The 143,216-nt window shown below is 43.9% G+C and overlaps 2 protein-coding genes and 1 long non-coding RNA gene across 4 annotated transcripts; 2 read left to right on the top strand and 1 right to left on the bottom strand.

The window, feature by feature from the left end:
* The first annotated feature begins 25,907 nt into the window (after positions 1 to 25,907).
* On the top strand, positions 25,908 to 124,246 carry GABRB1 (gamma-aminobutyric acid type A receptor subunit beta1). The gene is made up of 9 exons (XM_081020052.1): positions 25,908 to 26,363; positions 26,579 to 26,670; positions 27,116 to 27,183; positions 88,769 to 88,989; positions 103,682 to 103,764; positions 109,756 to 109,893; positions 109,988 to 110,140; positions 111,864 to 112,105; positions 118,399 to 124,246. Exons 1-9 carry the CDS (start codon positions 26,155 to 26,157, stop codon positions 118,744 to 118,746), a joined length of 1,554 nt encoding a protein of 517 aa, XP_080876178.1. The 5' UTR covers positions 25,908 to 26,154; the 3' UTR covers positions 118,747 to 124,246.
* Positions 74,191 to 85,407, top strand: LOC308485011. The gene is made up of 2 exons (XR_013990295.1): positions 74,191 to 74,736; positions 85,239 to 85,407. It is a non-coding gene; the product is annotated as an uncharacterized lncRNA (long non-coding RNA).
* Positions 124,247 to 131,066: 6,820 nt separating the features above from the next.
* Positions 131,067 to 138,823, bottom strand: COMMD8 (COMM domain containing 8). 2 transcript variants are annotated; one of them, XM_081020212.1, is made up of 5 exons: positions 138,667 to 138,823; positions 137,326 to 137,481; positions 135,885 to 136,037; positions 133,232 to 133,387; positions 131,067 to 132,412 (listed from the first exon to the last, which is right to left on the bottom strand). In XM_081020212.1, exons 1-5 carry the CDS (start codon positions 138,706 to 138,708, stop codon positions 132,392 to 132,394), a joined length of 528 nt encoding a protein of 175 aa, XP_080876338.1. In that variant the 5' UTR covers positions 138,709 to 138,823; the 3' UTR covers positions 131,067 to 132,391. The 2 variants fall into 2 exon arrangements, with proteins under 2 accessions (XP_080876338.1, XP_080876337.1); XM_081020211.1 differs by lacking the exon at positions 138,667 to 138,823 and adding an exon at positions 137,981 to 138,058.
* Between the last annotated feature and the right edge of the window lie 4,393 nt (positions 138,824 to 143,216).

The raw sequence follows: 143,216 nt of genomic DNA, 5'->3' as shown, positions 1-143,216 counted from the left end.
AGTTACCCCGGTCTTCTTTTCCCCCCTTTTTGAAGATAGGGACAACATTTGCCCACTCTGCAGGGACCTCCCCTGTTCCCCAAGAATCATCAAAGTCTATAGACAGAGGCCCTGAGATTACATCCACAAGCTCCTTTAGTACCAGGCACTGGAGATTTTAATTCATTTAAAATAGCCAGGTGTTCCCTTACCACCTCTTTTCCTATCTTGGGCTGCAGTTCCTTCCTTACACCGTTTATTCTCTTTTCACCAGGTTGGGCATTGCTTTCCTTTTGGGTGAAGACCAAGGCAAAGTAGGTGCTGAGCAGTTCCACTTTCTGTCTGTCACCCAATAGCAATTTTCCATCTTCTCCACGCAGAGGACCTATTGCTTGCTTCTTCTTCCTCTTGCTTTGACCATAGCCGAAGAAACCTTTTAAAATTATTTTTAATCTCCCTTGCAAGCCTGAGCTCTTTCTGAGCTTTAGCCCACCTGACATTCACCCTGCACCTGTTGGCTACTCATGTATACTCCTCCTTTGTGATTTCCCCTTTCTTTCATTTCAGGTTACATACATCAGTTTGCTTTCAGGCTCATGCTTCCTCCAAAGGCCATGTGCTCTCTGTTTGCTCCACCTTTCAGTCTCCAAGTCCCTCTAATTCTAAATCAATCATAGGGTTCATATTTTCTGTCCTTTAGCTACACCCATGTATATTAATGTACTGGAAACATATTTCACAAAACTATTTTGCTGATGATGGACAGGAGAGAGTAGAGGTGATTATGGCATCCACAGAAGGTGCTGTCATCTATGCATATCTCTGCATGTTATCCTTTGCTTATAACTCCCACTCTTCCTAGTTTATATGTCTGCAGTGCACTCAGAATACATGCTGGGCTGAGGGTTGTGGTAAATGTGTGGGGTTAAAACCTTGTTTCAGATCATGACTGCACTGTACACCTCATGATCCTGCTGACTGAACATAGTGTTGTGAGTTTTGGGGTGTGGGGAGAGCCTGTACCTGAGTGACTTCTAATTCCTGAATTCAACAAGACACATTTCTTGGCAATGCCCTCTAAATATGGGTCATTAAGGTAAGAAAGGAAGTGGTTCCGTGTCAGAGGGAAAATGGGTGGGGGCCCTCCTTCAACTAGCTGCTAGTTAGAAGGACAAAAGCCAGGGTTGAATTGTGTGAGCTAGTGGCTAGAAGCAGGCTGGGCATTTGAGAGACAGAGACATGCCTGATTTCTGCTGAGAGCCAAGGCCGTGGCTATGGGAGAAGCAAGAGCTTCTTGGGCTGTTGATGCTGTGAGCCTCTCCATTGTAGGCTCAGGTTGTATATATGTGTAAATAAACCATATAGCATAATGATACCACAGTCTCTGCTGTCCCTCATTCCGATGAAACTGAACCTTTGGTGAGAGCCTGGAACCTCTGGAATCTTGCATCGCTCAGAGATTGGGGTGGCAGGCAACAATATCACACCACCCATGTATAGTGTGAATGATAATAGCTCCCCAAATTGTCCACCATATTTGTGGTTAATGAAGCATGAGGGGAGAGAGGTTTGCTGAGTATACTTGAGGAGAGTGGCAGAATTCTTCCACAATTTGAAAGTGAAACCGTCTCTGAACATTTTTCATTGGGGGTGGAGATGAAGGAAGCGATATGTACTAAGGGCTGGAAGGAAGAAGGGGGAGAGGGCAGCGAAAGTGATGCCGGAACCAATCCTTCTAAATCATCCATCAGAGGTTGATGAGTTGATCCAACAGGTCAAGCCAACTGCTTCCTTCAACAATGTTAAATTAATATTAGATAGCATCAAAACTAGATTCGTGGATGCACCTGAAATTCTTCACTCGGTTTTGAGGCAGAGAATTTGCCACCTTCCAGAATATTCTCCTGGGAACTGAAATGCCTCAACAGTTTAGGCAGAGCCTGAAAAAGAAATGAGCCTCAGAGTCCCGAATGGTAATCAAACCAGTTGTGCCATCCTAAAGCTCATCCCCTCACCAGGGAGGAAGCTAAAAAAAACTAGCCTGGCCAGGGAAAGTGGAAGGAACTGTTTTGGGAGTAGAGGTTTGTCAAGATAAAAAAAAAAAACCTGAAAGCTTTTCTAAACTTTCAAAGCTTTGGAGTCCACAGGATGGTACTGTTGTTTATGGGCCAGAAGCAGATTTGGACTAGGATTGGCTGCTTGGCTGTTGTCTGCTCAGTCTCTGTCTTTCAAACTAAAGGATTATTACACAACATGACATTTTTGTGCCTTCTTTCTATTCCATGGGAAATGGATTGTGTAAAGTTGCCCTGGAGATTTTACTAGTACTTCAGGTGGGTAGTTTTGGACTCTGGTCTTAAAAGAATTATGAGAGGGGCTGTTTAGATGATAATGTGCCTCCACTGACTTTAAAAGTAGCTGGGGAGGAATCAATTTCAAGTTTCTCTCAGTTTTCCTCCCCATTCTTAAATTGAGTTCTCCACGTTCCAGCATCAAATTGGGGGGGGGGGGTGTTAAAACACACTTTTTTTTTTTTTGCATGCAGTTTTTCCTAAGATGCATATTTGGAAAGCAATTCCCCCTGATATAGTGTTATTTCCCCTAGCATACGCCTTTATGAACACATTCCCTGAATATAAGCATTTTTGCACACATTATTTGGTAAGAAAACACCATGGCAAGCTTGGAGAACTGTGGACGTTGAAGGATTGCTGTGTTTCTGCTCACATATCATTTCAGAAAGTGCAGATCAGGTTGGTTTTTTGCCTATAAATGTGCACTGACTCAGATTTCTTCCCCCATCCATAAATGCAGCCTTGCTGTGTTTAGGGTCCCTTCTGCTCATTCTGCTGAGTGGGGCCCTGGACCTCTGCCCCCCAAGTCTTGCTCCAATGGTACCTCTCAACACTGCTGACAGTCATGTCAGATATAACCTCTGTGCAAATCTAGACTTATCTGCAGCAGCAGGTAGCTTGACATCTGTCTCCACCTTGGATTTCTGTGAAAGTCCTGCTAGATGATATTTTATTAGGCTTGTTTGTTTGAAAGAAAATGCAATACGCTTGGCAGTATCCAGAGCAGGGGATCATTTCTTCTGCTAGTGCTCAGGGAAGCAAGAACAAATGAGAAACAGAAGGAAGCCGATGAAACAAAGGAGGCCTAAAGGATATGTCCTGTCTACTTCCTGGTTGCTCCCAGCTGTTTCTTAAATGGCTATTTCGACTTCTGATAGCCTGCAGCAAAAGAGACAGCGAGGATGTTTGGGAGGAGTCTTGGGGAGAGCTGTTCAGCACACAATGTTCCCCTTCTGAGGCTTCTAAATTATGATGCAAAACGTATCATAAATTCCTGTTGCCCTGAGCAACTGTAACAATCCCTCTACAGTTTTCACACGCTGCTGCAGGGCTGTGGAAAAGGGGCTGGCAGGCAGAGGCGAGGCAGTGAAGGGAAAAGGCCACATTTCCTTCTGTGACCATGAAGGTGAGAGCAAAGAGTGAGGCGAACAAAGACCTAGAGTTAGCCTTTGCCCTCAGCTAGAAGCAAGAACTGGTGCGGCTCCAGAGTTTTCAACCCGGCTCCCAGCTCCCCTTTCCCTAGAGGAAGTGCCACCTGAAATGTGAACTCCAGGATGAACCAATAAAGGCAAAGCTCTTGATTCTCATGCAAATTTAGCAAGGGGAGCACATTATTGCTCACACACTCCATGAATAGAAACAGTGCCCCCAGATCAGGTGCCATTCTGAGCCAAACTCTTAAAATATGGCGGCTTCAGGTGCTTCCAGGCTGTTGCCACTTACAGCTGGGACTCAATCATGTTCTGGCAATCTCAGGCTGCGCAATCGATTTGGACACTCTTGCGCAACAAACCCGCTTTCTGCAAAGATTGGGAAGGACAAGGAAAGTGTGGGGGGGGTGCTTGCTTAAAGCCATCTAGAGCCTCCCCACAGGCCAATTAGAATGAATCCTTGATAAATAGCTGAGGTCATCTAACCTCCATGCAATCTTCGTGCAAACACATTGGGATGAATGCACAATAAGCCGCTCATCTGGAAGGGACCTTTCACTATTTGAGCCAGCAAGTTTGTCTGCAATCCAGATCCCCGTTTCAGCACTCTGCTTGCAGGTAAACCCTAGCCAGGAGCAGAGACGAGCATGTTGAGCTCACACATGGACATACCATGCTGCTATCTCCATGACCCTCCAGCTCATGCAGGGTGACTGTGAAGCAGGAAGCCGCTGTAAGCCGAGGAGGCTACTTGCTTTAAACAATGGCGTTTAAGAGAAAAGGCTGAGCTTACCGTGCTCATCCATTCCGCGCTCACCTGTGAGGTTTGCACACAAGTGCAGCGTGCCCCAATAGCAGGGGTCAGCAATCTAAGGCCCACGGAGGTCGTTTGACCGGCCCACGAGCCGCCCCCAAACCAAGCTGCATGCTTGTGCGCTGTGCTAAACCGGCGCAGTGTGGCACAGGGACTCGCTTCCTCAGTGCCGAAAATCGCATCTGCACGTGCAGATGCCAAAAATCGCTGAAAACCGCAGGCAATCCAGCCCACAGAAAGATCTCTGTGGGACGGATCTGGCCCAGGCAAGATAAATGTTGCCGACCCCTGCCCAATATGGCTCTTGAAGACCCCTTGTTTTTCATGGAAGATATAGTTTTGCCCTTATAAGTTTGCACTATGTCCATAGTTGGTAAATAGTATTCAGTGGTAAAGGTAAAGGTAAAGGGACCCCTGACCATTAGGTCCAGTCGTAGCCGACTCTGGGGTTGCAGCGCTCATCTTGCTTTATTGGCCAAGGGAGCCGGCGTACAGCTTCTGGGTCATGTGGCCAGCATGACTAAGCTGCTTCTGGCGAACCAGAGCAGTGCACGGAAACGCCGTTTACCTTCCCGCCGGAGTGGTACCTATTTATCTACTTGCACTTTGATATGCTTTTGAACTGCTAGGTTGGCAGGAGCAGGGACTGAGCAACGGGAGCTCACCCCGTCGCAGAGATTCAAACTGCCGACCTTCTGATCGGCAAGTCCTAGGCTCTGTGGTTTAGACCGCAGCGCCACCCTTGCCCATATTCAGTAGTAGTAGCTGGTGTCTATTAAGCTTGGTGGTGTGGAATACAGGGAACCCGGACAGTAGGTGGAGCCTGGCCCAGTGACAGGGAGAGTCAATTGATTCTAATTCCCACCCATCCACTTCTCTGTTGAGTTCTACAAGGATAACAGTGTGGCCAAGGAAGAGGAAGACTGACAGGCAGGAAGATTGACACATTGAGGTCAATGGGGCAGTTCTCCATTTACCCTAATGGACCAAGCTCTATGGATAGTACCACAAAATGTCAAGGAGAAATATTCACACAGCCAGTGCATATCATGGTTAACCAAGGTAATTTGCTATATCGAAGGGGAATATCGGATTTTAAACACTATATATTAGGATAGTTTACCATTTGGCTTCAAATAACATTTTCTGAGTGAACATATTAGGTCCGAGAACCAGAATCCCTTCTTTTAGAAAGTAAACACTGTTCATACCTCCACTAAGAGTATTCTGAGAACACAGTCCAATTTCTTTACAACATTCTAAATCTTAAGATTTAATGCCACTATTTTATATCTGGCAGTATCCATTAATACTCACCAGTTTACTGGACCAACATGACTACTATCACATTTATTGCATCCTGTAGTGAAGGATTCCCCCCCCCCAGCCCAAAATCTTACCTCTTATAAGTTGTTTGTGATGGAATATATGTTATGCGTTCTCAAATTCAAGCCATTCCTCAGTCGGGACAGGCAATCAGTTCGCTTTGCAACAGAGCGGATGCTTTGACAGCAGATGTAAACTTCTTTGACATCCCAGGGAAAAAAAGGTCTGCAATTCCAAAAAGGCCAGACAATTCAGACTCCCGTACACTTCAATGAACTAGAAAGAGCTGAGCAATCCAGCATTTAGAACTGAACTTGTAAACTGTAACTTCATTTGGCAAACGCTCAGTATGCCACAGAAGTATTGTGCTTAAATCTCAACGGACAGGCTTCCAGTCTGCTCTTGATTACCATCTGCTGGTTACTGAACAGAGCAGTGTTTGCAAATGTAGCTCTGAAAAGAACTCCATTATAGTATCCCATCAGAAAAACAACAGTGACGGATTTTTCAGCAGTGTGGTCGGCTCACAGTAACAGCGGACTCAATATGGGATTTGGAAGTCTGATTTCCAGCTTACAATGATTGCTACAGGGTCCTCACTACAAAATAAAATAATTCCTCTCCCCCCCCCCACACACACACAACACTGTGCATAATGATCAGTCCCACTATGGTGAAAGGACGCATTGAATGGAGTATTGCACTCAGATGTGCAATTGCCTGGGTTCAGATGTCTGCTCACGTATAATAGCAAATTGCCACGTCCCATCTCCAGTGCTGCAAAATTGTAAAATGGTAATCCTAAAAGGCTATTCTGAAGGTTGTAAAATACCTGCTCTGCTAAAACTTTATTTTTTTTTAACAATACACATAAAATGACATTCTAACAATAAATTAAAGGAGAGTATAGAATAGGGGTGGGATGCGGGTGGTGCTGTGGGTTAAACCACAGAGCCTAGGGCTTGCCTATCAGAAGGCCGGCAGTTCGAATCCCGACGGGGTGAGGTCTCGTTGCTCGGTCCCTGCTCCTGCCAACCTAGCAGTTCAAAAGCACGTCAAAGTGCAAGTAGATAAAAAGGTACCACTCCGGCGGGAAGGTGAACGGAGTTTCCGTGCACTGCTCTGGTTCGCCAGAAGCGGCCTAGTCACGCTGGCCACATGACCTGGAAGCTGTACGCTGGCTCCCTCAGCCAATAAAGCGATATGAGCGCCGCAACCCCAGAGTCGGCCACAACTGGACCTAATGGTCAGGGGTCCCTTTACCTTTACCTATAGACTATGGGTGGGGAGAGGTGGGTTAAGGTATTTTGGCTGCATGGATTTGGAAAGACAAATATATTGGGACTGCTGGCCACAGCCCATAAATACCTGTACTCTTAAGCTGTTCCCAAAACATACATGCATGCCCAGTGTTGAAGCTGATTGGTTGAGGCACTAAAAGAGAGTGAAAGGGGGGGGGGATGAAGTGGAGAGGATCACTGCCAACACAACGGTAATTCTCCATTTGACAGATCCTTTCAATAATCCTTCACACCCCTGAATAGCTGGACTGAGCTGTGGATTTGGGGAAGGGGATTTTTGCTCAGTCTTAGACACAACCTTATAAGATGAGTTGTTTAGCGCACACACTACATATTTAAAGCACATTTCCCCCCAAATATCATGGGAACTGTAGATTGCTAAGAATGTTGGGTATTGTAACCCTGTGATGGGTAAATTACAGTTCCCGGGATTCTTGGGGGGGTTGCTTGAAATGCATTGCGTTCCTTAATTCCAAACACCATAAGACTTCAAAAGTCAGTGCATCTTCGTAGAAGAAAACTGTTCATCTGAATCCAGCCAACCAGATGATCCTACCTCCTATTTTTTTTTAAGTGACAAACTGACCACTAAGCAGCACGAGGAACCTCAAGCCAGATCTGCAAAACGTCTATTAAAACAGGAGTTGCTTAATCACATTCTTCAATTCCCAAGCAAACCAGTTTTAAACTGGGAATGTGATAGCTGAAGCACCAGCTAATTCAAAAAGTAGATAAAGGAATCATGCTCATATGCTGGGATACAGAGCTGAATATTATCTAACTACCGTATTTTTCGTTCTATAGGACGCACCGGCCCATAGGACGCACCTCGTTTTTTGGGGGGGGAAATGAATAAAAAAAATTATCCCCCCCCCCGCTGCTGCCCCAAGCCTCGCGTGCTTCGGGCTGCAGGCTACCGCCCCAAGCCTCGCGCGCTCGGCGGGACCTCCCACCGGGCGCGCGAGGCTTGCAGACACTCGCCCGAAGCACGGGGAGCCCTCCGGAGGGCTCCCCGTGCTTCGGGCGACAAGCTGCAGCCCCAAGCCTTGCGCGCTGGGCAGGACCTCCTGCCGGGCGCGCAAGGCTTGCAGACACTCGCCCGAAGCACGGGGAGCCCTCCGGAGGGCTCCCCGTACTTCGGGCGACAAGCTGCAGCCCCAAGCCTTGCGCGCTGCGCGGGACCTCCTGCCGGGCGCGCAAGGCTTGCAGACACTCGCCCGAAGCACGGGGAGCCCTCCGGAGGGCTCCCCGTGCTTCGGGCGACAAGCTGCAGCCCCAAGCCTTGCACGCTGGGCGGGACCTCCTGCCGGGCGCGCAAGGCTTGCAGACACTCGCCCGAAGCACGGGGAGCCCTCCGGAGGGCTCCCCGTGCTTCGGGCGACAAGCTGCAGCCCCAAGCCTTGCGCGCTGGGCGGGACCTCCTGCCGGGCGCGCAAGGCTTGCGGACACTCGCCAGGGCTGCAGGCTGCTGCCTGCAAGCCTTGTGAGCCCGCGGGAACTCCCACCGGGCTTGCAAGGCTTGCGGATAGCTTCCTGAAGCCTGGAGAGCGAGAGGGGTCGGTGCGCACCGATGCCTCTCGCTCTCCAGGCTTCAGCGAAAGCCTGCATTCGCTCCATAGGACGCACACACATTTCCCCTTCATTTTTGGAGGGGAAAAAGTGCGTCCTATGGAGCGAAAAATACGGTATATTTCCATTTTAAAATCAAATTTATCCCATTTTTTGTCTTACTCCTCAAGGGTACATCAATCCAACTGTGTGTGTGTGTCCACCAGTCCTGCTTTCCACTTAGACCAATTCTTAAGCTCCTGGGGATGTCTTTTCCACAGACATATTATTAATATTTATTAATTGCTTTGCCAATAGCCCAGTTTCTGTTTCTCCAACTTTCTCCATTCACACTTCCCTGTCCCCAAAGTGCCAGAATAGATTACTGTCTTTTCTTTGGTTTTTCCTCCTTCAGATCCATGATTCTGTTTCATAATCTGATGCTGATCTTGCTAACTTTTTCAGTGATTACCTGACCCTATTCACCTTCAACGCCATGCTCAGTGTCCTTTTTTAAAAAAAAACAACATTTTTAATCAATTTTAATGCAAAGCAAGCCATATTACCCAAAGAAAAAGAGAGTGAAAGAGAAATCCAGTTAAGAAGCATAGGGACAAAGAATGGTACAAATCACATACAGTGGTACCTCGGGTTAAGTTCTTAATTCGTTCCGGAAGTCCATTCTTAAACTGAAACTGTTCTTAACCTGAAGCACCACTTTAGCTAATGGGGCCTCCAGCTGCCGCCACACCACCAGAGCACGATTTCTGTTCTTATCCTGAAGCAAAGTTCTTAACCCGAGGTACTATTTCTGGGTTAGCGGAGTCTGTAACCTAAAGCGTATGTAACCTGAAGCGTATGTAACCTGAGGTACCACTGTATTGCATTCAAAAATGAAAGGTAACTCTAGAGTTCCAGATCTCACGGGAAGGCAGTATGAGTTGTTATTGTTAAGTGAAGTTTATTTGTGTACAAGATAAAATTCTGCCAGATGGCATAAAGATTTTCCAGTGTAACCGCGCCTTGCAATGTACAAAGATGGAGTGTAAGTTTTTGTAACTCCTTGCTGCTTTCAAGCTTCAGCCACATCTACTTCCTGTAGGAAATGGATTATATCTGTAGATTAAAATGTAAACCTCCTTTCTTAGGTGTGTGGGAGACATACAAAAAGTAAGTGGGTTTTGAAGTCTGTTAGCAGAGTAAAACACTTGTAGCTTTGCACCTTACTAAAACTTGGAATTAGGCAATCACACCCTTTTATGCCCTTTTATTTGTGGTCTGCTGACCTCCCCCTCTTCATCACCATTTTGGCATGATAAACAAAAAAGGTTTACTTACATTTCAATTCAGGCAGCATATATAAAAAGTAGTATGCAGAAAAATAATTCTGAGTTGCAGTAAAATAAATGTTGGTAGTCTCAGAAACACTGGCTGAAGCCAGGAGCATCAGCAAAACATGTCTGCTTAGCTTGGAAGCATGGTGGAAAGAGAGACAGAAGGAAGGATAAAGGATTATCTTGTCTGTTACAGAATTCTCACCCAGAGGAGGCAGGAGAAGTAGGCCACACAAAGGATCCTCTCTAGGAAGTTTAAGAACTCTCTGTGTACAATGGATAATTTATGTTAAGTTAAAGAATATACAAATATGCAGTCAACAAGGAAACGAAGGACCCATACTGAGGACGACGGAAGTCTCAACATATGGAAGAATTTTATTTTATATGTAACATTTTCTTTCTATTTGGTGGGATCTGTTTTTGTTGTTCTTTTTGTGGTGAAGGGACTTAATATTTAAAATCAATAAAGATTAAATTTCAACAACAACAAAAGATCTCTCTGTGCTTGCCTAGCAAAACATGCACTTGTGATTTGGCTGCAAACCTCACACTTCCAGCATCTGAACCATCTTTTCCTAGTAACTGTTACCAGAACGGTCCCTCAACTGGTTGAGCCAGGGCACTATATACACACTTGGATGGGAGCAAATCCCATTGAACTCAAAGGAAATTACTTCCCAATAAGCATGCATTAGCTAAGGGTGTGAGCAGTTTTTCATTATAGCCCCTTCCCCCATGCCTATCTTCATATCTCATTCATTATCATCTTCTCCCATAGGGGAAACATACTGGGGTTGCTGGCTTCTGACAAGTTTTGACGCACTCTCATTAATCAGCTGCGATTCCCTGAAGAGCTTCCTCATCTCCAGTGCTCCAAGAGAGCCAATAACATGCTGATGCAATTAAGGAACACCAGGCTGTTAATTTAATGTTGCATAAAGTAATGATATAGCATGGTTCTGAACTGATCCTGCAACATGTTCACCATTTGCAGCAAAGTTTTTTGAGCACCAAAACCCTCTGTCATGGAGTCACTGAACATTAAAGGCAAATTAAGCCATCTTCAATAATTGGGCTGCAGTTAATAAATTAGGCCCCCAGACTCTTTTTCCTCACACTGAGTTGGAAATGTGAAGCATGGAAGGCATGTTTCATTGTGATCAACGTGCATACGTTGTGTTGTTGTTTTCCCTCCCCAAATTGACCCCGGAATTTTTGAATTCTGTTGATATTGATGCTGCATTTTTTGTTGTATTTTATGCTGTTTTAAAGTTGCATTCTAATCCATGTTTTATATTTGCTGTTAGCCTCCCTGAGCCCGATTTTTAAACTGGGAAGGGCGGGGTATAAATTAAAATTTATTATTATACCAAAATAGATGCTTTGGGTGATGGTGGAAGGCAGCCAAAAGCCACAGCTAAAGTGGTAGCGTAGCTCAGTGAAAGAGCATCTGCCTTGCAAAAAGTACCAGACTGAATTCCTGGCATCTCCAGGTAGGGCTAGGTATTGCACCCTGTCTGGGACCCTGAACAGCCACTCTAGCCAGTGTAGACAGTGCTGAGTTAGATAGTCCAATTGATCTGAGTCAGTAAAAGGCAGTTTCTTATGTGTCTCATGCATTTCCTTGCAGAAGCTTGGAATTTAGGTCACATTAAGCCCACAGTTGTAAGTCGCTGACCCAAAGGGCAGGTCTTCCTCCCCCATTCTGGCATTTATGAATTTGGCAGTGCAGTGATTGCAGCATGTATAGGGTTGCCATATTTCAAAAAATAAATTTCCTGACACCCGCAAAGTTGTTGAGCTTTGTTAAGCTTTTTGGGGGGAACAAACCCAAATCTTGGAGGAAACCTACCCCAAAAATGGTGATTTTAAGCTTTTTGAGCTGTTTCTTCTGCTTTTTCCATTGCATTGCCATACATCCGGGTTTTCCCTGACATTTTGCCATTTCAGCGAAATTTTCCCCGGACTTCATTTTTAGACCCGAAAACCAGGACATGTTAAGAATTTTCCTGACATATGGCAAGCCTAGCATGTAAAGACGGTGGCTGTTGCACGCAGTTGCCATTGGCCCTGTCCTCTTTCATTCCCAGGAACTAAGGACATTAGCACAGCTGGAAAACAGGGAGTGCTCTGATGTTCACATTGTGGGATGTTTTCCTGTTGCCTAGAATGGACACACAGGGGAATGTGGCTCCAGACAGGGAGGACTTCCTCTCATACTTGCTCTGGAGCTTCGTCACCCTGTGTGTGACCAGGTAGATGGGTGTGACCCTAGCTGACCAGATAAAAGGGTTGGCCACGCAACCATCTCTCTCTTGGACTCTCGCTCTCCTGGCTCTTGGCCAGCGAATGGCTCAACCTTCACATAGGATGGAGCCCACAAGCAGTAAGTCTGAGGTGTAGCTCAGACTTCTTTTCACTGTAACCACAAGATAAAGCCTGCCTCCAGATCACTGCTGTGAACTGAATGTGAGTAAAACTTCTTTAAAGAAGACTGTGTTGTGCTATTATTATTATTTTAAGATAAGAGGAAAATAAAGGGGAAACTTACCAGGAACAATCCAGACTGGATTGCTTAATTAAAGGACACTAATGAATCATCAACTTGCTTCCTATAAGTTGCAAAGGGGGTGTGCTCTGCTGTTTACTCACTAGTGTGAGTGAGGAGGGATAATATCAAAACAATATATCCTCTCCTACCTTCCTTAACATTCCCACACACTTCAACAGCACTCTGATGCGCCAGAGCAGACTCTTTCCTGCTTCCTGAGCACTTTGAGTTTTAATGCACACATGGGTCACACAGATCCATTATTTCCATGTGCACATCCACCCACACGTGAACACTTTCTTTTTTTTAAACATGATTTTTATTGAGTTTTCCATATTTCATTACATTTTCATAACACAAATCCATAACTTAAGACATTGCTTACACAAAGCATCAACCTCCTTCCCTCCCTCTATCTGACCTCCACACAGCTTTACCAATTCTTCACATTTCTGTTACCACTTTTTTACCTTATATCTATCTTTTAGCATTCACCCCCTTATATGTAAATCAGCTCCTTATTTTCACATTACCAAACATTTCAGCTCAGACCTACAAACGTTTTCAACTGTTTACAGTTTTCTTTCATATAAAATATAAATTTGCTCCAGTCCTTTTGAAACAGTTCGTCACGCTGAATCCGGATCTTCCCCGTCAGCTTTGCCAACTCCACGTATTCAACCATCTTTATCTGCCAATCTTCCAGTGTAGGAAGTTCCTGCTGCTTCCATTTCTGGGCCAGAAGTATTCTTGCAGCCGTTGTGGCCTACGTAAACAAATTTACATCTTCTTTTTTTTTCATTTCCTCACTAACTAACCCCAACAGAAAAGCCTCTGGTTTTTTACTGAAATTATACTTAAATACCTTTTTGAATTCATTATATATGATGTCCCAGAAGGCTTTGACCTTAGTACAAGTCCACCACATATGGAGGAAATTCCCCTCCTCCTTGCATTTCCAACAAGCTTTGTCCTGATTTCTATACATTTCGGCAAGTTTACTCGGTCTGATGTACCAACGATACATCATTTTCAATAAATTCTCTCTAAGTGCCACACACACGTTAACACTTTCAACTGAGCTTTATCTCACTGTTTCCCATCCACATTAATGGGTTGTGTTGGCACTTCCCTCAGTCAGTATTGCCTCGGTCTCCCTCAGATCCAGAAACCTGAGGTCCATTGTGGGCACGAACACATGAGCAAAAATGGGGCAAAGCCACCCCTGGATACAATCCCAAACGCCTAATAATTCCTGTAAGAATTCTAAAAGTTTGCCTGCTCTAGTAAATATAGATGTCTAATCAATTTAGGGCTGGCTCCAGATTTGAGAGCATCCTGAACAAAGTGCTCTATGGTGGGTCCTTTTTTTTCTTCATCAGTGGGTTCTGGGTTTCTCTGATGCATTGTGGGAATTTCAAAATGGCAGCCAGAACTCTGTTTAGAGTGCCAGGCTGGCAGGGGCCAGTGATGGAACCTACCAATGTGCTGAGGCCACAGAAGTGGCCCAAGAATGTCATAGTGTTGATGGAGTTCTCAACTAATCCATATCCTATGCCTGGCTTTCTACAGGTTGAAACTGGAGACCAAAAAACTATGCTTACATAATTTGTAAGGATGCAGATGAAATCAGAATCATTTGATATTTGTAGAGTGACTTAAACATGTAAAGCGCGTTACAAATGCTGAATGCTATTACCATAAAGGTCGGTATTGAACCCAAACTCTCCATATTACAAGTTTTGTGCCATCCCTCTGGTTGGTTAATCCGTAATCGGCTTTCTAAACATTTCTTATATGGATATAGGCCATCACAGCACATGAGATTAATGCTGTGCAAGGAAATAAACTGTCTTGGGCTGAAACGGCAGACTTGGAACGGCTTAGTCACCAGGCTGCCTGCACTAGAAGAAAACACTCTGCCACTTCGCTGATTACTTGGCTTGCTGAGATAGAAGAAATGGTCTGGCTGCCTCTCTCTCTCTCTCTCTCTAAAAGATGAAAAAATCACAGGGTACTGGATATAGGACAAGTAAATTATGCCAATCTATTTAAAAAATGCATTTAGAAGTGCCTTGGGCAAACTTTTAACAGGATGAATTTTAACAGCACAGCAGAGTCCTGCATACATGGACCTGTCAGTAGGTTTGCCAACTTTTGATATAAAATGCCAGTCCCCTCGAGCACCATGCTTGCAGGCTACCTAAAGGGATACAGGCCAGGCCATGTGGCACACACAGCCCTTTTCTGCAACACCTCTCGCTGCCCCTGCATGCTCATCCAGCATCCGCCGCCTGAGATGGTTGTCTCACTGCCTAATGGTAGGGCTGGACCTGAATCTTTGACTAGGTAAAGGTAAAGGGACCCCTGACCATTAGGTCCAGTCGTGACCGACTCTGGGGTTGCGGCGCTCATCTCGCTTTATTGGCCGAGGGAGCCGGCGTACAGCTTCCGGGCCATGTGGCCAGCATGACTAAGCCGCTTCTGGCGAACCAGAGCAGCACACGGAAACACCATTTACCTTCCCACCGGAGCGGTACCTATTTATCTACTTGCACTTTGACATGCTTTCTAACTGCTAGATTGGCAGGAACAGGGACCGAGCAATGGGAGCTCACCCTGTTGCAGGGATTCAAACCGCCGACCTTCTGATCGGCAAGTCCAAGGCTCTGTGGTTTAACCCACAGCGCCACCCGTGTCCCTAGAATCTTTGACTAGTAAGTAGCTAATGACTCACTGTGAATTGCAAGTGGAGAGAGCACTGTTGCACCTAGGCACTTCTTCCAGGCTTCCTATAATCTTCTGGTTGGCAACTTTGAGAACAGAATGCTGGGTTTCAGTGGTGTAGTGTGGGAAGCTGCTGGGGCGATTGCACCAGGCACGTTTTCCTGGGGGCACACACGGCCCATGCTGCCGTCCCCAAGCTGCTTTGCAAGGCTGGGACCTGGCAAAATGGCCCAGGGCAGGCTCAGGGAGGGCAGCCTAAGAAAGACACCCTGTGCCCTTTGATCCCAGCCTCACCCCCAAGGGGCTGGGATCGAAAGTCGCATTGCTGTTGTGTCCTTCTCACGTTGCCTTCCTCGGACCCCGACCTCGCAAAGTGGGGCTGGCTTGGGGAGCGCAGCGTGAGAAGGAATGCATGAGCCATGCACCCTTCAATCCCAGCCCCGTGAGACTGAGATCGAAGGGCACATGGGGTCCTACTCACAGTGCCCGCCTTGAGCCGCTTTGCAAGGCTGGGATCATTCCAGCCTCGCAAAGCAACTCAGGGCTGGTGTCGCTGCAGTGGCACGGGTGGCAAGAGCTGAGCTGGCTGGTAGTGCGCTCCTTTCGCCCTCCACACCCCATGCCCCACCCAACTGGGTGTGCACGCAACCCAGGCACCATTAAAGCATGCTTCGCCGCTGCTGAGTTAGGTGGGATTTTCTATGTTCTTCCTATGCTCTTATGTTCTCTGTTTTAACTACAGTGGTACCTCGGGTTACATACGCTTCAGGTTACAGACTCCGCTAACCCAGAAATAGTACCTTGGGTTAAGAACTTTGCTTCAGGATGAGAACAGAAACTGTGCAGCGGTGGTGCAGCGGCAGCAGGAGGCCCCATTAGCTAAAGTGGTGCTTCAGGTTAAGAACAGTTTCAGGTTAAGAACGGACCTCCAGAACGAATTAAGTTCTTAACCCGAGGTACCACTGTAGTTTGTTAGGAAGCCAATGAAAGACACACAACCTTCAGCTGATTGCTTGGCTGGGGTATCCATCTCCCCGGCTTTAACTAGTATCCTTCAAGATAAATCTGACATAGAGGACGTTTCATTCTAATTGCAGTTTTTCGAGGGCAAAAAATAAATAAATATTAGTCTGCTCTATTAAGCACTCCAGCTTCCGACGGCTATGTCGGAAACATCTCTCTGCGAGTGATACTTTGAGTAAAACAGGCCTTCTCAGGAAGCAATGTGCCATCTGCTAATCAGCCTTGGACAACAAAACTGGGGCAGGACTAAATAGAAGTGTGACACACTTTCTCATATGGGGACAACTGCATTTGCCTTCAGAAGTTTACGTGCTCTGTTAATAATATAGTACGTCAGCTAGTTATTAACCCTTTTTTCTATTTAAGTGGAAAATATAAGGAGCTCAATCTAGCCCATGTCCAACACTTTTAGGTCCTATTCATTTCAGCAATATTGAAATCGATGGATCTGAAAAGTGCGTAAGAATGAACACCAGAAATAAGCGACCAAAACACCGATGAGAATAAAATAGTCTTTGTCTGGCACCAGAATGATGGCAAAGTCAGTGCCAGGCAGCCCTCCTTGGGAAGACGATTCCACAATTTGGGGGACCACCAGAGAGAAAAAACCTGTTCTTTCATTGCCACCCTCTGCCACCCTATGAACATTTCTCAAAAGCACACAGGGAAGGGCCTTGAATGTTGATATAAGAGATCAGATAGGATTCATACAGGCAAAGGCAGTCCTTGTGTCATGGACTGGCTGGATGCAGAGGAGTGGTGAGAAACATCAGCTGTGGAACCCCCAGGGGAAGAAAGCTCAGAGTCAGGGGAATGGTGTGAAATGAAGATAAGTGGTCAGAGAGGGAAGCGGGGGCAGACTTAGAGGAGGAGGAGGTGTCAGAAGCTGAAGAGGTAACAGGGTTTAGTGAGCAGGAAGAGTCTGTGCCAGAGAGCAGTCCAGAACCAGAGGCAGAAGCAGAGGCTGGAGAGGCAGTAATGAGTAAGACTAGTGAGGAAGCCAGGCTGTCTCCCCTCCTGTGGTGACTAGCTCCACTCCCCACTGGTGTCTCAGAACCTAAAGAGGGACCAAGAGAGTGAGGAGTCTCAGATTGCTTGGGAAGGAACCAAGGGAGGAAGAGACATAGAGAACTGTGGGAAGGTAGAGACCTTCAGTCCTCACAATGGCCTCATTGGGACAAGGACTACTAGCAAGAGTTCCTCTGCTCAATAGACCTAGCCTCCTGAGCGGTTTGTTTCTTCAAATAAAGAGTTGATTTCTCTGTGTGAATTATCACTAACCTGCTCCTGGCTCCCACTCCAGACACCTTGAGGTATTGAGTTTCTAAGCTGTGGAAGGCTTTATACGTGGTCCTGAGCACTGCTGAGAAAGACAATGGCTACAATTTTATACTTGCTTGCCTAGGAGTAAGTTCAACTGGGGAGGGGGGAGAATCAGGCGTGTAGTAGAAGGATAGCCAAATGTGTGTTGGATCCATTTACAAGAAACACCATCAGATTCATAAAAACACCACATTGTGTCAATCTTGGTCTGAATGTAGCTGTGTGATAATGCCCTGCAAGAAATATTCTGGAGAGAGAGATTCTGATGTGGCTGGAAGACATTTATGTTGAGCACTATGTGTTATTAAATAAATCTGTTCCAAGGAAGAGTCTGAAAGGGGGAAGGAAATCAAGGCTTTGTCTCATCTTTCGCAGCCAACCCTCCCACACGACTACACAGACAATTATCAACTTGTCAGCAACCGCATAAATAAAATACATTTATCCTGGAAGAACCATTTGCTGATATCCTTTTATTTTGAAAAGGCTTCAACTTCCTTTTTTCTATTTAAAAAAAAACAACCCCTGAATTTGTTTGCATCTAGTTACAGAGCTTAATTAAAAAAGAAAGAAGGAAAGAGGTACTGAGGTCATGCCTGCTTGAAAATCAGCCCACTTCCCTAGAAACCTTTTTCATGGTTTCTCCTTTAAAATGTGCAAAAATAGCATATGGTACAGTTGTTCTTGGAGCGAACCACTTTAGAGGGGGAGTTGGATATTTAAATGCTCTCACATAAAAAATGCCCTGAGAGAACTCTGCCTTCACTGTACATGAGGTCCTTTTAAAAAACAGGGGGAGCTTTCAAACATATTGTTTTACCACCTTCTCCATCTGAAGTGAGCCTGTCTAAAAAGGAATGTATCATGCTCTACAGTATTTTATATTTTTTTATATTAGTGAGGAAAGGGCATCATGTCCATGTTGAAAAGCTATGCTATTAGTACTTTCAGAGAAAAATAGGTTTGGGGAACTAAGCATTTGAAAACTTTGACTCCGCTTATAATTCAGTCCTGCTCTTAATTTCCCCCAAAGCAGCACATCGCACAAGCAAGTACATGGAAGTAAATATTGTACAATATAAACCTGGAATTTGGAGCACTGGGTTTGACTGGATTTGTATCTTTCCCTAAAACAAGAAGAAGAAGAAAAGAGTTGTTGCATATGCTGTATCTTGAAAGTGATAAAGAAAATATTATCAATCATTAGGTGACTAGGAGGTGGGTGTTGGAGAAGGTGAAATCTTTCAAAATCACAATTACACATTCTCAGGTCAATGTGCAAGGAAGTATATGGTGCATGGATCAGGGAGGCTGAAACTGAGAAGAATAAATGGTATCTCTTTAGAGCTACTGAGCGGGGAAAAGAGGCAGCAACATAACAGATTGTTCATGGAAGCCTGATTATTGGTCAGTATAAAATTGCTTGTAGGAGGTCGGAATAGGTAACAGCATAATGCTATATATTGGTGGTGGGTTTTTTGCTCTTGAAGGCAGGAGGCCATTTTTTGCCTGAGAAAAAGATGTTAGGTTCTAATCTACAGCGTTGAAACTGGCTCAACCCAGCAACAAATTAAGGGTTTACCAGGGTTCAGCCTTTGAGCACTCTTAGTACATGTGGAATCCTGGTTTTCGAAGGAAGCAAGGCTATATATGAACTCACTTGGGTCACTTAAAAATCTGATAATTAACAGGTGGATTTGTGAACTGGGTTCACAATGCTTTTTTATTAGGTTCTGATCATTCTCTCGATGCTGTTCTCAACAAGCTGTACTTAGTTTTCAATCCTTGTTCTGGGGACAAATGCTTAAAACCATACAGGCAACTCATTCTTTCCTTCATTCAGTTTCTGCCCATCTGCCTGGGTTGCCCCAGCCACTCTGGGCAACTTTGAATAAATTAAAAACATTAAGCACAGTAAAACATCAAACATTAAAAACTTCCCTATACAGGAAGGCCTGACCCACTGTCAGGGGCTGGTCAGAGGAGGAATATTGGAGACCACCTCCCCAGCCTGACCCTTCCAGAGAAGAGGAAGACAGTAGATTAACTACAAGGGGTTGAGGGAGGTTCACAGCTCAGAGGCAGATGAGAGGAAAAGTTGGGAAATAACAGGAGACGAGGAGGAGGAGGAGGAAGAGGAAGCACCGGGGGGGTGACAGCTGATGGACACAGTGTCTTTAGAAAGCATTCCAGACTCCCCATCTCCCAGAACCCGGCAAGCCTTGAAAGTAGGAGAGCAAAGAGCTCAAAGACAAAGGGCACTTCTCAGCACTCATAGGAGAAACATTGACCTTGACAAATGAGGAAGTGGAAGAGATGGAGATTCACTCAGGACAACGCCATTATCCAAGAGGCTGGGTTTTACAACCTCTCTCTGTAAATATTGAATAAAAAGCAGACGGTAAGAACATTCCTTGTCTTTGTACATTCCTGGGCAACCGGCCATGGGAGTCACTTGCAGCAGCCTGACACCCACTGATGGTCCAACCCCCAAATTCAGTGAAAGAAGTAAAGCCTGGACATTAAGAACATTAATGACTGTGGTCTAGTTATGGGCCTAAGTGTGCAGAAGCAGGCTTCCTTATGTGAATCCCCAGCTGGATTAAGTACCAGATATTAGAAACTGCTCACACATCTCTAGATCCATCTGAACTATAAGCATGCATTCAAGGCTGACTCAAGCCTTACTGCTATCCCAGACAAAAGCATAATTCAATCCTACACATACATATGTGTTTCAGAGCTCCTCAAAGAGAGGTTGGGATGCACACAGCTTATTGGTGTGAAGTTGGTACCCGTGTGGTTCATCTACTGAAGCAAATTTTTTAAAGCCCTGGAAGGTCTGGCCTAGATGGAAAACCACCTGGATGCAATATATCTTTAAATAAAATGAGTTAAAAACCTGTCTATATATTTTACTATCTTAGTCACCTATCCAAGATATCCAAGTTTGCATTCAAAAAGCTGAGTGTTGCTTGAAGAAAGAAATCCATGTTAAATAACAATGCCAAATTCAGGTGTATTGCAATATCAAACATCCAGAAGTTGAAAGCTCAAGAAAATTAAAATACAGTGGTACCTCGGGTTACATACGCTTCAGGTTACAGACTCCGCTAACCCAGAAATAGTGCTTCAGGTTAAGAACTTTGCTTCAGGATGAGAACAGGAATCGTGCTCTGGCGGCGCGGCGGCAGCAGGAGGCCCCATTAGCTAAAGTGGTGCTTCAGCTTAAGAATAGTTTCAGTTTAAGTACGGACCTCCGGAACGAATTAAGTACTTAACTCGAGGTACCACTGTACAATGTTCTGTGTCATTGTCTAAGTGGATGTTGTGCTACTCACTCCGATAAACTTGTTCTTAAAGGTGTGAATGTTCTGAAAGTGGTATATGGACCTTAGTGAAGCCCAGGTGATGCATCTCCTACGTGATATATCAGCATAAGGGATTGCATTGCCAAATCAGACCACCTAGTCCAGCACTTGACAGAGCTGGAAGGTGATGTCCAGTGCCTATTGCTTGTCCCAAGGCTCTGGCTCTGGCTCTGGATATGCTATCTCCAGACCAGACTTCACAAATCCAGTGCCTTCCTGATGCTTCAGACTGCATCTTCCTTCAACCCAAGTCATTGCAGGTTGTGCTGCTTGGGGCAGATGGCAGTTGTAGTCCAAAACATCTGGAGAATGCCAGGTTGCAGAAGGCTGCACTCTGTTGCCCTTTGTTGCAAATATTATTCTGCCCTTTCAACTTCTGCTTTAGGAGAGACAGGGAGGTAAGTGAACATGTCCTTGAGGACCAACTGTGGTCATGGATCATCGAAACATCTGGTATCCTGGCAAAAGACAGCTTGTTTTTTGTTATCTATTCCCTCTTCATTAGTATTCCACCAATGTTTGGAAGCAGAAGAATACATTAACCTTTCCAAAGGATGCATTCTTCCTCCATGCTCTCAAAAACCATGTGGAAGAGTCCTTTATGGCTTCCTCACATTCCTCCTGGAGACTGAACGTTGCAGGCACTTCTTTGCAGGTATAATTGCTCCTCATCTTGTAGCCCCTCACTTTTTCCTTGTCTACTTTGCACCATCTCAGTCCAGCTATGGCTATGCCCCATCTTTAAAGAAGCAAACACCATGACATATAGACATGTGACACATTATATTGAGTATGTCTTTATGAGACAGGTACTCATGTCAAGAATTCATGTATGTTCTTTCTTTATTAGAGGCCTTTAATCCTTCCAGTCCAGTTTCTGAGTATAAACTCCACACATTTTCTTTGTAAACTGCCTTTACCTCCCTTCAATATTGTCCTCAAGTGTACTAGAAGAAGAAGAAGAAGAAGAAGAAGAAGATGAGGAGGAGGAGGAGGAGGAGGAGTTTGGATTTGATATCCCACTTCATCACTACCCGAAGGAGTCTCAAAGCGGCTAACAATCTCCTTTTCCCTTCCTCCCCCACAACAAACACTCTGTGAGGTGAGTGGGGCTGAGAGACTTCAGAGAAGTGCCACTAGCCCAAGGTCACCCAGCAGCTGCATGTGGAGGAGCGGGGAAGCGAACCCGGTTCACCAGATTATGAGTCTACCGTTCTTAACCACTACACCACACTGGCTCTCAATGCCCTCAATGCAACATGAGTCAGTTTTGAATGGTGTAAGTAAGACGGGCATGTTTAAGCACACAAAAGGACACTTTTCCACCAGGAAAGAAGCAACAGGCAATGCTAGCTCTGTCACATAGGTTGGTATTTCAATATCGCAAAGCAAAACTGCTGCAGACGCATGGCTAAGCCTGAAATGCCTAACGTCCTTGGAATCGTAAGAAACAGCATTCAGCCACACCTGCATGTATAACATCTGCCTGGAAGAACACCCCATGGCTGGCACATACAGGGTCACTGCTGTCTCTCTGACCATGTACAGACAACCTGTGATCAAGATAACACCAAGTGTGAAGGGGGCAAGGGCAAATGAACCCAACAGCTGGAGGGAAAGAGTATAAGAGCCACACAGAGTCCACTGGGTGTACGATGAATTTATTGGGTGGCAGTCAACTAAGTTCTACTCACTGTAGACCTGTTGGAATTAATGGACATAATTTAGCCATGCTCATTCATTTCAGTAGGTTTCCGCTGATTAAAACCTAGCTGAATGGCTTGTCTTTCTAGTTCACTCTGGAAACAGCGGCTTGTTTTAATGGAGAGCCAATTGGTTGTAGACTTTGGCCAAGCAATAAGGCAAGCATTTTGATGCTTCCACTTCTTTCCAGATGGCCAGAATGGATGACTGGTCAGTTTCACCACATGGCCAATGGCTTCACACTCCTGCTTCTCTCTACGCAGCTTCAACAATGTGATTTTTTAAAGCAGTTGTTGTCACCCCGCCACGAATGCTCATCTGAAACCACCTTCAGGCTTGATACATATATTCCCATGTGTGGGAGCTATTTTGTGCTCCCAGTTCCCCAAGTAGATAGATTTTTTTCTTAATAAAAAATTTAAAAAATCAGGCTGAAACTCAATTAAAGGATTTTAAACTTTTCAAATCATCGATTTTTAGTCAATTTAGTTATCGATTAAATTTGAATGTCAGTAAAAACGTTTGTGCCAAAGGAAACTTCACTCATTGGGCTAACAGTAGTTTCAGGTGGGGCAATTTTCATTGACACCATGGTGGTAGGAAAGGGTTAAAGCCCCTTTCTGGCCTTGATCCTATTTGGGCCCTCAGCACAGCTATTCCTCTTTTAAAATAATGATATGTGTGCATACTAATTACTTCCCCCGCCACCCTGGGTCAAGCTAGATGTGATATCAATTTCATATAAGCAAACATCTCCAAAAAAACCCCGATACTGGTCTTTAAAGTAGCATCATCCCTAAACCTCACTCCTACAAGCAAGCAACATGCATTGACAACCTCCCCTGCCTCCAAGCTGTTATCTGCCAACTTTGCCAGCTGCAAAACTCACACTTCTGTCTCCTTCAACAGCAAACAATTTCTCACCAGCCTCCACCTAAGCCAGTGGGTTGTCAGTATCATGTAATCATCAGCCATCAATGGTTATTTTAACAGATCTCTACTAGCCCTCAATGCTCATTAAAGAAACATTGTATGCTATTAGATTCTTTATTTTTTAAGAAGTTCCTCCTAATAGATAGTTATTGCTTTACTTAGTATAATGCCGTAGCATTTTTCTCAAATTATGAATGAGGCTTCACTGTATCAGAGGGATGCTTAGAGCAAGTTTGTCTCTATCAGGATGTTGCCATTTTCTGGCTTTAATTTGATGCTACAGATCATTTTATAAGCTCTTAGTACTAGCCATACGAGTGTAGTGGCCTTTTTCAAATAAACTGATACAGAGTAACAAATCTCTGTCCAAATGGGCTGTCACTGTATTCAATAAATCTTAGCCAATTAATCATATGATTTAAGTCACTTAATTGATTGGTTGATTAAATTGACAGATGGGTTGAAAGAATTCTGAAGTGAGAAGCATACTTTCTTGGTGTATATCTTCTGCACACTTAGCATTCAGCAGAAACAGCCCCTCCTTTTAATGGGCCTACTCTGAGTAGGGTTGGAAGAAGCATTTCATGCTCACTTTTCTGCGCACACACCTTTTTGATTAGCAGGAGCTGAAGGAATATTTAAAATAAAGAAATCACATAAAACTGTATGTATATCTAGCTTGCAACCTGATTTAGTTCATTAAAAGGTTTTAATTGATTAATGTAACAAATTGATCAGTTGCATGCTGCAGCCCTACTGTTGAGTGATCTTCAGTGTGTATTTAATGTTCTCTCTCTGCAAACTCCCTTAACCTCCCAAGGGATCACCTTCCCACCAGGGACCCAACTTGAATAAAATATTGGAGAGGAGGTAAGCCCCACCCCGCATAAATCAATCACAAGATGTGGTGCATTGAAATATACTCGGAGTCAAGAGTGGATTTCATGCTCTTTATTCAGCTCTTAGTGGTGAGGAGGAATGGAAGTTCCCCCAGACTGTCTGCTTTATATTTACACTATTATTTACACATGATTGGCTAATTCCGGGATTCACCTGTAGGCCAATCAGGTTGCGGATTCACTTCCACCTGGAGCTGGATTGGGTGGCTCCTGTGGACCAATCAGACTGCTGCATTCTGGACCCTATTGTTCTAGGACCAATCAGACTGCTGCATTCTGAATCATATTGTTCTAGGGCCAATCAGACTGCTGCATTCTGAATCCTATTGTTCTAGGACCAATCAGACTGCTGCATTCTGAATCCTATTGTTCTAGGACCAATCAGACTGCTGCATTCTGAATCCTATTCAACTCAGTACATAACATGCATATACACCATCTGTCCATTAACTTTGGGGAGGACTCCAGCCCAGCTCCCTCAATTAGTTTATTTTGGGGAGCGAAGGGACCTTGGCCCCTAGATTTGGCTCCTACGCTTTCCCCATTCCCCCCCCCCAAAGCCCACACTCCAGATCACAACATGAATTTGCTCCAGCTGTGGCAGCTTACCTGCTGTTCTCCACTCCCCCTCCACACATACCTTCCTGCAAGGCACTCCATACTCCTTCAGTCCCAGTGCAATCCATGGGCATAGCCAGTGGGGCATGGGGGCAGCTGTCCCCTCTAAATCAAGTAAATAAATAAAAATATGTAACTAACTGACAAATTGCATGGCAGATAACTCGGTACTGTCCCCCAACATAAACCCTGCCCCCTAACATTAATCCTGCCCCCCTAAAATAAATCCTCGCGAAGCCCATGCCCCCCTCCACTGCAAACCCTCTTCTGGAAAGACCCCCTCCTTTCCCCATTTCCACAACTTCCCATTTATAACGCATGAAACCCTTCATTGTCTTGTCTCCTCCTGTCTCAGAAACAAAACTCTCTGGGTTGGATCCAGGCAAAGTGAGTGGACCTGCGGTCCCATTAAAACCAATGGGGCATGCTAGGCATGACTTAAGTTTCCGCTGGAATCAATGGAACTCCAGTGTGTTCCATCCCTTCATCCTTCCCCTGAAAACGAAACCACCAAGAGCCCTTGGAGCAAGAAAAAACCCAAAAACAGTTCATTTGGAGCTTCTCTAAGCAAGCAAGCAAGCGCGCACAACCCCACACAAAAGCGGGAGCGTCATGCTGTTAGTCCTACTCGTTGCCACTAGACTTGGCTTTGACAGTAAGGTCTGGCTCTGCAGTTAAAGACCTTTGCCACGCGCCCCACCTCCCGCCAGTCCTAGGCTAGATTCTCCGCTGGGTGAGTGGGTGGCGTCTGCTATGTTCTTATCCTCCTTTCACGGCCACACCTGAACGCTGCCGGTTCAAAGTGCCTGCCTCCTTGGGCATCCCTTTGCTACGGGAAGGGAGGTCCTGGAGGGCGCGCAGGGGAGGCGATGATGGCATGTGGAAGGAGGAGGCTGCGGGTTAAGGTTGGGGAGGGGGCGGCTGCTGCCATTGGACAACTTCCCCCCCGCCCTTGCCCCCGTGGCTTTTCGGAAATCGGCGACCTCTAGCAGCCGAGGCGCTCCGTAGGGAGCTCGCTTTCCCCTTTGGAACCAGCCGGACCACCCTGCCCAGACAGGCGGGGAAAGCGCTGGGTGCGCCCAGGGCGCAGGACGAGGGAACTCCCCAAGGTCCCGCCGCCGCAGCTGTTGCTCGCTTGGCCGGACATTGCTGGCAAAGCGCAAAGGTGCCTTCGGAGACTGGGCCAGCTCGGCGCATGCGCTGCTCTCTCCGGCATCACAGCTCTGCCTGTGGATTGAAAGTTACATCCCTTGAATCTTCGCGGGAGGGGGTGGGGAGAGGGAAGGGGGAGAAAGAGGCAGCAACTCTCCACCCGGAGGAAGGAATGTGGGCAGCTCGGCCGCGGGAGCGCGTGGGGATTTTGCTCTTCCCTGCGATGATAGCCATGGTCTGCTATGCCAAGAGGTGAGATTGGCGCTTGGGCGCGAGAGGACGTATGTGTGCGTCTGTGTGTCTCTGTGTATGTGATGGGCTGAATGATGGACCTCATCTTCCGGGGAGCTCAGCTCCGTGGATTTCTTCCTCTGCTGGGAGGCTGGTCGGGATCCTGCTTGTGGCTGTGTCGGTGCCTGTGTGTGTGCGTTCAAGCGCTCGCTCTGAATCCTTTTCCTCTCCCTCAGCCTGAATGAGCCCAGCAACATGTCCTACGTGAAAGAGACCGTGGACAAATTACTCAAAGGATACGACATTCGCCTGAGGCCAGACTTCGGAGGTGAGTCTCCTCGGATTTGTTTACAAGGGGAAATCACCAGGCTGCGTGCCGGTCCCTGCAGGGTCAGAGGCAAGGGCCGCTTAGAATTCTAATCAGCCGGGAAAGGGGTCCCTTTGGTAACCAATTCCTTTCTCTCAAAATGGGCACGTTCTCTTTTCTCTTCCCTCCCCTCCCCTCATATACACATTCGGACATCTATAGACATGCTCCAAACGTGTGGGCTCTAAATTGATTCAGTAAATCGATGTCCTTATATAAAAGGATTTTGCTGGGGTCTGGTGGTAGGCTTTCAGATTTCACAGAGCTCTTCTTCAGACATGAAAAAGAGCACACCAACGTTTAAGCACGTGAACAGGTACAGGACGCACTTGAGGCTCAGAAGTCCTGACCTTCCAACCCTTTTGACTGCTGGCCATTAAAAACAAACACCTGTTTCCGTTTCCAGGCTCTCCCGTTGACGTTGGCATGAGAATAGAGATTGCCAGTATAGATATGGTCTCGGAAGTCAACATGGTGAGTACTCTCTTGGAATAAATAGGGGACGCAAGGCGCTCTCTGAGATTGCAGAGGGCTATTCAGGAGAGATTGGCCGTTTGTCGAGTTTAATGTCGTGGCGTCCTGTTCTGAGGTGTGCTGGAGAAATCAGTTTGGGGAAGACTTTGGCTGCTGCCACCTCGTTCGCCTCACCTTTTCCAAATGTGGAACGGCGCCACCTGCCGACCGCCGCAGGTCACGAACTGGTTTCAGCACCGCGGACAGCGACCTGTGCCTAGGCTTTTTAAATGGTATTCCTACGCTTCTTCCTCTCTCTCCTTCTGTAGCGTTTGATTTGGATAAGGAATTAAACTGCAACTGTATTGGGGTGAAATAGAATAAAAAGAGGGGAGGTGAATGGATAGCCAGTTGATCTTTGGGAATCAAACGCTGAAAGGATGCGCAAGTGCAAAAAAGGGGTGCAAGCTTGCAGCTTATAGGACTTGGTATGCAACTGGTAGCTTCCTGTAATCTAACGACTGCAGCTCTCGCTGCAGTGATCTAACTTGGCATGCGGGTGATGGAGGGGAATATTTATAATAAGAAGCCATATTTATTTTATTTTACTTTAAGACTGTGCTGATCTTACTTACTGTAGGTAGCAAATTCTTGCTGCTATTCAGTGATGGGCTAAATCAGTGTTTGGTTCATTAGGAAGGGTTGGCAGCTGAATTGCTACTGGAGATACAGAAGCCTGTTGATTCCACCCCCCCGCCCCACAGTGTTTTGACAGTCTCTTGTGAAGATGAACAGTAGCTGCTGAGTGATGATTGCTGAATATCAGTGCTGACTTGAGGGACTCCTGCTGAGTAATAAAAACAATGACAAGAATTAAGTATGAAGGTCTGGATGACTTTATTCAAGAGACAACTCAGATTATGGGTTTGAAAGCTTACTAGAATATGTCCATTGGTGTGTCTTGTTTGCAGCTGGGAAATGAGGGCCATGCAATATTTATTGTCGGTTTAGTAGATTTATATGCTGCTTTATGACTACAGTCCTCAAATCATCTCACATTTATTTGTTTACAGTATTTATACTCTGTTCAGTGACAAACGTTCTCTGGGTGCCTTACAATAAAACAATTATATGCAAAATTAAAACCTAAAAAAAAATTAAATATCGCATAAAAGATCAGCAGCAGCACCAAACATTTCACAGATTTCAAAAACTCCAGAAACAACAAATTTATAAACAACAAAACAGTTTTAAGATTTAAAAGCCTGGGGAAAGAAAGGCATGGGGAAAGGAAAAAAGTATTCACCTGGTTCCATTTTTTCAAAAGCCAGAGTATATGCACCAAGCAAGACTATCTGGGCTGCTACCACTGGGGTGTTCCCTAGTAGCCAACTACCTGACCTTATTTGTTACAAATATGAAACTGATGCAGCTAGAAGCATGCACTTGAAAACAAAGACTGCCCCACTCTGCTTGAGCAGGAGCTAACAGCTGATGTTATTTCCCACAAGGCAGTTGGGTCAGATGGCCCCCTATTGAGTGGAGGGGAAAGTCCAGCTGGCACAGACCCAGGCATTTTGCATGACTCTTGCTCCTGGATTCCTTATCGCAGGCCAGTTGGCCTTAGATGGCCCTGTGATGGGGAAGAGGAAGTCCAGCTGGGGAAGAAGCAGGCTTCTGGTGTTTTACTTTGCCTGCCTGCTTCCTGCCTGCCTACCTCCATATGTTTTAGTTTCCTGCATTGAGTAAATAGCTTTGCACAAAGAAGTCTTGAGGGCCAATTTGTACTACTATTTTTTTTCAGTGCTGAATTTAATCCAATATTATTTTTAGCAGTCATGGTTACAGATATAGATATTCACAGTCTCCCCCCACCCCACCCCCATCTTTATTGTCTTTCTATATCATCAGGTCCCTATCCCCTGGCTGTTCCTAATTCTAAACAGCACAAGCCTTTGCAGAAAATGGCACATGGACATCTCTTCTACATGTTCCTGCCCAGAAATCTGTCCTAGCTGCCTGTTGCTTTGGTTATACAGTGGTACCTCGGGTTAAGTACTTAATTAGTTCCAGAGGTCCATTCTTAACCTGAAACTGTTCTTAACCTGAAGCACCACTTTAGCTAATGGGGCCTCCCGCTGCTGCCATCCCATTTCTGTTCTCATCCTAAAGCAAAGTTCTTAACCCAAGGTACTATTTCTGGGTTAGCGGAGTCTGTAACCTGAAGCGTATGTAACCCGAGGTACCACTGTACATGCACACATGCATACAACTTATCTGTTGTATACCAGCACTTATACAAGACAAACTACCTAACTCACAAGAAAAGCTACCTAGATTTTTCTAGCTATAAAATCTCATAGGGTTAAGGTTTGAGTGCTATAGCTTGTATGTTTCGCCACATGTCATGTGGTACATCCCAATGTTTCTTTCATTAAGAAAACAATGGTCACAGCTGAAACATTTTCCAATCTAGATAGAATTATGTTTCCCAAAGGACAGGGCTTGAAACTATCCCAACCTTTCTAAGGAGCAAAATTATGATTGGTTGACAAAGGTCAGGATCTCTGAACAGGGCAATCGGCTCCTTCTGACTGTAAACAATGCTTTGTCAAGCCTGACATGAGTTTGTATTAACCTCCTTGCCTGGGTGCGTAATTGCACAGTGAAATAATGCTGTCCCTAGCAGAGTTAAAGGCCTTGTTATAAGAGATGCTCGTGAACTTCCAAGCATTGGGAGTGCTCTGTTAACTTCACTGGGAGCTGAAGGGACTCAGAATGTCACTGCGGGACTCTTAAGAGTGCTGTGGGATTTATTTGTGTTGCTTACACCAGCAATATTTTTCCTAGGTCTTCAGGACAGCATGATTCATAGCATGCCTGTCCTATGCCAAGGTTTCACATTACTCCTTGCTGAGGTGGCAGAAACATGCCTTGTATCATCTGAGGATGTGTTCACCCTAGGGCAATTAAATTGGTCTAAAAGGACTTATAACATTTGTGCTGCCCAAGCTAGCAGATTAGTTTTACTAGTAGAAATGCAAAGCGCATCACTTCCGCCACAGCTGGGTGCAATTGAGTTTCAAGCGAGACAAAATTAGCTCACTCTTCCCTGTTCCATTAGGCAAAGCTCTGCCCCTGCCCTTGCTGTTGAATATTCCTGGAGTGTCCATACATCTTTTAATGGATATGCCTGCCTTTTCTACTGGATACACCTGAAGCACACCTGTCGATAATATTAGATGCACCTGGCCCCAAAGTCCCATAGATACTGCATGAAGGAGCCAGAAGAGATCTGCAGAGAGACAGCACTTCGATATATTTCTTTCTAGAACATGGGTGGATAACTTTGGGCACTCCAGGTGTTGTTGGACCACGTGACTATTGGCCATGGTTGCTCGGGTTGATAAGAGATGTAGTTCAGCAACACCTGGAGGCCCAAAAGTTTTCCACCCCTGCTCTAGAGGGAATTGGCAGCGGGCCCATGAGTCAACCAGCTGCATCATTTTAACTATTCTGGCATTTTGTAATAAATAAATAAATAAATAAATAAATAAATAAATAAATAAATAAAATTTTATTTATACCCCGCCCTTCCAGGTTGTACAGAGGTCCATGCTTTCAAGTGAATTTCTGGTCTACAGGCGAGTGGGAATGATAGCTCAGTTGGTAGAGCATGACTCTTCATCTCAGGATCATGGGTTGGAACCCCACATTGGGCAAAGGATTCCTGCATTGCAAGGGGGTTAGACTAGGTGGGCTTTGTGGTCCCTTCCAACTCTACAATTCTGTGAGTCTATGCAACAAGCAGCACTCTTCATTCCTTCTCTCCCCTAAACCTACCCAATTGTTTTATGGGTGTTCCTGATTGTTTCAGTTGGAGAGACTTAGACCAAACGATGCTAAGAAGATATGTTGCTGCACAATTGAGAGCCCCGCATGCATTCCCTAAGAAAAGGATTCTCATTTTACCCCCTTCAATGGGAGGAGCAACTATGTATCCTTTTGCATGTATCTCATTGTACTGCCAGAGCCAGTCTTCCACTGGAATGAGCGTCAAACTCTAAGTGTTTGGATTAGACTACAGATGGCATTTAACAGGTGATACCTGCTCACTTCCAGTTTGCAGGAAATGCCAAGTTCAGCCAGAATATTTTATAGTGCCTTTTTTCAATTTTTAGTAGAATTTAAGAGCTGCGGGCTAAATGTTTCTGTGTTCTAACTAGGCAGATAGGTTCTTCACAACTGCTATTGAGTGTAAAGCCAAAAAGCTGGTTTTCTGCAGTAATAGATAGTTATCATCACAGAATATTTGCCTTATGAACAATGCATCATAAAAGTGGAGACACTATCTGTTACTCATCAAATTAATTAATCTGTCACTTAGGAGCAGATGAAAGTGATTGATTCATAAATGGTCTACAGTTAGGAATGGGCAGTCAGGTTTGCTGATGATATCAAATATATCAAATTGTTCCGAGTGGTTAAAACAAAAAGGGACTGTGAAGAGTTCCAAAAGGATGTCTCCAAACAGAGTGAATGGGCAGTAAAATGGCAAATGCAGTTCAATGTAAGCAAGTATAAAGTAGTGCACATTGAGGGGGGGGGCGAAAGAATGTCTAAATTTCACATATATGCACACATGGAGTCTGTAGTTACAGTAACTGACCAAGAATGAGACTTTGGTGTTGCAGTGGATAGTTTGATGAAAACTATCGTTTAGTCATGTCCAACTCTTCATGACCCCATGGACCAGAGCACGCCAGGCACTTCTATCTTCCACTGCCTCCCACAGTTTGGTCAGACTCATGCCGGTAGCTTCGAGAACACTATCCAACTATCTCGTCCTCTGTTGTCCCCTTCTCCTTGTGCCCTCCATCTTTCCCAACATCAGGGTCTTTTCCAGGGAGTCTTCTCTTCTCATGAGGTGGCCAAAGTATTGGAGCCTCAGCTTCAGGATCTGTCCTTCCAGTGAGCACTCAGGGCTGATTTCCTTAAGAATAGAGAGGTTTGATCTTCTTGCAGTCCATGGGACTCTCAAGAGTCTCCTCCAGCACCATAATTCAAAAGCATCAATTCTTCAGCGATCAGACTTCTTTATGGTCCAGCTCTCACTTCCATACATCACTACTGGGAAAACCATAGCTTTAACTATACGGACCTTTTGTGTACAATAACATGATGTGGACATAAATGAGATGGCAGGAATATGCTCTTCTACTAGAACTAAGAAATAAGAAAGGAATGTTGGACTTCCATGGATGATTCAATCAGCCTCGGTAACAATGGGCAATCAAACTGCAGCACGGTTGACATAAATGGAAGCCGCCTGGGGATGATGGCATGCTAAAATTATTGATGGAAATGCTGCGTAGCTGCCACGAGATCGAGTGACTCAGTTAGTAAAGGCATTAAGGAATCCCTTCAGGAAAGTCCATGAAAAATGGATAAATCCCAACACGCAAGGCCGAGAGAATCCAAAGAACCCAAAGCCAATCACTTCTCCTTTGACAAGGAACATGATTATGGCATCTCTCATCTCAAATAAACTTGATTAGCATTTAGCTGCTTGGGGCACTCTTAACAATGGAGTCAAATTGATGCTTTAAAAGTTCCAGGGATTGTAGAGAGCAGCTAATCAACTTTTCTATTCTGATGCGTGCATATTCTACTTCATGTTCTGCTTCAGTTTGGCACATGAGACTCTATTGCGGTGCTCTAACGCAGTCCTCTAATGCACGGTCACTAGATCAGGGTGGGAGAACAAAGTACTCTTAGGCTTCTGCTCCTACCACCCCTGACCACTGGCCATGCTGGCTGAAGCTGATGGGAGTTAGAGTCCAGCAACAACTTGGAGGGCCACAGGTTCCCCATCCCTACATTAGAGATCCCTGCACTAGTTTGTCAGATGTTGCACAGCAAAGTTATTTGTATAAGAAGGCTGGTATTTATCTGTACCAGCCCCAGTTTCTCCACAGTCCCTTCATTCTTAAGGGCCATGCGTCCCTCCGCTGCCTCTTCCTCAAATCCCTACTCTGTAGTCTGTGTTGCTTCTGACTTCCATCTCACCCTGACTCTCAGGCAGCCTTGCTTAGTAGGAGGGATGGAAGAGTCTGCCAGTTTCAGTCCTCTCAGTTTCTGATTTTCCCATCTTTAAACAGGTTCTCTGCGTTTCTGCAGAAATCTGTGGGTTTTTATTTTTTTTTAAATCCTCATGAAAATTCTTCAGAATGTTAGCCTGAATTTTTGTCTTTGCCTTCTCGGTAGTGGCACCTGCCCTGTGGAGCGCCCTACCACCAGATGTCAAAGAGAAAAGCAACTACTAGACTTTTAGAAGACATCTGAAGGCAGCCCTGTTTAAGGAAGCTTTTAATGTTTGACGGACTGTTGTATTTTAATATTTTGTTGGAAGTCGCCCAGAGTGGCTGGGGAAACCCAGCCAGATAGGTGGGGTATTAAATAATATATTATTATTATTATTATTTCATACACCACTTTGACTAATGTACACATTTGTGCAAGGAATTTCACCAAACGTTTTGCATTTTTGTAAAGTGATTTTCACAAATATGACACATGTGTGCCCCTTGTTTTCTGAATGTGGCAAACCCTTGGAAGCACGCGTGAAAGGTGTGCAGCCTTAGACACTTATGCATGGTTCTTCGGTTCTTTGGAAACTAGAAGCAGATTAGGGGGAAGTACCCTGTTGCTCTGCACATCTTCCCATCCTCTGATTTGATCAGCCATGGTGACTTATGCCAAGCAAACCATCATGAGATCAGGGCAATGTCAGCACAGTTACTGCATGGCTTGCTGGCACTGGATCCCCTCAGTTAGTCAACCTGAAAAATAAAGCAAAGCACTTCATGGGCATGCTCCATGCAGCCAAATGATTAAAGGCGTGTCCAAAATCAAAGACAGTATGTGAGCATGAACTTCAGGTGTCACTATCCCTTGCTTTAGCCAATATACACACCCTGTGTCCTAGACTACCATGAGACATATGTTAATGTGAGTCTATTTCACCTCTGCTTTCTGGACACTCTCGCTGCCATTTACAGAGCATCTTTGGAATCTACAAGGTGACCCTTTGGCATAGCATCAATTAATAGCAATTTAACAGAATTTAGCAGTAACAAAAGGCTTATGAAACATTTACAAGACTCGGAAATGAGTCCATTAGCAGCAGGGTTATGACTACGACAAAATCTATTAGACTCCATCAACATGAGCTGTCTGCTTTCTGGAAGCAACTTGCTTTGAGTTAAACAGGCTGTTTATAAGAGAAGCCAGTGAATGCTTGTAATCTTGCTATGCACAAGAGAAAGTAATTGTGTACAGCGGTGGTTCCCAATTATAGCTAATGACCAAGGACCCCCTGTTTTTCAAAAGCCAAGCCACGGACCCCCTACTTTTGAAAGTTTTGATAACTCTATGGCATGGGTGTAGTCAAGGGGGGTAGCTGCCCCCAATCAATACAAATCTGAGGTTCTGCCCCCCAACAAAAGTCCTGGCTACACTCATGCTCTATGGTAGTTACCTCTGCAAAGCAATTTTTTAAACAAAATGTGGGCTGGCCCCTAATAAGCAAATGATTTTAGGTATACTTTAAAGAAAAGACCATAAAATTTGTGATATTACCATGCAAAAATGACAAAAAAATAGTTGAAGGGGAGGCAAGGGATGGGGCCACGGACCCTCTGGGTGCGTTCTGCAGACCCCTAGGAGGCTCCGGACCCATAATTGGGAACCACTGGTGTACAGAGTTCCCCCAAAATAGTGGACATTTTTAATCATGAAAGCTGTCCTTGTCACATAATTCAATAAATTGCATATATTCAATAAATGATATAACACAGAATAACCAGCCACAGCAATATCTGACGGAGGGGTGAGCAGTTTGGTTACTGGCATAGGAGAGCATTTGTTGAAAGGGAAGGGGTTGGCCTTTTGTTGTGGCTGCGTTGAAAAGGAGAATGAGTAGCGTCAGTGCAGGAGAAGCTCCTGCCCAGTGTTTGGATTTGGTGGTTTAGTTTAAGTTTGTCATTCTTTAATTCAGTGCTCCTCCTCAACCTTGCGTAAGTGAGAAAGTTACTGTGAGGTTTTTAGTTGTCATGCACATTGAAATGTATACATACACAACACACACATGTGTCGGTGAAAATTTTAGGTTGTTTTTAACCTTGTTTTTATACTTGTTTCTTTGCCTTCACGTTTGTTAAAACAGCTATGAAATAATAATAATAATAATAATAATAATAATAATAATAATAATGATGATGATGTCATTGGAATTTAAGTTAATTTGAGTTCCATGATGGAAGAAAGGTGGAATATGAATGTACTAAATAAATAAATCTAATAAATGACCTTTATCTAAAAGGTGCCTTCTGTAAGGAAGAATGACAGGGCTGTTTGGAAAAGCTAGATAACTGGAAATATGGGGTTGGGATTCTGAAGAATGGTATCTTGCTCCACTCCAAGTACATATGCAACCTCCCCATATTCTTCACAGATTTCAACAGCCATCGTGTGTGTATGTTGCATTTTGTATTCCCTAAGGACAAATTCATAAGTCCTATCACATCCTCTCCTTAAAAGAATACTGAGTGCAGTCTCTTCCATCTCTCTGGGAGTAAACTGATTTAGAGGACAGTTCTAAACACACTTTTACTACTACCAATCATTGATTCATGACCATAGTTGTGCAGGTTTCTTGAATTTCAGCCAGTTGAATTTGTGGCTACCTTATTCCTTCTGTCTTCCCGTACTTCTTTTTAATGGTGATTGGAAAGGGGCAGAGCAAATCTCTAGGTGGCCATCTGTCAACCCTACTGGGAGAACATGGGCATGGTGTTGGTGGTTGTTGTGATGGTGGTGGTTGGTTGGTTATTTGGTTGTTACGCACAATAGAATGGGCTGCTTGTTTCTTTTAATGTGGAGGATGTTTCAAATATTCATCCCCCACTTGCAAGCTAAAGGCCCAGCAGCAAATTACATGAAATGAACCTGCTGGTTATGGATGCTAGTTCAAATGTCAAGCTGACCATCCACATGTCAAAAAGGGAGAAAAGGGGGGAAATGGAAATAGCTTTATCCGTTTAAACAACCAAGAGCAGGGTAACATTGGAACCTGAACCACTTACCTGGGGCTGTGCTTCATAATCATCGTGAGTCACCAAGTGTTGCCATGGAAACAGCTACATTACATGACACAGTCTGTCTCAGAAATACAAAAATAACTGCGTAGAAAAATATTCATTTATGCATTTTGCAGTCCCCCCACCTGCTTTTAGAAATTGGCTTTCCAGCATTAATTAATTCCACCAAACTTCTGGATGTGATGAGCTAGGTGGGCACTGTTTGCTAAGTGGGCTTTTTGATAAAGATGCGTGGCGTTCTGCAAAGGCAAGTCTGCTTTTTGCTTTTAACAAAAAGGAAAAAGAAGAATGATGGATTCCACCAAAATCCTGAATGACATTCTAGGATGGCACAGAGCTTTAGTTTGCTGCATGGGAAAGGGCAAAAGATTGAGATATAGGAGACTTAGATAGAAAACTTTCCTTAGTAACTGAAAACACTGGGCAGATTAGATGTTCCTGTCTTCACACAATTAACAATTGTTTCCCCAGTGTTACTGATCAATATCTGCAGTCCTAGGGAAGTGACGTCTCTCAGACCTCCTGGTGCCTGGCATGCAAAAACCAGGCATCAAAAGGTGGAGGGACACTTTTCTCCCTCCTTTACCTATTGATAGAGCAGCACTAAGGACCACTAGATTATTATTATACAGTGGTACATCAGGTTAAGTACTTAATTCGTTCCGGAGGTCCATTCTTAACCTGAAACTGTTCTTAACCTGAAGCACCACTTTAGCTAATGAGGCCTCCCACTGCTGCCGTGCCACCGGAGCATGATTTCCGTTCTCATCCTGAAGCAAAATTCTTAACCCAAGGTACTATTTCTGGGTTAGCGGAGACTGTAACCTGAAGCGTCTGTAACCTGAAGTGTATGTAACCCGAGGTACCACTGTATTAAGATTCAATCTGGACTACAGCTTTTCGGTCCAGAATACTAGCCTCGTATTTCAGGTGAAGATCACAGACTGGCTAGATTCGTATTTTCAGTTCTAGAAATATGAATGTTGATGCCATCTCTAAGAACATGGCCTTTTGGTGGATCAGACCAAAGACCTGAATATATCGTGCGTTCTCTTCTCACAGTACCTAAACCAGATGCCTATGGGAAGTCCACAAGCATGACCTGCAAAAAATAAATAAAAATCCACTCTCTAATATTCCCTTTATATTTCGCTTCCTATCTCCCACATTTTTAAAGTACCATCGTGTTGTTTTTTTTAATTTAGTCATATTTTAACCTTAAACAAATTAAAGTTCTTCTGAACTTTACGAGGAGGGCGCAGAGAAGAGATTCAAGGTGTGTAAGAAGGCCACATGTAAAAGCCATTGAACAAAGTCAGTAGAACTGACTTCTGAGTAAGCCCATTTAGGGTCAGGCTAAAAGGACAGAAGCTGAAACTTCAACATTTTTGGGGGGGGGGGATGTTCTATGCATTTAAATTGGCCCGCTATTTAGACCTCTTTTAAAAATTGCACATGCACTCATCAGAATTTTAGAGGGACACACACACACACACACACACACACACACACATGCAGGCAGAATAAAATGCACAGAAATGATAAGATATAATGGAATGCTGCCAAATCAGAACGATTTGTCCTCCTGTTGCATCAACAGCACTGTGTAAAGAAAAGCAGACAGGAGGTGATAGGTAGGTTAGATTTTATGCCTATCGATTTTGACAAAGCCCTGCTAAATGCTGGCTTTGTTTTTAACAGAATCTCAGGCATTTGGTGCCTTTTTCTGCCTCTTATTTTCCCAAGTCCACATTTCAGCTCAACATGTGGCACTGTATCAAGAGTTTAAAATATATCAAGAGTTCAAAGATAAAGACAGAACGGACTGTGCTGCTCAGTCAGCTAATGCTGCTCATCATTTTAAAAAAAAAAAATTCCTCGTTCACAAAAGCACATGCTTCATCTCTTTCTTCAGGTTGTGTTTTCTACAGATCAGTTACATTTGTCGTGAGACATTGGTGTTATATGCAGTATAGGGTTGGGAAGAAAAGGGGGGAGGCGGTGGGGTGGTAAAGACTGTGTTCTTTTACTTAGTATGTATGTGGTGGTTTTGTGTCAGCGTCACTTGGGTAGGATCTCTTTCTATTCACTTGTTATGTCTCCTTGGTGGTGAGAGAGGTTGGGGTGGTCTAGGGTGTGGTTGAATGTCTTTGGTTGGCTGCAGTGGGAATTGTTTGTGCCTGTGTGAGGGCAGTGGGTTGTTGGGTTAAGTTTTTGTTGGTGTTTAGTCATGTCCGACTCTTAGTGACCCCATGGACCAGAGCACGCCAGGCACTCCTGTCTTCCACTGCCTCCCACAGTTTGGTCAAACTCATGCTGGTAGCTTCAAGAACACTATCCAACCATCTCGTCCTCTGTTGTCCCCTTCTCCTTGTGCCCTCCATCTTTCCCAACATCAGGGTCTTTTCCAGGGAGTCTTCTCTTCTCATGAGGTGGCCAAAGTATTGGAGCCTCAGCTTCAGGTTCAGGATCTGTCCTTCCAGTGAGCACTCAGGGCTGATTTCCTTAAGAATGGATAGGTTTTATCTTCTTGCAATCCATGGGACTCTCAAGAGTCTCCTCCAGCACCATAATTCAAAAGCATCAATTCTTTGGCGATCAGCCTTATTTATGGTCCAGCTCTCACTTCCATACATCACTACTGGGAAAACCATAGCTTTAGCTATATGGGCCTTTGTTGGCAAGGTGATGTCTCTGCTTTTTAAGGTGCTTGGGTTAAGTTAGCCATATTGAATTGTATGCGGTGGGTTCGTGTTGTTGTCTTGCTGGGCTGTGTATGCCAGAGGTAGGCAACCTAAGACCCATGGGCCGGAAGCAGCCCATGAGGGTCACTTAACCCATGGCCCATGAGCCACCCCCGAACCGAGCTGCCCACTCAGTGAGTCCCCGTGTGCTGCACTAAACCGGTGCAGCGCAGCACACGGACTCTCTTCCGTGGCCCTGGAAATTGCTAGTGCGCATGCCCAGACACCGAAAATCACTTCTGGAGATAACCAGTTGTGGGTTGGGGGACACATAGTGAAGACACATTTATTCCATCTAATAATTTTTTGATATTTCCCCTCTTTGGAGAAAGGAACTCTTTGTATATGCTCAGAGGCACTTAGTCTATAATGGCAGATTGTCCGTGAATGAAATGTAACAAATTGCTGTATAGTGCATCCTTCAGATCAAGTCCCCTGAAAAGGTGTCTCAGTCCTTCAATAGACAGGTTAGCTCCAGTTCAGATATTCATGCTTGCACTTCAAAATAGTCTTTCAGTAATCGGTGGACAAAAATGCACCTAAATCACATTGTGATGTGTGCAATATCTCTACTGAGTATTCTGAAGTCTGGCCACAAACTATATGGCTCTCTCTTACCTTTGTGAATTGGTTACCAAATTAAAGGCCACCATTTAAACTCATTTTACATCATTGTACAGAAGAAATATGAAACGGCAGCCACATATTCAAATGATAGCATTGACACAGATCATAATTTCTAGCATTATTAACAGGAAGTAGATCTATGTCCATTTCTGATATCAAACAAGATGGAGATTTTTCTCCTGTTATTAGGCAAGGAGTGGCAATGATTGCATTCCATTCTTCTGGGAGAGACAAACAAATGGTCTGTCTGGCATGAGTAACAGATAGACCCTATTTCATTACATCATAGGAGATTTCAGCTGTGGGATGATGCCTGTCAGCATTGCACTTCAAGGCCCCAAGACTCCCCCCCCCCAATAACGTCACACAGACACATATTTTAGTTTAGGTTATTGGGCAAATTTTGGCCACAGCTTTATTAATTACAAAAGGATGAGTGGTATTGGCTCAGGCATTGGCACAGACTATAACTGACTCCGCCTCTCTGGCTGGTAGTCTGAAAGGGTAAATACCAAACGAGGGGGAAACATCGATGAAGACCGACCAAAGCTCACCCCGGGTTCCTGTGGTCCTGGCATGGCCCTAGCCCCTCAAACGGACTGGTTTGGACGAGAACCAGGACCCCCAGATTCCTTCACTGGAATACCCTTATTCATGGAGGGGCAGGTGATGGCCGCACCTCCCCTCTCACACACTTCAATAAGCCAATGCCTAACAGCCAATCCTTACAAAGTTGTGACAGTTGCTGAAGGGGTAGGCGAAAACCAAATGGCCAAAGCCAATCTGCCAAATGGAAAAATTCCTACCCAGCCCCTGTTCCAAAACAGGCAACCCAATCCAAAGCAAGGCCAACACAACACAGCCTAACATAAGAGGGAGGGAGGGCAGGTGATTGGCAGCGTGAAGCAAGTGCCCCAACTGCATTGCGCTGCTGCCTATATTGAGCCCAGGGATCACACCACCTCACACAATTGGCCCAAACAGCCTGGCGTGATCCCTGGGCTGAGGGGGCCGGGGCTAGCCACACCCCTAACAATTTTAACCCTGCAAGGTTATTCCCAGGGCCCGTGCGCAACCAGGACCCTCTGTAAGGAGGATCCTATTTATTGCACCTTTGTGCGAATTCCAGCAACAAAGGAAAGAGAGCAGGGTGCACTGGTCAGGGAGTTAGACTGCCCCAGAACGCAGTTCATCAAACTCAGCATGGCTGTTTCCACAAGCTCCAGCACGCAATATTCCTTTTCCCTGACAGCTATTTACTCCCGGCTTTACCTTGCAAGTGATTCCAAAGCAGTGCAATCCTGCCGCATGATAATTACACTCTGCTCAGCGGGGCTGCTGACTGACACGCTGAGATATAGCAACAGGCAACTGTGAAGGTTTAGCTTCGCTCGCTTCAGCTGTCCGCCGCAACATGTTTACAAGTGAGCACATTGGCAACATGGAGATGAAGAAGAGCTGTTGCTAGGTGCTTGGCAAAATCACACTGAGTCACGTCCCACGGTATCATGCAGCAAGACCAACAGAGAGAATCTTATATGTCTATACAATCGCAAGAAGGGAATCCAAATACTCTATAATAACACAATCCTACACATGCCTACTTAGACATAAGCAAAGGCAGACTTTAGACTCTCAAATTTAAGCAGTGTCCTGTGCAAGGCTAAAATTCTGCACCCCACCCTGCCTCTCATGCTCCATTCTACAGCATTTTTGGGGTGACCCCTGCAACATGGCACGCAGTATACTAATACGAATACGAATGCTAATACTAATTTATTATTTATACCTCGCTCATCTGGCTGGGCTTCCCCAGCCACTCTGGGCGGCTCCCAACAAAATATTAAAATACTGTAATACATCAAACATTAAAAGCTTCCCTAAACAGGGCTGCCTTCTTCTAAAAGTCTGGTAGTTGTTGTTCTCTTTGACATCTGTTGGATGTTCCACATCGGGCCTACAGAGAAGGCCCTCTGCCTGGTTCCCTGTAACTTGGCTTCTCACAGTGAGGGAACCACCAGAAGGCCCTCGGCGCTGGACCTCAGTGTCTGGGCTGAACGATGGGGATGGAGATGCTCCTTCAGATATAGTGGATCAAGGCTGTTTAGGGCTTTAAAGGTCTGCACCAACACTTTGAATTGTGCTCGAAAACGTACTGGGAGCCAATGTAGGTCTTTCAAGACCAGTGTTATGTGGTCTCGGCGGCCGCCCCCAGTCACCAGTCTAGCTGCCGCATTCTGGATTAGTTGTAGTTTCCGGGTCACCTTCAAACGTAGCCCCACATAGAGCGCATTGCAGTAGTCCAAGCGGGAGGTAACCAGAGCATGCACCACTCTGGCGAGGCAGTCCGCAGGCAGATAGGGTCTCAGCCTGCGTACCGGATGGAGCTAGTAAACAGCTGCCCTGACCAGTATGGCCATACTGGTCACACTACCACAGTCTCTGATGTAAGCCCCATTGAATTCAAATGGATTTGCTTCCAGGTGAGTGTGTATAGGATGTGCGGCCTAAAATGCCTAATAATTAAATCTATTATCCTTTGTAGGGAAGACGAGACTGATAAACGGGCTGTTTTGTCATTCTCTTTGACAAAATCCAGGCATGGTGAGAAAGTAGCGCCAGGCCAGGAACTATGCATGAAAGCAGGATGTCAAGTGACTCCATGTGATAATGCGCATTGGCACACAACTGTGTGGAAAGTTTTATTTACCCAGCTAGTTATACGATTTCTTGCCCACCTTTCGCAACAAGTTCCCAGGACAGGATACGACGGCTCAATAATACAGAATCAAAATCCGTTAAAAGAAATTGCATTCTAAAAAAACAGAAAAACAGAAGAAAGATGTTCTGTTAAATTGACTTAGCCCACAGCTCATGCCTAGCGATCGGTGAATATATCCATTTCAGTTTCTCATGTTTCTTCAGATTAGTGCTCCTTGTATACAAGTTTGCAATTAAAAAAAGCCAAAAACCTAGTGAAAGTTTATCAGCATTTTAGTATGAAATTCTCCTACTATACACATTTCTGCAAAGCACTTTCCTCCAATATAATAAATTTTGTATGCTATTTTCACTAATATATGCATTTATATTCACACTTTACCCTTCCTTCCCTCCCTCTCCCCTTTTTATGAAGATTACCCACTCTGGGATCCCACAGCTAATTCTTCCCTGGTCTCCTCGCTGGCCCAAATAGGATTAATTTAGCCAGCTAGCCCTGGTGATCATCTAATGTTTATTGGATAGATTTCCCCCTAAATTGATTTTTGAATTCTCAATTTATTGTTATTCACGTTTTATACTGTTTTTTATGCTGTTTTTTGTTGCATCAACATTTTGTTTTAAATTTGTTGTTAGCTGCCCTGAGCCCGGTTTTCTGTACCAGGAAGGGCGGGGTATAAATAAAAAGTTATTATTATTTATTATTATAAATATATAAGCATTTTAGTACATGTCACTTGGCTGGAGAACAGAACTGCACAATTTGGAGAAGCGGAAATTCCAAAGAGTGGGTGTGTTTCAGTTCACACATGGTATTAAGGTTACTTTACCTTTTAAAGGGACCCCTGACATTAGGTCCAGTCGTGACCGACTCTGGGGTTGCGGCGCTCATCTCGCTTTATTGGCTGAGGGAGCTAGCGTACAGCTTCTGGGTCATGTGGCCAGCATGACTAAGCCACTTCTGGTGAACCAGAGCAGTGCACGGAAACGCTGTTTACCTTCCCGCCGGAGCGGTACCTATTTATCTACTTGCACTTTGATGTGCTTTCGAACTGCTAGGTTGGCAGGAGCAGGGACTGAGCAACTGGAGCTCACCCCATTGCGGGGATTTGAACCGCCAACCTAGGCTCTGTGGTTTAACCCACAGAGCCACCTGGGTATATCCACATTCAAATGTGAGTAGAATCCATCTTTTCTCCCATCCCTAACCCTGTGGGGCACGAACCATACCATTTGCCCTAGAGTGGGCGCTTTCTCTTTGCAGAACTAACCATCGTGGGGGCACCCAGCCCCAGTGGTCGTTATGGGTGCGTAAGTGGCACTCCAATTACCAGCTTCCTGCATTCCTGAGGGGAGCGAATGATAGACAGTGCAGAGGCAGGAGCAAGCTGGGATGTTGGTTTCCAGGTGGGTGGCCTCATTAGCTTAGAGGGGAGCAGGCATGAACACCTGCCTGGCAAGCAAAGAGAGGGGGGAAACCTGGCAGCTTGTAGGGGAAACTCTCAGCATGAATTTCAGTTATGGCTTTTGCAGCGATGCTTTGCCTCCTGTGAGACATTTTGAATGACGTTCAGTGGTTTTATTTGGCCAGGGGGAAAAGACTGATGACATTTTAAAATGGCAGTCGATGCGAAGAAGACAAATGGTAAATAAGCTTTAAGATCAGCAAGCAACACATGGTGCAGCGGTAGACTAATAAGAGCAATTCATTTAAATATTTTAAAAAACCACCTCTCGTTTTCTACATGCTACAGCATGATAAGGGGAAAGAGTTTCCAATAAAACCATATTGCTTATATTTGTTGACGTGCTATTTAGATGTAGAATTGTGGAGGGGAGGTGGTTCACAAATCCTGTCCACGTTTGCCAATAAGAGGGATGAAAGGATTTACATCAAAGGATAGAAGGTACAGAATACAGACTGATACTGTGTTTGGTGGGCTTGCACAGCTGTCAATTTTCCCCTTTTCTTGCGAGGAATCCTATTCGGAATAAGGGAATTTCCCTTTAAAAAAGGGAAAAGTTGACTGCTATGAGGGCATGAGATTGTTGAGACTAGATAAAGAACATACTTATCCTCCACCCTACCCCTCTGGTCCCACAGCAAGCTCTTTTACAGGTTTTCAGCACCCTCCAAACTCCACTAGGAAAACCTCCAGTTCCTTCTTGCAGAAAAAGACAAATGGGGACTCATCAAATGTTTGGTGGCTGTCGCGTGCACCTATAGGCTAGCACCTGTGACGCTACAGAGACCAAGTGACAAACTTCCAATCTATTTCACAACTAGCATTAAAGGTTTTTTTTAAAAAAAGTTTGTTTTTGTAGTTATTGTCAGGAGCCGTCCTACGCGCGAGTAGGACCCTGGCAGAGACACATGCCCGACTGGCATGTTCTCTCCCTCCTGGTCGATCATTCAGGAGCTTCAAAAGCTTTCTTCTGCCTGAACATCACAGCGACTGATGCAAACTGACATCAGCACACTCACGGATCCGCAGAGTTTTCGCAGTTTGCGTAACAGACCTCAGCAACTCAGCATTTTGGCTAATCTACTTTATTTATGTATGAAACACTCGGAGCATTCTGACTTAGCTTCTTCCTCTTTCTCATCAGACAGCAAAGAGAAAGAACAAAGGACAATAGTCCCACTTCACGGAACACAGTAACACAAACATCCTGTCTCTGTCACTTCCCACTCTGTGGAATGAAAACATACACAGTCATGTGATAGACAACATTCCCATGACTGCACAGGGAATGAATCTTCAACAGATATACATAAACATTCTTTAGCAAATGAAGAGTGATATCTGCCTGTTTGAAACATATACCGGTATTTGCAAGGCTACTTGATTTCCCATCACAACTATGTGTCCCACCATTTCAAGCTTGTGTTGTCAAAAGTTATTTTATAGTGGACAGCAATGAGGGAGGCAAAAGGATGGAAGGCAGAAAAGTGGAAGATCAACAGTACACGGAGCCAGAGCCACTAATTATAGTTTTATCCCTATCTGCCTACCTGCTGAGTTCTACAGAGGCAACACTGAGACCAAGAAGGAGGAAGCTGGCAGACAGTGCCACCCTCTGGACTTTCTGAAAGTAAGAAAGTAGGAAGTTGAGAGAAGATGAAGGGCAGACTGATGTTGTTGGAGCACTGCTCCATTCGCCCTAATGGTCCAGCCTCTGTTAGTAGATAGAGTAAATTCCCTTGCTTTTTCACTGGAGCTAACTGAATTGCTATGTTTAGCATGGTGGTACACAAAAAAGGGGGACGCAGGTGGCGCTGTGGGTTAAACCACAGAGCCTAGGACTTGCCGATCAGAAGGTCGGCGGTTCGAATCCCCGCGACGGGGTGAGCTCCCATTGCTCGGTCCCTGCTCCTGCCAACCTAGCAGTTTGAAAGCATGTCAAAGTGCAAGTAGATAAATAGGTACCACTCTGGCGGGAAAGTAAATGGTGTTTTTGTGTGCTGCTCTTGTTCGCCAGAAGTGGCTTAGTCATGCTGGCCACATGGCCCGGAAGCTGTACGCTGGCTCCCTCGGCTAGTAAAGCGAGATGAGCACCACAACCCCAGAGTCAGTCACGACTGGACCTAATGGTCAGGGGTCCCTTTACCTTTACCTTTTACACAAAAAAAGACAGGCCTCTTGCTTCACTGACAGGACTCAGCTACATTAGAATACAGTCATACCTTGGTTGATGAACACCTTGCAACTCGAAGGTTTCGACTCCTGAACGCCACAAACCCAGAAGAGAGTCTTCCAGTTTGCAAACATTCTTTGGAACCCGAAGGTCCGACGTGGCTTATGCGGCTTCCGATTGGCTTCGGGAGCTTCCTGCAGCCAATCGGAAGCCCCGCCTTGGTTTCTGAATGTTTTGGAAGTCGAACAGAGTTCCAGAACGGATTCCGTTTGACTTCCAAGATACCACTGTATTTTAAAAAGTGTTTTAAATGTGTCATAGCACCAGATGGCGCTGTAGAGTTTGATCCTTTGACAATGGGATTTCCCATTACAGTGGTACCTCGGGTTACATACGCTTCAGGTTACAGACTCCGCTAACCCAGAAATATTACCTCGGGTTAAGAACTTTGCTTCAGGATGAGAACAGAAATTGTGCTCCAGTGGTGCGGCGGCAGCAGGAGGCCCCATTAGCTAAAGTGGTGCTTCAGGTTAAGAACAGTTTCAGGTTAAGAACAGACCTCCGGAACAAATTAAGTACTTAACCCGAGGTACCACTGTATGAGCTTTACAACGCGTTTTCCTGAAACTTTTTTTGATGTTTCTAGATCCAGCCACAGTTGTGCGGAAGGGAGGATTTCACTAAGTGTAGCTTGTTGTGCCCTGGTTCGCCCTCTGGCTTCTCACAGTTCATAGTTTTGCTCTCGGCCAGACATTACTCACAAGTGGTGCAAAGAGGTGCTGTCTTGCAGGGGTACCAAGATTGCTCTTATCTACTCCCAACACTTTTCAGCTGTAATGTGACTCATTGGAACTTCTGATGGTGTCTGATAGCACAGGCGTGCTGTTCACCATTTCTCTGAAAATCAATGAGAATTCTCTGTGGCACATCATTCTTTTTCTAAGCAGAATAAATTTGGGGACCAAGTCTGAAGTCACACTGCTCACTGGCTGTTTTGGAGTGTGGGAATGCTCTAATGATGCTTCTCCTTCTTTTGGTCATGCATTCATATTAGAGATCTGGCCCTCAGCTTACTTGCCATATATCACAAACACACCTAAATCACAAACGCATATTATCTTAACTTGTTTGTAACAAGGAGGACAGAGATGTGGGGAGGGGCCTTTGCTGCAGATTCTAAAAGAATCTGGTGATGATAGAAGGAGCAGAGGTGTAAGGGGGAGATATACCCCATAAAGCCCAATTTGCTTCCCAATGCTTCAGTTAAACGGAAGCATTCGTATTTAAGTTACTTCCAGGCTGTTGCTTTTGTATGGGTGCAGTTCAATCACATACCAGCAAATCCAGGTTGCACAATTAAAGTTTATTAGTACTCTTGAACAACAATCCTGTTTCTCTCCCAATCAGACTTTTCATGATAAGGAAATTGATGGGGGAATGCACTGGGAAGTGTTAGGATAACACTTGCTTGATGCAACAACCTCTAACCCCGCCACAAACAAATCAAATTGAATAAACAGATGGCAACATCTAATTTCCATGCAAACAAATCAAGATGAAAGCATAATAAATAGGTTGTCTAGAATATTAAAGGTCTGATAGATAGATAGATAGATAGATGATAGATAGATAGATAGATAGATATAGATAGATAGATGATAGATAGATAGATAGATGATAGATAGAGATGATAGATAGATAGATAGATAGATAGATAGATAGATAGATAGATAGATAGATAGATGATAGATAGATAGATAGATATAGATAGATGATAGATAGATAGATAGATAGATAGATAGATAGATAGATAGATGATAGATGATTGATAGATGGATAGATAGATAGATGATAGATAGATGATAGATAGACAGATAGATTGAATTATTTATTTAATTAACTAATTAGCCAACTGCCATGTAAGTCAAGAAGGTCCGTATAGTAAAAGCTATGGTTTTCCCAGTAGTGATGTATGGAAGTGAGAGCTGGACCATAAATAAGGCTGATCGCTGAAGAATTGATGCTTTTTAATTATGGTGCTGGAGGAGACTCTTGAGAGTCCCATGGACTGCAAGAAGATCAAACCTATCCATTCTGAAGGAAATCAGCCCTGAGTGCTCACTGGAAGGACAGATCCTGAAGCTGAGGCTCCAATACTTTGGCCACCTCATGAGAAGAGAAGACTCCCTGGAAAAGACCCTGATGTTGGGAAAGATGGAGAGCACAAGGAGAAGGGGATGACAGAGGACGAGATGGTTGGACACTGTTCTCGAAACTACCAGCATGAGTTTGACCAAACTGTGGGAGGCAGTGGAAGACAGGAGTGCCTGGCGTGCTCTGGTCCATGGGGTCACAAAGAGTTGGACACAACTAAACGACTAAACAACAACATGTAAGTCAAGACACACTGAAGCCTAAATAACTGTTGATTCAGCCCCAGTTCTAAACAACAACAAACTCATAATTTTTATTTAGGATATGGAGCCTCAGACATGTCTGACTGTAACTTCTGCTCCCACTTCCATATAAGATTATATCATATCATATATGATATGATTGTAGTCTGCTACTTCCACTCATGCTGTACCACTATAACTTTAAATCCAAAGCATCTACTTTCACAGTGGCTATGGGAAGCCTGAAAAGAACTGTAAGTTGCTGTTCCCCAATTGTAAATTCCCAGCAACTAGTATACAGAGGCAAGCTGTCTCCAACAGTGGAGGTAGAATGTAGCTGTACTGGCTGGTAGCCATTGATATGCTTATCAGCTATGAATGTGACCACCACATTGACTCCAATGAAACCTGCTTCCAAATAAACACCCTTAAGTGGTAGCTTTTGTAAATAAAAGCTGCCCTCTATATACGTATTTTTCGCTCTATAAGACGCACCAGACCATAAGACGCACCTAGTTTTTGGAGGAGGAAAACAAGAAAAAAAATATTCTGAATCTCAGAAGCCAGAACAACAAGAGGGATCGCTGCGCAGCGAAAGCAGCAATCCCTCTTGCTTTTCTGGCTTCTGTGATAGCTGCGCAGCCTGCATTCACTCCATAAGACGCACACACATTTCCCCTTACTTTTTAGGAGGGAAAAAGGGAGTCTTATAGAGCAAAAAATACGGTAGTTTATCGCGGCCTTATTGAAGCTGTGACTTCCCAGTATCCCTCATGTACTGCCCATAGCCTGAACTGGGGCCGCTGTGTCTTAAATGCCAGAGCAATTTTTAAAATCTTGGGTCCATTGCTTTTCACATCTAGTTCAACCCACATATCAGCAAATGCCTGCCATTCATTCCTACAGGAGAAAGTAAAATGCCATGCTAGGAGGACAATGTTGTTACTACCTGCAGCACTCCGTGGCTCTGTTCTAGGGTAGCTAGCTACAAGTCCTACTTGACAGAGGGCAGTGAACTATTTGACTGGTCTGTTCTAGTGGAAGGAACACCCATTCACATCCAGTTTAAAGATATAGAGGGAGCACGGTGGTTGCCTACCAACAGTAAGCTTTTGGACAGCAGAGCAAGCAGGTACACGCATTACTTGGTCGCAGACTTCCACCACAATGGTGAGATGTTTTGTGTTTCTTTTAAACACCTATACATATAAAGTAGCAGATGCAAATGTTATGCAACTCCACACCCTCCTTTTTCGGAGAGGCATAAATGGCTGCTCTTCTCAGCTTTCACCAACAGGTGATCCATGAGAAGTGTGATGTGTATCTGCTCACACATTCTAGGGTTCCTATAATCTGAGTCTTCCCTCCACATACTGTATTTTTCGATCCATAAGATGTACCTGACCATAAGACACACCTAAATCCTGCAAAAATCCTGAGGATCTATGTGGATCCGTGCTTTGTAACCACATTTTGCACCATTGCAGCCCCAGGAAATAGTGGATGCGTGATTTTTTTGGTGCAGGCTGTAGCCATGGACATGCTATGTGATCTGATGGTGAATTTGGGGTGACCCAATGTAAAAATCCTGAGGATCCATGGGCTTTTACCTCCCCACTCCCAGGCAGCCTCCTTTATCCCTAGTGCTCCTTATCTCTCTCCCAATCCCACTGATCAGCTGTTTCCTTTCAACACTCCCTTCCCTCTTGTTTGCCTTAGTGTCTTTTCCTTAGCTGGAGCAGTTTTTTGCTCCTCCTTTTCTTCTAATTTCTCTCCTTATTGCTTTAGTCTTCCTGTTTCCCCCCTTTGCAAGTTTTCTGTCTTTACCTCCCCCCTCCCAGGAAGCCTCCTTTATCTATAGTGTCCCTTATCTCTCTCCCCGATCGGCAAACAATCAGCAGCTTTGTTTCAACACCCACTTCCCTCCTTCAAAAAAAAAAAAAAAGCATGATCTGCTTTTTGCCCCAGGGCAATTCGGCTCCAGGGACCACGCATTTGCTCCATAAGACGCACAGACATTTCCCCTTACTTTTTAGGAAGAAAAAAGTGCATCCTGTAGAGCAAAAAATACGGTATATACCATCCCTCAAAATGATGAGCATTTTGCTAGCAAGCACAGACCTCCTCCCGCTGGGTGCATCTCTTAGTTTCATAACGACATAAGCCATGTTACTTCTTCTCGAAGGCCTCTGCCTAATTTCACACTTCCTTATGCACATCAATATACATCAATTAGTCTGGCTCTCTGTTAGGGTATTTGCTGGAAGACAATTAAAATAGACATGGTGAACTTTGTGGAGACAGTTTTCAGCGCACAATGGGGCACAGGGAGAGAAATTTGCCAGTGACCTTTGGGAATGTTTCTCAGCTGCAAAATGCATTACTTCCTATGGTAGGGCTCATGTCACCTGTTATAAGATCAAATGAATTAATCATTATCAAATGGTTACAATGAGCACATTACCAGCATGATTGTTTTAAATAGGGAGCACCTTTGTCTTAAGTTGACATGAACTACAGAGAGCTTTCTGACAGCACAGTTTATAAGAACCCCAGAGCTCGAGGTCTTCTTTTTTATTGACACGGAGGTGGCAAGGGAACACCTAGCTACTTTAAATGAATTCACATGGAAGATGGCGCAAGCTTGCTTTATCCTGCTCCAGAGAACAGAACCTGAATTAATGGCTTCAAGTTACAAAACAGGAGATTCCGCCTAAACATCAGGAAGAACGTTCTGACAATAAGAGCTGTGGAATGGACTCCCTCAGAATATGGTGGATTCTTCTTAATTGGGGTGCTGTGGGTTAAACCACAGAGCCTACGGCTTGCCGATCGGAAGGTTGGCAGTTCAAATCCCCACGATGGGGTGAGCTCCAGTTGCTCGGTCCCTGCACCTGCCAACCTAGCAGTTCGAAAGCACATCAAAGTGCAAGTAGATAAATAGGTACCACTCCGGCGGGAAGGTAAACGGTGTTTCTGTGCGCTGCTCTGGTTTTCCAGAAGCAGCTGTCATGCTGGCCACATGACCCGGAAGCTGTACGCCGGCTCCCTCGGCCAATAAAGAGAGATGAGCGCCGCAGCCCCAGAGTCAGCAACAACTGGACCTAATGGTCAGGAGTCCCTTTACCTTTACCTAATAAACTTAACATACATACACACCCTCCAGAACTGAGGAATGGTTATGAATGAAAACAATTATAAATAATAAGTTTTCACTCCAAAATCCACAGTTTATTAGGGTGACCAAAAATGTCACAAAATAGCGGACAAGCTTTTTGAGTTCTGTGATATTTTTGACATTGCCCATTTTTGACACTGCTTTGTAGGGAATTGGACTATATGACCCTTTGAGTCCCTTCCAACTCTACAGTTCTATGATTCTCTGACTGCATCACCAGTCAGGGCAGGCATGGGCAAACCTGGCCCTCCAGCTGTTTTGGGACTACAATTCCCATCATCCCTGACCACTGGTCCTGTTAGCTAGGGATGATGGGAGCAGCTTTTGCATCTCATTTGGAAACCATGGACCCAGAGTCTGGAAGAAGAATGGGAGGCACACTATGCCAGATGCTTGAAGTCCAGTGTGAAGTCTCCACAGTCTGTGTTGATTTGGGGAGCCATGACATCAGCTGGTGTTGGTCCACTGTGCTTCATTAAGTCCAGGGTCAACACAGCCGTCTACCAGGAGATTTTGGAGCACTTCATGCTTCCTTCCACAGATGAGCTTTATGGGGATGCTGACTTCATTTTCCAGCAGGACTTTGGCACCTGCCCACACTGCCAAAAGTATTAAAACCTGGTTCAGTGCCCATGGGATTACTGTGCTTGATTGGCCAGCAAACTCGCCTGACCTGAACCCCATGGAGAATCTATGGGGCATTGCCAAGAGACAGATGAGAGACATGAGACCGAGCAACGCAGAAGAGCTGAAGGCTGCTATTGAAGCTTCCTGGTCTTCCATAACACCTCAGCAGTGCCACAGGCTGATAGCATCCATGCCACACCGCATTGAGGCAGCGATTGATGCAAAAGGGGCCCAAACCAAGTACTGAGTACATGCATACTTCTACTTCTCAGAGGTCCAATATTGGTCTATTTGCAATTCTTGTTTTGCTGATTTCATTTAATATTCTAATTTTCTGAGATTGTTAATTTGGGGTTTTAATCAGCTGTACGTCACAATCATCACAATTATAACAAATAAAGGCTTGACATATCTCACTTTGCATGTCATGAGTCTATCTCATATATTAGTTTCACCTTTTAAGTTGAATTATTGAAATAAATGAACTTTTCCATGATATTCAAATTTTCCGAGTTTCACCTGTATGTGTTCATAGGTCTGATGGGTGTGTTGGGCAGAGGCTCTATACATTTTCAGAAGTGAAAGAGAAGCACCACCTGCAACTTTCATCTGTGGTGCAGAATACCAAACCTTCAGTGGGATAGCCTTCGAACTAGCCAACAGTTTTTCCAGGCATAGGCAAACTCGGCCCTCCAGATGTTTTGGGACTACAATTCCCATCATCCCTGACCACTGGTCCTGTTAGCTAGGGATGGTGGGAGTTGTAGTCCCAAAACATCTGGAGGGCCGAGTTTGCCTATGCCTGAGTTATTCTGCTCTTAAAATGTCCAGTTTTTCGATCTGGAAGCAGAAGCCTTGCTAGATTTCATGATGTATCTGCTGTGGGCTTATTGTGTAAGAATAGGATTGGAATGAATAAATAATATCAGAGGGAGCGGGTGACTCATCAGCATAACTTTCTGTTCCGATAACTATAGCAACAATGCAAATATGAATCGGGTAGGGAGAGGGGATTGCATGCTAGTCAAAATGTAACTTGGCATTGGATCTGTATATAAGTGCCTGTCTGTTGACTTCAGATTGGTGGGGCTTCTTGCGGTTCAGTCCAAATGAAATCACTTGCTAGGATCACACCTGCCTAGTCCTCCTCTCATTGGCTTAGGAGTGGCTAAACTCTGCTCCCCATATATTGGTGGACTCTAACTCCCATCAGCTGTAGCAACATCTGAGGGGCCAAAGGTTAAGCCCGCCCACCATAGTTAGAAGAGCAAGAGGAGGGTGGGAATCTGTACAATTTCTGAGGGTCACATTTGGTCAAACACCTATTGCAGAATCCTAGCATTTTTAATTTTTGCACAAATCCATTCCCAGTTAGAGCAAAACCAGATGAGCAGAGGCTTCATAGGACACAGTCACTGAGCTGTACCACATCAGACTGCAAATGAGATACTGCATGTTTAAATGATTCATGCATAAAGTATTCTTTGCACCTGTAAAATTGACATATCAAAGTTCTAGGCAAGGTTTTCCCCTGCCATGCTAGCTGTGACCCCTGGTGTAAAGAGTATTCTGATGTAATGGCATGTTTGAACATTCACTTCCCCATCCATGATCTGCAATGGGACAGACAGCTCCGCAACAGATACATCACATGGGGGTTTTAAGCTCATCTCCACTTTCCCTGCAAGACCTGCATACATAATTTTCACACGTGTCCAAATTGTGGAACTCTGGGCTGGTTCACAAAATCAGTGGCTGAAAAGTTTGCATGCACAAGGGTTACATTGGGACCATGTGTCTTGTACACACATACACACACATAGTCTACAACAGGGATGTCCAACAGGTCGATCTACTGGTCGGTCCCCGGGTAGATCGCGGTCGATCGCTGGTTCCTCCAGCCAGCCCCGCCCCCTCACCCCACCCTCTAGATCAATATACCGGAAGACGAAGCTCTCACTGCGATGCTGACTGTATCATTAGCGATCTCTTTGTGAGCGCCTTCTTTTTATTCCTTTGCCCTGATCCCCCCCAAAAAACCAGGATTTTCCTTAAAAGGGGGGGGGGCTTTCCTCCCTTAAAAAGCTCAACAACTTTGATGTAAACCCCCCAAAACTGGAACGTTCCTCCCTAAAAAAACTCAACAACTTTGACCTGAACCCCCCAAAAATGAGTAGATCACTGCCAGTTTTTAATTGTGTGAGTAGATCACAGTATCTTAGAAGTTGGCCGTCCCTGGTCTACAACAATGGGGAGCAGGGAGATGTGACCCTGGAGAGGTTGAAGGACTCTTACTCCCATCAGCATGGTCAATGTTGATATGAGCTGTAGTTGAACAAAATCTGGAAAGTCACATATTCCCATCCCTGGATTCAAACCATGCCTGCAGAGGGACAGTTTTCCAGCTTTGTAGGTAGCTTTGCCAATCTGCAGAGGAAGAATGTCCCTTTGCAGGCAGGGTCTGGATTCAAACAGCACCTGCAAATACGTAAATAATGTAAGGCTCATTGCACCCCGAGGCCCCCAAGCCCTTCCCCTGAAAATAACTTCACACTGACACGTAATTTTAGTTTATGTTATTGGGCAAAATTTAGGCCACAACTTTACTGATTATAGCAAAGTGAGCGGTGTTGGCTTAGGCATTGGCAACAGACTATAACTGACTCCTGCCTCTCCGGCTGGAAGTCTGGAAAGGTAAACACCAAACGAGGGAGCAACATCAATGAAGACCAACGAAGCTCACCCCAGGGTTCCTGTGGTCCTGGCATGGCCCTAGCCCCTCAAGCGGACTTTGGACGAGATCCAGGACCCCCAGATTCCTTTACCAGAATAACCTTATTCATGGAGGGGCAGGTGATGGCAGCACCTCCCCTCCCACACACCTCACTAAGCCAATCCCTATCCGCCAAACCTTATGAAGTTGTGACGATTGCTAAGGGGGTAGGCGAAAACCAAGTGGCTACAGCCAATCTGCCAAATGGAAAAATTCCTACCCAGCTCCTGCTCCAAAGCAGGCAACCCAATCCAAAGCAAGGCCAAAGCAGCAGCACCTAAACTTAGGGAGGCAGCGCGATGCAAGCTCCCCCAGTTACGCCGCGCTGCCGCTTTTATAGGCCCCAGGAATCGCGCCAACTTCCCTGATTGGTCCAAACAACCTGGCGCCATCCCGGGGCCCAACGGTTAAGGCTTGGGCCATGCCTGGCAACAAATCTCCCAGTGGGCTATGGGGCCCACGCGCAACCAGGACCCTCATTAAGGAGGATCCCATCTGTTAGCACCAATCAGCTGGTCAGTGCAGGCAACCAGACCCTTTGAACTCACCTGATGTCATAATGGCATGAAGTGATTGACAGTGGGCAGACCCACCCACCTGATAATGTGGCCCATAGGGGAGGTTAGGAACTGCCCACTAGCTGAAAAAAGTTCCCCATTCCTGCTTTAAGCTATATACCAGTGGTCCCCACACTCCCCCCCTAGACCTCTGAGAGTCTTGGCAGACCATCTAATGATTTTTCTCCTCTTTAGCAATTGTAATGCACTGTGCAAGATGCAATGTGATTTTCGATTGTATTTTTATTGCTTCTTTTATTTCTTATATTGTATTTAATGATATTACAATTTGAATTCCAGGTACCCTCCAGCTGTTCAGTTCCACAGAATACAATACAAAATGCATTAAGAAATAACAAGAATGAATAAGAAATAAAAGAAACAATAAATATACATTTAAAAATCAATGGGAATATTTAATGTTCTGCACCTGCCACTGCTTCCATTCTTCATTGCAGAAGCACCACTGTTCCCCTAGGCCTCCAGAGGGGTTGAAAAGGATGAAATTTTATTTTTAAAAATATGCAATCTTATCTGAACAGATTTTTAGCTTTAAAATATGAGTTACTTTGATTTTGCTTGTTTCCACTTAGAACATCTGTATCTGCTCAGTATACCAGCCTTAATGCTATGGATTCCTTTAAAATGTTGAAAAGAGACATCAGGGGACTCACTGTTTTTAAGATGGATTTAAAAATAAATAAAGCTCATTGGAAAATACGTCCCACGATACACAGCTGCCTCTGTAGCAGGATTTGACATATCCTAAACATGTGCTTTATGAGCCTGCTAATCACTGTTCAGATTTGGTATTAAATATTTAACAAATGCAGCGTGGTGAGGGAAAATCACTTACTAAGGAAGGATGCATTCCACTGGGAACTGTTCTTCAACGAGTGCTATTGAAATTAACGGGAGAGTCACAAAAGCATGATGAATTCTCATTCATTTCAACTAGGGCTGCCTCAAGAGACAGTCCCAGCGAACGGAGCCCAAAATAGCTGGCTCCCCCAAATGAGAAGGCATAGATAATTTGGTTTTGGCATTTCTTCCATCCTTCACCTAAAGTAAACTGCACCGTTTCCATTATTGATATATTGCTAAGCATTCCCCAGATGGCGAGAAGTTCCTGGGGCAATGCTTCCCCAGCTTCCGTTTCCTTTGGCAGGAGGCGTAATTGGGAGACTTGTGGCGTTTTGTAATGTTTCATGTTTATTTACAAATGCACAAGTTGAGCATAGGTCCACATCAGATCTCGAGAGAGAGAGAGGGGCAGTGAAGTAGAGTACCAAAGTGCTTTTTTTGGCCTTCTACTCACCTTCTCAGCTTCCATCGCTCTGCCTCTCATTCTAAGACTGCAGTTCCCACGTCTCTCTGTTCCCAGAACTGCTTCTGTTCTTTTCGCACACAAACCAAGTTTACATCATCCTTACATCATCACTTGATATTCTGTATTTTCCTTATCAATAGTGCAAATGACCCACCCAACTTGTACAGATAAACCACCAGAATAACAGCAGAGTCCTATAGATATATGTCTACCCAGAAAATTCCATTGAGGCGTATTCCCAGATAAATCGATATCGGAGTGCAGGCTGCAATCCTGTATCCACCTACCTTGGAGTATGTCTCATTGAACACAATGGGACTTATGACTGAATAGGCCTGTGTAGTGTACTGTAAATCTCAATTCCTCCCACTGAATTTTCTTCCAAGACAGCAGAGCAGGGAAATTCATGTGATCATAAATCCCACAAAATCAATCCACCCATGAAGACAGAAAGTTCCTCTTCTTTGTATTTTATTTTAAGGCTTTCATCTACGAAACTGAAATAATACTATATGACTGAAATGGCCACGGCGCTCACGACATATCTCGACGTGTTTGTGACTATCCCATGGGCTGAAATTGGTCACTGAATACATTATTAAAGCCTTTTCCCAATCGTGAATCCATTCGTGAAAAATCAAAGTCTGCTCACAAATAATTCCTCCGTTTGCTGGATTAATTTAGCATCATTGGTTGTCTTCCTTTTTTTTTAAGGATTCCCATTCAGTTTTTAGGTAGCTGTATTTCCTTTCCTTTTCTTTCCTTTCTTTTTTTGCTAGAACTTGCTATATGCTCCTAAAATCTGCTTGAAGCCAGCAAAGTTTCATAGCTCCTATGGCTGGTGTCAGGGCAGGTATCAGGAGTAGGTAAGCAATAAGATGCAAATACCAAATGCCTGATCTTGTCCAGTTCAGCTCAGTAAGATATGTCTCATTTTCTGTTTCTCGTGGTTCAGTCCCCTTGGTTTATCAGGGAAGCAGTGGAGGTGGTATGCAGAAGGCCTGCAGCACAGTGGTAGAGTAGCTGCTTTGCATGCAGAATGCCGCAGGAAGTGACCTCTCCATACAACGGAACAACTCTTCTTTTCTTAAATCTGTGGTTGTGATGCACATGCATACTCCATCCATTTCCCTCCCACCCATCCCTTCACGCAGCCCCAGGTTCTGGCAACCCATGCTACACCACTGCCTAGATATAGTAACATAGGAAGCCGCCTTATACTAAGTCAGCCAGACTGGCAACGGTTCTCCAAGATTTCAGGCATGGATATCTTTCAGTTCTGCCTGGAGATGATGGATATTGTCTGGAGAGATCACTTGCTGGTTCGCATGGAGAAGACGTTCTCAACAGATCCCAGCAATGGAAGCGCGCAGCAGCAGGTGTTGAAATTTTGCACCCCTAACTATTTTGTGCCTGGGACAACTGCCCCTGTGGCCACTCACATGCTTCACTTACATGGAGGTTGGAGGATGGATGGCGGCTAACAGATTGAGGTTGAATCCTGACAAGACAGAAGTACTGTTTTGGGGGGGATAGGAGACGGGCGGGTGTGGAGGACTCCCTGGTCCTGAATGGGGTAACTATGCCCCTGAAGGACCAGGTGCGCAGACTGGGAGTCATTCTGGACTCACAGCTATCCATGGAGGCGCAGGTCAATTCTGTTTCCAGGGCAGCTGTTTATCAGCTCCATCTGGTACGTAGGCTGAGACCCTACCTGCCCCCAGACTGTCTTGCTAGAGTGGTGCATGCTCTAGTTATCTCTCTCTTGGACTACTGCAATGCGCTCTGTGTGGGGCTACCTTTGAAGGTGACCTGGAAACTACAACTAATCCAGAATGCGGCAGCTAGACTGGTGACTGGGAGCTGCTGCCAAGACCATATAACACTGGTCTTGAAAGACCTACACTGGCTCCCAGTATGTTTCCGAGCACAATTCAAAGTGTTGGTGCTGACCTTTAAAGCCCTAAACGGCCTCGGTCCGGTATACCTGAAGGAGCGTCTCCACCTCCATCATTCTGCCCGGACACTGAGATCCAGCACCAAGGGCCTTCTGGAGGTTCCCTTGCTGCGAGAAGCCAAGTTACAGGGAACCAGGCAGAGGGCCTTCTCAGTAGTGGTGCCTGCCCTGTGGAACGCCCTCCCTCCAGATTTCAAAGAGAAAAATAACTACCAAAATTTTAGAAGACATCTGAAGGCAGCCCTGTTTAGGGAAGCTTTTAATGTTTAATAGGTTATTGTATTTTAGTGTTTTGTTGGAGGCCGCCCAAAGTGGCTGGGGAAACCCAGCCAGATGGGCGGGGTATAAATAAATCATTATTATTATTATTATTTTATTATTACTATCTAGGTTTCCATTTGTCCATGTAAAGTTAGGTCCCTGCAAATGTGACTGTGGAAGGAAGGCAAATGGAGAAACATTTCTCAGTGAACCGCTCATTACCTACAAAAATCAGAGCAGAAGACCCCAGCAGGTTGCTCCCATTCTCATAACTAACAGAAAATAATCTGCCTGCTGCATAATGCATATTACAGCAGGAGCTGCCTGCCACCCTCTATCTGCTAGCAGTAGATAGAATGAAAAGCAATTTGGACTTATCGCATACGCAGGTGAGAGTTTGTGTATATTTGCATACTATATTTATAATAATCCGTCTGTTGCATCATACTGTTGGTAATGCTAGAGTACCCTCTTCAGCAGAAGGCATTAAGGATGGAGGGGAGGGGAGAGAACTCAGCTCCAGAGGTTTCAAATTACAGCACAGCTGGGTAAAAGTGATTAACATAAACTATGGAGATTTGCCCTCAGCTGCTGCTGTTTCACACCAGGACTGGGAATGTGAGTAGCATGAGAATGGGTTCCTATAACCGTTTTCTTATTAGGATGTGACTCTGGGGTGAAAATCCTCATCTTGTGACTAGGCTCACTGTGCCTCTACTTGCCATGATTTTGAAGTTTCTTGAACTTCAGAAAGCAACTTGACGTGTAATAACTCTGCTCATAAAATCCTATTTGAGGCACATTTCCCTGTAAGAAAATGGTATTTGGATAAGTCTACGCAGGGCTTTTTTTCAGCTGGAACTCGGCGGATCTCAGTTCTGCCACCTTTCAGGTGGGTTCCCAGGTGGGTGTCATTGCCATTCTAAAAGAATGAGGGAGACATTCATGATGAGTTCTGGCACCTCTTTTTCTAGAAAAATAGTATTAGATCTACCTGCAAAGTGCAATTAAGGTAAAAAGGTGAAGGCAATTATTATTATTATTATTATTATTATTATTATTATTATTATTATACCATGCCCTTCCCGGTTCAGAAAACTGGGCTCAGGGCCGCTAACAACAAATTTAAAACAATTGATGCAACGAAAACAGCATAAAATACAGAATAAAATGTGAATAACAATAAATCCAGAATTCAAAAATCAATTTAGGGGGGAAATCCATCCAATAAACATTAGATGATCACCCGGGCTAGCTGGCTAAATTAGTCCTATTTGGGCCAGCGAGGAGACCAGGGGAGAATTAGCTGTGAGATCCCAGAATGGGTAATCTTCATAAAAAGGAGGGGGGAGGGAAGGAAGGGGAATAAAAGATCAGGCTAAGTTCAAATTGAAAGCCAGGTGGAATAGCTCTGTCTTACAGACCCTGTGGAAGGAAGTTAAATCCTGCAGGGCCCTGGTCTCATGAGACAGAGCATTCCACCAGGTCGGAGCCATCACTGAGAAGGCCCTGGCCCTGGTGGAGGATAATCTGACTTCCTTAGCGCCTAGGACCTCTAAACTATGATTATTCATGGACCTTAAGGTCCTTTGCGGGGCATACCAGGAGAGGCGGTCCCATAAATACGGGTAAAGGACCCCTGGATAGTTAAGTCCAGTCAAAGGCGACTATGGGGTTGCGGTGCTCATCTAGCTTTCAGGCCAAGGGAGCCGGCATTTGTCTACAGACAGCTTTCTGGGTCATGTGGCCAGCATGACTAAACTGCTTCTGGCGCAACAGAGCACCGTGATGGAAACCAGAGCGCACGGAATCAATTGCCCCATCTGTGCTTTCTGCTCGTAATAAATGGGACACAGCTTCCAAAATACGACCAACATAAAGAGGTGGCAATGCTAAGTCACTTCTTACAAGCTGGTCATCAAATCCACCCTAAAACTCTTTGTTATCCATGGCTGAAATGTGGGTAGCTCTTTCTTAGGCTCTGCCTGTCCTGCTGAGCTTTAGTTACAGATAGGTAGCCGTGTTGGTCTGCCATAGTCAAAATAAAAAAAATCCTTCCAGTAGCACCTTTAAGACCAACTAAGTTAGTTCTTGGTATGAGCTTTCGTGTGCAAGCACACTTCTTCAGATACACTGAAACAGAAGTTGCCAGATATATAGTGAGAAGGTGGGGAGGGGTATTACTCAGAAGGGTGGTGGGAATGGGAGATTGGCAGATAGCTGAGATGAGCCTGCTGACGACTCTTAACGACTGTAATAGGTCTTACAGGAACGACTGTAATAGGTCTTAACGACTGTAATAGGTCTTACAGGAAAAGGCAGGCTCATCTCAGCTATCTGCCAATCTCCCATTCCCACCACCCTTCTGAGTAATACCCCTCCCCACCTTCTCACTATATAGAAGGATCTGGCAACTTCTGTTTCAGTGTATCTGAAGAAGTGTGCTTGCACACGAAAGCTCATACCAAGAACTAACTTAGTTGGTCTTAAAGGTGCTACTGGAAGGATTTTTTTTATTTTGACTGCTGAGCTTTGCAAGTCATTCCTTTGTATCCTGTACATTCCTTCTTGTCGGGTGGAGCCTTTTGATTTATTAAGAGTGGTGCACTGTTCTCTGGCCCAGATGAGCACTTGACAGGTTTACACAGAAATTATTCTCTTGGCAGTGTATTATTAAACAGGACATGAAAGCTTCTTTCTGGAATTAGCTTCTTTGAGCATCTTAACTGACTTGGTCCTCTGTTTTAAAAGTGCTCTTCTATCACAGTGGTGACCAGAAAGACCACACACACACCCTCCAAGTGTCCCTATTTTCCAGGGACAGTCCCGGATTTACAGAATCCATCCAGGTTTCTGATTTGATCCTGGAATGTACCACTTTTCCTTAGGATGTCCCTATTTTCATTGGAGATGTTGGAGGGTATGGAGTTATCAGATCCCCGATCCATTTGAGGCAACCCTTTACAGTGGTACCTTGGGTTAAGTACTTAATTCATTCCAGAGGTCCGATCTTAACCTGAAACTGTTCTTAACCTGAAGCACCACTTTAGCTAATGGGGCCTGCTGCTGCCACCGCACCGCCGGAGCACGATTTCTGTTCTCATCCTGAAGCAAAGTTCTTAACCTGAAGCACTATTTCTGGGTTAGCAGAGTCTGTAACCTGAAGCGTATGTAACCTGAAGTGTATGTAACCCGAGGTACCACTGTATAGGGAAGGTTTTGTTTTTTAATGTTAACTGTTTTATTATGTTTTTATATATGTTGGAGGCTGCCCAGAGCGGCTTGAGCAACCCAGTCAGATGGGTTGGGTATTATTATTATTATTGTTGTTGTTATTATTATTATATAGAATAAATATTGGAAAGCATGCAAACAGGTCTGTTTTTCAGACCTGTGTGAACAATTCAAGGAACTGAAGGTAGATTCATAAGGCTGGTGGAGACATAACAAACTTGTTGCTTAATTAATGCCAAAGACTACAGTCAATTGGCAGTAACTCTTTTATTGCCTAAAGGAGACTATACAACAGCCCTAACAAACTCACTAACACAGAACTTTCTTGTGCTTTGGTCCTTACGAGATACCTGTAATTGTATTTGTTCACAGTAAGCCACTTGGCACTTTTGCTTCAATCATGTGATAAATGGCCTAGTTTCCCCAACATTTTGTATGGCTAAAAAAGGTAATAACTATAGTGAACTCTTGCTTATGCACCTGCCATGTTTTTAACCTGACCAAGTTCCATGCTCCTAAATTGGCCACAAAGGCCATCTCAGTCCTACTATATGCAGATGACATTGTCATTGATGAGGGCATTCACAGGATACTGCCAAAAAGAACAACTGGCTGTGAATTACAATAAAACCAAAGTCACGGTGTTCTCAAGAAACTATAGAGCCTATGGATGGCAAATGGATACTGAGACAATTGAACAAGTCAAAGTCATGAAATATCTTGGACTTGTCTTTCAGTCAACAGGGTCCTGAATTATATAAATGAAAATGCATCTCAAAGTGGCAAAATCTTATCATGGTTTTTCTACACAAAAAGCGGTAGCCACATACCTTCAGCACTAGAAGTGTTCAAAGCTAAACCCCTGGCCCAGCTACTAAATGGGGCACAGATTTGGCCTAATACTCACCTTGACTCTATAGAAATTGTTCAGTCCAAGTTCTTAAAGCAAATTTTCTCAGTGCCATCTTGTGTTCCAAACGCTTCATTGCAGTCGGAGGCCAACCTTCCTTCAGTTGAATTACAAATTTCGTACAGGACAATTTACTTATTAGCTTCGTCTGAATTTCACCCCCACCGGTCTTTTGCCCTTAATATTGCAAGACCGACACCAAAGTGCGTGGACCAAAACTGTTACTCAAAAGCTCTACTCCTCTGGTTTATCACCCCAACAGTTATTAACATCGGATTTTGATAAAGCAAAGAATTTAATTAGGCAACGCCTAAACAACATTGAGCAACAGAATAATTCAGCCACCATAAGAAAATTTAGTCCTTGGTACCATTTTTTCCGCACCTAGTCTCCTCCACACATCCGTATCCTATCTGCAAAACTTAACAGTTTTGGAATACAGACATGACTTCACCTATGCAAGACTGAACATACTGCCATCGGCAGTACTCAAGGGTGGCTTCCCTCAAATTCTGCTTGAAAAATGATTATGTCCATGCGGATATGGCAGTATCGAATCTGTAGTGCATGTACTCCTAGCTTGGTCTCTTTATACAGATCTGTATGACGAGGTTATTACCCCTCTTCCATCATCCATACCAGGTTGTTCATCCATTGCCACAGTCTCCTTCCTTCTTGAAGACCAAGATTACCAGGTGACAGCCAACACAGCAATTTTTTTAGCTGGGGCAATTAGAATTACATCTGCCACCTGACTAACCTGTTGAATGCCTAGCAAAGAAAGCCCACTAGTTCATATGTTTTACTTGTGGTCAAGGACAGTTATTAACTCTTTTATTTGTACAGTTGTAAACTTTCAGAATGCATTTTGTATAGACAACCATCTAGCTATATCTGTATTTGATTGTATTTGATTCCTTTGCTATGGCTTGTGGCTGACACAAATAAAGATATTATGATTATGATTATGATTAACCTGAACAGAAAGAGAAAGGCAGACAATCTGAGAGGCTCCAGTCTACCAGAGTAGCATGCACATCTTAGAACACAGGTAGGGTTAGGGTGAGAGAGACAGTCTTGCTATTATCCTGTGAAAGAAAATCTCCACAAATATGCAGGTGTCATTTATAGTGCACTATGCCAATCCAACAAGTGTGATTTAAATATGATAGGGATCAGCAGTTTAACTGAGGGATACCAGCTGCTCATGTTCTTCCTCTTCCTTCGTCCCTCCATTTGCCAGCCTTGAAATAACAAGCGGCACGGAGACAGTGGTATATGTGGCAACAGGATATGTTGTCAGGAAACTTCAGAAGATAAATATTGAAGTACGGGCAGTGACCATTTTAGGTGCATCCAATCAGTGCGCAATCACCAATGCCCAGATCCTTTTGGACCCAGATGGCAGCAGAGCCGGGGCAGAATGGAGGGAGGAACAGGGGCAGAGCAGAACAGAACGAGGGCAAGGTGGGGCAGAATGCAGCTGAATGGGACAGAATCCCTGCGACGGGGTGAGCTCCCATTGCTCAGTCCCTGCTCCTGCCAACCTAGCAGTTTGAAAGCAAGAAGTGCAAGTAGATAAATAGGTACCGCTCCGGCGGGAAAGTAAACGGCGTTTCCGTGTGCTGCTCTGGTTCGCCAGAAGCGGCTTAGTCATGCTGGCCACATGACCCGGAAGCTATATACCGGCTCCCTCAGCCAATAAAGTGAGATGAGCGCCGCAACCCCAGAGTCGGCCACGACTGGACCTAATGGTCAGGGATCCCTTTACCTTTACCTTATTCAGTGCATGATCACTGATGCCCAGGTCCTTTTGGACCCAGAAGGCAGCAGAGCCGGGGCAGAATGAAGGGAGGAATAGGGGCAGAGCAGAACAGAACGAGGGCAAGGTGGGGCAGAATGCAGCAGAATGGGGCAAAAGAGAGAGGGGCACACTTATGCAAGCTCTGTTGATGTGCATGGGGAACAGGAATGGAACCCCCATGCAAAATGGTCAACACCTGTACTGACACAGCACTCCTCAAAGTGGCCCTCCAAGAAAACTATATCTAGACCAATGGTGTTAGCTTCAGCAACATCTGGCTTTTCTGGTTAGGGCTGATGAGAGTTGGAGTCCAACATTTGGAAGACCACAAGTTACCCATCCCTGAGCTAGACAGTGGTATTGCACTATATGTTAATGCCAGGAAGTTATTTCTAATCTGGACAACATTTCTAAATTTAAAAAAGAAACAGCAATAGTGTGTGTGTTGTGGAGGAGAACCTACAGCATCCCAGGAATAAAATATCTTAGGATATGTTTTTAAAACCCTAAAATCAGTTTACTGGGTTTTTTTAAAAAGAAAATATTTCAACCATCTGGAATATTCAAGCTAAATAGATGCATACCCTAGATTTTATATTTAGATCCACATATTGGATTTGCCACTTTTTTGCTCTCCAGTTTCTTCACATTCACATGACTTATTCCAACTCCCAGCTAAAGGACCCCTGGATGGTTAAGTCCAGACAAAGGCAACTTTGGGGTTGTGGCGCTCATCTCGCTTTCAGGCCAAGGGAGCCCGCATTTGTCCACAGACAGCTTTCCATGTCATGTGGCTAGCATGACTAAACCACTTCTGGTGCAACGGAACATCGTGACAGAAACCAGAGTGCACGGAAACACCATTTACCTTCCCACTGGAGTGGTACCTATTTATCTCCTTGCACTTTGACGTGCTTTCGAACTGCTAGGTTGGCAGGAGCTGGGACAGAGCAACAAGAGCTCATTCCATTGTGGGGTTTCGACCTGCCAACCTTCTGATCGGCAAGCCCAAGAGGCTCAGTGGTTTAGAGTACAGTGCCACAGGTGCTTATTAGTAGGCTGAAGATGCTCATTTATCCTAGCACTCAGTACCTTCTAAATGCTATACATTTTCACAGTATGTGTGGCCTTGCGAAGTTGCCATGGCAATTACAAAGGAGGGAAGGAAGGAAGGAAGGAAGGAAGGAAGGAAGGAAGGAAGGAAGGAAGGAAGGAAGGAGGGAGGGAGGGAAGGAAGGAAGGAAGGAAGGAAGGAAGGAAGGAAGGAAGGAAGGAAGGAAGGAAGGAACTGTGCATGTTAGGGGATGAAATAATAATAAAAGAGAAAGGCTCCAGCTTCAGACCCCAGAAGTTTCTTGTTCAAGACTCAGGGCTCGTCCACACTTTTGCTTGTTCCATGCCTAGAAAGCACAGGTTGAGGAGGTTTTCCATGCTTTCTAGGCACAGGTCTGAGCGGTTGTTGTTTTTTTGTCTACTGCTTTCCCTGGGAAAACCCGCTGTGAACAAGCCTGCAAGATTGCTGGCATGCACATAGTTTTATCTGCAATTTTAGGTTCTGATTGGCTCCAAGTTATTGCATCTGACTCACTTCTTTGCTGTTGTTGTTTAGTTGTTTAGTCATGTCCAACTCTTCGTGACCCCATGGACCAGAGCACGCCAGGCACTCCTGTCTTCCACTGCCTCCCGCAGTTTGGTCAAATTCATGCTGGTAGCTTCGAGAACACTATCCAACCATCTCGTCCTCTATCGTCCCCTTCTCCTTGTGCCCTCTATCTTTCCCAACATCAGGGTCTTTTCCAGGGAGTCTTCTCTTCTCATGAGGTGGCCAAAGTATTGGAGCCTCAGCTTCAGGATCTGTCCTTCCAGTGAGCACTCAGGGCTGATTTCCTTCAGAATGGATAGGTTTGATCTTCTTGCAGTCCATGGGACTCTCAAGAGTCTCCTCCAACACCATAATTCAAAAGCATCAATTCTTTGGCGATCAGCCTTCTTTATGGTCCAGCTCTCACTTCCATACATCACTACTGGGAAAACCATAGCTTTAACTATATGGACCTTTGCTGGCAAGGTGATGTCTCTGCTTTTTAGACTCACTTCTAGCTTCTGCATTTTCTAGCTTAGTCTTCTCCCTGACACACAAATGGGTTCCTTCGAGAGGAAGGGTGGAATATAAATTCAATAAATAAAATATATTAGTTGGTTGTTGTTGATGATGTGGCAGATCAAAACATTGGCCCTTCACCTGTAGCTGAAAATTGTACAGTGCATCAACACAGTACTTTTGACCATGCAACTTGGCTCTTTGAAGAGCGGTAAAAGGAATAGCTACATGCCATGCCACAAAACAAGACATTTACTAAAGCATTATGTAATCTTCTTCCTGGTATGCTGTGCCATGGTAGATGTTTGAGCAACCATTTATCACTGAACTCTGCTCTTTGCTAAGAGCTGTCCATAAAGATTTCAATCAAAGGTTTGGAATAAATAGCTTTAGGATGGCCTCACTACCACTCAGTCTGAACAGCAGAAAATGTATGGGAAATTAATTATCACTGTATACAGTAGCATGAGCATGCCATTTCCCTGGCCTGCTGAAAAGGGAATGATTAACAACTCTGATTAGCATGCGAACAGATCAGACACTTCTGGCTAAATAATAGTGGCTTTTAAACCAAACCGAGCACAATTCAAAGTGTTGGTGCTGACCTTTAAAACCCTAAACAGCCTCAGTCCAGTATACCTGAAGGAGCATCTCCACCCCCATCTTTCTGCCCGGACACTGAGGTCCAGCGCTGACGGCCTTCTGGTGGTTCCCTCATTGTGAGAAACCCAGTTACAGGGAACCAGGCAGAGGGCCTTCTTGGTAGTGGTGCCCGCCCTGTGGAACACCCTCCCACCAGATGTCAAAGGAAAAAACAACTACCAGACTTTTAGAAGACATCTGAAGGCAGCCCTGTTTAGGGAAGCTTTTAATATATGGAGGACTATTGTATTTTAATATTTTGTTGGAAGCCACCCAGAGTGGCTGGGGAAAATCAGCCAGATGGGCGGGGTATAAATAAATTATTATTATTATTATTATTATTATTATTCAGTCTTTTGAAAAGGATCAACAAAAAAAGTACAGGCAGTACACCCCGCGACCCTGAAGTATGGAAAGTGATAGGCAAGCTCAACTAGAATAATCACAGCTGATTCCCACATGATATATTCCATTTAAAGGGGTAACACAAAAATAGGGTAAAGCCAGTGCAAATCATAGCCTAAGGCAAGGATGTGAAACCAACAGTCCTCATCAGCCCCAGCAAAAATAGGGGGGTTGTGTTCCTGGCCATTACACATACAGTGGTACCTCGGGTTAAGAACTTAATTCGTTCTGGAGGTCCATTCTTAACCTGAAACTGTTCTTAACCTGAGACACCACTTTAGCTAATGGGGCCTCCCACTGCCGCCAAGCCGCAACCACACAATTCCTGTTCTCATCCTGAAGCAAAGTTCTTAACCCGAGGTACTTTTTCCTGGTTAGCGGCGTCTGTAACCCGAGGTACCACTGTATAAGCAAAATCGGGTACAGCCAGAATGACCCATAGAAAACCATTTCAAAACTATTTTTTAGATCGCTGCACATATCGGTGGTGGGACAAATGTGGTTCCTAGTCTTCCTCCTCCTCCTCTCCTCCTGGTTGGGAATCCAAGGCTCTGGCTATGGGACAAGCAAGTCTCTTTTGGGGTGTTAATGCTGTGAACCCCTCTATCTCAGGTTGTATATAGGTGTAAATAAACCATATACAGTGGACGCCCAGGTTGCGAACATGATCCATGAGGGATGCACGTTTGCAACGCACAGCGGCGTGTCTGTGTACGTGCGGGTTGCGATTCAGCACTTCTACGCATGCACAACTGCCGAAACCTGGAAGTAACCCGTTCCGGTACTTCTGGGTTTCGACGGTCTGTAACCCAAAAAACCGCAACCTGAAGCGTCTGTAACCCGAGGTATGACTGTATTATAAAGACACCACAACCTTTGCTGTTCTTCATTCCAAAGAAACCAGGAACCCTGGGTAAGCACCAGAAACCTCTTGAAACTCGCACCACTCAAAGATTGGGGTGGCAGGCAACAATATTCTGTTTGTGTTGATGGTAACATATTACTAGGAATCCTGAGCCAGTATAAGCTGTTGTTAAGAATGAGTTGTATTAAATGTGCACTTCTGCTAAGACTGCGAAAAGAACCAGTTAGGGGATTGAGTTAATTGTCAGGCTTGCAAAACCTTATTTGCAGTCAAATATATAATCACCACGTGAGCCTACTATTCTTCTTCTCCACAGTAGTGTCTTTAAATTCGATGCAGGTTTATTTCCTAATTCAACAACCCAGTCTAGCTTTAAAGTAGAAGCAGAGATTATTTGTCATTCAAACTACAGTATTCTCTGCCATTTTTTTCCAGAAGAACTTCCACATACTAGTATGTCTGTTGTACCATAACTGCACCATAATGGCAGTTCTAAGAAAGCTTGGTCAGTTCTGCCACAAACTCTACTGCTTTGTCTCTAAACCTTCTCAATTGTGAGTTACATTTAAGTTTCATAACACATGTCATTGGCAACTGTTCAAAAGTTCAAGATTTTGAGGGATGTAGCAAAGTTCTCATTGAATTGTTAGTGCAAGCCCCCACACTTATGAGTAGAGTTGCTATTTTATCTCCGTCTATTGTATCATTAGTAGTGAAAAGGTGAGTCAATATTTCAGAGTACTCTTAGATTTCCTCCTGTTGAATAAACTGTGAAGGAGTCAGCAAAGTGGTAGGCATTATATTTCAGCAGGTAGAAATTCTCCTGTTCCTTTCACTGAGCAAGGTTATAAGTTCAACTTCTACTTCTTCACTGTATGTTACAGCATGAACATAGGAACACTTTGGTTTTTAATTACAAAATATGCTGTGACAAAAATTTGTCAGAGTGACAGTTTTGGATTACCATATTTTTTGCTCTATAAGACTCACTTTTTCCCTCCTAAAAAGTAAGGGGAAATGTGTGTGCATCTTATGGAGCGAATGCAGGCTGTGCAGCTATCCCAGAAGCCAGAACAGCAAGAGGGATTGCTGCTTTCACTGCGCAGCGATCCCTCTTGCTGTACTGGCTTCTGAGATTCAGAATATTTTTTTCTTGTTTTCCTCCTCCAAAAACTAGGTGCGTCTTGTGGTCTGGTGCGTCTTATAGAGCGAAAAATACGGTGCTTTGTAAGGAGAGACTCCCTTGATTAGATGCTGGCCAGTGAAGAGACTGACCACTGCAAAGTCCACCAGGGGGGTACAATACTTGCTCCGACTCGGACACCAGCAACCCATGTTACGCCCCTGTATATGGGTGTTTTTTAAATATGAGTATTCAATCATATGAGTCTCCATCAATAAGCATTCTGAAGTGTTACAACGTACCACTTCATCTGCCGTTTGGGAGACCTTGACCTACTTAGTGCAATAGAAGAACTAATTTTGCATACACTTTGTCTCCCGTTTTCTATTCTCATTCAGATTTTAAACAGAGCTTTCTTAATACCTAGCATGTCATTAATGTCATGTTATCAACACCAGCCTCATCTCCACAACTTCCCAGTGGGGTTGGAAAGTTGTCTTAGAAACACAGTTGCCATAGCAACCGGATAATAATGGACGTTATAACAACTTAACGCAGTTTTGCTGAAGGACACTGTCAAACTTTATGAATTTGGTTTATTATTAGAAATACGGCGTGTGATGCTACAATAGCTGCTTGTTGTGTAACTTGCCAACAATGGCAGGGGGAGCGCATTCAAATTATTTCTCTCTCTCTTTAAATACTTGTTGCAGCTTTTACAGTTATGATAAACACGGGGCCCCTGGTGTCTTGGACTGTATACACACTGTGCATTTAAATCACAGGACTCCACCCCTCAAAAAAATTAATAATAATCCTGGAAACTGTAGTTTATTATAGTCAGTTGCTTATCAGCTGCTTGTTCCTGCAGTCCAGGGCAAGGAGCAAAACTGAGCACCTGCTGGGCTATTCAGTTATACATGACTGAGGAGTTGGTGGCTCACCAAATCTGCTAACCAAGAGAAAATTATATGTAAGAAGTTTGCACAGAACTATGGTATGGTCATTATTCTGGATGTTAAAATGTCCAGGAATTTTAAATGGTTATGTTTAGACTGCATTGTTGTTCTGTTGTCACCTCTCATCTTGCTAATTCATCACTAATGCTGATGTGCTATTGTTTTGTTTTGTTGTACAGTGGTACCTCAGGTTACATACGCTTCAGGTTACATACGCTTCAGGTTATAGACTCCGCTAACCCAGAAACAGTGCTTCAGGTTAAGAACTTTGCTTCAGGATGAGAACAGAAATTGTGCTCCGGCGGCACAGCAGCAGCGGGAGGCCCCATTAGCTAAAGTGGTGCTTCAGGTTAAGAACAGTTTGGGGTTAAGTACGGACCTCTGGAACGAATTAAGTACTTAACCCGAGGTACCACTGTATTGGTATTTGGAACCAAGTTTCTTTCATGCCCATTGTACATTGCCCTGGCATCTGTTTGCGTTAAATATTTTTAAGTAAAGAAATAAAATGAGGTTCAGCTCAAAGGGTGCCTTCAGACGGGTGTTTATTGTGGAATAGCTGCTGATCAGGGTTGTTTTTTTCCACCATCCACACAACATAGCTTCCCCCATGTAATCCATATTCACCCTTTCTGGGGAATAGGAAAACAAACCCTCCATTGCCAGCATCCAGTTTGCAAATTAACCCCCCATCTGGAAGACCCTTAGTCATGAATCATATTAATTTCTTGATATGCTGACATTCATTTTCTCCCCTTTCCAAGAGCAAAGTACTCTCTAAGTATTTGTTACCACTTTTGCTTTTATAAGAATGGGAAGTTATTGCAGGGTTGAAAATCTTCCGAATTCACAAAAGCAATAGAAAATAATTTGGTTGACTTTGATGAGTTTTGGATCACGCTCCTTTAGGATGAATGTATAATGGGCTGCCTTACATTGTACTCTGAAAGTGTAAGGGCTTTCAAGGAAGTGTTTATTATGATTGCTTTGAATTTTTGACTCTTTATTTGGCAATGAAAGGTTTTGAAAGGCCCCAGTTTTGCAACGGCAACTAAATTATTACATTGCCTTTGATATGTTCTGTTATTTGTCACTGCAAATGTTTCTGCGCAAACTTACGAGCTTTGATGCAGTGTAATGTGTTTTTGTTCCTTTTCCGTCTTTGCCTCAGCTCAGTTATTATGGAGAAAGGAGACACTCAGACATAAGGCTAAAGGCATTGGTACAGGTGAATACTGATATCCAAGCTAAGCTTGTTATGCATCGAAAAATCCAATGAGCACGTCAAGCGTTAGAGAATTAGCTTTCAAGTGTTTGTGGAAATTCATCTGCTAGGGCTTTGATATGAGACGGCATTGGCATGAAGGCATAAAAGATGGATGGCAATGCATTGAATATCAAATTAGGGTTGAGAGGCAAACTAAGAATGGCATCTTCATTTAAACTCAAAGAGGGATACTGATTTTGGATCACATCAAATGAAATCACCAGTTTCCAGGTCATAGAAAACAAGTTGGAGGATTTTCTCATCATTGAGGCATTGGTTTTCAAGAAAATCCGATCTGTTCCTTTGTCATTTCTGGGTGCCAAAAGTTAATTAAAATGCATTCCCTTCTCAGGAGGAGGAGGGAAACCTCTGAAGTTCTCTTAGTTTCATCTTCAAGCACTGACAGATTTCAAAGAACAATGAAGTGTTGGCAGCATTATCAATTGGACCTGGTGAACTCTAGTTCAAACTACAGATTTTTCATCCAGGCCCCTTATATACTTTATGAAAATGATTCCTTCCTTTCAAAAACATGATCTAAAATGTTTATTCTGGTCTGGTGTTATATGGAATGTAAAGGGGCAGGCTGGTATAATATGCAGGGTTTTTTAAGAGTTGTCATAAATTCAAGCAAGTTTTACCAATGTCTTTTAAAAGAGAGCATGAGTTTAGTCACCATCCACAGTTAATATCTATGCAGTGATAAATGTTATAAAATTTGTGAATATTGATGCTTACTAATAATTTTTAAGAACTTAGGAGGCCATTTAGATGTTAGCTGTTATTTTTTGCATATCTTCTCTCTAGAATGTTATGGAGATCTTCTTGGACTCTTAACTGCCATCCCAGGCCATTGGCCATCTTGGCTAGGGCTGTTGAGAGTTAATGTCCCTCATTATCTAGACCAGAGCTTTCCAAACTGTGTGTCGTGACAGGTTAGTGTGTCGCCTGCAGTGTGTAGGTGTGTCTGCTCCCAGGAATGGAAAGGGGCTAGTTTAACCTCTGGTTTGCTAGTAAAACTGAATCACTGTGTCACAAAATGATGTAAAACTAAATTACTATGTCGCGAAAAGATGCATAACTAAAAAGTGTGTCACCGACATGAAAAGTTTGGAAAGCTCTGATCTAGAGGGCCACAGGTTTTCTATTCCTGCTTTAATTAAATCACTCTTGTTTGCTGTAACACAATCTGATTCTTCTATGAAATATATTTGCAGTATTTTACAATGGGTCATGTTTGTTTGATGGTTCATGAGCAGGGCAAGCATGGCTAAATGCAGAACAGGCTGACTTTGCTTACAGTTTCATCTGTCAGATGCATAGCTGTCAACTTTCAGATTTGAAAATAAGGGATCAGCGGCCTCGAAAATAAGGGATCAGCAGCCTCACCTGTCCTGGGGACAGTCTACGAGATATCTAACAATCCGGGATAGCAGCGGGAAGCAGCAGGAAACGGCGCTGGAATAAGGGAATTTCCCGCAAAAAAAGGGAAGGTTGACAGCTATGCTCTGATGCAACCTACAGACCTGTCCATGCCATTGATGACATTTAAGCGACACAAGTGCAAAATTGCACAATTTTCAGTAGGTTGTAACTCCAGAAAGGACTAATAGCTTGTTTTGGAGGATGAAACATTTCCCCTCACACTATTCAACTTCCTTTCATCACAGTTCTCCATGTGGAATGATTCTGCCAATGGGGCAACAAATTCTTCCTTAGCCAAAGGTGTCAGCTTGTAGTGATAATAATAATAATAATAATAATAATAATAATAATAATAATAATAAATTTTATTTATATCCCGCCCTCCCCAGCCGAAGCTGGGCTCAGGGCGGCTAACAGCAATCAAAATAATCCAACATTCTAAAAACATTCATTATAAAATTAATTAAAATCAAATTGATGGCAGCCATTAAGCAAAATTCTGTGCAGATTGCCAGAGGAGGGGGTCAGGCTGCACCCTGACCAAAGGCCTGGTGGAACAGCTCTGTCTTGCAGGCCCTGCGGAAAGATGTCAGGTCCCGCAGGGCCCTAGTCTCTTGTGACAGAGCGTTCCACCAGATTGGAGCCGCGGCCGAGAAAGCCCTGGCTCTAGTTGACGCCAGCCTAACCTCTCTGTGGCCTGGGATCTTCAGGATGTTTTTATTTGCAGACCGTAAATTTCTCTGTGGGACATACCAGGAGAGGCGGTCCCGTAGGTACGAGGGTCCTAGGCCGTATAGGGCTTTAAAGGTTAAAACCAGCACCTTAAACCTGATCCTGTACTCCACCGGGAGCCAGTGCAGCTGGTATAGTACCGGATGAATATGATCTCGCAGCAAAGACCCCATAAGGAGTCTCACCGCGGCATTCTGCACCCGCTGGAGTTTCTGGGTCAGTCTCAAGGGCAGCCCCACGTAGAGCGAGTTACAATAATCCAGTCTGGAGGTGACCGTCGCGTGGATCACAGTGGTTAGGTCAGGGCAAGAGAGATAAGGAGCCAACTGCTTAGCCTGGCGGAGATGAAAAAATGCCGCCTTTGTTATAGCTGTAATCTGCGCCTCCATAGAGAGGGAGGTATCGAAGATTACACCCAAACTCTTAACGGACGGTGCTGGCACCAGACATATCAAAACAACTTGATTGGTAGCATATTAGAACTCTACCAGCAGGAAGGTGACTATGTCCTTGATATGGAATCTAATATGAAGCCTAAGAGACTCTATGAAAAATGACCCTAGAAATCTGTTATGGATACATATTTCTGCAGCCTTTTGCTTTTTTAAGAACTTGTCTTTAACTGATCTAGTCATTATTTTAAGTGCTTATTTTCATCAATATTTGTAATGAATATTTAATATTATTACTTAGAGATCATTCATTTGATTAAGCAATAAATAAAATGTAAAGGGACCCCTGACCGTTAGGTCCAGTTTCGGACGACTCTGGGTGCTCATCTTGCTTTACTGGCCGAGGGAGCCAGTGTTTGTCCGCAGACAGCTTCCGGGTCATGTGGCGAGCATGACTAAGCCGCTTCTGGCAAACCAGAGCAGCACACAGAAACACCGTTTACCTTCCCGCCAGAGCGGTACCTATTTATCTATTTGCACTTGACGTGCTTTTGAACTGCTAGGTTGGCAGGAGCAGGGACCGAGCAACGGGAGCTCACCCTGTCACAGGGAATCGAACCACCAACCTTCTGATCAGCAAGCCCTAGGCTCTGTGGTTTAGACCACAGCACCACCTGCGTCCCAAGCAATAAATAAATCTAGCTAAATAAATACGGTAAATATCAGAGGTTGTGCTGCTAGCTTCAATCAGAGACTTCAGGCAGCTCCTAAAAACTCCTAATAAAAATTAGGCAAGAACAGGTAATTAGGTAGGCACCCTGGGTAGGCCGAATGCATGAATAGATTTTTTGATCCATCACAATTTTATAAAGAATATGGAGTTTTGGTTGACTTCTGCATTGCAGCAAGTCCCCACAAATGGGTTTCAGTGCTAATTGCACTGCTATAGGTATATGTAAATGCATCTTTTCATTTAAGGCCATTGCAGTTAATGGCTTTATAATAACAGGGTGAAAGGATGCCAGGACTGGCACAATTCATTATTTTGCACAGGCTTATGGACCCAACCTTAAAGCTGGAACAGACATAGCTTTTCATTCATCTGCCCCAGTAGTCCTCTCCACCAGCCCCTTCATAGCACCGCTGTGTCATGCAAAGGTTTATTAATGGGAAAAGACAAGTAGGGGATAAGACTAGCATCATCCCATGGTCAACAGATCATCAAAAATGTCACTGAAGCAGCCTCCACCCCTTGCAATAGCAGAAGGCTGAAACTAAAGCAACATTATCTTAGAAGGGTGGTGGGAATGGGAGATAGGCAGATAGCTGGGATGAGCCTGCTGACGACTCTTAACGACTGTAATGGGTCTTACAGGAAAAGGCAAGGGGTGAGAAGGTGAGAAATGGCTTAGTCATGTATAATGGGATAAGAATCCAATGTCTTTGTTCAAACCAGGTTTCTCCATGGTTTTAAGTTTGGTAATGAATTGCAATTCAGCAGCTTCTCTTTCCAGTCTATTTCTGAAATTCCTTTGTAGTAAAACAGCTACTTTGAGATCTTGTATAGAATGTCCTGGGAGATTGAAGTGTTCTCCTACTGGTTTCTCTGTTTTGTGATTCTTGATGTCAGATTTATGTCCATTTATTCTTTGGCGTAAGGTTTGGCCTGTTTGTCCAATATAGAGAGCTGAAGGACACTGTTGGCATTTGATGCCATACACAATGTTAGATGATGAGCAATTGAATAGTCCCGAGATGGTATGTGTGATGTTGTTGGGGCCGGTAATGGTGTTGTCCGGGTGTATGTGGCAGCAAAGACAGACCCAAAAAAGAAAATAACAGAACACCTCTAGTCATCACATACAGCTCCCAAGTTAAAACTGTACAACGCATCATCAGAGATCTACAACCTCTCCTGGACAATGACAGTTCTCTTTCTCAAGCTCTGGGAGGAAGACCTTTCATTGCCTACAGACAGCCACCCAATCTTAAACAACTCCTAACCCACAATAATACTACAACCAGACTTAACACGGACACTGGCACCAGAGCCTGCAATAAACCCAGATGCCAACTTTGCTGCCACATACACCCGGACAACACCATTACTGGCCCCAACAACATCACACATACCATCTCGGGACTATTCAATTGCTCATCATCTAACATTGTGTATGGCATCAAATGCCAACAGTGTCCTTCAGCTCTCTATATTGGACAAACAGGCCAAACCTTACGCCAAAGAATAAATGGACATAAATCTGACATCAAGAATCACAAAACAGAGAAACCAGTAGGAGAACACTTCAATCTCCCAGGACATTCTATACAAGATCTCAAAGTAGCTGTTTTACTACAAAGGAATTTCAGAAATAGACTGGAAAGAGAAGCTGCTGAATTGCAACTCATTACCAAACTTAAAACCATGGAGAAACCTGGTTTGAACAAAGACATTGGATTCTTATCCCATTATACATGACTAAGCCATTTCTCACCTTCTCACCCCTTGCCTTTTCCTGTAAGACCCATTACAGTCGTTAAGAGTCGTCAGCAGGCTCATCCCAGCTATCTGCCTATCTCCCATTCCCACCACCCTTCTGAGTAATACCCCTCCCCACCTTCTCACTATATAGAAGGATCTGGCAACTTCTGTTTCAGTGTATCTGAAGAAGTGTGCTTGCACACGAAAGCTCATACCAAGAACTAACTTAGTTGGTCTTAAAGGTGCTACTGGAAGGATTTTTTTTATTTTGATTATGGCAGACCAACACGGCTACCTATCTGTAACTGGAACCATGGAAGGCACCACATTGAGCCGCATGAAATGGAAGTCCATCAACCTCACCAAGAAACTTGCACAGGTACAGACTGATATCTTCTTTCTTACTAAATGCAAGAACCTGAACATTATACCCAAGGGTCTTAGAATTAAGAACCCTCTACAATCCACGTATCCCACTGAATATGCTAGAAAACTATGCAACACTTTCTCTAAGAAGCTGCTCAAACATCTGATCAGCGTTCTCTACTCTAAACAGAAGCTAATAAAGGAGGAACTCCTTGTATTAGACAACTCTATCAGGAACCACCAAGCTTGGCAAGAGTTCCAAAAGGAAAAACAAAACATTTACCACTCTCAACTGGAGCTACTGAAAAAACAGAAAAACAAGAAACTCTCTAACCTTTCCAACCTACAGGCTACTAATCAAAACAAGATCAACAATATTGTCAATCTCTCACAGCAAGCACTCAGCCCAGCCGAGGAATCAGTCCTTTCACGTGGACTGTCATTCTGCCCTGCCAAATCCCCACACATGATTCAGTTCTACGGGGACTTGGAAGCATTTTTCCGCCGTTTACGCCTGAAGGAGTATTTTCAACACACACAACAACAAGACCAATCAGAACAAACAACAACTTCACAACACAACACCTCTCAACCCACTGGAGAACAACAACCACCCTCCCAACAGAACACTGACCACCAACTACCTCCGAAAAAGTGTTACACAAAAAGGGACTCCACATGGACCCCTCCTGACGGACGCAATACCACACTGGACTTGTACATTGACTGCTTCCGCCACAGAATCCAAACAGATGTGACCAGAAAACACCATCGCTTACAACAAAATCTAAACCATGCTGAAAGGAGAGCCATAGATAATCTCAGAAACAACCCAGACATTATAATTAAAGAAGCAGACAAAGGTGGAGCTGTCGTCATCATGAACAAAACTTACTACATTCAGGAGGCTAACAGACAACTTTCCAATACCGCCTTTTACACAAAATTGGACTCAGACCCCACACAAGAATACAAGAAAGAACTGAACAAGATTGTTAAGGAGCTACCCCCACACATCCAAGAACAGATCCTCACCAACACACCAACAGAACCTCGACCAGGAACTTTCTATCTTCTACCTAAAATACACAAACCAGGAAATCCAGGACGCCCCATCATTTCAGGTATTGGCACTATTACAGTGGGTGTCTCTGGTTATATGGACTCTGTTCTGAAACCATATGCCATCAGTGCTCCCAGCTATGTACGTGACACCACAGATTTTCTGAGGAAAATACAATCTTTAAATAATCTTCCCAACAACACTATACTAGCTACTATGGATGTGGAATCTCTGTATACCAACATCCCACACAACGATGGTTTACAAGCTATAAGGAACACCATTTCAGATAAAACCACAGCGGACCTTGCCACCAAACTCTGCCAATTTGTCCTTACCCACAACAACTTCAAATTCGGTGATGACCTGTTCCTTCAGATCAGCGGCACAGCAATGGGCACCCGCATGGCCCCACAGTATGCCAACATCTTCATGGCAGATTTAGAACAACGTTTCCTAAACTCCTACCCACTCAAACCTCTCTTGTATCTGCGATACATTGACGATATTTTTATCATCTGGACACATGGTCAACAGACCCTGGACACCTTTCACCAGAAATTTAATGATTTTCACCCCACAATCAACCTTACAATGAATCAATCTATGCAAGAAATACATTTTTTGGACACTACTATAAAAATACAGGATGGGCGCATGGACACCACCTTATACCGTAAACCAACTGACCGACAAACATATCTACATGCCTCTAGCTACCATCCCAAACATACCAAACAGTCCATTGTATATAGCCAGGCACTACGTTACAGCCGCATCTGTTCCAATTCTACAGACAGAGACTCTCACCTAAGAGATCTACAGCAAACCTTTTCAGAACTAAAATACCCAGCAGATGAAGTTAGACAACAGATCAACAGAGCCAGACTTATACCCAGAGAGAACTTGCTGCAAGACAGACCCAAAAAAGAAAATAACAGAACACCTCTAGTCATCACATACAGCTCCCAAGTTAAAACTGTACAACGCATCATCAGAGATCTACAACCTCTCCTGGACAATGACAGTTCTCTTTCTCAAGCTCTGGGAGGAAGACCTTTCATTGCCTACAGACAGCCACCCAATCTTAAACAACTCCTAACCCACAATAATACTACAACCAGACTTAACACGGACACTGGCACCAGAGCCTGCAATAAACCCAGATGCCAACTTTGCTGCCACATACACCCGGACAACACCATTACTGGCCCCAACAACATCACACATACCATCTCGGGACTATTCAATTGCTCATCATCTAACATTGTGTATGGCATCAAATGCCAACAGTGTCCTTCAGCTCTCTATATTGGACAAACAGGCCAAACCTTACGCCAAAGAATAAATGGACATAAATCTGACATCAAGAATCACAAAACAGAGAAACCAGTAGGAGAACACTTCAATCTCCCAGGACATTCTATACAAGATCTCAAAGTAGCTGTTTTACTACAAAGGAATTTCAGAAATAGACTGGAAAGAGAAGCTGCTGAATTGCAACTCATTACCAAACTTAAAACCATGGAGAAACCTGGTTTGAACAAAGACATTGGATTCTTATCCCATTATACATGACTAAGCCATTTCTCACCTTCTCACCCCTTGCCTTTTCCTGTAAGACCCATTACAGTCGTTAAGAGTCGTCAGCAGGCTCATCCCAGCTATCTGCCTATCTCCCATTCCCACCACCCTTCTGAGTAATACCCCTCCCCACCTTCTCACTATATAGAAGGATCTGGCAACTTCTGTTTCAGTGTATCTGAAGAAGTGTGCTTGCACACGAAAGCTCATACCAAGAACTAACTTAGTTGGTCTTAAAGGTGCTACTGGAAGGATTTTTTTTATTTTGATTATGGCAGACCAACACGGCTACCTATCTGTAACTGGAACCATGGAAGGCACCACATTGAGCCGCATGAAATGGAAGTCCATCAACCTCACCAAGAAACTTGCACAGGTACAGACTGATATCTTCTTTCTTACTAAATGCAAGAACCTGAACATTATACCCAAGGGTCTTAGAATTAAGAACCCTCTACAATCCACGTATCCCACTGAATATGCTAGAAAACTATGCAACACTTTCTCTAAGAAGCTGCTCAAACATCTGATCAGCGTTCTCTACTCTAAACAGAAGCTAATAAAGGAGGAACTCCTTGTATTAGACAACTCTATCAGGAACCACCAAGCTTGGCAAGAGTTCCAAAAGGAAAAACAAAACATTTACCACTCTCAACTGGAGCTACTGAAAAAACAGAAAAACAAGAAACTCTCTAACCTTTCCAACCTACAGGCTACTAATCAAAACAAGATCAACAATATTGTCAATCTCTCACAGCAAGCACTCAGCCCAGCCGAGGAATCAGTCCTTTCACGTGGACTGTCATTCTGCCCTGCCAAATCCCCACACATGATTCAGTTCTACGGGGACTTGGAAGCATTTTTCCGCCGTTTACGCCTGAAGGAGTATTTTCAACACACACAACAACAAGACCAATCAGAACAAACAACAACTTCACAACACAACACCTCTCAACCCACTGGAGAACAACAACCACCCTCCCAACAGAACACTGACCACCAACTACCTCCGAAAAAGTGTTACACAAAAAGGGACTCCACATGGACCCCTCCTGACGGACGCAATACCACACTGGACTTGTACATTGACTGCTTCCGCCACAGAATCCAAACAGATGTGACCAGAAAACACCATCGCTTACAACAAAATCTAAACCATGCTGAAAGGAGAGCCATAGATAATCTCAGAAACAACCCAGACATTATAATTAAAGAAGCAGACAAAGGTGGAGCTGTCGTCATCATGAACAAAACTTACTACATTCAGGAGGCTAACAGACAACTTTCCAATACCGCCTTTTACACAAAATTGGACTCAGACCCCACACAAGAATACAAGAAAGAACTGAACAAGATTGTTAAGGAGCTACCCCCACACATCCAAGAACAGATCCTCACCAACACACCAACAGAACCTCGACCAGGAACTTTCTATCTTCTACCTAAAATACACAAACCAGGAAATCCAGGACGCCCCATCATTTCAGGTATTGGCACTATTACAGTGGGTGTCTCTGGTTATATGGACTCTGTTCTGAAACCATATGCCATCAGTGCTCCCAGCTATGTACGTGACACCACAGATTTTCTGAGGAAAATACAATCTTTAAATAATCTTCCCAACAACACTATACTAGCTACTATGGATGTGGAATCTCTGTATACCAACATCCCACACAACGATGGTTTACAAGCTATAAGGAACACCATTTCAGATAAAACCACAGCGGACCTTGCCACCAAACTCTGCCAATTTGTCCTTACCCACAACAACTTCAAATTCGGTGATGACCTGTTCCTTCAGATCAGCGGCACAGCAATGGGCACCCGCATGGCCCCACAGTATGCCAACATCTTCATGGCAGATTTAGAACAACGTTTCCTAAACTCCTACCCACTCAAACCTCTCTTGTATCTGCGATACATTGACGATATTTTTATCATCTGGACACATGGTCAACAGACCCTGGACACCTTTCACCAGAAATTTAATGATTTTCACCCCACAATCAACCTTACAATGAATCAATCTATGCAAGAAATACATTTTTTGGACACTACTATAAAAATACAGGATGGGCGCATGGACACCACCTTATACCGTAAACCAACTGACCGACAAACATATCTACATGCCTCTAGCTACCATCCCAAACATACCAAACAGTCCATTGTATATAGCCAGGCACTACGTTACAGCCGCATCTGTTCCAATTCTACAGACAGAGACTCTCACCTAAGAGATCTACAGCAAACCTTTTCAGAACTAAAATACCCAGCAGATGAAGTTAGACAACAGATCAACAGAGCCAGACTTATACCCAGAGAGAACTTGCTGCAAGACAGACCCAAAAAAGAAAATAACAGAACACCTCTAGTCATCACATACAGCTCCCAAGTTAAAACTGTACAACGCATCATCAGAGATCTACAACCTCTCCTGGACAATGACAGTTCTCTTTCTCAAGCTCTGGGAGGAAGACCTTTCATTGCCTACAGACAGCCACCCAATCTTAAACAACTCCTAACCCACAATAATACTACAACCAGACTTAACACGGACACTGGCACCAGAGCCTGCAATAAACCCAGATGCCAACTTTGCTGCCACATACACCCGGACAACACCATTACTGGCCCCAACAACATCACACATACCATCTCGGGACTATTCAATTGCTCATCATCTAACATTGTGTATGGCATCAAATGCCAACAGTGTCCTTCAGCTCTCTATATTGGACAAACAGGCCAAACCTTACGCCAAAGAATAAATGGACATAAATCTGACATCAAGAATCACAAAACAGAGAAACCAGTAGGAGAACACTTCAATCTCCCAGGACATTCTATACAAGATCTCAAAGTAGCTGTTTTACTACAAAGGAATTTCAGAAATAGACTGGAAAGAGAAGCTGCTGAATTGCAATTCATTACCAAACTTAAAACCATGGAGAAACCTGGTTTGAACAAAGACATTGGATTCTTATCCCATTATACATGACTAAGCCATTTCTCACCTTCTCACCCCTTGCCTTTTCCTGTAAGACCCATTACAGTCGTTAAGAGTCGTCAGCAGGCTCATCCCAGCTATCTGCCTATCTCCCATTCCCACCACCCTTCTGAGTAATACCCCTCCCCACCTTCTCACTATATAGAAGGATCTGGCAACTTCTGTTTCAGTGTATCTGAAGAAGTGTGCTTGCACACGAAAGCTCATACCAAGAACTAACTTAGTTGGTCTTAAAGGTGCTACTGGAAGGATTTTTTTTATTTTGATTATGGCAGACCAACACGGCTACCTATCTGTAACATTATCTTAGGCAGGGATAGGGAGCCTGTGGCCCTCCAGAGATTGTTGGACTCCAACTCCCATTAATCCCATTTTGAATTATGGTGCTGGAGGAGACTCTTGAGAGTCCCATGGACTGCAAGAAGATCAAACCGATCCATTCTTAAGGAAATCAGCCCTGAGTACTCCCTGGAAGGACAGATTGTGAAGCTGAGGCTCCAATACTTTGGCCACCTCATGAGAAGAGAAGACTCTCTGGAAAAGACCCTGATGTTGGGAAAGATGGAGGGCACAAGGAGAAGGGGACGACAGAGGACGAGATGGCTGAACAGTGTTCTTGAAGCTACCAGCATGAGTTTGACCAAACTGTGGTCAAGGCAGTGGAAGACAGGAGTGCCTGGCGTGCTCTGGTCCATGGGGTCACGAAGTGTCGGACATGACTAAACAACTAAACAACAACAACAACTCCCATGCAGGCAGCATGGACAGTGGCCAGGGATGATTGGAGTTGTGGTCCAGCAAATTGTGGAAAGCCACAGGCGTCCCATCCCATACCACGCAACTGTCCCATTTTGAGCGGGACATCCAAGATTTACTGAAGCCACGATGGCATCTGATCGCAATCCCAGATGTCCCATTTTGGCTTCTTCCTCTTCCGCCGTAGTCTCTGCCACCAACGCTGCCACCAGTCATACTTCAGGAGTTTCCACCACACTTCCATAGACACCAGGTTCTGGAAGTGGTGGGCAGGAAGTACAGCAGAGGAGGAGGAAGTGGAGGCTGCAGCCATGGCAGAAGAGGAGGCAGAGGCCATAGCAGCAGAGGGAGTGGGAAAGAGAGAAGGAGGGAAGGAGAGAGGGAGAGACCCACTGATGGTGCTGAGATGCCCACCCAGGATGTCCCCATGCAGTTGCCATAGTGCGCTCACTCTAATAATAATAATAACAACAATAATAAAATTTTATTTATATCCTGCCCTCCCCAGCCGAAGCTGGGCTCAGAGTGGCTAACAACAGTAAAATAATACAGCCTTCTAAAAACAATTCATTTTAAAACCAAATCAGAATCAAATTAATAGCAACCATTGGGCTAGAGTTCTACGGGGATTACCAAAGGAGAGGGTGAGACTGTGCCTTGGCCAAAGGCCTGGTGGAACAGCTCTGTCTTGCAGGCCCTGCGAAAAGATGTCAAGTCCCGCAGGGCCCTAGTCTCTTGTGACAGAGCGTTCCAACAGATCGGGGCCACAGCTGAAAATGCCCTGGCTCTGGTAGAGGCCAGCCTAGCCTCCCTGTGGCCCGGGACCTCCAAGATATTTTTGTTTGAAGATCCTCCGTGGGACATACCAGGAGAGGCGGTCCCGTAGGTACAAGGGTCCTAGGCCGTATAGGGCTTTAAAAGTTAAAACCAGCACCTTAAACCTGATCCTGTACTCCACCGGGAGCCAGTGCAGCTGGTATAGCACTGGGTGAATGTGATCCCCGTAAGGAGTCTCGCCACGGCATTCTGCACCCGCTGGAGTTTCTGGGTCAGTCTCAAGGGCAGCCCCACGTAGAGCGAGTTACAATAATCCAGTCTGGAGGTGACCATCGCGTGGATCACAGTGGCTAGGTCAGGGCGAGAGAGGTAAGGAGCCAACTGCTTAGCTTGGCAGAGATGAAAAAATGCCGCCTTTGTTATAGCTGCAATCTGCGCCTCCATGGAAAGGGAGGTGTCGAAGATTACACTCAGGTTGCCATGGCATGTGCCAGTGAAGGTAAGGCAGTGGGGTTGGATGGGAAGTGGCAGGGAGTGATGGCAGGCAGACAAGGGCATGGTGTGGGTGGGTCCCAATTTGCCCTCCCAAGATGTTGGATGCCACCTCTGTCAGAGGGAGCAAATCTTAATAGCAGCTGCATCTGTGTTCCAGTTGCCAGAGGCACTGAACATCAATACTAGTCTGAAAAAAAACTGAAGGGATGCCTCTGGCAATACGATGCCATCTGGCAAGATTATGCCAACCTCACATGAACTCATTTTAGATGTGGAAAGTGGGTGAAGAGTAGCCCATCAGAGTTGCCAAATCCCTTCAGTACCTATGTATATTTATAATTTATTATACGGTTAAAAACAAGTGTACTCTAGTTAATACAACTAATACTGGTATGGATAAAATAAAGTAAAATTAAAGGTGAGTAAGCAAAATGGAAGACTTAGGCTGGATCTAGACACATCAAAGAAGTGTTTCAGTTAAAGGTGTTTTAAATTTTGTATGAGAAATCAGGTTGGCAAAAACAGAACTCCACAGCGCCATCTGTTGTCACAGTGTTAGAATGCATAAACAACGCACATAAAGCGCTTTTTCTTTGCCAATGTAGCTGAGTCCTTAGTAATTTAAAGGACAGATAAATGGTCTATGTAGGCCGAGTAGGTAAAAACGACTGACGCATTTTGTAGGCTGTTGTGCAAAATTTTGCAGTTTGTCCGCAATGGTTGTCTTTGAAGAGGTTGCTCCAGTTCACAAGTATGAGAAATTCAGTCAGAATTAGTCACTCATAAAGGTTTTTTGGGAACTATTCCTAAGCAGGACTCTAGATCCACGTGCTACCTCCTGATCACATTTCTTTTCTGGACAGAATTCAAGTGAATGGTGCCTTCTGAAGACACAACCTTTATTAAATATATGTCTCCGTGGAAATAGAGGATTGCAGTAGAGACAAAGACTATGTCAGAAGAGGCCGTCTACACTACAAATCTGCCCCTAAAACACTGTGGAGGTGCTTTAGAAAGTAGGGACGTGTGAATTAGTAACAGGCAATCCTGAACTAAAGCACAAACATGAAGTAAAATATGAAGCAAAGTAACCTCTTAATGAAGTAAACAGGATCTACTTACATATGAGAATGGGTTTGATGGCAATGGATGCTACTGGCTCTCAAATCCTCTCTGCATTTTTCATTAAGGAGCCCAGCTGTTCTCATTTCTTTGCCTTTTGGTTCCCAGTTGCTTTTCTTGCCCCAGGCAAGCTGGCGTGGAGCAGGCACAACATCTAGTGAGACGGAGAGGCTTGTCAGGGCGGCAAGAGCTGGCACTGAAGTCCCTTTTCTGAGAAAACCTGAAGAGTCACCATATGGCGGCAACACACGTGTTTGGTGCACTTGCAAGCAATTAAAAAGCTCATCATGGTTGCATTAGTTGACATCTTTCCAGGGAAGGAGGCCTAGCATCACTGTAATAAGTGACCTTACCACTTGTAGATCCAGATTCCTCTGGGCCTACAAGTACAGTTTATCCCCGGACTACTAAGCACATCCATTTATATAACCCAAATTAGGAGATCCTAATAAACGTAGCATACACACCCTCCAGAACTGAGGAATGGTTATGAATGAAACCAATTACAAATAATAAGTTTTCACTCCAAAATCCACAGTTTATTAGGGCTACCAAAAATGTTGCAAAATAGCAGACAACCTTTTTGAGTTCTGTGATATTTTTGGCATTGCCCAAATATGAAGTTGCAGAATGTTGGGGGCAGGTTTCTATTGACCAACATAACTGTATTTACATTTTCTGTTGCTTAGAGATATTTTTAAAATACATCGTTATTGGGGGTTTTTTTATTAACAACATACATAAGACCAGGGCTTTGGGTAGTGGAGGTGACACTACTCACTGGTAGAGAATAACAGCCCCCCCCCCCTTATTTGCTACCCATCCAGCCATTTCATGCTAGCATCCACGTAGGGTTGCCATATTTCAAAAAGTGAAAATCTGTTGTTCAGCTATTTTTGCAAAATCTTCAAAAAATTGAAGTTTTGGAGCTATTTTTAAGGAAATTCGCCAAAAAAATCAACACTTGCAGCATAGGTTGCCATTTTTAGCCTGGACGCTATTTCCAACAGATGTATGGCAGCCCTACACCCACGTATCAAAATACGAGTATTGTTCTAGCATCTCATCACTAAACCCAGATACTTCTTAAGCTTCCAACACTTCCTCCTCCCAGTCTGCACTCTCTTCTCCCTTTGACCACTCATGGTCATCCCACCAGCAACCCCCTGACTCTGAGCCTTTTTCCCCTGATGGTGTAACCAGTCAGTCCATGACACTCACTGACACACACATCTTTTGAGGGCTGGCACCCATATTAGGTGGACGTGGGTGGCGCTGTGGGTTAAACCACAGAGCCTAGGACTTGCCGATCAGAAGGTCAGCGGTTTGAATCCCCACGACGAGGTGAGCTCCCGTTGCTCGGTCTCTGCTCCTGCCAACCTATCAGTTCGAAAGCATGTCAAAGTGCAAGTAGATAAATAGGTACCGCTCTGGCGGGAAGGTAAACAGCATTTCTGTGTGCTGCTCTGGTTCACCAGAAGCAGCTCAGTCATGCTGGCCACATGACCTGGAAGCTGTATGCTGGCTCCCTCGGCCAATAAAGCGAGATGAGCGCCACAACCCCAGAGTCGGCCACAACTGGACCTAATGTTCAGGGGTCCCTTTACCTTTACCCATATTAGGACCTCATTCTTTAAAAAGTCTTATTGAAGCTTGGCCAGGATGTCTTAACTATCTAGTTGAATTCAAAGGTACCTGACATTCTCTGCGCTGGGATCTGGGGCTATAAGATTTGGATAAACAATGACGTCAAGCCTGCAGTGTAGCTTTGACCTTAAGCTGAAGAACATGAAGATCTGTTTTGCAAAGTCTGTATGGTCACGCTTAAGGCACTGTGACACCTTTGTACAGGATGTTCTCAGTTACATCTTGGAGTTTAAGCAAGTCCCTCATGGAAAAGGTGGACACAAGATTGTTCACTGTACCACTTGTAAGAAAAAAGCTCGCATCAACAGGCCAACAGAAGCAGCATTCATGACACTCACAGTTGTTTGTTTTTTCAGTGAATCTCATTGTACAGTGGCAATAATTGCACTCTTCAGATCATAAAACGTATTAGAAACTATGCAAAATTCACACACACTGAATTACTACTTTTCTTTTCTTCTTTGTTCCCAGGACTACACGCTCACTATGTATTTCCAGCAGTCCTGGAGGGATAAAAGACTATCGTACTCTGGAATACCTTTGAATTTGACGTTAGATAACAGAGTGGCTGACTATCTCTGGGTACCAGATACATACTTCCTGAATGACAAGAAGTCCTTTGTTCATGGAGTTACTGTGAAAAATCGAATGATTCGGCTACATCCGGATGGAACTGTTCTTTACGGTTTGCGGTAGGTAATGCTCTATTTAAGCTTACTGTGCAGCTACATACTGGGGTGTAGCTCATCATAGGAACTGGAATACCTGATGACAGCTATCTCTAGGGGACCCTGGGGGCCCGAGCACCCTCAAAACTTTTGTTCTGGGTGTTCAGCATCTGCACCGCAGGGCCCCCGACGCAACTTCTGGTGCATCACGAAGCACCGGAAGTCGAATCTGAGGCCTTGCAGTGCCACCAGAAGTCAGGTTCTGAGGCCACAGGGTGCATGACGTCATATCAGCGAGCTGGGCAATGTTTACCTGTAACCTGTTCAGAAACTCCTCACAGACACAGAGCCAAGCAGTTTTACCTGGTTCTTGGTAGTCCTAGCAAACTGTGATTTAAGGAATGGGACAAGTGTTCTGCAAACTTACTGCTTAGGAAATCTTTTCAGGATGGTGACATTCAATGGTTAAATCGTTGTGTGAGCAATGACAGGTGTCTGCAGTCATTTCAGCAGCAGCAAAATCTTATTCTGGATAGCAAATATATGGAAGCTTGAAATGAAACTGAAGCCACAATAGTAAGAAGAAGAATTGCACTCTCATTAATTTTGCCCCACACTTCTTGCTTCTTCTATGAATGATTCAAGCAAAAAAAAAAGCTATTAAGTCTCTCTTGGGGAATGGTGGACCACACTGGTGTGCATAAATGACTTTTTTCAGGGAAGCGGGGAAACTGGTGTTTCAGCAGCGAAAGAGAAAACAGGGCACTAGGGAAATGGCTGATAAGTTCCAGAATGTGGTTATTATTTGTTAAACAGAGCATGCGGAAAATGTGTCTTTCTAATTGCCTTCAATCTTCATGGCTGCGGCTCCTATCCATCAAACTGGTTGATGAAACGCAGCTTATAAGCCGTTGTATACTTTGAGGGATATTTAGATGCTTTTTGGAAATATCCAGTGCTTTTTTTTTTCTTAAAAAAGGTGTTTAGGGGTACTCTCATTTTGACTCAAGAAAATCACCATTTTATAGTTCAAATTGGGAAAAATAAATAAAGTAAATGGACAAAAGTACAAACATTCACAAAACATTTAGGGGTATGCGTACCCCTGCATACCCCCAGAAAAAAAAGCACTGGAAACATGTTAGTGTGCCTTTCCTGCCTTGCTGTAGCTGGACAGCTATTCAATTATTCCAATACATGAGATGGGAAGCTCTTAAATTTTTGGCCATGACATTAAAATGGTATTGTTATCCTGGCACAGAAAGGTTTTGACAAATAAAAGTGTACAAAAATGTACTAGGAGGGAAAACATTTCATAGCTTCAAAGTTTACAACATAAGGCAAAGTATATGCAAAGTATCAGTTCAGCTGATCTAGTATATTGCCTTGTTGAAATACTTATCACAATGATATTTCAATATGATACAATGATTTATTGCACAGCCCTAGCCCACAGTTTTCCAAAAGTCCTCTGATTTTCCTGATCCAGGGACGATCTGAAAAGGGGGAAATAAATTCAGTATACCATCACAGCTTTCCTGGAGTGCATTATGTGGGTTGTTGTTGTTGTTTAGTCGTTTAGTCGTGTCCGACTCTTCGTGACCCCATGGACCAGAGCACGCCAGGCACTCCTGTCTTCCACTGCCTCCCGCAGTTTGGTCAAACTCATGCTGGTAGCTTCGAGAACACTGTCCAACCATCTCGTCCTCTGTTGTCCCCTTCTCCTTGTGCTCTCCATCTTTCCCAACATCAGGGTCTTTTCCAGGGAGTCTTCTCTTCTCATGAGGTGGCCAAAGTATTGGAGCCTCAGCTTCAGGATCTGTCCTTCCAGTGAGCACTCAGGGCTGATTTCCTTCAGAATGGATAGGTTTGATCTTCTTGCAGTCCATGGGACTCTCAAGAGTCTCCTCCAGCACCATAATTCAAAAGCATCAATTCTTCGGCGATCAGCCTTCTTGATGGTCCAGCTCTCACTTCTGTACTTCACTACTAGGAAAACCATAGCTTTTACTATACGGACCTTTGTTGGCAAGGTGATGTCTCAAGTTTCTAGTTATGCTTCTGCGATGCTGTATATCAACACATCTCCTAGTTCTCTGTTGTTTCTGACAGCTGAAAGGAAAGGATCTGGGTTCATTTGTGCATTTTAAAAAATAATAATAATAACCCCAATTTCGCAGCTCCTTTGAAGTTTGACTGCTGCACCTGAATCCCCCTGCCTGTAGGGGAAAAGAAAAATCAGGCAGAGCTTATTCACACTGGAATCCATGCTGCTAGATTTCTCTTGATATATATTAGTGTTGTCACCAGTATGTCAGGTAATTGCATGCAAATTGGAAATCCAATGTAAGGTACAACTTTAATTACTGCCCCTTTCATCTTTATTTCTGCAAGTCTGCAATAGATTTATCTACCCCCCCCCCCCGCCCAATGCTTTTAATGAGTTCTAGAGCCACAATCCTTAAGCCACTGACTCTGGAGGGAGAGGAGGAAAAATCCACTGCAATAAATGGGTCTTCTCCAAAGTAAGGAATCTAAGAAGATCAAACTGAGCCAAAGCAAAACATTTGCTGTTCATATAACAAATCCATATCAACCAACAATCAAAGGTGACAAATCGGTGGTACACCTTGATGCTAAATGTCAGAATGAATATAATGGGAAACGGGGATTGCTCTGATGTTCACATACAGCCAATCAATATAGCCTCTTGGAGCCTTTCCAGGTGATATGTAAAAATAGGTTACTTTTGCTTACAGAGTTTTATTGCGAGCACACGCGCTGAACCCTGTCCATGGAGCCTACCCACCCCCCCAAAGAATGAGACAAGAGACCAAAGTATGGGCTCAAATTGGCCACAACTTTATTGAACTTGAGAATGTGGGAAACTTGGCAAAGGCCTTGGCATGTAACTCTCTCTTTTTCTAAAAAAAGTTTTTATTAACAATTTTAACATAACTAATTATCAAAACATATCATATTCATTATTTGAATTCAAATAAACCCTCCCTCCCCCCACCAGAGACTTCCCTCAGCTCCTCTCTCTGATTTCTCAGCACATATTATTCTCTGCATGTTATAAAATTATACATATCCTTACATTATCTATCAACCAATAAATTTGTGTATGTTTATTCAAAACCTGCCAAGGAGTCCAATTCATTTTTTTGTATTTTTAAATAAATTGTAAAAAGCTCCCATTTTTCCTTAAAGTCACAGTGGTCCTTGTCCCGCAATTTGTATGTCAATTTAGCCAACTCTGCCTAACTCATCAATTTTTCTTGCCACTGTTCTTTCGTTGTGATTTCCTCATTCTTCCATCCTTGTGCTATCAAGACTCTTGCCGCTGTTATAGCATACATAAATAAGTTCTTTGTTTTTCTTGATAAATCTTGTCCTACAATCCCTAACAGAAATGTTTCTGGGGGTTTTTACAAATGTCATTTTAAACAATTTTTCCAACTCATTATATATTTAACTTCTCTACATTCTCACCACATATGATAAAAAGTCCTTTCTTTTTCTTTACATTTCCAACATGTGTTTGACCCGGTTTTGTACATTTTTGCTATCTGTACTGATGTAATATACCATCTATACATAATTTTCATATAATTTTCTTTCAAAAGAGAACAAGGGCATGTAACCCTCTCGGTCCAACCGGGACTGAGGATGTACAGGGCAATGAGGTGCAGTGGGAGGGGACTGTAAAGCACGAATTTACACAGCGTGCCCTCCCACTTTACCTCAGCCGAGAGTTTGACCTACATGCCGCCGCTCTAGGGCGAGGGACTCCCGCAATCAACCCTTTAACGGGCCCTGCAGCCACCGCCCCGTGGGGGGGTGCAATAAATGCTTCCCCCACACACACTCGAAGATAGACTTAAAGGATACCTTGCCAAGGCCTTAAAACCGCCAAAGTTGTGACAAAATGCTACAGGGAAGGAGAAACCTGCCAATGCAGGGAAAATTCCTTCCCAGTTCTGAATACAGCAACCATCTTACAACCATAGCAGCGCCCACTGACCTGGAACGCAAAATATTACGCTGCAAGAAAATATTATTAATTTGGGAGGGTTGGCTGGGTGAACCTGGAAGAGGAGGAAACAAAGTGAGGTTTGGCCGAAGGGGTCGGCCTCTTTTCCCCGGGCCCTCGCCCCACCCCCAGCCATTGTCCTCCCAGGCTGGGGGTGGGACGATGGCCACCCTAAAGCAGGTGGGAGGCACCCGACCAGGTAAGCCTGCTCGGTGTCACAAACCCCACCCACCTGTTGGGAAGGGAGGGTGGCAATTGCCACCCAACACCAGCAGCATTATAAACCTCCACACATAATTGGGTGGCAGGTTAGCATTACTAATCTTCCATGTTTTTACTGGTCCACCATTGTATAAAAGGTAAAGGGACCCCTGACCATTAGGTCCAGTCGTGGCCAACTCTGGGGTTGCGGCGCTCATCTTGCTTTATTGGCCAAAGAAGCCGGCGTACAGCTTCCAGGTCATGTGGCCAGCATGACTAACCCGCTTCTGGCGAACCAGGGCAGTGCATGGAAACGCCGTTTACCTTCCTGCCGGAGCGGTACCTATTTATCTACTTGCACTTTGACGTGCTGTCGAACTGCTAGGTTGGCAGGAGCAGGGACCGAGCAATGGGAGCTCACCCTGTCATGGGGATTCGAACCACCGACCTTCTGATCGGCAAGTCTTAGGCTCTGTGGTTTAACCCACAGTGCCACATGCGTCCCTCCACCTTGTATAGTATAGTATAAAATAGGAACTGGGGAGGGTCAGGAGTTAATCCAGACATCAGCACAATAAGCTGTCAGCGCTGTCAGAGCACTTGTTGCCTATTTCAGAAGGGCAGGAGGGTCCTTAAGAAACTTGCAGTGCCCCTCCTTAACCACTGAAACAGTCTCCCCATGAGAGCATGGCACACACTTCCTCTCTTCTGCCATCTTTAAACCCATACCCCAACCCTTCTGATCCCTAGAACATAGACAGAGAGCAGGAAATCTATGGACTAAAGGTGCTTGAAGAATTTGGTTCCTGTGAATTCTGATGCAAAAATGGACCTGATCTGCACCTCCCAGACTTCTGTGTGGCCTCTGAAAGTAATTATCCTTCAGCCTCGTTTGGGGAGGAACACACACAGGTGTGCATTGTGTTCTCTCAACAGGCTGACACCTCGTAATGTAAATACTTCCCTCCTTTTTGTAAATGTGGGCCAATTTTTAGGGTTCCTAAAAAGTCCACCCATAAATGAGGCAAAACAGAGTTGTTGTCTTTTGCAGTGGAAGTGAAACCGGCTCAGGACAGTTATATAGGGATCCATCCTTCCATCCCAAATTAGGATCTTACAACCATAATGCCTTGGCCTATTCTGACACACACGGATTGGGGCCAGTGTTATAGACCCTCTTAGAAATGCTCTCGCACAGATCCACAAAAGGGCTACACCTTTCGCAAAAGCAGAATGACCTTTTCTTGAGCCAGAGTGTCGGCTTGCTGAGAGAGCACAATGCACTCCTGTGTGTTTTTCTCCCCATACAACCTGCATCTGACGACATAATAGCTCCTGCAACGGCAGAGCAGAAAAGAGAAAGGCTTTGGTCCATTGTTTAGGTGAAGCACACGGTGTCAAACCAGATCCAGACAGCATATGCCAAGAACAGTGAAATAATTCCATTGTTGGTAACATGGTTGGGTGCCACATTTTCCAGAACAAATACACACATCGTCCTAAATGGCGAGGTGGCATTCAATAGAAATCGAGGCATTCCCACATAAGCTATTTGTCATGGCAACAAAGATGCCCCACTTTCCCAAACTGTACTCTAGCTAGTTTACCTTCTCAGAGTGATGAAATGACACACATAATGGTTATTTCATATAGAAGTGGTTCACACATAGCACTTGAATTATTGTCTTTTTTAATATAGGACAGCTACATATTCCTGTAATGAAGAGGGTAGGACTAAATGATGCTCAGGGTCCCTTCCAACTCTACAATTCTATGATCCTATGATCACTGTGAAGATAAAAATGGGAAACAGTGGGTAGCACTTTTCCATGAGTGCTTTATAAATGACAGAACATTTAATGCTTCTTATTCTCCGGAAGGTTTGAAGCATATTCTTAGAAGCCAGACTTAGAGCCTATTCAGAAGGCCAAAGTAGCTTACCAACATCCCATGCAGAGATGTGCTAAAATGTGTAGTAAAACAGGCATCTGAAGCTGGACTTCATCCATTTTTGGACTCCCAAACTGCTATAACTGCAGCAAGTTAAACTAGCCGGCCACCTGACATATTGGAATGCACACACACACACACACACACACACACACACATTTCCACAGTATCCCAAAGCAATTGGAAGGAAAAGATGGCACGGATGACTAGAGAGATGTATGAAAGCCAGAAAGCCACAGGAGGGCAATAATAATGTTTAATGGTTGGTAAGCAGCTTTCCATTTTCTGCTGCACTCGTTTTCGTGTTGAACTGGGGGGGGGGGGGGGAGAGAATGAAATCCTTTAAATATCAGTTTCGTACATCTGGAAGGCATGAAATATCACTAGAGACATAATGGAGCTGCGCCCAATGAGAATTAAACATAGCAAACATCCTCTCTGTTGATTTTATTTGAAGAGTTTCCTTGGGGTGATGGATAACTTTGAAAGGAGAATAAATGAGGCTATTTATAAAAACTTAATAAACTCTGTGCTTTAATGTTGTAGAGAAATGGCTGTTTTTGCTGCCTAAAATTCAGGCTATCATAAATGTCAGAAGAAAATTGCTCAGCGTACTACTCCTGTCTTATTTATTGTTTACTAGAAAGAAAAGTGGAACCCTGCCTCCTATGCTCTGCCTTATATTACTGCTTATATTTTCAACTGTAGATGAAAATGAATGACCCAAGGTATATGTTTTCGGGTCATTCTAGTTTGCTGTAGTCCATCACATTTGTCAATAAAGTCTGGATCCTACACATTGAGCATGAGAAGATGGGGGTGAAGTGGTACTTGTCTTGGTGGGGGGCAGAATGGACTGCTCTACCACAGACTACTGATGGAGGGTCAATTTTTTATGCCTATATAGAAAAAGAAAATCCCTGTGTGTAAAAAGCAGCCAGAGGAGAACAGGATTAGGACTTTTCTCCCTGATACTTTGTTGGGGTTTTCCTTGCATGGAATCTTGTAGGCAGTGGGGCATTCAGAAATGGCACTTGACACACACATCCACACTCGCAGCAAGTGGCAACGTAGATTCTGTCACTTCATTCTGCGGCACATACAGACCAGGCATGTACCACATACCCCGCAAGTGTCCTGGAAAAACTGGGACATCCTGTTTTCCCCGCAAAAACACAATGGTCATTTTGGGCACCATGATATCACGTGATTTCATGCCAAGGTCTCGCCCCCCCCCCAGCACTTTTTGGAGGGGCCGCGATCTCTTACAGTGCTCAAAACACACATTTTCGGGTACTGTAAGAGCACGCGCCCCCCCCAAAGTGTGTGCTTTGGGCTCCATGATCTCATAAGGGTCACGTGATTCATTTAGGAGCACAGAGAGAGGAAGGTGCACGTTGACTGGCTGGGCTCCCCCTGTGCAAGTCGCTGTGGCGGCATCAGCAGCGAGGGCTGGTCTTGCATGGTGGGCTATGTTTATGCTCCGTGGTCCACACTGGCCTGGCATGCATGCACCTGCATGAGCCCCAAGCACCAGCAAACCATGCTATGCCACTGCAATAGATCAGAAGTATATACCCAAATATACTGGTGCCATTTCCAGGTGCCAATGAGGGGAAGAGCACCCATCATGAGCTGGTTTTTGAGGAAATAATATTTCAATGAATTTTTTTTTTTTAAATTGAACCACTAAAATTAAGCTGTGTTTCCTCTGCATTTTCACATCCAAAATGCCTGTTCTATCCTCAAAGCTTGCTTTCTCTTCTTGCTTTCTTAAATTTGCCGTTTCCCACTCCCTTTTGGGTTTAAAACACACACACATACATCTCTGCAGTCTATTTGCTCTGTCAAACAAAACTGTTGTTTGCAATAAATTGTGCTTCCCATTCGCAGACAACCTTTATTACTGCCGCTTGTTTGCAGGAGTGTAGTTATAGCATTGTCAGAATTTCTGCTATAAATTTTATTTGATTGTATTTATAGCCTCGCAGTGAAAAGGGCTAACTGTGCTGAAGTTTCTTCAATAGATCTCAGTCCCGTAGGATATTTGGTAAAATAAAATAAAAAAATAAAACAGTGCAACATTACTTTGTATTTGGCATCTACAGAACACCTGGTAGGTAACCTTTATGGTACCTTGCAAAATAGTTTACCTTGACCCGGCTATGGGCTCATTCTGCACACACATAAAAAATGGGCTTCTGCCTGCTCTCTTTGCCTGGGGCATTGCAGGGATGGAGAACCTGCGACCCTCTAGTTGTGGTTAGACTCCAGCTCCCATCAGTCTCAACCAGTATGACCAATGGTCAGTGTGAGGATTGTAGTCCAACAACATCTGGAAGAGCCAGTGGTTCCCTACCCCTGGTGTGTTGCATTTAAAATGCTATTGTGTGCATGATTCCCAAGGCTGGACTAAAAGCTATAGCTGAACTTTTTCAGGGCGAGGTCTGTTTGAATTTAAAGCTTTTAATATTCTCATTCTCTCTCTCTCTCTCTCTCTCTCTCTCTCTCACACACACACACACACACACACACACCTCACAGAATTGTAGAGTTGCATAGCAGGAATATACAGCTTGAACTTTCAACCTTGGTGTTATCAGCACCATGCTCTAACCAATTGAGCTATCCAAGCTGATATATAAAGGTAAAGGGACCATTAGGTCCAGTCATGGCCGACTCTGGGGTTACGCGCTCATCTCACTTTATTGGCCAAGGGAGCCAGCGTACAGCTTCCGGGTCATGTGGCCAGCATGACTAAGCCACTTCTGGCAAACCAGAGCAGCACACGGAAATGCCGTTTACCTTCCCGCCGGAGCAGTACCTATTTATCTATTTGAACTTTGACGTGCTTTTCGAACTAGGTTGGCAGGAGCTCACCCTGGGAGCTCACCCTGTTGCGGGGATTCGAACCGCCAACCTTCTGATCGGCAAGCCCTAGGCTCTGTGGTTTAACCCACAGCGCCACCCGCGTCCCAAGCTGATATATGAACATAGACTAAAAAAAAACCAGTAAATGCTGTATATATAAAAGCAGCATACAATCATCCTATGTCAAAATAGAACCGGGCAGTCCAACCCACGACCCAGAGGCCACATGCAGCCCTCAATGCCTTTTTTGGCAGCCCCTGGCAACATTTGATACCCCCCCCTCCGCCCTCACACTGCCTTCCCAAAGCTGAATAAGTGACAGCACTGTTGTTTGGGAAGGAGGTGTGAGGGCTCCGATAGGGTCCTAGAGTCCTCCTCCTCCTTCCCAAAACCTACTTAGCACTTGTCCAGCTTTGAGAAGGAGGTGGGAGGGCTCTAGGACCCTGCCAGAGCCTCGCACCTCTTTCCCAAAGCCCGGCAACTTGCTTATCCAGCTTTGTTGGTGCTGACCATTAAAGCCCTAAACCAGAGCTTCCCACACTGTGTGTTGCGACACATTCGTGTGTCAGCTGCAATGCATACGTGTGTTACACAAACGCTCCCCACATTCCTCCCAGGGCTGGAAAGGAGTTCGTTTAACCTCAGGATTGCAAGCAAAACTGAATTACTGTGTCGTGAACTGATGGAAAACTGAATTACTGTGTTGCGAAATGATGCAAAACTGAATTACCGTGTCGTGAAATGATGCGTGTCCAAAAATTGTGTCACCAACTTGAAAAGTTTGGAAAGCTCTGCCCTAAACGGCTTTGGCCCCATATACCGGAAGGAACTCCTCTGCCCCCATCGTTCAGCCTGGACACTGAGATTGAGGACTGAGGGCCTTCTGGCAGTTCCCTTGCTGCTGAATCTAAAGTAATACAACTGGAGAGGAGAGTCCCATCCATAAAAAGACAACTTGATGAACATAAGCTGACATTCGTTATGATTGAACTTAAAGAAGAACAGATGAATTTGAGGACCAGAGCCCTATCTGAATTGGAAAAGGAAAGCCGGACAGAGTTTCAGGAGGTGACAGGACTAACATTGGTTGAGAAAGAGAGGTATTTGGGGGTTAGTATGACCGCCAAAAATGTGAATCTGCTTAAGGATAACTGTGAAGGATGTTGGATTGAAGAGAAGGGAGATTGGGAAATATGGACAAATCAGAAGTTGTTACTGTTGGGCCGAGTTATTGTGGTGGGGATGAGGGCTGCTGTGTTGCTGGGGATGTTGCTTTTGTTTCAAACATTGCAAGCTCTGGATGGGATGGAGGGTCTCAGGAGGTGGCAGAGGGATGCTCCTAGAGTTGTTTGGCAGGGCAGGAAGCCTCAAGTCAAACTTAAGATATTGATGGATGCTAAAGAAGGAGGTGGACCTGCCCTGCCAGACCTTCAAACTTCGTTGTGAACCATCTGCCTTTTGCTGGTTGAGAGAATGGTTGCTTCTTGAAAACACTGAAGTGTTGGACAATGGCAGACGAAGTTGATGGACTATATGGAATTGCCGGAAATGACTGGCAAGATCCGAGACCAGGGTGAAGAGTCGGTGGAAGAAGATTGGAAAAAGTTTATAGACTATTTATAGAAATATTGTAAAATTAAGGAATGTTAGAAAAATGTTGGAATGAAATTACATGGCTTTAGTAGAAATGTCATAAGGAATTAAGTATAAATAGATTAATAGAAAATTAAAGGAAAAGTATGGCAAGAATGTGTTAAGATAATTATAGAACAGAAAACAGAGTAAGATGGAAAGGAATTGCTGAAACAAATAATAGAAGTGGAATACAAAAAGGGAGGTGTGAGGAGGTCGCTGGAAATAAGTGAATGAAATATAAGATATTGAAAATGTTTGAGCTGTTTTTAAATTCTTGTTTGGTTTTGCTTGGTTTGTTATTCGTACTGTTTTTTCTCTTTTTTCTCTTTTTTTTTCCTTTTTCTTTTTGTTTGTAGTGTTGTGTTGGAAATTTTGAAAAAGTAATAAATATCATTAAAAAAGAGAGAGAGAGAAGTGAGGTTACAGGGAACCAGGCAGAGGGCCTTCTCAGTAGTGGCGCCTGCCCTGTGCTACTGTTGTGGAGGATGGGAGTGATTAAAAAAATCAATCCTCCTGTGAGACTGGAAATGTCCCCTCACTTGCTCAGTTTAGGATATTCCACCATTCTTCAGCAGAGTTTCTTTTCTCTCAGCAAAGTAAGTGGCTGATGTATATTTCAAACAAAGCTTCAATCATAAAGAAAATTGAAGCACAATAACAAACTGAAAGAAACTAAAACAACCTCATGAGGTGAGAATGACAGTTGGCCTCTCTAACTGAACTTAACTGAACACCTGAAGGGAGGGGCCGATTCCAGAGCACAACACAAAAGCCACGCCCACCAGATGACAGACATTCTACTAATCCAATTAGGCCCCAGTGTTTTTTTCTCACAGGAACATCCTCACATCAGATGTCAAGGAAATAAACAACTATCTGACTTTTAGAAGACATCTGAAGGCAGCCCTGTTTAGGGAAGTTTTTAATGTTTGAAGTTTTATTGTGTTTTTAATATTCTGTTGGGAGCTGCCCAAAGTGGCTGGGGCAACCCAGTCAGATGAATGGCATCCAAATATTATTATTATTATTATTATTATTATTAGGAAGGCAGCATGAGAACTTGGTGGGGGACATCAAATTTTGGCCTCACTCCACCCTCCCGCACGACAAGACAGTGTGCAGCCTGTGGGTTCCATATTGTGGCCCTCTTTGTAGAAAAAGTTGGGCCGCCCTCATATAGGAGCTAAAACCAGTTAAAAGGTTTGGGGAAATAAAAATGTCTTTGCCTGATGCCGAAAAGACGTCAAGACACCTGGTGAGTTTCTTTCTCTGAAAGGTTCGTTCCATGCTGGGAATGCTACCACTGGAAAGGCCCTTTCCCCAGTGGACCACCCATCGCACCTCACCTGACAAGGAGCACTCAGAGAAGGGCCTTAGGTGAAGATCTTAAAGCCTGGGTTGGCGCAGCTCCAGACAGGCAAAGTGCTGGGCCTTATACGAGGGAGAAAGAATTTTGCATGGAGATTTGTATCTTGTCACTGGAAACATTTAATTTCTCATGCTGCATTACTTTTTGTCTACCGTATTGCTGCTTTGGGGCAAAACCATTTAGAAATACAGCTCAGCGTGCCTTATGGAACTGGGGGGTGAGGAAAACCTGGTTCCTTTGGTCCATTAGCAAACTCTTAAGAGATATTACACAAAAAATCAATACTGTCAATGCTGAATAAAAAATATTAATTCTTTAGAGAGGGCTTTTTTTCTGAGCAAGTCTTAATACATAATTCAGTTTGAACAGCCAATTGCTCCTAATATTCCCAATGTGGCGTACAGGGGTTCCACAAAGGCTTCCTGTTTCTGCTGATTTTTTTTCCTAATTAAGGGTTTGGTCATTTGTTGCTGCTGCTGTTTGCCTTCCGGGGATCCTCCTTTTTTATTATTGGTTTTATTTGTTTGGGGGGCTTCCCAGTTTTTCTGTAAATTTTCTGTTTTTATGGTACCCAAAACAGTACCTTAGGTTTCCAAATGTACCCGCAGGTCCCAAAAGGCTAGGGATCTTAAATTAAGTTAACTGGCTCTTCTAGTGCTTCTCTACCTTTTCCCACAAAGTAGAAAATCCAAAGGAGCTATTTGTGTAGTCCGTTTTCCTTTGGAAGAGCAAGAACTGGAGATTTATGGGAGATGCTTATAGCTTCATTTGTTTGCTTTAAAAAATGTGCAGGTTGTAAAGAAACGGTAGGGATATGCAGAGCAAGCAGAGACAGTGCTAGCCCAAAGGCAGAATCAGAATCACAGATTGATTCATGAACTGCGGCCACTCCATAGAAATTAATAATAACGAGCCCACACTCACACGGTGCAGTATGCAACTAATTACCTGAGAAACAGCTGCCTTGGATGGCACCGAGGATTCTTCCATTAGCATTTCACACGGCTGGGATGGAAGAAATCAACAAAGGGAATAGACAAGGAAAATTTTTCAAAGCAGAAAACAACCTGGCCGGGGCACTAGCCAGAAGGACAAAGGCTGTGGGGAGGTCACACCTTTCCACCCAGTGCCAGATTTAAAGGTAAAGGGACCCCTGACCATTAGGTCCAGTCGTGACCGACTCTGGGGTTGCGGCGCTCATCCCGCTTTATTGGCCGAGGGAGCCGGCGTACAGCTTCCGGGTCACGTGGCCAGCATGACTCAGTCACTTCTGGTGAAGCAGAGCAGCACACGGAAACACCGTTTACCTTCCCGCCAGAGCGGTACCTATTTATCTACTTGCACTGGCGTGCTTTCGAACTGCTAGGTTGGCAGGAGCAGGGACCGAGCAATGGGAGCTCACCCCGTCGTGGGGATTCAAACCGCCGACCTTCTGATCGGCAAGTCCTAGGCTCTGTGGTTTAATCCACAGCACCACCCGTGTCAGATTTACGTATAAGCTAAACAAGCTATAGCTTAGGGCCCCAGTCTCTTGGGGGCCCCCGAAAAATTCAAAGGAAAAAACAACTGGGTGTACATTTCCAAAATATAAGATAAAAAACAAATAAAATAAAACCTACATACAGCAACAGTGTTTTGTGTTGTGTAGGCTCCTATGTTGTAAGTCAGGCATGGCCAAACTTGGCCCTCCAGATGTTTTGGGACTACAACTCCCATCATCCCTAGCTAACAGGACCAGTGGTCAAGGATGATGGGAATTGTAGTCTCAAAACATCTGGAGGGTCGAGTTTGGCCATGTCTGGTGTAAGTAATGGGCCCCACCTGCTAGCCTGCTTCCTAAAATATCACTATCGCTATTAATATACTTCTTCTTAACTGTATTTCACTATTAATATACTTCTTCATAATTGTATTTCAGTTCAACAATTACTTTGATAAAATACATACTTTGTTATGTGCCAATGGCTTTAGATACTTATTAGGTCCATAAAGTACCATATAGCATATATTCAACACAAAAAAGCGACAATTTGTTGTTGACAAAGGACAGCTGGACATATAAAGGGCCCCATTACCTTCAGTAGCTTAGGGCCTCATCAAACCTAAATCTGGCCCTGCTCCCACCCCCTGCACACAGCCTTTGACTGCTTTTATAAAGTCTGTTTTGATGCCATGTGAATGACACTTTGTCCTGCAAGACAACACTTGATGCTTGGTACAGTGGTACCTCGGGTTACATACGCTTCAGGTTACATTCACTTCAGGTTACAGACTCTGCTAACCCAGAAATAGTGCTTGAGGTTAAGAACTTTGCTTCAGGATGAGAACAGAAATCGTGCTCCAGAGGCACAGCGGCAGCGGGAGGCCCCATTAGCTAAAGTGGTGCTTCAGGTTAAGAACAGTTTCAGGTTAAGAACGGACCTCCAGAACGAATTAAGTACTTAACCCAAGGTACCACTGTAATTGTTTTTGAAGAAATTCAATAAAGTTTGCAATAATAATTTGAAAAGTTTTTTAAGAATGTTAAAAAGTTTGACCTGAGATGCATGTCCACGTATCCTTCTTTCTTGATCCTACCTTCTCTCTCTCTCTCCCTCTCCTTCTTCTCTCTCTCCCCCTCTCCCTGTCTCTCTCTCTTTCCTCTTCTTTCTCAGGATCACTACCACGGCTGCCTGCATGATGGATTTACGCAGGTACCCTCTGGATGAACAAAACTGCACGCTGGAAATTGAAAGCTGTAAGTTGTCTCCCCATTTTCTACTGCTTATATAAAAGAACAAACTTGTTTTGTACTTTTGTACAATGTGTGGCAAGGAATCTTACAATGTATACTGCCATCTACACCTAAATTGCTACCATATTTCTGAGCCCAAATAAATTTGCTTATATCTCTTGCCTAATTTGCAATATTGTCTAAAGTATAAAGTATAGTTTGACTATTAATGTTTTAAAACATTTTTGAAACATTACGCTGCCTCTTTACCGTATCTTTAAAATAGGAATATAACAAGCTGGTCACATATACAGTATGGTGGTGCATCTAGATTAATTACGGCACTGAATAGTTTAAATCAGTTAAATATACCATGTGGGATGCGGGTGGCGCTGTGGGTTAAACCACAGAGCCTAGGACTTGCCAGTCAGAAGGTTGGCGGTTCTAATCCCCGTGACGGGGCGAGCTCCCATTGCTCGGTCCCTTCTCCTGCCAACCTAGCAGTTTGAAAGCACGTCAAAGTGCAAGTAGATAAATAGGCGAGAAGATAAATGGCGTTTCCATGCGCTGCTCTGGTTCGCCAGAAGCGGCTTAGTCATGCTGGCCACATGACCCGGAAGCTGTACGCCGGCTCCCTTGGCCAATAAAGCGAGATGAGCGCTGCAACCCCAGAGTCGGCCATGACTGGACCTAATGGTCAGGGGTCCCTTTACCTTTACCTTTACCTATAGATAGTACTGAGCTACACAGTCCAATTTCCTGACTCTGTCCAAGGCAACTTCCTCTGTTGCAGTGAGAATTCCTACTCCAGACTCAGTGTATCTAATGCGCCACAGCAGCGAATATAGCTTTGCTTCCTGGTTGGTTGGTATCTTGCACCTGTGTGTATTAGTTCATTGGCTGTAATACCATTAGATTACTATGAAAAGCAGATAAAAACACTGCCCACCATCCTTATACGGAGCCCCACCAGGGTCTCAATAAACCTCTTGCACTAGTTGGACTAGGAAACTTGGGTTTGAATCTCCGCTCTGCCATGAAGCACAGTGTGACTTTGTTAGTTGCAGCGTCTTAGCTGAATCTACTCCACAGCATTGATGAGATGATATATGCATTTGTGCATTTGTGTGTGTGCTTTGTGCACCACCCTGAGCTCTGAAGGAAGATAGAATAAAAATGCAAATTGTACAAATAATACCTACTTAGGACTTCAAGAACAGGGTTGGGTGTGTTGTCCTGGGCTACATGAGGCTCAGTGGGTCACAAATTGTGCATTCCTGCATAAGCAATTTTCTGGCTTTCTTTTTGCCCTGACTGGTATCTCTTCTGTTTACAACACTTTTAGCATCCTTGTCATCCTTCGCAATGTTATCCACCATCGTCAATTACTATCAAATATAGAACAGCAGTCGCTGAATACTAATTGCCAAATGTAAAACACTAAATATCAAATTGTGAGCATTCAGCGGGTGTCGCCATAGAATTGGCTTCCACGTTAAATAAGAGATCGTGGGAGGAATAGAAAATGTCTCATTAAGGCATTTATGTTTCTGGAAAAGCCCGTCGCTGTGTTTTCCTTCTTTCTGCGGAAATAGATGCAGTCTTAAATGTACATAATGGCTGAACAAAGACAGGGGTCAATTTGAAGAGGCATTGGTATGCATCAATAGAAAAATATTCCAGCCGCGTGCTCAGTGGTTCGTTGCCAGGAAGCCGGGGGGACGGGACACTCCAATAGCTGCATTCTTATTTGAACCGTCATTGCCACTTACATTGGCAAAAAGCATTTTGACCGATTTGTGCAGAATCATTATCACTCCCTTCCTGAGACAATATACTCCACTGTTAAGGTGGCTGCATATAAAATACCTTGGGTTGAAAGGGTTTCACAGGAAGCATGAAAACACATAGCATATCATTGGGGAAGGCCAATTCTGCTGGAAGCTAAAGATCCCAACTGTTTATCTGGGCCTTTGGGAAAGAGTGGATGTGGCTGATAACCTACCTTATCTTTCACTCCCACTACACTGGCTATCGCTAATGTGGTATTCTAGAACCCATATAGTCCAAGAGCACTGATAAAAAAAAAGGTAAAGGTAACCCCTGGACGGTTAAGTTCAGTTAAAGGCGGCTATGGGGTTGCGGTGCTTATCTTGCTTCAGCGCTTGTCCACAGATGGCTTTCCGGGTCATGTGGCCAGCAGGACTAAACCGCTTCTGGCGCAACGGAACACCGTGATGGAAGCCAGAACGCATGGAAACGCTGTTTACCTTCCCACCACAGCGGTACCTATTTATCTACTCGCACTGGCGTGCTTTGCAACTGCTAGGTTGGCAGGAGCTGGGACAGAGCAACAGGAGCTCACTCCATTGTGGGATGTGGGTGGCACTGTGGTCTAAACCACTGAGCCTCTTGGGCTTGCTGATCGGAAGGTTGGTGGTTCGAATCCCCACCAGCACTGATATCTAGTTATGGGGAACTTGTAAACAACAACAGCCATATAGCTCAGGAATAATACGAACCGGTCTACATAACTAAGCTTTCCTCCTCCTTCTTCCTCTTCTTCTTCTTTTTAGAAAAAGGCTTAAGGATAAACAGATGTTATTTGTCTATTTATTACATAAATATCCTACTTTTCTTTCAAGAAGCTCAAGGTGGCCCACAAGATTCTCCCTCCTCTCAAATTTTCCTTTCAACTCTGTGAGGGAGAATAGGCCAAGGAGCAGCTTCATGCCTGAGTGGAGATTTGAATTTAGGACTGTGACAATCCCTCACCTGACAGAATATCGCAGCCATCTCAGGAAAACAAGTGCTTAAGGCAGCTCATCAAAAACCTTGTCATGAGCTTAGAAACTATGAATTTATGAATTGTAACTAACTTCTGAATGTCTCTCAATGCACTTTAGTGCTGCTCAGTGACCTGTAAATTCAACGAAAGCCTAATGCAGTCAGATAAGGATTGTCAAGCGATGTGTTAACGAACTTAGAGAAGAAGCCAGGGGGGCGTATGGACTGGTCTGGGAGAGGGGGGACAGGTGACAGTTTTGACTGTTTATGGACCAGGAGAACTTGACTCCAGGTACTGGTGACTTCAAGACTGGATTATTGCAATGCTCTCTATTTGCGGGTTCCCTTGTGCTTGAACTGGAATGCCGCAGCATGGTTGCTGGCAGGAGTGAGACCTACTCAAAGATCGGCACTGATTGCCGATTTGTAACTGGTCCAAGTTCAAGCTGTTAATAATGGTATTAGAAGCCCTCAGCTGCTTGGGACTAAGTTTCTTGTAGGATGTGCCCACTAGACTGCTTTGGTTTGTGAGCTGACACTCTTGCAAGTGCAATATGAATCAGTTGTCAAACTTCCTGTTAGAAAATATTTAAGAGCCTTTGAAAGAATGCATCATTAAATTTCAACTCAAGTCCTGTGCAAGGTTACACGCTGAACCTCTAGTTGCTTTGATGTTCATTCATTCTCAGGGTACGACAGCCACACTCCTAAACTCCAAAGGCTGAATGGCCTACAACGTTTTTGCAGCCGTACCTAAGAACCCAGGTCTTTCATAAAGTTCTGGCAAACAAAGCAGATGTGCAGGCAGACCCTAGCGTGTGATGCTGTAAGAACCTTGGAACTTCCAGTCTGTTGTGTGATAGCTCTTAGCAACTTTTTATTCAGTCAGATCACAATTAAATCTCTATGAGCGGGCAGCTGAAATTGTGAATCTTGTCATTTCACATTTTTTTGTGTGTGGGGAGAAGAGGCAAGGACTGTTTGATGGTAATGCATTCATCCTCACACTGTTGGCCTTTGGCACAGTTTATGCATTTACTGGTTTTATGCCAATGTGTGAACAGCTGCCTGAAGCACAGACTCTCTAAGCAAAGAATTAATTTAAAGGTTTTCTTTGTCTGTTGGTGAGCTTGCTGCAGCATATGATAAATTATTCCAGTCCTCGCCGCAATGGGAACTCCATTTTCATCCTCAACTCTTACTTAATGAATTCAACATGTATCCACAATTATAAACACTCTTTTAAAAAATACAAGTGATATAGCAACCAGTTAACAACATGTCTGAGTGAGGCAACACACTGTGTTTGCAGTAAGCTGTGTTTGTAGCAATCCTTGCTTAATGTTACATGAATGTGCCTGCTCACCCCTCCTCTCTGCTATGGTATGGTCGCAATGTGGTGATCGAAAGCTTTCACTTCTACTTTTACTAACTGCTGTTTAGAATTATGTTCAAACCAAGACAAACTATTGCTATTCTAACCAAGTTTGGATAGCTCCGGTTTACTGAAACAAGCCAACTTCAAAGCATAGTTTATGAAGCTGTCTTGCTTCAGTAACAAAATAGAAGATAAACCACAGTCTAGGGTTCAGAAATAACATTAAATGCAGTTTACTAAAAACAAAAATTTGCGTCGTCTTCCGTGTGGAAGTGCTAGAGGGGAGGGGGGACGTGTGAAATTCACTCTGTTTTATTCGCATAATTCCAAACCATAGTTTGGCATTATGATTGAACATTCAGAAGATGTTCATTCTCTTGTACAACACTTGTGCGATGCTCACATCTTAATCATGTTTTGTACTCCCCAGTTTCCTAAGCAGTGGGAAGTTCCAGGGACAACCTTATAGGTTCAATTTTTGAAATGTTGGAGGGTATGAAATCCTGATAGGTGAATATCTTGATGGGCAGCTAAAATATTGCACTCTACAAACAAACAAACAAAACCCCCCCAAAAAATTATTGTGTTTGGATTGGGTCTGTAACCAAGTCAAAGCCCTTTTCTATAACCAGCCATTTCCCAATCCACCGGTACCTGATTCAGTCTGGCTGCTATTTACTTTCACTGCGGTTGCACAAAGTGAGTTTAACATGAATCTTGCCTTCAGATGCAAAGTTTGCAAATGGTAGTGATGCAACATTCACATGTGGGATGAGTGAAAAATAGGTGTGAAGCATAAGCAAACCGTAAATTGAAAACTGCAGGGATTTTTTTTATTTTTTAAGTCAGATAGTTCTTGCACAAAGCAGCGAGGTATATTGCAAGTCATGGCTGCCCCCTGCAGCTGGTCTCAGGGCTCATTCAGATCCTGCTCTGCCAGAGGAATGCTTATTTTGCAGCATGTTTCCTAACCATTCCTTACTGCTTACCTGAGCCACGTGTTTCACTTTTCTACAGGGACTAAGAAAAGCCTTGCTTTAATTCTGAGTAGATATGCATAGGGGTTCACTGTTAAATCTGTGAGAGGCGCAGCACAATCCTATGCATGTTTACTCAGAAGTAAAGCCCAATTGCATTCAGTGAGGCTTACTTCCAAGAAAGTGTGCATAGGATTGTAGCCTTATAGACATAGTGCCCATCATTCCAGTGATAACTTATGATTCAGGCCTAAATCCCCAAGCCCGTAACAGTTCCTCTGTAATATTCTACAGGGCTATCTGTTCTTTATCAATTATATTTCTTCCATTTATTATTGTTGTTGTTTGTATATTTTATACAGTTTGAGATCTATAATTTTATAATTTGTTATACAGTAATTGTGAAATTCCATTTTAAAAAATATTGTTTAAGAAGAATAAGAAACCCCAAGTCTGAACTTCTCCAATATCTTCATGTTGCCTTTGATAGAGAGCTGGAGAAACATTTAAATAAATAGTTTTCAAGTTTGGAATGGATGCTTCCTTTTATCGAAATGCAATAAACATTATATAAAGCACAGACATAATATTTTGTTACTTTTGTTAATCTTTCAATTGTTTCTCATGAAAAATAAGTGGCTTGGTATAAAATCTGGTGATGAAAGCTTATTTATAATTTCTAACCATCAGAAATTTCCCAACAAGAAATAAAATAAAAATGGCGGAAGTTCACAGTAATGGTCAGTAATGTTTGTTCTTATTTTCATTTTATTGACATTTTATTGGCTTTGAGATTTAATTTTACTACTCAACTGATTTATAAAACATTTGGTCAACCAACTAACAGGCTTGGGTATATCTTTCCTATTGCAGATGGATACACAACAGATGATATTGAGTTCTACTGGAATGGAGGGGAATCTGCTGTAAGTGGAGTTAATAAAATTGAGCTCCCTCAATTCTCAATTATCGACTACAAGATGATCTCAAAAAGAGTAGAGTTTGCAACGGGTAAGCAGTGAGCATCCCAAGACATACTCTGGGAATGGCAGTAGAAAAGAGACATGCTGTGGTTTCACTTTTCCCTTTTTTATTTTTTAAACAGGGGCATACCCTCGGCTGTCACTGAGCTTTCGACTTAAAAGAAATATCGGCTACTTCATTTTGCAAACCTACATGCCTTCTACTCTGATTACGATTCTGTCGTGGGTATCTTTCTGGATCAACTATGATGCATCTGCTGCACGAGTTGCACTAGGTAATTTATTATTTGGACAACGAAGCTACTTAAATATCCTTGGTGTGTGAGATTTATTCTTTTCATTTATTAATTCATTTTAGCATGTTAGAGGGCTCTAAGTGCTCCGTGTGTTGTGTTGTTTTGGTTTTCTTTCTTTCTTTCTTTTAAAAAAACCCATAATGACACATAACATCCTGGCAATTTTATATTACTGGTCATGTATCTCTTTTTTTAAAGTAAATTTCAAGTCCTTACAGTTGTGAAGAAAGTGGGTGAAAGTATGGGGGAAATGCAGTGTATCCCAGAAACTGGAAAGGGTGGGGGGAGTAAATAAGATTTCCAGAGCCATAATATATGAGTCATACCCTCCCAGTTCTAGACATTGTGTTCTATCTTCTAGTAATTGCGCAAAACAAGCTTAGTTTGTATAATTTATACAGTTGCAGACCATCTCTCTGCCTGGATCTCATGAGAAAATGATGGTGACTCTGAAAAGGAGTCATAAAAGATAATGTGCTATGTTGGCAATGCATCTTTGGCTGACCAAAAACAAACAAACAAAAAGCTTCTCCAGTTACAATAACAGATAGCTGATGGCAGTATGGGAAACTACCTTATATTACCCTTAGCCAGGCTTCCTCAACCTCGGCCCTCCAGATGTTTTTGGCCTACAACTCCCATGATCCCTAGCTAGCAGGACCAGTGGTCAGGGATGATGGGAACTGTAGTCTCAAAACATCTGGAGGGCCGAGGTTGAGGAAGAAGAAGAAGGAGAAGGAGAAGAGGAGGAGGAGTTTGGATGTGATATCCCGCTTTATCACTACCCTGAGGAGTCTCAAAGCAGCTAACAATCTCCTTTCCCTTCCTTCCCCACAACAAACACTCTGTGAGGTGAGTGAGGCTGAGAGACTTCAGAGACGTGTGACTAGCCCAAGGTCACCCAGCAGCTGCATGTGGAGGAGTGGGGAATCGAACCTGGTTCACCAGATTACGAGTCCACCACTCTTAACCACTACACCACACTGGCCTTAGCAATGTTACTACTTCCAAAAGTCTGCACCCTGTGCTCCCTATGAAAGTGCCTTCCAGCATGGGATGTAGCAACCATGCTGCTACAGTGATGTAGGAATGCAGGGATTAGGTGTCTATGTATATGTAAAATACATTTGCAATGTACAGGTGGGACCTGTTCAAGATTCAGCCAGATAGTCAGGCAGGATTCAGGATGCTCCATTCCATTCACCCCTCCCTAGTTTTGTCCCCCCTCTCAATAGTTAGCATCCTATGCTTACCCTCATTTAGCTGTTTCTGGTGAATAGGGGATAACTCCAAATGAAGGAGTCTGGTTGTGTTGCTGCAGATGCACCGCATCGTTCCTCCTCTCCGCACTCCTCCCAGCGGTCATTCCTCCTCTGGTCACTGCTATGGATACATGACCTGACTGCCTGTCTCTAGGCACTGCGGTCATCTTCAAGGGACTCCCACGCAGCAGGGTTGATGTTGCCAGCCTGTTCATGTCATGTTTGCATACATCTTTGTAACGCAGAGTTGGTCTGCCAATTGGAAACCAGCTCCCTGCAGAGCACATCCTTAGGGACCCTGCCATCTTCCATTCTGTGGACACGACCAAGCCAGTGTAGAATGAGTTTGCTATTCGTATATAGGATTTTAGCAGGTTTGTTGGTGGCATCTTTCCACATGAAGAGTTGCTTTGTGTACCGAGCTCTTTCCTTCCTTCTAGGGATCACCACTGTGTTGACTATGACCACCATCAGCACTCATCTCAGGGAGACACTGCCAAAGATTCCCTATGTGAAGGCAATTGACATCTACCTAATGGGGTGCTTCGTGTTTGTGTTCCTTGCCTTGTTGGAATACGCGTTTGTGAACTACACCTTCTTCGGCAAAGGCCCACAGCATCAGAAGAAAGCAGCTGAGAAGGCCAGCAGTGACAAGAGGAAACTGGAGATGAATAAAGTTCAGGTAACTGGTTGCCTGAGTTTTCGTATATTTCCATTTACGTATATCAGGGTGAGGTTGAGAAGCAGGAAGGAAGCAGCACCTCAGGAAACCCTTCCAGAGCTATCCTCACTTGTGCCATATGACAGAATTCCATATGGAATATTTGTATGCAGCACGGGACAGGACAGTGATGAAAATGTTGACCTAGTACAGGGGTCAGCAAACTTTTTCAGCAGGGGGCCAGTCCACTGTCCCTCAGACCTTGTGGGGGGCCGGACTATATTGGGGGGGGGGTGAACAAATTCCTCTGCCCCACAAACAACCCAGAGGTGCATTTTAAATAAAAGCAGACATTCTACTTATGTAAAAACACACTGATTCCCGGACTGTCCACAGACCGGATTGCATGGCAAGTCCGCCTCCCCCCTCATGAAATAAGGACACAGGACACAGTATTTTAAGGTTAATGGGCGTAAAAGGCTACAACTTTGTTGACTGCAGGAATTGAGCGGTATTGGCTTAGGCATTGGTCCTATCACTAACCAGCTTCAGCCTGATTGCATGAAGGCTGGTGAGGGTTAACCACCAGTAGGGGGAGTCCTGCTGATGTACATCAACCAGGAGCTCCCCCGGGGACACCGCTCGGGGGTGTGCCTTAGGCCCACACCTCCATAGGCTTTGGACAGGACCACGCCCCCCGGAATCCTTTACCAGACTACCCTTTGCTTTGGGGGAAGGTGATGGCGCTTCCTCTCCCCCTCATTTGAATAACAATACCCCTACCAATGCCGAGAAAGTTGTGACGATTTGCTATGAGGTAGGCGAAAAACCAAATGGCTGGTGCCAATTTGCCAAGTGGAAAAAATTCCTACCAGGCCCCTTGACGGCAACCAACCGAAGTCCATAGCAATGTCAGAGAGCTAAACCTAAGGGCGGGCGGGGTGGGAAACCGGAGCAGCTGGAACGTGGAAGAGAGGAAAATCCTCGGGCGCGCCGGCCCTAAATAGCCCGGGCCACGCCTCCCCGGCCAGCCGATTGGCTGATCGGGGCGATGACGCACCCGAGGATTCCCTCATTCTCGCGTGTATGGGGAGGGCATGGGCCTGCAACCCCACCTCCTCTCCAGCTCGGAAGTGGCTTTTAGAAGGCAATTGAGCCAGATCCAGGTCCCGGACCTTAGTTTGCCTACCCATGACCTAGTATGTGGCAGCTGCGAAAAAGGCAAATTTCATGCTAGGGATCATTAGGAAAGGAACTGAAAATGAGACTGCTAAGGTCATAATGCCATTATATAACTCTATGGTGCAAGCATATTTGGAGAACTGTGTACAGTTCTGGTCACCTCAGCTCAATAAGGATTTTGCAGAGTTGGAAAAGATTCAGGAGAGGACAGTCAAAATGATCCAGGGGAAGGCGTGACCTCCCATATGGAAAGGTTGCAGCCTTTGGGACTTCTTAGTTTGAAGAAAAGGGAAATAAGAGGTGACATGGTAGTTTATAGAATTGTGAATGGCATGGAGGAACTGGATGGAGACATACCCCCTAAAATAATACTAGTAACATAAAACAGTTGTGCAGGGAAAATAATAATAATAATAATAATAATAATAATAATAATAATAAATTTTATTTATAACCCGCCCTCCCCGGCCAAAGCTGGGCTCAGGGCAGCTAACACCAGTAAAATTACAGTAAAAACATAATGGGGGGGGGGGAGCCAATTTAAAATACAGGTTAAAATGCAATTTAAAATGCAGCCTCATTTTAAAAGTAGCTCATAGATCAAAACCATAAGGGGAGGAAAACATAAGGGTCAGACTGAGTCCAAACCAAAGGCCAGGCAGAACAGCTCTGTCTTGCAGGCCCTGCGGAAAGATGTCAAGTCCCGCAGGGCTCTAGTCTCTTGTGACAGAGCGTTCCATATGCATGTGGACCATACTGACAACCCCAGCTGCTATCATGCAGGAAAAGAAAATGCAAAAGCAAGTCAGGGCAGAGCAAAGGTGAAGGCAGACCACAAAAGAGAATAGCAGTGTTCCCTTCTTTCCCAACTGGAAGTCCATATCAGTCAGGCAGTAGCACATGACCCATTTGGCCTTTTTGCTGTTGAAATGCTTCCTGGCCATCTTATAGGTGTAACCACAGGCTGAATTCTCACCAGTTGCCAGGCCCGACAACTTTACCCTTTGGTGGAGATACACTAAGGCAGTGGTGACTGGCACTCATTTAGACCAGTAGGGCAAAAGGCAGAGAGACCAGTAGCCAATGCAAGATCGAGCCATTGAATTCTGGGTTGCTCCCCCCCAGCGTCCTCCCTGCTGAGTTCTACAAGGGCCAGTCTGAGTCTAAGGAGGACGCGAAAAGGACCCCTGACCATTTGGTCTAGTCGTGACCGACTCTGGGGTTGTGGCACTCATCTCGCTTTATTGGCCGAGGAAGCCGGCGTACAGCTTCCGGGTCATGTGGCTAGCATGACTAAGCCGCTTCTGGCGAACCAGAGCAGAGCACGGAAATGCCGTTTACCTTCCCACCGGAGTGGTACCTATTTATCTACTTGCACTTGACGCGCTTTCGAACTGCTAGGTGGGCAGGAGCTGGGACTGAGCAACAGGAGCTCACCCCGTCACAGGGATTCGAACCACCGATCTTCTGATCAGCAAGTCCTAGGCTCTGTGGTTTAACCTACAGCGCCACCCGCGTCCCAAGGAGGACGTAGTTAAGCGCTAATGCCGCCACACTCTGTACTGGTTATAAGTAAGAAGGCAGGCAGGTGGGGGGCTGGTTGAATGCAGCATGAGGTTGGTGGGTCAGTGTCCCATCCCCCCTAATGGACCAGCCTCCAATGGGGCCATTTTCTTTTAAGTGTAGATTCTGAAATGGACTGGATTGGTGCCCTTTGATCTCCCAGATGGGGCCATTTTGACAATATCATCCTCTGCCTTATTTTTATTTATTTTTTGCTATTGCCATTTCTATTTAGATTGGCCTTCCCCTTTTGTCTCCATTCATCTTTCTCCTTCACTCTACTTTTGTAGAAGTCTCTGAAATATGGGATCTGAAAAGAGCTCTGTGGGTTGGATGTCCCTACCCTTAACCTGCGCGGAATTGTCACATGCTGGATAATTGTGACGTTCTTTCCTTTTGCAAGTTATTTATCAACTGACATAAGGTTGGAGATAATAGTTCTTCTAGGAAGATGGGCAGTCATTTGTGGGTATGTGGGCAGTTGAATAATAATTTCTCCCTGTTCTTTTGGTCACCAGGCCATTTAGCCTTAGCTAGGCACATAATTTTCTATCCATAGCAATTTTGTCCTGAACGTAGGACACCCTGTACGTGTTTCCTCACAATGGAAAAGGACCACATTATCTACTGAATCACTTTCCATTGCCCAGTCTGTAACACTGGGCAAGCAGAGAATTTGGGCAAAAAAAGGTGCTCCAGAGAAGAAAAATAGAGATTATTATCTCCTTCCGTTTGGGTGAATGTGTTAATTTGTTATGAATTGCAAAACTTATAATTCAGGGGAAATGAATAGCCTGATGATTTATACAGAACAGGGGTCTCAAAGTGATTTAGAAACTCATTTTAAAATGTAGCAGGTTCATTCATAACACTTTAAATTAAAGCAGTAATTCATCCAACACTTGCCTTGTAATAAGCAATGAGTGCACAGTACTTTAAATGAGGGGACTCACATGAATCATCAATATAAACCATTAGCATTTGTCAGTTATTAGTCTTTACAATGGAGAAAAAACAACAGAGAGATATTAATGATATTTGCGTTTCTATTGCAGGTGACTATATAACAAATCTGGGAAGGCCTTTAATTTGCCAGTTGAATTGTTCAGTAATTAAAAGATTATAGATGTGCAGTTCATTCAGGCAATAATAACAACAGCCTACGGTATTCTTGTTGTTCGTCCCCTGCATCTTATATTCCAGAATGTAGTGTCTCTGAATATGGAAGTTTAGCTATCATGGCTTAATAGGCATTGATAAATTCAATCCATGAATTCGTAGAATCTTTTTCTAAAGCTTGACACCATCACTAAGACTTTTTCCTATCAAAAATATCCCTTCCACCTTGAATTATCTGCCATGAAGTTCCTGCAGAAGATTCTGAGGAAAGTTATAGGGCAGAGGTGGGGAACCTGTGGCTCTACAAATGTCGTTGGATTGCAGCTTCCATCGTCCCTGACTATTGGCTCTGGTGGCTGGGAGTGATGAGAGTTAGACTTCAGCAGCATCCAGCTGTTGGCAGGGCAGCAACGTTCACATGAGCTCACATCACTGGTGTCACTGTGGCTTACAGGGAAGGAAAGGGCTAAGATGGCAGTGTGGTTGGCATGGTACGAATGCACTGGTGGAGCCAATCCAGCATACTCAGGCTTCACTACCACCTCACCCCTCTCCCTCCTACTAAGCCACAACGGCACTGGTGATGGGAATTTGGGCAAGTGCCACCACCCCACTGTGACGATCACACAGGGTCCCCAGACGTTTCACCGTCTATTGATCCCTGTGCCACCACTTTATTTCTCACTGCCACCACCCAGACCCTACCTGGTACAGTACTGAGTCCAGTCAGGGTTAAATTGGAACATAAACTTCTGTTTATTTACTGCAGTTTAACAAGCATGTGGTTTCATAAATGGTATCGGTCAATTACAATCATTGGTTGCCTATCCAGACCTATAACTTCCGCTACCTGCTCTCACTCAGTAAACCACCTCTCAGATATTTGCTTGTCTTCCTAGCCCCTAACTGTTCCTGACTCAGCTTATTTCGCTACACTAACTCAACCTACCCACAGACTCTATCCCAATTCACTCCCACTCCAACCAGCCACCCAACTCCCAACGAACTCCTCCCTTCGCGCCTCCCAGAGCTGGTTTTATAGTCCCTCTGACTCCACCCCCCTGGGTTCTGATTGGGTAACCTGTTTAACTATTTCACCTCCAGCATTCTCATATGTTAGCGTCACACCCACCAGCAGGTTTCCCATTCAGGCTTATTGGGCAGCTGTGCTTGAACTGAGAATGCACACCGAATTCTGTGGCTGAACACGACTGGGAGAAGCGGGGGGGTCACCGTTACTGGGCCAGCCATTCTTCAGGAGAGTTTGCCATTGTTACCGATATTCTCTGCAAATATTCACCGATTAGCTTCCAAGGAATCCCAGAGACTCCCAAATGCAGTCTGGAAAACCACCGCAATAATTACAGGTTGAGCTACTGGTCTGTGGTCAACAATAATGGCTGCTCGGCCCAGTAGACCACTCTGCATTTCAACCAGCACTACATTTATTTCACTGCACATTCCTTCCTTCTTTAGACTGAATCCTTAAATGGATACTTTAAAGGGCTATGAGGCTGCTGGGTGATTCTAGGTCCTGTTTCTTCGAGGGAGATAATGACTGTGAACCTCACAGAGACTGTAATTGCAACAGTAAACAGTTCAATTACGCTGAGCCATTAAGGAAGACACTACTGTAGGTTACATGTGTAGCACAGGTGAATATTACTTACCACCTTCCTACCACTTCACTTACTTCTAGCAACTTCTGTTAATTTTTAAATTTTAATGAGGGGGGGAAAACCCATAAGAAATACAAGTAAAGATTTCATCAGCCATTTGACCGCTTTGAAGCACTAGTACCTTCCTGATGTTCTGTGAAGATAGGCAGTGGGAACCAAAAAATAATCAGTATTATTACAGACAGAAATGGCTGAAAAAGGGGGCGGGGACTGGAAATGCTAAGAAAGGTTACAAAATACAAGTGTTCCCATTAACTAAAACAATCTCCAGGTTCTTTCTCAGATTCCTTTTTCTCATTTCCTCATCAATGTTGGCATTGGAAGGGGCAGCTTAAGGCTCCCCCTTCTCTACCCTCGTAGTCATTTCCTGTCATGCATTTTGTTCATTATCATCTCACTCATTTGCCAATGTGCCCAGCATAACCAGTGGTGTAGTGTGGGGGCCAAGGGGTGGTTGCCCCAGATGCAAAATTGTTAGGGGGTGCAAAATTTCAATACCCAGTGCTTCCGTTGCTGGGCTGCATTGAAAATGGCTTCTCCATGCAAACCAGGAAGTGACATCTCCAGACAACAGAATTACTCTTCTTATGTCTGCAGCTGTGATCTCCTGGGTGACGTAGACAGCGTTGGGCAGTTGAATCTGCATGCATACTTAGTTTCCCTCCCTCCTCAGGCACTGAGTGCAGCCTCAGGCACTGGCAATCCACGCTACGCCACTGAGCACTACTAAGGGATTAAGAGACCTTCTCTAAAGCCATGCTTCTTCTTTAGATTGACGCCCGTGGGAATATTCTTCTTACTACCCTGGAAATGAGAAATGAAGTCAGCAGTGCCAATGTGCTGGCAACTTTGAATGACCCGAGAGCTACCATGTACTCCTACGACAGCGCCAGCATCCATTACAGGAGGCCTGCCACCACAAGGGACCTCTACAACAGGAGCACTTTGGACAGACAGACAACCCATCAAAAGGGACGCCTACGGAGAAGAGCGTCGCAGCTCAAGGTCAAAATCCCAGATTTGACTGATGTCAATTCCATAGACAAGTGGTCCAGGATGGTTTTTCCTATCACCTTTATCCTTTTCAATGTGGTCTACTGGCTTTATTATGTGCACTGAGTTATGCTGTGATCCCTCCACCTGCCTAGCCCAGACTCCTGTTCTCAAATTTGCCAACCTTAAAGACTGTTGTAGCCGCAGTGCTACATATTCAAGGTACAATATTCAGCCATTCTGTGGGTTAGGGTGCCCTTTTAACCATATCCCAAAAATCAAACCATGTTTACTTCAAAAAAGAAGACAGTATCTATTTGAACATGCGCTCATCCTTTTAGATCTGCTTTCAAAGAGCGACACTGAAGACACAAGTGCTACCCCTCTGTTTTGTTCTAAGGTTATTTCTGGTGATCTTTCCTTTCTTTTTTCTTAGCATTTAAAACATGGCGTGAAAATTCTGCCTTATTTTCCAAAACACATACATTGGTCCTAACCGTAGGCTTGTTCACACATTACACTGAACACAGGTACCAGCTCTCTCTACACATGTACAAGTGTTTGTGTGAATGAGTGTGCAGCTAATTTGTTGATTTGTACATCTCAGCACAGGTATACACTCATGGAATGTTACATGTTTGCGTGTACAGCTCAACTATTTGTGTACACAGATTGTACACTCACGAAACATAATGTGTTCCTAGTACCTCCATATTATTTGCCAAACAAAGCTCAAGTGTTATTCAAGAAAAGGCAAAGCTACAGCTGCATGCAACCCTAATCACACTTATCTAGGAGTCAGTCCCATTGAACAAAGTGGTTTCCAAGTAGACATGCACAGAAGTGCGCTGTACACATGTCACCATAAATAGGTTCCCAGATCAAGAACTGATATATAGCTTGAACGCGCAGAACGCCCTTCTGACACTATCAGAGCAGATTTAGGGTTGTATCACTTAATCTGATAATTCGTAGATCAAAAACATGTCGATGAACTGGCTAGCTTTTTCAAATTGTTCATAAACTCTAATACAAATGACTGCAAAAAAAAAAAAATCATGGCTAGCAGGGGACATCTTAGAAACAGACTTCTATGAAGGCAGTGCCTCTTTCAAAACTGCAGGAATGCCTGCTACAACATAACCATAGTTCTCTAAAAGCAAAGAATGCTTTTCTTTCTTCAAAACTATAGCTTCGTTTATATGCAGATGTATGTGGATTTAATCAATAATCGATTTAATCTCATACAATTATTTTAAGGAAATCTCTGTTTGATTAGGTGACAAGTCTAGACAGAACACCTAATGTGTGTCTTTGGGATCTGGGCTCGATGGCTGGTCTACAGCACAAATGAAGCTGTACCAACAATTACATAATAAGGGTTGCTGGAAGAAAATAAGTGCCGATTCAGATTTTGCCTTTCCCGCTCTGTCATGGTGTTAGTTTTGTGAGAACACACTGGAGTCTTTATTAGCAATTCCTGGCCCCTATCAGAGGACGTTTTTCTCTCTTTTTAGGAGCTAAAGTAGATGTGGCATTCCATCACAGGTCACCAATGACTGGTGCCTGAAGGCACACATCAACTCACAGGCACCCAAAGGATTCCCTGCTCCCCACCCCCAACTGAAATTAGGCTTGATAAAAGCATTCTAACGTAGGCAATAGAACAGGCTGTGGTGTGCGCTTGGCTGTAATGTGTGTTTGCGGTTCCTGTAGCAGTTTCTCTGGTATGCGGGTGTGCCCATGCACCCGAAAAGGTTGGTGACCCCTGAATTACACAATTGGCCATTGTCTGCTTGGGTTCCTTTTCCCCTTTACTTAATAGGCAGCCATGGCCTTGTGGGGAGAGGGGCAGCAAGGAGGAAGCTTGCAGTGCTGATCTGGATAGTCACCCCCATCTCCATGGCTGCTACTTAATCCTAGGAGGGAAGCTGTCATTGGTACCAGTAGGTGTTTCCCTCCTAGTGCAAATGGAAGTCGCAGGGTGCAATCCAGTAAAGGGTTAAATGCCCCCCTCCGCAACTCCATGGTACCCCAGCCCCACCCCAGGATGCAAGGAACCCGAGCTGGAATACAAATTCCATCACCCTTTATTTTTGGCCATGCTGGATGTTGGTGCAAAGATAGAGATAGAGATGATAGAGACAGAGATAGAGATAGAGATAGAGATAGACATGATAGAGATGATAGAGATGGAGATGATAGAGATAGATTAAAGGAGAATTCCTGGGTGTCAAGATCCAAGATTGGGGCAAGTATTCTTTGGTGAGAGAACCCAAGCAGGGATTTATTATCACAAAATATGCAGCAAAATTAAATGTGGAGATATAGGCTGTTAGACCTTTAAAATATGTGACCCTCCAAGTGAGTTCATTATTTATTTGTTACATTTATATAATACCTTTATCTTCCAAGATCTCAAGGTGGTGTATATAATTCTCCTCTCCCCGTTTCATCCTCACAATAACCCTGTGAAGTAGGTTAGGCTAAGAGATGGTGACTGGCCCAAGGTCACCAGTGAGCTTCATGGCTGAGTGGGGTTGCTGGCATGGCAAGGTTCTAAAATGTCCCCTTAATAGATCTCTTTTCAACATGTCCCTCTTCCCCCAGGCATAGGAAAAGGCCACATACTTGGTAAGTTTAAAAATGGTTTGCTTACAAACTGTCCAAAGATCAAATTCACCTGCTTTAGAAAGTTGCACAGGCATTAAAACTTGGCTTAGATAAAAAGTGGTGGAAGTTCCTAAATTTATAGGAATAGAGCCATGTGGCTAAACTGGAGTAACCAGCTCAAACCTTTTCACATGATGATCAGGTAGATTGGAAGACAACAATGACTTGATTACCTAGTTCCTCCCAAGGTGAGGAGACGTGGGCATATATATACAGTGGTACCTCGGGTTACATATGCTTCAGGTTACAGACTCCGCTAACCCAGAAATAGTACCTCGGGTTAAGAACTTTGCTTCAGGATGAGAACAGAAATCGCGCGGCAGCAGCGCAGCAGCAGCGGGAGGCCCCATTAGCTAAAGAGGTACCTCAGGTTAAGAACAGTTTCAGGTTAAGAACGGACCTTTGGAATGAATTAAGTACGTAACCAGAGGTACCACTGTATATATATATAACATACCGCACTATACCTGGAGGTCTCAGGGTGGTTCACAGAATAAAATCAAAATATAAATCCACAAAATACATAATTAAAATAAAAACAACCAAATAGCCCCCCACAAGAAAACACACATTTTAAAAGGGCATAGGATATCAATCAAATCAACCAAAAGCCTGGTTCAAAAGGAACTTTTTTGCCTGGCGCCTAAAGGTGTATAATGAAGACACCAGGCAAATTTCCCTGGGGAGAACATTGCATAGATGGGGAGCCACTGCAGAGAAGGCCCATTCTCGTGTTGCAACCCTCTGGAGAAAGCACACAAAGAAGGGCCTCAGGAGATGATCTCAGGGTACCGGTAGGTTCATATGGAAAGAGGCAGTCCTTGAGGTATTGCGGTATTGAGGTGTTTAAGGCTTTATAGGTCAGAACCAAAACTTTGAATTGGGCCTGGAAACTAATTGATAGCCTGTGCAGTTGGACCAGGATCGGTGTAATATGCTCAAACCGTCTTGCTCCGATGAGCAACCTGGCCACTAAATTCTGTACTAGCTGAGGTTTCTGAACTGTCTTCAGAGGCAGCCCTACATATAATGCATTGCAGTAATCTAACCCTGAGGTTACCAGAGCATAGACAACAGTAGTTAGGCTATCCCTGTCCAGATAGAGGCATATCTGGGCCACCAGCCAAAGCTGATGGAAGGCACTCCGGGCCACTGAGGCCACCTAAGCCTCGAGCGACAGCAAAGGATCCAGGAGGACCCCCAAGCTACAAAGGAAGTGTAACCCCATCAAGAGCAGGCGATCTCCCACCCATCCAGTCTAGGAAACCACCCACTAACAGTGCCTCAGTGTTATCTGGATTGAGTTTCAGTTTGTTGGCTCTCATCCAGTCCATTACATCCAGTCCAATGTATCACTGAAATCTGTGTGGGTGAACACGGTCTCAATCAGCTGTGGCCACCTGGGTACTCAGTGCAGCATCAGTCCAGACGTGAGGGTCAGGGAGTGGTAGTTGCTGTGGTTTATAGAGATTCTCTCTCTATCTCCAGGCTCTCTGTCCAGTCGGGGACGGGCGGGTCTAGAGTGTGTGTTCCTGGCATTAGGCAAGAGGATGGTTTGAAAGTGGGAGACACTGACATTAGTCCCTTGTCATGGTTCGATCACTTCCTATTGAGATTTAGGCTGTCAGTACCTTTCCCCCTCTACAGAGGCGGGGGACCTATTAGGAAAGTCTGCCCTCGGAGGCTGATGGATCCAGTGGGATTCCAAACAGCTCTAGGGGTGTTTCCGGCTGATATGACTGGCACCTGTTCAAGCCCTGGCCAACCTCTCCCAAACACCCAAACACCCAAATGGCTCGGGCTATTGACACGATCACCCCTGAGACCCTCTCCCACTTCATGGAGCCCATTTGGCCCCCTGGTATACTTCAGAGCTTAGGGCGAGGAAACAAGCTGGGAGACTGCTTGAAAGGAAGTGGAGGAAAGATCCAAATGAATGCAACTGAACACTGGTTAAGAGTTCATTATCGAGCCAACCTAGTGGTAGTGAAGGCAGCAAAAAAGCATAATTTGCTTCCTCCATTGCATCTTCATTATGTTGTCTGGCAGTGCTTTTCCAAGTAGTATGAGGCCTTTTACAGGCTAGCCCAAAGGATGTGGTAGAACCAACGGTAGCTCACTGTGACTTGTTTATCTCACACCAGCTAGGTCTGATGGGAGCTGGAGTTCAGCAACTTCTGAAGAGCTACAAATTTCACATCTCTGTTCTTTGTTGTTTTAGTGAACTCATGCACATGCGCCCAGATCATGCATTCATCATTATGTGGGACCGATGGAAAGGCAAGTATGTGTGTATACACATATACCCAATGACTACAGTACTTTTACCATTACCACCCTTTTTTAGTAGGATGGGCATACACCCATATATGCACCTAGTCATGCATGTTATTTGAAGTGGGGGGGGGTGATAACTCATCCAATGTGGAGGATCTTTAGTTTGGTGAATACATGATCGGACAGTCTCCCAAGACTCTATTGACACTTTCGATTAAGTCAAAAGCTATTTTTGCACATCCGTTTCAAAGCTTGCCATTTTCCTGCCCAATATTGCCTTCAGTTCATGAGCATTTAAGACCTACTCCTGCCCAATTTTTGGTACTGCTATTCTTTTCCAGGTGGTATCAAAAGTGGTGACCAGGATAGGTCCCTTGTGCTTGATATCACATATAAATCTGGTTACTGATGCTACACATGCATCATGAACATGCCATGGTTCTGTGCCTCAGGAAGGTGGAATGTTCAGTAATAGTTTGGATCTTCAAAAATGAATCACCAGCTCTTCCCATGTGTAATTTAAGCTGAAGTCACTCACACCATTTTTGCGTTACTTAAAATGCTATCCTACCGAAATAAGCAGGACTTCTTATTAAGCATCCATGGGGATGGGACTGAAAGTGCCTTACTGACAATGGATAAATTGTTCCCAATAAACAAAGCAAGAATCAACAAATATATGATGTTGCTCGCCTCCTATCTCCCAGGACATTTGTTTTAGCTAAGCCTCTTTGCTGGAAAGTGATGGACTTCCATATATTCAGTCTCACTAGTGAACATCTTATCAGAGAAGTGAAAATCACAGCTTGGGTTAATGCAGTGCTACCATCATCTAGAGGGATGCGGGTGGCGCTGTGGGTTAAACCACAGAGCCTAGGACTTGCCGATCAGAAGGTCGGCGGTTCGAATCCCCGCAATGGAGTGAGCTCCCGTTGCTCGGTCCCAGCTCCTGCCAACCTAGCAGTTTGAAAGCACATCAAGTGCAAGTAGATAAATAGGTACCACTCCGGCGGGAAGGTAAACGGTGTTTCTGTGCACTGCTCTGGTTCACCAGAAGTGGCTTAGTCATGCTGGCCACATGACCCGGAAGCTGTACGCCGGCTCCCTCGGCCAATAAAGCGAGATGAACGCTGCAACCCCAGAGTCGGCCATGACTGAACCTAATGGTCAGGGGTCCCTTTACCTTTACCATCATCTAGACCTAGAGTTACTAGACCAGAACTTTAAGAAAAAGAAAAAAGAAAGGACATTTTGAAATTGTAATGTCTGAAATAGGAGACCTTCCATATGTGACTTGAATGATCTCCTTAGAGCCAAGAGTAACAAGACACATCATCACCTCTCTCAAACCACACCCAACAGGCATGTAACACTTCCGCTGCATTTCAAATTCCCTCCCAAAATGTATTTGGCTAGCCCTGGTTTCGATTCCCAAATGCAGTGTTATCCCAGCAAGACTCCCATTCCTTATTTATCTGTTATAATGTTCTCCTAAAATCCTGACAGCTAAAGAAATACCCAAAGTGCCAAACAGGAAGCAGAATCTTAAGCTCCTTTTTAAAGTAGCACTAAATTTGAGTCAAGAGGTTTCACTCACATTGTGCCTTTCTATGCATCCATGCTTGAGTATTATCTAAATCCATGAAAAAAGTATCCATGAAAACAACATATCCTCAAAGTGCCTTATTCATACAAACCTTGGTTCAATTTTCTTTGAACTGAGCCAAACTTTTTATTATTAAAATGAGGGTAATTGCAGGGGGGTGGAGGAGGTTTGATTCCTAAAAAGATAGCCCCCCAAAAAATTGTTCTACGCAAATGGACCCTGAAATATTTAATGTAAAAAGCTAATTTACTGCCATGTGCTGTCAGTTTGGAGCGTATATGCAGATAATACAGGACAGACTCAGGAAAATGGTCGGACGATATCCCATGAAGTAACTGAGTAACGCCAATATTCTTGACTTTGAAACAGTATGAGGTTTTTCTGGAATTTATTATTTTTGAAAGCCTGCTTCTTTTCCAAAACGATTGTACAAATTGGCATGAAAACACAGCATCTTAATCTTCTAAAGCTGACATTTACTGGAACGAATTCTTCTCCATTGCCTAGTTCTCAAATGCTGGACTTTCATCTGTTCCTCTTTTTTGTTGTTGTTGTTGTTGTTTTTGTGAATATGGAGATGCTTAAATTCTTGTGGCACTGAGAAAGTTAGCTCATACATCTGGATACACCTCTAAAAACCTAATCAGTGGCTTTGAATTAAAGATTCCGCAACAGGGAGAATAGCTCTATAGCTTGATTCACCATTGCTGCCAGCTTTTGGAAGTTGGGGTACATATAATCAATACAAGGAGCTTAAAAAAAAAAAGAACACAAGGAGCTAAATTGGCACTAACGGCTTGCTTTAAAATTTCCAAATGAAAAATGCTCTCCTACGATGATAAAGAGAGCGTGTGCTTTCATTCCTCTTTTATTTACTACCCCTTTGAGAGCCAAAGCTTGTCTCGGGTGCCACTCTAAGATTAAAAGCAAAGTGGCACCAACAACTAAAGAAAGACATCAAGTTGTATGGTTGGTAAGAGTGATAAGAGTTTGAGGAGCATGGCTATACATTCCGACTCTTGGACTCTGACTGTAATATGAGGGGCAGAAGTTTATGGAACAAGAGACCATCAGGGTCAAAGCACTTTAAAATTAAGATGAAGCACTAATCACCATTTGCTAACCTTCTAGTCTCTTCAGTCCCCCTTTCCACCAATTCCTAGCTAGCTGCTAATACAATTGTAAGGCTGCAAATCCTAAACACATTCATCTGGGAGTAAGTTCCAATGAACTTAACCAGGATTTGCTTCTGAATGGAAATGGATTACATTGCAGAAATGTCCTTTTAAAAAGTCTACCCTGACTAGAATCACTAATGGGCTTTATCTAACATTTTCTCTGCAGATATGAAATCATACAAAAGCGTGTATCTTATCAGCTAATTCCATGAGAGATACATCATTTTGCCACAGATAACAAGGTGGTAAATCTACTTGTGCCATTTCTTGCATGAGTCATTAGGGAGTCAGGTGGCAATTTACCCAATATGTAAACCCAGCAAGTCATTACAGCATACATTCTGTGAAATTGTTTAACCATTGCTTGAATGAGAGAGTCCCACTTTTGAAATTACCTTTCTTGCATAAAAAAGGAGCAAGACACATTAAATATAGGGTAGTAGAACTGAAGGAGGAAAGAATATACGAAAACATTGATTATATAGTTTTATTAGCGTGTGGAAGGAACAATAAAATGAAGCTTTGTTCTTGGTCAATAATCTGCTCTGTATTCCTTTTGCTGCAGATACATTTTCATCTACATGAATGCACACAGAAGAACATGGTAGGGTAGGGTGGTGGTAACCAATACAGTGCCCCCCAGTTGCCAATGTCCAAAAATGAGGGTACCACGTTGGCTTGTCCTGTAATCAGGTCTCTACAGCTTATGTTCTGCTAAGCCTACAGGTTGTATCAATAATCCTACCCTTTTGTGCAGTCACAGGCAGGCAGCAAAATTTGAGATCTATCAGATTCTTGGCTAAACAGCTTGGTGGGTCACAAGTTATGCAGACAGGTTGCAGTATACAGTAATGGTTTATATTCCTATCAAGTCGTATCATTAAGCGATCAGGACCTCCTTGCATAAGCATGGACATGCCCCTTTGGCACCTGGTTGCATTTGCACATGATGGAGACTTTCTTGGTCTTCCATCACTACTCCTGGTCTACCATTGGTGCCTTCAGACACCAGTGAATCAGCCTGGTGTAACCCCTTGTTAGCCAGGATTGCTTGGGTTGACCTTGTACAGTACTTGCTAAGTATCTTGAAGAACAATTGCAGAAACCTTTTATGTATAAACTTGCCAACTAATTAAAAATGAAATGGGGAGGATTGCCGTTGTGGCTTGAGCAGCTGATTAATAATGGAAATATTTCAAGGATGGAATCTGAGGCAACGTATCTGAACTCTACAGGCCTCAATCCACAAGAAATCTAAAAATTTGGCCTAAACAATTTAGAGTATTAGGTGTCCATGGCTGCTATTAGGATGAGGCCATCAAGGTGAAACTCTTATCCAAAGGCAAAGATGATACGGTGGTTCAAATCTATCTAAAACATCTACACACCGAGATTATATTCCCCAAGCCAGTTTCACAACTTTCAGTTGTTCCTGACCAACTTGATGTAGTCATCAAAACGCACTTCCAGCAACAAATGAACTATTTCCAAGTAACTGTTTTTCATTTTTTAATTTGTCTAATAAAAACAAGGCCCTAATACAATTACACACATTACAGAATCTCCTTAAGGTGGGGGGGGGGCAGCCTTTCTCTGTGGCTCGTTTCAATCTCATTTACGTATTTTAAAGAACTATTTTGAGTTAATTTTTCATAAAAACTTATAAATTCCAGCTGAATTTTCATGCAAACAAGTTTTCCAAACCATTTATTCGACATGAAAGAGCTTTTATACATGCAGTTTCTGGAGTTCACTTGCTAAAAGGATCCCTTTAAATATTTGTTTTCTAAAACGAAAGGAAAGATTTCTAGGAAATAAAATCAACAAAATGCCAAGAGAGGAAAAATAGACTAATTTTTTATGATTAACTTTTCTATTTTGTATACAGATATGCTGCATTTTCTGATTAAAATTCCTGATCTGTTAATGCAATGTGAATTTATGTACTTGCTTTTTACACATCCCACGTCTTAACTTTTTAGAGTGTGCGCATTTTATAATTTTTGTTAGGCTTCTGTTTCCTTACTGTATATAACTGCATGTTTGTTTGTTTTTGCACATCCTGCATAATGTAGCACTAGACTCTATTGCTGTCAACACAAATGTTCTTTCAAATATTTTTCCAAAGGTGTTTTCTGGGAGTAACTGTACATTTTTGTATGTTTTGGAAAAAAAACATGTAAAGCCCACAATACTGTGATTATTTTCATATGCTGATTCAACTGATCTAGTATAGGACAAAGGTCACCAGGAAGGTCTCCTGTACAAGCTCCATTTACTCTTGCTGAGTTCTCATTCATTACAACAGAGCAGTGGTATCTTTTCACTTTGAGGTGCAAAGTTCATTCTTGCCGCTCTTAAAAGCTAAACTGCAAAACAAGAAAAAGCAGTGTGTTCCATAGCAGCATTTGTGAAATTTTCTTCTAAACCTTGCAACAGCTAAAACGGTGTTATCACCATCCTTCGTTTAAACAAAGGTTTCAATGTTTAATATTTGTGCTAGATTTTTGCCTTTGGCATGCATACTGGACCATGTTTATAACAAAAGTCAGTGTGCAGGTGCTGTGATTTGGCCAAGACGACACTCCTGAGAAATGATCACATGTGCGGAAAACACACCTTTCTGTCCAGCAATGAAGGGCTGGTGCCAGAAAACTCCCTGGTTTGTGACTTTGTTCTTGCAGCCTTCATTCACAACACTGCTTTGGGGGGTGGGTCGTATTTTGTACATATTTTGCAAGCCACGCATCATGGCAAAAGAAATCCACAAGAATAACAGCTGTGTGACAGAGGAATCATCCTTTTCAATAAACGATGTCTATCATATTTGTCACCCCATAACTTACATTTTGTGAAGTACTTAACATTGTAGTATCTAGTGTCTGTAGATAAACAGGCTAAGCACCCATATCTAAGAAAATACGAATCTGCACAGTAAGGGCACTTTTTTAACAGCCTTAGGAGAACTGAAGTTAGTTCACCCAAGACAAAAACAAGCTATATTTCTTCACCACCTTTCATATGTTACTTATTTGCCCCCAAAGTGAATGCACATTTGCTTGCTCCCTAAACATTAATGGATCATGATCCTTGTTAAGCAGACAGTATTCACTCTTCGACACCATTCTTCTCTACTGCTTGTTCTAAACCAAGACACAGTTGGGAGTGGCATTCAAAGTAATCTTCATGTGGCTAACTGGGTCTCCTTGTAATGACAGCCATTTGTAGTTTAGAATTGCTTATTTACAAAACAACCCTAAATTGCACCTTATATTAAAATGATGGCCTGTGTTCACCTATTTCTCTCATTTTTAGTATACACTTTTGCAGTGCAAAGGGACACGGGTGGCGCTGTGGTGTAAACCACTGAGCCTAGGGCTTGCTAATCGGAAGATCGGCAGTTCGAATCCCTGCGACGGGGTGAGCTCCCGTTGTTCGGTCCCAGCTCCTGCCCACCTAGCCGTTCGAAAGCACATCAAGTGCAAGTAGATAAATAGGTACCGCTCCGGCGGGAAGGTAAATGGTGTTTCTGTGCGCTGCTCTGGTTCACCAGAAGCGGCTTAGTCATGCTGGCCACACATAGCTGTCAACGGTTCCCTTTTTTAAAGGGAAATTTCCTTATTCTGAATAGGATTTCCCTTAAAAAAAAGGAAAAAGTTGACAGCTATGTGGCCACATGATCCAGAAGCTGTCTGCGGACAAATGCCAGCTCCCTCGCCCTATAGAGCAAGATGAGCACACAACCCCAGAGTCATCCGCGACTGGACCTAACGGTCAGGGGTACCTTTACCTTTATGCAGTGTACACCTGGGATAATCCTCCCAGCAATCCTACAAGACAAGCCAAGTTGATAAATACTAACTTACTTTCTCAAACCCACCCAGTGACCTTCATGACCACGGAAGGATATGGACCCAGATCTCAATAGTACTGACCACTCACTGCAACATCACAGACTGATCAGGGGCATAGTCAGATTGCAGATCTTTAAAATGGCCCAGGATTGCATCATTCTGATCCAATAAGCTGCACAAGAGCCATCCTTTATATCACGCTATTCATTTACAATGGAATATTTGTTCATCCACATATTGGACGCAACATAACATTCAGGTTCACATGTATGGCTGTTCCTTTAACTATGAAGATTTCTCAGCCTCTCCTTTTAGAAGTGTCAACATGCCTGGTGCCCTCTCTGACTCCCCTTACCCAGCCCCAACTTTGATTTTTCACATATTTTGATTTTAGTCTTTATGTATGTTAGGAAAAAAATCAATTCTGAAACACAGTACTCAGAGAAATTGTGGGGGTCTTTTGTTTTTTTGCTGTAGTACAGAAACTACCATCCCCTTGTTCTTTTACTCAGTATTTTATTTTCCGGACTTCCCTTTTAAATGCTGCAGGAATGAGCAGGGCGGGGAAAGATGCAAAAGAAGTAGCATTATTTAAGTTTTATCATTAAACCAGTTTTCATAGCTTCTGAAAATGTAATAAAATGTAAATTTCATTAGCTGATGTAATCCTAGTAACCAAATAAACATTTTTTAAAAACTTTTCCATTGTACAGCTTGAAATTTTATACAGAGATTTCAAGCATGCATTATGAGGCGCTGTGTGTGTGTGTGTGTGTGTGTGTGTGTAAATAAAACCATGAAAAATCTGTTCCCCATACCTTTTTTAAAAAACTCATGAAAAAATGATTGCTACATCTCTTCTCAGGTCATGTTTTATCAGTCAATCATACAGACACTTTAAGCATTTGAAAAATACTCCTTTCCATACTGGCACTGAAGTACTGGTATAGCAACATGCGGTAATAATGGATCTTCTCCATAACTCAGAAGCATTTTATATATAGGAAATGATATTTTACCTTATTCCAGCAATACTATAGGTATTCACCAATTTGTGAGTCTTTTCTCTAATTCTCAACAAAATGGATACACAAATAAAAATCTTAAGAGAGGTGTGGCACTATCCATCTACCCAGATACCTTTTGCAGCCAACCCAAAGACCAGCTCACAGGTAAGTTAGGGTCTACAGAGACAACAAAACAAGTGCAATCATATGATGGTGGCTCTTTGCAGACAGAGACCTTCAAAGCAAATTCCCACGGCCTTGCAATCCACAAAAAAGTACTGACTTTCTTTGAACTAGTTCAGAATGGTTTAGGGTGCTTTGTAAGGCAAAAGGTCGAGTGCTTTGGAAGTTTTCTTTCAATAACTTTCTTTAGTGGGTTACATAGATACATATAGGTTATAGTGCAAACTCTAAGGAGTCTATTGTTTGCAATCATGGGCTGACATCATGTGCTCACTTAGTCTACCAGCAATTATTCTGATAAGCATATATCAGCTAGATCACACCAATCAGGGGTAGTTGTGTAGTCTTAAACTGTACTGTTTCACAGCCCGACTTTAATATTTAAGAGAAATCAATTTATTTCACACAGAAGCACATTACAAGCTACAGCTAGATAGAATGCTTAAAATGGTCTGGTGATAGCCATGTTCAATCCACTACACTTAATTGTAGAAACATTTCTATTGTGTTTAACAGAGCTCAATCTGCAAAACAAAACCTCTTTTTATGCAGTTCCAAAATATAACAGCAAATTGGGTCTTTGAGTATAAAATAGTTTTCACAGTCCTAGTCTGCAATGTAGTTACATAAATCCCAAGAGAAGAAGAAAAGGAATGTTTGCATCAAGTTATTTCGGGTAACTGTTGGCTGCTTGTTAGTAACATGATAAGACAAAGTCCACCCTTTCTTCAGGATCTCCAACAAATGGCACTCAAAACTTCTCAGAAATGCAGCAGTCTATCGAAGTTATGTTCACCGGTTAGCCATAATGCGATTTTGCATTTATTTTGGCCTAGCAGACATCAAGAGTTGTTCTCTCAGTAAGATTATGAATAACATCTTTCCGTCTCTAACTTTAATGCGTCAACCTCAGCACTTCAGAAGCATTTCAGTTTCTTTTGTTTTGAAGAATACACATCTATTTTCTTATCACTGACACTTCTGATGGCGGAATCATTTCAGTTGCAGAACAACCTTCAAGAGGAATACAAAAGTTGGAAGCAGTAAGTCTAAGTAGCAACGTGTAACAACTATGTAGGTTCTCATGCTCAGACAACGGCTTACACAGCCTTTTAAAATGTTTGAATACATTTCAAACTTACACCCACACATTTTTTGCCTTTTTGTCTTCTCATCTAAAGGATAAAATAAGTCTCTAATGGCTTTCACACAACTAAGGGGTGGATTGGTAATCTTCTTCCACTTGAAAAATAGTAGGCTTTATTTCACTTTCATAGCGCTTTCTGCCAGAAGAGACATTTCCAAGGCAACAAACAAGGGCAGGAAGTCAGAACTGAAAGGGACTCCAAATATCTTGCCACCCATAGTGAAGTATTTTGAATTAAGGACAACTGAATAACCCCACTGCTAACACTAGCAAGCCTTCCCATTGCATTTGAATTAAGTTGTGGAGGGCCACAGGTTCCCCATCCTTGTCCTAAAACAAATATCTTCTGACTTATATGACCTAAAGAAGTCTCTCCTAGCCCCAGATAAGGTTCCTATTACATAATGAGGGCTTTTCCCCAGCAAAGTTGTCCTATTGGCACAAGGACTTCAATCGGTGCAACAGGATTTCCTTTTCCTCTCCCTGTGCCCCCAATCTGTTATGTGGGTTCTTCCAGCCCTCCAGAGCAAATGGGGAGGGCAAGAGGCAGGCAGGAAGAGGAGAGGGAGAGGACATCCTGTTGCACAGACAGAAGTCCTTGCTCCAACAGGACAAATAACTGTTGCTAGTTTTATCAGGGAAATCATTTGGGTAATTTCAGCTTTTTAAAATAATGTGATACACACCTTATTGGCTGCTTCCAGTGAACTTATTAGGTTCTGTAGCTCTTCCTTATTCATTTCTATGGAGTACGGCTTGAGGTTACCATTCTCTGTCAAATCCAGATCAAGGTTTAGAAGTGGCATTTGCAGCATGGATAGTTTATCACTAGAGAGGGCAAGCTATACAGGAAAATAATTAGAAAAAAAACAGCTTAGGCCAGTTATGATAGCACTTTTACAACAGTGCGCGGATTCTGAAAGGCTGATAAAAAGTTATTTATACTAACTATATAGTCATGACGATGTACATTCAAGGTATCCTCCTGTAACTGAGAACCCTGGACCAAAAAAATTTAATCAGAAACAACAACAAAGATCTGAGCAGCTTTCTATATGGAGCAAATACACAGGTTTCAAATCAGCTGGAGTGAAATTTCCTCTGGAAATAACCCAGTTAAAGGATGTGAATTTGACTTTCGAAAAGCGACAATAAAACATAGAGGCCAAGAGTTCCCCCACTGATATTGGCAAGGGAGGAGAGCAACTACAACATGTCTTCTTCTAGGAGAATTCTAGCTGCCATCAGGTGAGCTGTCTCTCGGAAGAGCTGTGTGGTGAGAGAGCCCTCAGTGCAGACACTGTTATTAACCTCAGATTTGCAGAAAGGGATCTGCCCCCAGATCTACCAAGGCCAAAGCAGCCAGAACCCAAGTATCATAAATGGATCTGTTCCTTTGTTCTAGGGTGGGGAATACACTTGTGGAAGCCCACCCCTGCTATGAAAACTTTACTGAAATAAGATTGTAAGCCACCTTGTACAGTTTGAGAATGTGTTGCCTTGTTCTTGAAGAGCAGTATGTATCCTAAATAAATACACTAATTCATATTTATACATATAGATTGTTGTGAAGCAGAACTGCCAAAAACATAGCAGGGGGTGGGATCCCCAGTGTAACCCACAAAACTGCACACATTATGGAATCAGCTGGGCTTGGATACTATGTCCTTAGCAAGGCAGTATAGAAGCACTCGGGAAAGAAACCTTGGCCAGACAGAAGCTGTCCATGTGTAATACATTGCTTATCCCAACCTAGCAAGGGAATAATCCATAATAAAGCAAGACTATCTATTCAGAAAACATTCTTACTCCATCAGAGTAATTCTTTGGTTTCCAGGATTCACTGCGATTTGTCACTAGCACTACTAATACAATACTCACTGGCAGTGCTAATACAACCTGTCAAACCATTTATGCCTCTCCAGCCTGCTCAGTCGCTGTCATAAGCACGCTTCCAAGAACAGAAAGCCAGCAAATACTCCCAAAGACTTCAAAGGGTTTGGGTGCAAACATGTTTGGTGGGGTTTATAATCAACATATATACCTGAAGGTACAGAAGGTAATCTGGCTGTAGGTATTGTTCACAAAGGCTGAAGATATGCACACATAATGAACTCAAATTAGCCAGATGGGAAAGAGAACTGCAGATTAATCAGATTAATAAATTAAATCTTAGCCATAAAGAAAAGTTGCAAGCCCTTCAGAAATGAAGAGTCACGTGTGGCTACAGATTAAAGGCTCACAATTTCTCAAGTAGGTTCCTGCTGAAATGTTCACATTCAACAAATAATGCTTTTAAGAACTCCAATAAGAGACAAAAAAACCCACCTCTCTTTATCTAATGGCTTCCAGAACAAATTTAAGCAAGAGCCAATTTATAATCACAGTGAAGCAAACAGAAGCACATTAGAAGAGTAATCACTCTTCTGAGCAAACATTTTGCATGATGGCCAGATGTTCTGCAAACTACCAGCTGCATAATTCTCATTAACGTGACCAAACTACTATAATAGATTTAACACAGATCCTCTTATGCAGATCTTATAAACAACCTGAATGTTCAATATATAATCCAAGGGGAATTGTAGATTATATTGGCATGTTACATTGCTACAACGTATTATACCATACAGTAAATATGCTGTAAACCAGTCCAATTCAGGAGAGTGAAGAAATGCTGTATTATGTACATTGTTCATTTATTGCATAAGACAAGCGGCCCACAGGGTTTGTTTAACCACCCCACGAGCCACCCCCGAACAGAGCCGCCCGCTTGGTGAGTCCCTGCATGCTGTGCTAAACCAGCACGGCGCGGGGACTTGCTTCCGCAGCGCCAGAAATCGCGTCTGCGCAGACACCAGAAATCGCAGGCATGCGCGATCCAGCCCACGGAAGGATCTCTGCTGGAGAGAACCGGCCCAGGCAAGGTAAACCTTGCTGACCCCTGGCATAAGACATAATAGCCCACATCCTTTCTATGGCTCATCTCAATCTTACGAGAAACAAACTCTCATGATTCTACCAACCGTTTAATAACAATTGTTTGGAACCTTTACTACATACTATACAGCAGGGATGGGGAACCTCAGGCTGCCTCCTCTCCCCTCAGTTGATCTGCCATAGTCTGTTTCAAAGTCTCATAGGCCACATATATTTGTCTAGATAGTCAGCATGGTACCCTCCAGATGCTGCTGGATTCCAACTCTCATAAGCCCCAGCCATTGTAGCCAATGCTCAGGGTTGATGGAAGTTGCAGTTCAGCAATATCTGGAGAGTCACAGTTTGGCTACCCTTGATCTAGCAGTCTTATACAGCTAGGAATGAAACTGTTAGCCTAACCTTCAGCTGCCAGTCAAAATCCAGGAGGCGTGCCGAACAGATGCCATTTGTTCTTTCAATCAGGGCATGCCTGATGTCATGTTTTCTGCTTTTCAAGCAAGTCACCACAGCTTTTTGAGAGTCAGAACTCAGCTCGTCCAATGGCTGAAGTGCCTACAAAACAAAACAAAAATGGAAAAAAAACACATAAACCTAACAGGCTTAACAATTGTATGATAACAATTGGCATTGTTTGTACTTGTAAATACGAGAGTTATTTTTTAAAGACCACATCATTTTTGTGTCTGTTTTGTAGGCACAATCAAAACCACCAGAATGCCTATATTACGTCAGTTCTACCTTTACTCTAAGTACTGACTAAAATATGGGCCTCAGTCTTGCAGCTGAGGACCACATGCAACTGGGTACCACCGATATGCAGGCAAGAACAGCTCCTACTGCTTTGATAACCAGCAACAAGCAGCTGGGCCCGCAAAACCCTTCATGTGCTCAGCTGTGAAATCCTAAACTGCCTCCTCTTTGTCAAAGCTATGGTGTAGGGAAATGCCTGAAAGAGAAAATGACTATGTGGCAGACTGTAAGAAATGCAGGCTAGGAATAACATGGTATCCAGCAGTGCATGGCAAAACTCCAACTTGGGAGAAGGCAAACGCAAAGCTGCTTGGTTTGGCTGCAGGTGTCTGCACCTGCTCCCCTCTTTCCAGCTGTTTCATCATCCCTGATCATCTGATTACGAATCTTCTAATCATGTAGCAGTGGCATGACTGTGTGCTTGTTGGCTGTACAATTATAGCCATACACTCCTTGTTGGGTTAATTTCCCTCCCCCCACTTTCATTTTTGGGTTTCTTAAAATATATACATACTATTATTTTTACTTCTGAAAACCTTGGGGTTCCCCATGCATGCTAGTACCTCCCTCTTGTTTCTCAGTGCCCCCATTTCAGCTTCGTTTATGTTGGCACTCACCAACTGGGTTCGCTATCAAAATAAGAGATGTTCTAGAGCATCAGATCAAAATCAGAAAAATGGTAACCATTTCAGGAATAAAAATCAAGTATAGGCAGCTCAACGTGTTTTACCAGCTGTAGGTTAATACACCTAAGAAGAAAGGTATTTAACTGAACATTATCCCAAATGAAAGATTTAAGACATATTAAACTTCATTAGATTCTTTTCATAATCTACAAGAATTACAGAATACACTGGCTGAAGTACTAATGTATAATCTGTTTTAATTAAATTAAATTGAACTTAACTCTGCTTAATTTTGAAGCCGATACCTGTTGCAGATACACAAAGGCTCTGCTTATAACTTTCTCATAACGTAAAGAGAATCAAAATATATATATATAACTTTCTCATAACGGTTATATTATTACATAAACTAGAATAGCAATACTGAGTCTTTATTTACAAAGTCACAAAACAAGTGCGGATACCTCTTCATCGGAGCGATCTTTGGCAACGGTACTTTTGAAATATGCCGAGGTTTGTTCTAGAACCTCCATCCATTCTGTCAAATTCCAAATAGTGTTATAGTCTTGATATCGAGGGTATGCGCGGCCACAAATCCCATCAATTACTTTGTGAAAGAACTGGAAGAAATGAGTATAAACAAAGCTTTAAGAGACAGCTGGTTCTACTGATGTTGCATTTTGTTGGTTTTATAGATGTTGTATTTTCTGATGTTTGTAATTATAAGTAGTGAACAGGATCTTTGCACATCTACTTTGCTATGCAACACCACATCATTTGCAATCAACAGTTTGATCACTCCCAAATGATAGTCTTAGCAAAATTAATTAAAATTAATAAAACGGACGCTGGGTATGCCTCTGTCCAGCAAGGGGTTCTGTTGAAATTACTGACTTAACAATCTGATCACCCACCCACCCCATATGGAGACGGTTCAGAATCATCTGTCTTCAGGGTTGGCCCAAGACATTTTGGCATCTGAGGAAAAAACACAAAATGGCATCCCCCTCCCCACCTGGGAAGAAGAGGTGAGTGAAGATCTACATCAGAAACAAGGAGGGGCCATAAAGCTCTACGGCAGTCGCCTCATGGGTGGGCCGGCTCTGCCTGTGAGATCACCTGCTGTTTCTGTGCCCATGTCTGTGTTATGAACACACTATCTTTGAGCCTTTTCGGGTGCATTAGTGAAGAACAAGGGGTGCAAACATAATTGATCACATGACACAACCCCCCCACACACTACTTGAATGGCAATGCCCAACAATCTTAAGAATTATTTTATTGGGGGGGGGCGACCATTAAGAGTTGATTCCTATTGCGAAGGGCAAAAGCACCAGGTCATGCTGTGGAGGCCATGCAGTCAGTTCAGGGCTCCACCAGCCATCAACCCTTCAGAAGCTGGAGCACTGCTGGCATGAAGCGAATGGAGCCTCCATGAACAGCAGCAGCGCTCCTCAGAAACCCGAGGGACATTGGGGTCATTCGGGAAAGGGGACACGCCCTGCTTGTGAACCGTCACACATATGCTGGAGGCCAAACCCCGGGCTTTCAGGCATGGCCAAACTTGGCCCTCCAGATGTTTTCGGACTACAACTCCCATGATCCCTAGCTAACAGGGCCAGTGGTCACGGATGATGGGAATTGTAGTCCCAAAACATCTGGAGGGCCAAGTTTGGGAATGGACCGCAGTCGCTCCTTCAGAACCACCTCCTTGCCTCAGAGCAAACCCTCCAACGCAGGCAAAAAGGAGCGCGCCTTTTTTACCCAATCAGCGGCCAGCCTTCTCCCCCTCCCCGCGTTCTCACCTTCAGCCTTTCCTCGGCCGGCAACTTTTCCGTCAGCTTCATCTTTCTGCCCCACCCATCCAAGCTGCGCACGCGCGGGGGTCTCGACCCGCTTCCCCAGGCGAAAGCTGCGAATGCGGCGGGGCCACGTGACCGCGCGCTGGCCAGGCCTCGCCCTATCAGAGCTCCCGAATAAAGCCGCTTCCGCCTCCGCGTCATCCTCCTCCTCCCGCGGAAGGAGACTGCGCAGCGGCTGAAGCTCCGCCCCCCTCTTTCAACGCCTCCCCCCCCCCCGCTCCCAGCTTCAAAGCCGTGGCTCTCCTTATATTTGAGTTGAAGTGCTAGTCCGGGCCAGGCACTTCCAGAGGGGAGGGCAGTTGGTTAGTGGTCCTACCCTAAGGTAGATCTTTATATCAATGTGTTTATGTTTCAGCAGAACAAGCTGCAAACCAGGTCAAAAAACAGCTGGTATATAATAAAAGTACAATATAAATTAGCAAAATCACAATATACTAATCGATCACATTAGATGATGTGAGGAACTTCAATTAACCTTGTGACAAGAAATAGAAAAGCATCAATCAAGCCACCCCATGTGTCTCACCTAGGGTCTTTCGCCTGGAAGGACAGGTTATACCCACATTCTCACCTGGGACAGAAACTGCATTTTCCTCTCACTGTTGCCAACCAGCTAGCAGACAAAATGCTCATTAACCCCACACTAGAATAACCAGAGGCTGTTAAAAAACGGGTGAGAAATCGTACAAACTTGACCTACAGCACCCACTCCTGTCTCCTCTGTAAGATCTACAACAGTGGGTTCTTTTCACCCTGGAGCATGAAACATTTTTCATTCATTCTCCCTCTGCTAGTGTTCCAGCCATCATGCACAGTTCAGAGGAAGTGGATATGGAGAAGTTTTGCTTCATCATAACTCTAGAATTCAAGGCCATCCAGCTAAGCAGAGAAACTCTCAATTAAAATTGCAGGACAAATGTTACAACAAGCTGAGTGCAAATGTGACGTGGCAGCACCAATTTGCATTTTATTTAGTGATAAGATGCTGCTGCATGAAACTGGAAGTTACAGTACAGTGAATGATAAAAAACAAACAACAGCCCCTGCCTGCTTGCCTGCAATCTAGTTCAAGATTGCAAGGCTGAAGTTGGTGCCTGGTTTCTCATCTGAAACAGCAGCTCCTCTGCCATCCCAAATAAGCTTTGAGCAATCCCAGATCCTACACATTCATGAAGTTTGCACCCTTTGAGATGCATCAGCATACTTTTCCGTCCAAAGAGTTGTTTTTGGTGCTTCAAATATCATGGTATTCCTATGTCAGTGGTTCCCAAACTCCCCCGCCAACCACTTGAAAATTGCTGGTGGTCTTGGAGGACCACTTAATGATTTTTATGTCTCTTGTCACAATTGTAATGTGCTGTGCCAGACGCTATATTATTTTTCATTGTATTTCATTGCTTCTTTTATTATATTGTATTTTATTGTATTGCATGTTTCATTCCATAAAATTCAAATTACAGTATAATAAAATACACTATAAGAGTTAAAAGAAGTAATCAGAATACAATGAAAAATCAATGTGGATATTTAATGGGGACATGCCACAGGCCACCTGCATGAAACTCTAGGAAAGTCCTATTGGTTTCAGTGGGAGGCATTTGTGAATGTGTTCTTAACTTACGGTTACCAGATTTTTTTCAATGAATCCGGGGACACTTTTCAACTTCAGTAGGAATGATAGGATTTTGTCAGGGGACTCATTTGTAAATCTGGGGACTGTCCCCAGGAAACGGGGATGTCTGGTAACCTTAGCTTAACTCTCACTGGCATAAAAGGTTGGGGATCTTTTGGGTTCATACTCTCATACTCAATTAATTCTGGTTAGTTATCACTTAACAAACTTAGTACCTTATGATATTCCCAACCAGGTAAAACACACCAAATGGTATTTACCTGAAATACAACAAATGTGGCATATGTTTTGTGCCAGATGGTTAAAGTAGTCTATAAAGTTTGTAGGTATATACCCATTGGGAGAGGGGGATCTTCATAGTACAGCCAAAGAAAATGGTTGAGGATTCTAAAGTGCATTAATGATATTAGAAGTGGAACTAGCATGGTAGTCACTTTCGTTCCAAAGTCATAAATAAGAGTGTGACCTTCTGCTTTTTGCATCAGAGACTACTGATTTGGGAGCCTGACTATCTGAAGGACTATCTGTACCAATATAAGCCTGCCTGTGCATTAAGATTGATGTCTGAAGGCCAATGGGTATTGGGAGCATGGCTTTTTGGGGTGGTAGTTCCGAATTTATGGAATTTATTCTCCCTGGAAATCCATCTGGCTCTGCTCCATCATTATTAGTTGTTGTTTTTAAAGAAACATACTGTATTTTTCCATGTACTGTATAAGATACCCCCTATTTTGGGGGACTCATATTTAAGAAAATGTGGGGAGATGACCCCATGTATAAGACACCCCCCAATTTTTTACATTATTTTATACTAAAAAAAAACCCCTAGTCTTATACAGAGAAAAATGTGGTATTTTAGTTTTCATCTACATTTTTCATAATTGCACTTTGGTTTAACTTATACTGTTAATTTTAAGGGGTTGTGTGTTTTCAGATAAATGATTTCATGTTGTTGTGATTGATTCTGGAGTTGTACACCACAGTGTGAAGATTGTTATGCCCTGAGAGTTGATTAAGAAATATTTTAATAAATATTGGTATCCAGATATTAATTTGGCATTCTAGCCAAAGACTGCCTTGTCATGATACAAGGTGAGGCAGTTACCTCAGCAGGTTTGGGATACCACTGAAAGCAATAGTGTGGGAGATTGTGTCTTGGGAATCAGATTGATTCACAATCTGCCCAGAAGACTCCCACTTATTTGCCAAGGGGTGGTACAGTACTCTATGTTAACTAGTGACAGAGGTTGTTGTTCTGAGTTTTTTTGTCTCAGGCAACAAAATGACTTGGGTGAGTCCTGATCTTAGTGATTCCCAGTGTGCAGTGCCTGTCTGCCAGGCACCAGGTAAAAAGTCTGGAGAAGACAATTTAGGGGGGCATTCAGGACTGTTAGTCACATAGAATAAAATGCGGAGATCTCATTTCTGTCACAGTTGCTGTTAAATAAAGTGGGGGGACGGGACTAATGGGAACTCCTGGATATTCAAATACAAATACTGTATTTCTAGGAAGGCACTGATCCTAAACAAGAGTTACTAGGATCTCAGCGGGACTTAGAGCTAATAAAGACAGAAGGAGTAAAAAGGGGGCAATTAGACAGAAGTTAGCAGCTGCAAAAAGAAATATGTGAAAGAGAAAAGTAAACACAACGACACAGAAGTTGCCACGGAAGCCAACGCTGCATTGCTCTAAACGGGTCCTCGTGGTGCAGAAATAAAACTACTTGCACATTTGCAAAGCTGAGATTCCTGCTTTTTTGGGGGGGGGGCTGTGGACTAGATGACTCTATGGGTTCCCTTCCGGCTCTACAGATCTGGGATTTCTGTGCTAGAGTTGGGAGAAGAGAAACGCTTGAAGGAGGCGTCAGAAAGGGCGGAGGCCGGGTCCTTGCAAAGACTGGCTTTTGTGGAGGCGATTCGCTGTCCCAGCCTTCCTCCCCCCCCCCCCGTTGGTTCTTCCTACTGCAGCCGGCGAAGTGGGCGGAGAGGGGATCGGCTCCCAGCTGCAGGCGTCTGGCTGCGAGCTTAGGTTTCGGACCATAGTGGGAACAGCGGCGGCAGAGGGAGATCCTTCGAGTGCGCGGGGAGAATCGAGGCCGTTTTTGTGATGCGCCCAGGGGGAGAGGTAGTAAGAGGCATCTTCTCGTGCGAATTCATTCTCTCTCGTCTTCCCCTTCCTTTTGGTGCGTTGCTGATTCCCTTTCTATCCAGAGCGTTTTACCATCCCGCTCTGTCGGAATCCCCTCGACATAGTCAGAAAGTTCTATTCTCCTGGCTTTGCTTTATTAAATCAGGATTTTACTGTACTTGTTATTCTTCTAGAAAAACGAACGTAAGTATTCCTCAGACGCCCCTCTCCAACGCTGCAAGTCTTGTGCATCTTTATTATAATATACTGTATACACCTTTCACCCTAACGTCCCAGGGGCAGGCACGTTATAAAATTACAGTACCTGGTACAGGAAGCCGCACTGAACTTTTAGGATTTACTTCTGAGTAGGCAGAAGTAACCTAAGGAAGGTTTTATCACAGCCGCATGAGGTAAACCTGTGCATCGCTCAGAATGATTGATTCTGTTTTGTCTTTCAGTTTTGTATCTTCGAAATAGACCAGGACAGGTATCGGTGTGGGTTTGCAAACTAGGTTGGTGTCCTTCTATTTGTTGAACTTTATGGGAAGTTAGAACAGTTTTGGGGAAAGTAGAATAAAGCCTCATGTGATCTTTGTAATTATGGACGCAGGGCAGAGCTGTATGGAGTTTGTAAGCTGCAGTTCAACGTTTGCATTTCCTTAGGATGGCCAATCTTTTTAGCAAATGCGTGGTAAGTCAAATCTAAAGTATAAGCACAAGTGTCCCATA

This window comes from Podarcis pityusensis (assembly GCF_964106645.2).
Source record: "Podarcis pityusensis genome assembly, chromosome: 9".
Classification (NCBI taxonomy): Eukaryota; Metazoa; Chordata; class Lepidosauria; order Squamata; family Lacertidae; genus Podarcis; species Podarcis pityusensis.
The sequence above is the reverse complement of the archived record's forward strand: the minus strand, read 5'-3'. Positions and strand labels throughout refer to the sequence as shown.

Bases quoted from the DNA above. Each gene is read 5' to 3' on its own strand.
- GABRB1 (XM_081020052.1), top strand. From the start codon at position 26,155: ATGCGCTGCTCTCTCCGGCATCACAGCTCTGCCTGTGGATTGAAAGTT. The intron at 27,184-88,768 runs GTGAGTACTCTC...CTTTGTTCCCAG, and splicing joins TGGTCTCGGAAGTCAACATG to GACTACACGCTCACTATGTA. The intron at 112,106-118,398 runs GTAACTGGTTGC...CTTCTTCTTTAG, and splicing joins TGGAGATGAATAAAGTTCAG to ATTGACGCCCGTGGGAATAT.
- COMMD8 (XM_081020211.1), bottom strand. From the start codon at position 138,043: ATGCACCCGAAAAGGCTCAAAGATAGTGTGTTCATAACACAGACATGG. The intron at 137,482-137,980 runs GTGATCTCACAG...CATTTCTTCCAG, and splicing joins CATGGGCACAGAAACAGCAG to TTCTTTCACAAAGTAATTGA. The intron at 136,038-137,325 runs GTATCCGCACTT...TTTGTTTTGTAG, and splicing joins AAGATCGCTCCGATGAAGAG to GCACTTCAGCCATTGGACGA.